General features: G+C 46.4%; 1 protein-coding gene across 1 annotated transcript; it reads right to left on the reverse strand.

Moving 5' to 3' along the window:
• Positions 1-816: 816 nt before the first annotated feature.
• LOC308611205 (forkhead-associated domain-containing protein 1-like) lies at positions 817-88,634 on the reverse strand (the record flags this gene model as incomplete). The annotated part of the gene is made up of 12 exons (XM_081260082.1): positions 817-933; positions 9,505-9,670; positions 10,207-10,427; positions 10,848-10,943; positions 13,864-13,988; positions 14,677-14,806; positions 27,751-27,852; positions 39,996-40,232; positions 43,319-43,428; positions 52,257-52,527; positions 68,618-68,824; positions 88,542-88,634. The coding sequence occupies 12 exons, from the start codon at positions 88,632-88,634 to the stop codon at positions 817-819; spliced, it is 1,875 nt and encodes a 624-aa protein (XP_081116208.1).
• Between the last annotated feature and the right edge of the window lie 55,545 nt (positions 88,635-144,179).

Here is a 144,179-nt window from a genome sequence, read left to right on the forward strand (position 1 = left end):
AGGCAAAAATGAGGGTCTCTTCAAACACCACGGGAAAGGGGTGTGTCCACCTGGGCAGTGTGTGTTCTTTGATGACTGGGTACTTGGTCTGTCCTGATGGCCTGGGACTTGACCTACTGGGCTGTCTTGGTGCGGCAGAATGGGCAGCGTGAGATGGAGTTAGAAACCTGGGTTCCAGACCCAATTCTTGAATTTACTAGCTGTGTGACTTTAGACGGGCCATTTAACCTCTCTGGGCCTCAGCTTCCTCATTTGTAAAATGGGGAACATAATGCTATTTACCTCCCAGGGCTTGAGAGAGGATTAGACGAGAAGTGTTTTGAACACCGCAGAGCGCCATATAAACATGACTCACTGTTATGGAAGCGATAAAACTGGTTGCTGTTCACACTTATTATAATCAATTCAGATATAAATGCACTATACCATGGCCCCAACAGCCCTGAGGTTACCATTCTGTCCTGTGGCCCCAGTACATGCCCTGGGTTTTCTCAACTGCGGGCTTCTCAGAGCTCCTTGGAGGTGTGACATTTGGGTTTGTCACTACCCAAACACATAATTGCATCTACCAGGCCTAGGAGTCTGAATTTCAAACTTATTCTTCATATGCCTGCGTATGTTTACATTCATAATATCTGTGAAAAGAACCCCTCTCCTCACACACTCCAAAATACAGTATTGTGCAAAATACCAGTCTAGGAAGCAACACACTAGGGTAGCAACCTTTAATGTCCTAAAAAAGCATCTTAGTAGTTTGACGCAGAAGAGTTACACTGACTCATGGAGGATCACGCGAGGCCCAGCGGGACGACATTTCTAGTTCCTTCCACCAGGTTTAGAAAACAGAAGGCTCTGGCTGGATTTGCTGGACATTTCTCTCTTCAGCATCTCCCTTCCTTGGTCCATCTTTGGGGTGCCTTTTCTGGCTCCAACCTACAACAAGCAAGAGCAACAAATGCCCAAACTCTACAATTGTAGGGAGATCCCCAAATATTTCTCAAATGGCATTTTTTTTTACTCAAAAAAAAATCTTTGTTGTAAAAAGTATTTATATACACACATAGACGTGAGCAAAACGAAGGTAAAATGATCCACCATTATCACACTACCCACAGGTAACCTAATTCACATTTTGGTGTACACTCTTCCAGATACACAGATAACGTTTTCTTCTGACATTTGCATCTTTTTTTGAACCAGCAGTTTCTGATTATAGGCAATTTCATTGGGATGGACTTTCTCTCGAAAAGCTGTTACTGAACTGAATGCCTTATGTCTCTGATGTCTTAGGAGGGTAAAATGCAGCATACTCTAGGGGGCCTGTCTAACCCTTTTCTGAGCACTACTCCTGGATCCAGGCAGCCATGTGTGTGACTCTGTCCCTGGTCATAGCTGATCGGGCACTTGGCACGGGCTGGGCTTTTAAGATGGTCACTCCCAGGATTTGGGTTATGGGTTCTAAGATGCTACTTGCTTCCTGGGCTGGTCCTTTGAACTGGGGGACCATGAGGTCATTCCTTCCTGTCACATGACTGGAGAGAGCAGAGATCAGGGGAGCCACACAGAGACACAGAGAGGAGATACGGCCTGTGTGTGCATGTGCGCATGCTTGTGTGTGTGTAAAAGAGATGATGCCTGAGATCTGATGGCTTACCAGTTCTATTTCGAGGCCAGGCTCTCTTTCAGCTCCCAGTTTTTATGAGGCACTCACCCCTATATCCTTAAAAAAGCCCCCTCCACCCCCCCTTTTTTTTTTGCGGTACACGGGCCTCTCAGTGTTGTGGCCTCTCCAGTTGCGGAGCACAGGCTCCGGACGCGCAGGCTCAGCGGCCATGGCTCACAGGCCCAGCCGCTCCGCGGCATGTGGGATCTTCCCAGACCGGGGCATGAACCCGTGTCCCCTGCATCGGCAGGCGGACTCTCAACCACTGCGCCACCAGGAAGCCCAAGGCCCACTCTTGGGGAAGGAGTCGCCCAAGTTACACTTGGCAAGGAACCTGGAGGAAACCTTTCTGTACTGAGGAGATCCTAGACACCAAACTTCTAAGCTCAGGCTGGAGGGCAGGGAGAATGGGAAGCTGGCTCTTTGCTCTTAGCCGAAGCACCATCTGCCCCGCTTCTGTTAAAGCCAGAGGCAGCGTGAAGTTCCAGGGTGTCTCACATCTCAGAGAAGCACAATGTTCCCACAACATCTGGGGCCCATCCCAATATCTCCTCTGCCATTTCACATCCGCAGGTGGTCCTCAGACAAAACCTAGATGTAGGGCAGTTTCTGCCTCCTCCCAGCTCAGTCATATATGTGAGTGAATAAGTAACAAACTTCCAGTCGTTTCCACTTTGCAGGGTGGCAAACGTCTCAGATCAAGTGGGGCCCTCAGGATGCTCTCTATCCTCTTAACATCCTGCTCTGGGGAGTAACCACCTTCTGGTCTTAGCACAAGGATGCTGGTTGAGAAGCTTCTATTTTTCAAATATATCCCTCACCTAGAATATCTTCGTTTCTTCCCATGATAATTTGGTTGCCTCAGCATGACTGTGGCCTTTTATCAAACTTGAATGTCTCCTCTCTCATATTCAACCAAAATGTGTTTGGCTTTCTAGCTTCCTGAGAGCTCGCCTCTACTGTCTGCAAAGTGGGAACGTGGACTGGCTTAATTCCAGTTCCAGGGCTGATTTGTCAATGGCAATGTTTCAACATGTTCAAGATTTCATAGTCTTAATTCTCAACTTTGAAGAGAATTCTAGAGGATGCTTCCTTGAAATTTAAGAGAAATGCCACTGGAAATGTATCAGGTATATTACCTGGAGGTTTATAACCTAAAGGAGGAAAAGCTAGCACTCCCCTGGGTGTCAGATCTGCACTGATTCCCAGCTCTCCTACTGAGCTGTGTGGCTCTGGACAAAGAAAGTCTCTGAGCCTCTGACACCTCATCTGTAAATTGGGTATAATAACAACACCCACCCCATAGGGTTGTTGTGAAGCTTAAAAGAGATACTGCACGTCAAGTGTTTGGCTCTGTGCCCAGCACATGCCAAAGGCTCAGTACATAATAGATGTGGGATAACTGTCCACTGGGCTTCCTGCTGACGTCCTAGGGTTTTCTCTCTTCTCTCTTCTGGCTCACCTGGAAATGTGAGTTCTGCATCTTTGAGTTCTTCATCAGCTCTCCAAACATTCGTCTCTTTAACACAGAAAGAATATTGACAAAATTTAGCTTATGTTCTTATTTGCCTTTTGCATCAGAGAAAAATGGATTTTTCTCAACTTTCAGATGCTACCCATTTGGATGGAATGTTGAGCCTTCCTAGGTGAGGAGGTGAGGATAGAGGTCTGCAGAAGGGGGTGTGGCTTTGGGGTAACGCTACACTGTCCTGCTGCACCTTTTAGGGAATCTCTGTTCCAGATTCCAGCAGAGAAGGAGGTGGTCAACCAAGAAGGCTATGAAGGATACTGCATTCTTCTTGGAGGACAGATCTGCTTTAGCTGGAAGCAGAGCCTCCTAGATCAGTGGAAGAGGCTGTAGATGTCCAGTGGCTTTCCACCCAGTGGAAATGTTGAAAGCCCCAGTGGCTAACCTCCCGGGCAGGGACTACAGGGGCCTGTTGGGAAGCCAGCATCACTGAAAACCTGGAGCTTGCCGCTCCCCTGGGGTTTGATGACTATTGCTGACCCTGATCTGCTCAAGACCCTGCACCTCAGGGGCAGCTCATCAAAGAAAGAGCATCCCCTAGGCACTGGAGACACAAAAGTCAGAGGGAACTGGGCTCTCCCTTGCAGACTGACACTCCGCAGGTGAATGTGCAGTGGTGTCAGGAAGGAGACGTTCTCCTAGAGCCCTGAGCATCCACTGGGGTCGCCAACCTGATTCCTACAGCGGCCAGGAAAGTAAAAGAAGTGGGTGAAGTGAGCTGGGGTGGTGGTGGACAGCAGCAAACACACGAGCCCAGCGCCTTTCTAAGGGGCCTGGAAGATGGAAGCTTGTGATGGTGGCTTGTGGGTCTGTGGGCCTAGGGTCGCCAGATCTTCCAAGTTTCCCAGAGAAGATGGAAATCCAGAGTATTCCAGGAAACTGCCCTATTTTGAAATGTAACTTAAAAAAAACTCCCATGAGCCAAATGGAATATATCTGTGGGCTGCCATCTTGCGACACCTGGTTCAGAACCTCCCTGCTTGGTGTCTAGTTGGTGCTCAGTAAATGTTGGAGGGGTTGCCAGATAAAATACAGGATGCCCAGTTAAATCTGAATTTCAGAATGAAGCCAACAAATTTGTGAGTGTGAATATGCCCCGTGTAATATTTAGGACATTTATACCGAATAGCTTTTGTTGTTTATCTGAAATTAAAATTTAACTGGGCATCGTGTTTTTGGTTTGTTTGTTTTCCCCTCAATCTGGCAACCCTACCGGGTAGTCACACAACTCAGGGAGGAAATAAGGCTGTCTTTTGGGACAGGGCATAGGTGCTTACGAGACTCTTCCATTCTCCCAGAAGGATGCTGACTCTACCCTCAGAGGACTGTCCGTGAAGGCTGATGGGCCCGTATTGACCTGACAGTTACCCTCCAGGCATTTTCCGTGGAGAAGCCTCGAGCCTGCGGCCACTCGGTATTTATCACAAACTCCGTTGAGACAATCACTATCCAAATGCCCAGATATTATAGAGCAGGGGTTAGTTTTAAACCAACAGCCTTCTTCTCTCCCACCCCATCCCCCGCCTTTTTTTTTGCAGAACCGTTTATCCAAGCAAAATCCCATGAGGAACTTGGGGTATAATATAATGGAGAGCTTCTCTGGCGGGAGAAAGGTGTGTGTGCTTTGAGAGTCACACCCTTCCATGGCACCCAAAGGCTCCAGGGAACCCCAGTTTGAACATTGCTGCAAAATTCCTTCCTGGATTAAGTTCCATCAGTGGGCAGCTGGGCACTGAGGGCAGAGCCTGGCCCCTGTGCACCTGCTTTTCCTGAACTTTACTGAACTCACTGGGATGTGATGAAGGGGGTGCGGGAGGGTCTTTTTCTTTAGCCTTCTTCTATCCGTATGCTGCATAGGCCTGGCCACATGGTTCTACTTCATCATTGTGGGCGGAAGAGCACCACCCGAAGCCCCTCCAATCCCACGCCCCTCCTACACAACATCTACCAATTGTGGGGCTTCCCTGGTGGCGCAGTGGTTGAGAGTCGACTTGCCGATGCAGGGGACACGGGTTCGTGTCCCGGTCCAGGAGGATCCCACATGCCGCTGAGCAGCTGGCCCGTGAGCCATGGCCGCTGAGCCTGCGCTTCCGGAGCCTGTGCTCCGCAACGGGAGAGGCCACAACAGTGAGAGGCCTGCGTACCGCAAAAACAAACAAAGTAACAAACAAACAAAACACACAAGTGGCACGGAGGAAGCCAGAATCTTGAGAATACCTGGGCCCAAGGAAATCTTGGAAGATAGTGAGTTAAAGAGAATAGTGAGGATAATGACGATGGTAGGAGAGGGTGAATGCTTTGTGGTCCTATGTGCTAAGGCTTTTGTATACAAGCTCCCATTGGGAAGGCTACGAGCTAGGTGCCATTTTTATTCTCATCTTAAAGAAGAGGGATCTGAGCTAATTAAGCAGAGGGAAGGTTAGGGGGTTTTCCTGGCTGAGACCACAAGGCAAAGCAGTGGTCACGCCGCTAGCCAGGACTTGATTGGCTGGAAATTTGATTGGCAGGAGAGCTGAGCGGCTTCTCCTGCCAGAAGCAGCCGGTGCCCTTCAGCCTTTCTTACACTTCAAGCCCTAAGAAAGGGCTTGCGTGCTTCCCAAGTGGCAACTTCTGTGCATTTAAAAATTCCCTCTTGAAAATCCCAGCCTTACCCATTCACAAAAAGTATCTGGGTCCTTTCTTGGCCGTGGCCCTAGTCGTATTCACCAAAGAGAAGAGCGCGTCTCATAAGAGCTGGCGGCTTTGGGAGGACCGGGGAAGGCGTCGGCTGGCTGGAAGCTCCCTGAAAGAATTAGAGGAGTCCCCACCCATCCATGAGCTGCCTATTCTTCCCCCTTAGAAACGGGGCTTGTGATGTGCCAGGCACTGCAGGCATTTTGCCATTTAACCCTCCCGCTGCCCCACGCAGTAGGCCCCTTGCTAACAGTTTTGGTTGCTTTTGTTGAGGAACCTGTGATACAGAGGTCAAGCCACTTACTCAGGGTCATTCGGGGCAGCGGTGGGGCTTGACCCCTATTTGTTTGACTCCAAATCTGGCCTCTGAACTCTGAGAGACACTGCCGGCTTCTCGAGTGATGTGGGAAGTGGATTCGAGTGAGCACGGCCTGGGCCGCGGTTCCCGTCCCTCTGCCACATGGACAGAGCCACAGGCCCAGTTCGCTGTGAAGGCCCAGCATCTTATACCAAGTCTCATTTTCACAGCCAGAGATATTAGTGTGGAAATAGGACTTTTGATTCTTGAAAGGTCTGCTTGGTGAAGAGATGGTCAAACATTAAAACTACAAACTCCATTTTTTTGGGGGGGGGCAATTCTGAAGCTTAAGATGTGTCATTTCATCTCAGTGCTTCAACCTTGCCACCTCTGTGAACGGGTGAAGAGTTTCAAAGTTTTATACAGGAGGCTAAAAAACTAAGGCTCCTTGTGAAAATACTAAGTGTAAAACTTAGAAAAGAGGAATTCTACTTTCTGTTCATTTCTGCTTAAAGACAACGAAGATCTACTCCCTGGAAGGAACGGATGCCAAGACAGATGTATACAAGTGCCCTTTAGGATCCAGCAAAACATAAAATGTAATATTGTTTTCTTCCTGACAAACAGGGATTTCTGACAACATATTAACAACAAGCCTGAAATGCAAACCTGAGTCCTGGAGTGAAACCCCCAGGAGCAATGGTGCGATGTATCCAAGGGGGCCACCCTGGTAAGGGAGACACAGAAGGAAGGGGTGTGGAAAAGTGAACCTGGGCGGGGGAGGGCAGCAGGTGGGGAGGAAATCCTGTTTCTGCCACTTAGTAGCCAGGGAAGGGTACCCTCTGTCAAATCAGCTTTCCCCTCTCTCTAAGGGGACGACACTTGCCAGCATCCCTTGCGGGTTGATGGGAGAGATGAAGCATGTGCGGTGTGGAGCAGGTGCCTGCCTCTTGGTAAGTCTTTCCCCCAGTTGTGAATTCCACGAATTTGAAAGCTACTAGCTGTAGCTCTTCTGGGGACCCTGACACAGGTTCAACTTGGCCATTTCAGACCCTTCTCGGCTGAGGGATGTCTAGCGCCAAACAGGCAGGCATGTCCCTTGCCATGCGTGTGAATGAGGCAGCCCAGGAATAAAGCATGTGAAGCCTGATTATGTAAATCCTCAGGCTTTCAGTACATGACAATGGCCTTTTTTGGGCCCTTCGCTGTCCCATTCTGTGGTCTGGTGTCTCTGCTTTGGGGCCTAGTCTGCCAAGCCCTGGGGGCGGGGGGGGCACTTCGGGGAGGGGTGAGCTCTGCAGAGGGCACATCAAAGGGAAAGTCACAACTCTGTCACTGGCCCAGCTCTCCCTGGCATTGCTTGGTGTGAAAGGAAACTGTCCTCTGCCTGAGGCAGCCCCATGACATATGCAGACTAAGGTCTGTGATGTTTAATTCACAGCAGTGAGCACTGGAAACACTTCATCCAGGCTCCCTCAGAGCAGGACAGCCACTTTTCATTTCTGGGGCTCTAAGCCAGAGAGCCTGCTGTCTGGAAACCTATTGCCTGGAAGGTTCGCAGGATGGGGGGCAAGCTTCTGCAAGGAACTATCTGACCATCACCTCCTGGTTGAGCAGAAGGGCACCCTTCTATGACCTTGGCCTCCTTAGAGCTCATGCAGGCAACAAACACACACATACAAATACACACACATGCCAACACACAGCACATACTCACATGTACACACATACACGCAAGCATGCGTGTACAAATACACAGCCCCAAGTCAGAAAGACTGGAGTACTATTCTGGCTACTCAGAAGAGCAAACCCAGATCTTTATTCTCAGAGAGCTTATTCCTCGGTGTATCCCTGGCACCTGGCAGAACAATGACAGTCAGAATCGCCGCCTTTGAAAACACTCGGGCTGTTCACTCAACTGATTGTGGTCATCATTGCAGGAGGCAGGGAAGTCAGATCATGACGCTGGACACCCTTAAACTCAGTACAGTGCTATGTGTCAATTATGTCTCAATAAAACTGGTGGAAAAAATAGTTATCTGGATAGAAAGAACAAAATAAAATACACGAATTATCAAAAGTTAAAAAAATACAGACGAGCTAGACTATGAGTCTCAGAAAGCACTGTTCACAACAGCCAGGACATGGAAGCAGCCTAAATGTCGATGGAGGAGTGGATAAAGAAGATGTGGTACAAATATACAGTGGAATACTACTCTGCCATAAAAAAGAATGAAGTAATGCCATTTGCAGCAACATGGATGGACCTAGAGACTATCATACTATGTGAAGTAAGTCAGACAAAGACAAATATCATTTGATATCACTTATATATGGAATCTAAACAAAATGATACAAATGTGCTTATTTACAAAACAGAAACAGACTCACAGACTTTGAAAACAAACTTATGGTTACCAAAGTGGAAATGTGTTGGGGAGGGACAAATTAGGAGTTTGGGATTAACATATGCACACTATTATACATAAAATATGTAATCAACAAGGACTTACTGTATAGCACAGGGAACTCTACTCAATATTCTGTAATAACTTATATGGGAAAAGAATCTGAAAAAGAATAGATATATGTGTATGTATAACTGAATCACTTTGCTATACACCTGAAACTAACACAACTCTGCAAATCAACTATACTCCAATATAAAATAAAAATTAAATTAAAGAAAAAGAAAGTTTAAAAAAATAGAGGCAAGCTAGACTATGAGTCTCAGAGAGGTTAATCTAACACATATATATGGAATCTAAAAAAAAAAAAAAAAAACAAGGTTCTGATGAACCTAGGGGCAGCCAGGAATAAAGACACAGAGGTAGAGAATGGACTTGAGGACATGGGGAGGGGGAAGGGTAAGCTGAGACGAAGTGAGAGAGTGGCATTGACATATATACACTACGAAACATAAAATAGATAGCTAGTGGGAAGCAGCTGCATAGCACAGGGAGATCAGCTCAGTGCCTGGTGACCACCTAGATGGGTGGGATAAGGAGGGTGGGAGGGAGACACAAGAGCGAGGGATCTGAGGATATACGTATGCATATAGCTGATTCACTTTGTTACACAGCAGAAATGAACACAACACTGTAAAGCAATTATACTCCAATAAAGATGTTAAAAAAAAATGCTGCCTGAAGTCACACAGTAAATGGCAGAACAAGAGTCTAAACCTAAGTCTGCCTAATGCTAAAGCTATTCTGCCACCTTCCTTTGCAAAGAGTGAATGCATTCTTTGCTGCCTGGATCCCACTGGGGCCTCAGTTGGCTGTTTCTAAAGGGAGCTGAGGGGCAGCCTCAGAGGCTCTGCTCGGAGGAGGGACCTCTCACCTTCTGCTGCCTGATCGCCCTGGTGACCCTCTTCTCCTGGTGCAGCCTCTCTTCCATGTGCGCCAGGGCCTCCTTCAGCAGCGCCTTTTCTTCGGCCTCTTTGGAGATGTCGTCCTTCAGCTTTGCCACCTGTGACTGGTACATCTGAACCGACACTTTGCTCTGCCTGAGCACACAGGAGAGACAAAGTCTCTTTTCTCCTCAGCTTTCTCACTCACCACCAATGCTACCGACCTGGGAGATCCTCAGAACACTTCCATATATGCCTGGCTTCGCGGTTTCCTTACAAGTGGGGGGAAGGCTGAAGATGTGGGGACTAGAGGGCAGAATAAATAGCCCATTGGCTGTGGACGTGCAGCACGAAGGGGGCAACGGTTATGCTACCAGCCCCTCCCAATTTCCCAGAGAGGGTGGGGGAACGGATACCACTGAAAATAGGGTGGAATTACGAAAAGCACACACATGGTGAAACATCAGACACATTTATAAAAGGTGCACCTTATTCCTTAACAGTAGGGTACTTTAACTGCTGCTTTCTTGCCCAGAGACTTGGGTCCATCAGGCCCTGAGTCACCATCCCGCCTCCCCACTCCACACCCAGGCCTCTGTCCTCTTGTCCTGGTCCCTACGGGTCTGCAGCTGCACCGAGGTTTAGCCTGGAGAATGGAGGCCTGGGCCTTTTGCCGGGGACACGGGCCATACTTGAGCTGTTCAATGTCCTCCTTGTATCGTCTCAAAAGCTCTTCTTTTCTCTGCAGCTGGTTCTTGAGTAGGGTGATCTTATCAAACACCAGGTACAGGTCTCTTTGTCGAAGCTGGTAGACTCTCTCCCTCTCTTTTCGGGAGAGGTGTTTCATGGACACGTGACCTGACATATCTTTGATGTTCATCAAAGTCCCGAGGGTTTTGCTCATATCCATGTACTACGAGAAAGCATTTCTCAGGTAAGAGGCCTGGCCCAAGACCGCTGGTGGCCACTTTGAGGAGGCAAACATCTAACTCTGTTTCATTCATTTTCTGCAGTTGCAGAGAAGAAACACATGCTTTGCAAATGAGTGCATTTGGGGTTTTTAGTACGACTTTCATTTTCCCCCGCATCCATTTACACTATGCCTTTTTGAGAATTGGGGTGGGGGAGGGGGAATGACAACAGACATAAACATTCATTCTTACTACCCAGTCTTCCAAGGAATTGGGCTCTGCAATTTCCAGCCCATGCTGGGAAAGGAGATGGGTCTCGTGGAGCTACTGTACCAACTAAACATGTATGTGGAGTTGATGTTTAAACTATCTGCAGGGCACACAGGTTTGGACAGGAGGGGACTGATGCTGGGTATACCTACCAGGTTTTCACTGAGATCTAAAGCGTCAGCCACATCCATTTTCCCTGACTTCTCAGAGACCATGATGGACCCTGGGCTGGAAAGGCCATTTTGAGGCTGAAATTAAAAAAAAGAAGAAAAACTCTCTTGGCATTCCATTATGATTTTCTACATCCAGAATAATAACCCAAAGAATAATGGAAGAACTGGAAAGTTACTAAAGAATAATTTGAGAGAGTTAATTTTTTTAACATCTTTATTGGAGTATAATTGCATTACAATGGTGTGTTAGTTTCTGCTGTATCAAAAAGTGAATCAGCTATACGTATCCATATATCACCATATCCCCTGCCTCTTGCATCTCCCTCCCACCCTCCCTATCCCACCCCTCTAGGTAGACACACAGCAACGACCTGCTCTCCCTGTGCGATGCAGCTGCTTCCCACTAGCTATCTATTTTACCTTTGGTAGCGTGTGTGTGTATATATGTCCATGCCAAGAGAGTTGGTTTTAAATCCACTCTGACTCTGTGAACTGCTTTCTTTATGACTGTGCTCCTACCCCTTCAGAGCACAACTGCCTTTGAAATGATGCATCACTTGTGCCGTTCTTTGGCCACTGTCTCGTCTGTCTTCCCTTTAGGCCAGTGGTTCTCAACCGGGGGTGACTCTGGCCACCCTACCCCCTCCAGGACATTTAGCAATGCCTGGACACATTTGTGGTTGTCATAATTGCTGCTGGCGTCTAGTGGGTAGAGGACAAGGATGCTGCTAAACACCCCATGATGCATAGGGCAGTCTCCCAAACAAAGAGTTACCTGGCTCAAAAAATCAGTACCGCTGATGTTGAGAAGACAAGCTCCAGAAAAATGGAGACCATGTGGCTTTTGCTCACTATCTCCCTCCTTGTGCCCAGCATGGCACCTGTCACCGAGTGGTGCATAGTGGTCATGTTTGTTGAATGAACGAATGAAGGTTAAGTGGAAAATGGCCTCCCTCCTTTTTACTAAAGGAATCTCATTTCTGTGCAGCAGAAACCATACCCTCACAAAATTCGGCCCAACCTTCTCCTAGCTCTGGAACCTGGTGGGTGGGCATCCCTTCAGACCCTTTCCAGAGACAATGCAGATAGTGTTTGCAGCTGCATCTCCCTAAGACCCCAACCAGCCAGCTGGCTGCTGGAAGCCCAACTGACTGCATGGAAAGGCCACCAGACTGAATAGGGGACCTGATCTGAACGACTACAAATAACCATAACAAGCCTCCTTAAAAAATAAATTGGCTTTTAATGCTTGCCATGAGCCTCTCTTAGCCCTAGCATTTGTTGGCACTACCCTGAAACCCTCTGAGATTAAAAACAAAACAACTACAAAAATATAAATGCCCCCAAAGTGACTGTGATAGATAAGAGTATACATATTTGTCTATGTACCTATGGAGATGAGAATAAAAGAGGGTATCTGAAGATGACAATAAACCGGGCAGATCTGCTGCAAAAAGAACCTGAGATGCTGTTCAGTGTCTTCAGCTACCCTGAGCTGCATCCTCTGTACCTCTCCAGACGCCCCCTCTTTTCCTGAGGGAAGGGTCACTAAGGAAGAGCCTGGGCTACAGGATCCAAGCACACAGTCCCCACCCGGTCTCTGCAGGCTCGCAGACACACCACCAGGGACACACCCCTGGTGTGTCTTCAATCATTATTCTGTGACCTTGGGTGAGGTACTTGACCTCCTGAAGCCTTACTTTTTCTTATCTGTTAAATGGGGACAATAATAGTAACTATGACACAAGGCTGCTACGATGGTTAAATGACATAAGGCATGGAGCCGGCTGAGCTCAACGCCTGGCACACAGTAAGCAGTTCACAGATGTCAGCTATTCTTCCTCCTGCTCTTTCCTTTAATTACTGCCAACCTTGGAGGATTGAGAGTTGGGAGGTTTCCTGCTCTGTGGTGTCAGTGGTGGGATGAGGGCTTGTTGCCAAGGGGAAGGTCAATCTTGGAAGCAGGACCATCAGGACGTGAGATCCAGCTGAGCTCCCCACCTGGAGACGGTCCCTCTACTCCCAACCTCAGAGAAGGAAGATTCGATTTTACCAGGAAGACCAACACGTTTCTGAAGACTCACATCTCTAGACGTGTGAGCAAATGTCTAGAAAAATTGTAGGAGAAAATGCTGGTACAGATAGGATGGCTTTATTATGTTTTCCAAAAGCTGGTTTAGACTAGCTGCCGCAGCAAGCCACGCTGACCTGAGCTGTCCATTGTCATGTGTCAGTCAAACACCTGATCAAACATCCATTTAGGATACACGGCACCTTCAACCTAACAATCAAATTACTTCTGAAAATCCTGGAAAACACAAACTATGCTCCCTAAGAAAGGAAGGTTTTCTTGGATAATACTCTTTAAATACTGTTTGACAATAATAACTATCATCTATTAAAGTGCTCGCTATGAGCTAGGCACTGGGATAATCACTTTACATGATGATCTCCTTTAATTTTTCCATCATCATTTTACAGCTGGGAAATGAAGTCCCAGAAAGGTTAGGAGCCTGCCCAAGGTCACAGAGCTTGCAGAGCTGGGATTAGGACACAGGTCTCTGATTCTAGAACTTGTGTCTTCTTAATCATCATGGCTCCCTTCTGCTGCCCTTTATGTGTTCATGTTTTTCAGTTTATAGCAAAAAGCAAATGTTAGGCAAGCTCATGACATAATGTTGTACATTAGCTTGTTGGATATTTTCTGCAGAATATAACATGTGAAGTGAAAAGGAGGGCCCAGAGATTGACCTGGCCAGCATCAGTGCAATGCTATATCATGCTGTACATGATGGGAAGCAGCCTTTCTATTCAAACATTGGATCGCTGGTACGGCCAGGCACCGACCAGTCCATACAGGTGCCAGCCCATCAGGGAGGACCTGGCCTCGAACCAATGATGTATACAGTGGTGCCAGGGCACACGGCTAGTGTCTGTCCTCATGCCCACCCTCCCCACGTGTCAGTCAAAGCAGAGACAAAGTTTCTTTGGTTACCGTTCCGATCTCTACTCTTAAAAAAGTTGGCAAGTCAGGTTTTACATCCAATATTTTCCGAACATTTTTTTCCATCCCGAGGGTCTTTAAGTCTAGAAATGATCCATCCATGTGGTCCTTGTGATCTATAAAAGAAAAAAGTTTACACTCAAAAGAAAGGCTCAGGAAGAAGTTACTGCATGTAAAAGTCACAGCTGCTATTTACTGGACCCTTACCACAGGCCAGTACTAATTAGCTCACCATCCTCCCTTGGCTGGTGAGGCATCGAGGCCCAGAGAGGTGACATGACTTGTCCAAGGCCACACAGCTCATATGAGGCTGCAGCCTCCCAGGGTGGGGGCACTGAGGGGGAACGTTCGGCCACAGGTGTGAGGATGGACTTGAACCCAGGCTTCTGTGTCCTAGCCCAGGGCTCCACCCAGCAGCAAGCTTGGCTTCTTGAAAGCCCTATTCCCTCTAAACAGGGTATTTATCCTGGGAAGTTCCCCAAGGTTGGTCCTTGCACAGCATCAGTCTATGAAAAAGTTTTCACTGGGCCACAGTGAAATAAGAAAAAGAGGGACAAGGTTCTGAGTTTTTCATGAAATCCTGTTTATTTAATATCAAGGCCTGCTCTTGACTCTGAGCTCATGCCTACCCATCTATTTTTTTTTCCTGCCCATCTTTTTTTATAACTCTGTTTTTTTAGTTATGAAATGATGGGGATAGAAGATGGTGGTCCTGGCAAATTGGTTAGTCCCTAAAGTGAACCCTCAAGTCTGGGGTCCACGGTTCTCAGCACAGAGGGGGTGACTAGGCAGGAGGAAACTTACTTGACAAGCAGGCCTTCTCAAGTTCTTTAATTCGTGCACGAAGCTCAGATAAAGCCTTTTTCTGACACTGAATGACTTCCTCATGTCGGGACGCTTTGCACTTGGCCCCTAGATCACTGAAGGACTGCTCCTGTGGCCAGAATGGTGAGGACAGCAGCTTTATCAGTGATCACAACCTCCCTCTCTTGTATTTGAAGAAACATGAACAAATCATGGATTAGCAGAAACCCTGTCACTTACTTAGTACCTTGGAAAATATCATTACAGGGCTTCAGCAGAGAAGGAATTTAAAAATTTCATTTCGAATACAAAGTCACATCTAGGAAGATTTCCAACTTTCCTACCGACTTAGCATCACTGTAAATAAGAGATCCCCCCTGTGTTCCCTCCCCACGTTTTCTTTCTCTTGTTCTTCTAATGCTCTTCTAAGCTGGGGTTTCCACTTGTTCTCATTCTGGTCTCATCTCTGAACAATCACATCAGATTTGCTCCTGGAGGGGCTTTTTTTTTTTTGCCGGCACCATGCGGCATGCGGGATATTAGTTCCCTGACAGGGGATCGAAACCGCGCCCCCTGCAGCGGAAGCACAGAGTCTTAACAACTGGACCGCCAGGGAAGTCCCTGGAGCGGCCTTTTTTTTTTTTTTTTTTTTTTTCGTTACTCGGGCCTCTCACTCTTGTGGCCTCTCCCGTTGCGGAGCACAGGCTCCGGACACGCAGGCTCAGTGGCCATGGCTCACAGGCCCAGCCACTCCGCGGCATGTGGGATCCTCCCGGACCGAGGCATGAACCGGTGTCCCCTGCATCGGCAGGCGGACTCTCAACCACTGCGCCACCAGGGAAGCCCCAGGTGGTTCTTATCGGCCAACTTGGGGAAAACCTTTTTCTAAGACTCTGTGGCTGAAAATGTAGTCTGCAGAGCTGTGCTATCGGTACCAGCTGGGAGCTGTTCAGAAATGCAGAATCCCAGGCTCCCCCCACCCAAGACCTGCTGAGTCAGAATCTGCATTTCAACAACATCCCCATATGATCCGTGGACACCTTTGAGTTGAGAGGTGCCACTGTAAAGTATCCTCTAATTGGCTGGTTTCTGGAAAAGTAAGTAGCCGTTTTGGCCATGTGTTTCCCCTGATATGCATGAAGAGAAAGACTGAAATACTATTGGTTGGTCTTGCACACACTTAGACACAAACCAGGACCCGCAGTAACGACTGGGATTTGTATCAATAAAATCAGCTGCGGTATATAAACAAAGTACCATTTCTAGACATTTCAATAACCTTGCCTCTTCAAGTTGATCTTCAAGTTGATCTCTGAGTTTTAGGATTCAAGCTTCATGTTAATTCCTCCTACATCATTCACCCTCTTTAATTAATTTAGTTCCCAACAAGGAGTTGCTGAGATTCCTCCATCTAAGTACGCGCCCTCTGTTTCTCATAGGAAAGCCCATTTCATCAGTTTCCAGTAGTAAAGAGAAGGACGGGGACCACCTTACCGATTTCTCTTCCATTAGCCGCTTGACTCTGGCTTTCAGCTTCTCGTCTTGCTGTAGCCTTTCCTCGGTCAGCTTCTCCTTCTCTGCCAGATGCTGCCGAGTTTCCTGAGAACTGTTGATCTGCATCTGAAATGAGGGGAAGGGGAACTGCAGCTGATGGGCGACAGGACTAACACAGGAGTCATTTCCACTACCTTTGGGGGCGGGACAAAGGTTCACGAAACTTTCTTCAAAACACAGAAAAATGATGCTTAGCTTAGTAACTAATAGCGAAGTAGTAGAGCATCGTGGTTAAGAGCTCAGACTCTAGATATGGATAGAATCTCAGCTCTAGATCTTTCTAGACACTTCTTCGTATAGAAAATAAGCGGGTGAACTAAGGCAGGCCGTCTTCCTCCTCATTCATCCCTGCCGGCCGCTTGGGTGCGGGATTCCGTGGAGAGCACGGGCCCGTGAAGGGGCTCTGCAGCATGCCTACCTGACCTACTGCCCTTTCCAAATTGGCTTTAATGAGGTTTTCTCTGTTCCTCATTTCTTGCAGCTGAAGCAATTTCCTTCTGGAATCCTCCCGAAGCTTCTCTTCAACCTGAAAGGATGATGAAACCGAGGGCTTGCTGCTAATGTGATCATCATGCCCTCTGGGGAAACTCTTCTGGGGGGGCTGCTAATGGCAGTGGGGGAGTCCCTGAGGGGTAGTGACAGCTGCAGACCAGCAGCCGGGGTCACAGGCATGCACAGGGTGGAGGCAAACTCACAGGGAGTTGCCCCCTAAGGGAAAGGGATGAGCTCTGCACCCGGGGCTCAACTATGTTCTACCGCACACTCCCATCCCAGCTCGGTCCCTAACAAGCCGTACGACACTCGGAAAGTTATTTCACTGCTCCGTGACTCAGTGTCCTCATCTGTCAATAGGGGATGATGATACTAGTATCACTGCATAGAGTTATTGTGGGGATTCAATGTTTGGAATAGTGCTTAAGGGCTCTGTGAGTGTGTTAAGTACTGTTGTAACCTATGAAAGGTGGACGGGAATGTCCGCCGTACAGTCTCGTTCTAATAACTCGTGATGGGTACTTGGAAATAGTATGATTGTGTTTATTATCATAACTGTTTGTCGTTACCACTTTGAGCACACTCACTGGTGGTAACCTCTCTGGAGGCTTGCCAAAGCAATGTCTATTAAGAATTGCAGCCTGAAAAGGAAGGCCTTTAAAGTGGAGAACCTTGCCTACTTTTCCCCCCTTGCTTGGGTAACAGTCAACACGCGGTAAGCTTGTACGTGCTCCACGCTACCCTTGGCTGGCCAGTGTAGGCCTCGCAGCTGCTCAGTTCTTGGATGCACCTGCTGAGCCCTGGGCCCTGGCACTAACAGGAAATGAGGCAAACTCTCGTAAATAAATGGAAAATTTTTGTGCTGAAACAAATTCACAGGCTGTTTTTTTAGGGATCTGAAGAGGGGGATCACAGGGATGTAATAAAAGACCCAGACAAGCCCTTAAGAGCTTTCTTCTGAGCAGTGTGGTCCAGTGGAAGAGCCTCTACCCAGCTCCGTTACCCTGGAAAAGTCATCTAAGCTCTCTGGGCCTTAGTTTTCTCCCAGGTCTAAACATGCTCTGACTTCTATGTCAGCAGCCTTTTTCATATGCTGCAAAAGCCAAGTCCAGCCTTGGACTCTGCCCTTATCTGTGTTCTGCATGAACAGCCCCCGTTCCCGTCCCCAAGCCTCAGAGTCACCTTCAACAGCCGCCCCGCTCCCTCTCTCACACTCGGGGGTCTCATGCCTGTCCTCCAACCCCTCTCACATGAAAGCTGGACTGTGACAAGTGGCCTTCTCGCCTCGAGTTTAGTTTCTTCCAGTGCAATCTTAACGGTACTGTGAGAGTTACCCAGCTGTAAGGCAGCTCTGTCCAACAGAACTTTCTGCAACGGTACAGGTACTCTGAGCGAGGCTGTGTTGTCTAATACGGCAGCCACCAGGCACATCTGGGGATCGAGCACTCGAAATGGGGATGATGTGACGGAGGAACTGAACTAAAAATTTTAGTTAATTTTCATTAATTTCAGTGTAAACAGTAGCATGTGGCTGTTTGCTACGCCAGGGTAACTGAAGTCAGACGAACCTGGAGTGAGACAAAACCGACTGTGCCATTGGGCTAGTTACTTTACTAGTAACTAGTAGCCTTGACTTTCTCATCTGTAAAATGGAGAGGATGATTTCTAGATCACAGCACTGTTGTGAAGATGAAGAGATGAAATGTTCAAGGTAACGCCTAGTACGTGAGAAATTGTAACTATCATTTTCACCCTGATTACTGTCCACGAATGTCATTGCATCAGCCACTTGTTCAGGAGCCTTAGGAGCTCCCCACTGCCTGTGTGGTACAGAGCCCAAGCACCTGAACTAAGGCAAAACACCAAGCCAGGGATTCAAGAAGCCCCTACGAACTCAACGAGGTATATAAAACTGAATCCACACCTAGATAAACCATAATAAAACTGCTGGAAATCAAGGGAAAAGACAATCTTAAAAGCAACTGGAGAAAAAGACAGATTATGCAAAGGTACAACAGTTAGGCTTACAGATGACTTCTAAATAGAAATAATAGGAGCCACAAGACAATAGTGACATATCTAATGCTGTATCTAATGTGCTGAAAGAAAATAATTGCCATTGTAGAATTCAATACGCAGTCAAATGTGTTTTAAGAATGAAGGTTAAATATACATCTCCAGACAGACACACAGGCACATTTGAGAATTTGTCATCAGCAGAGCCACAATGAGGGAAAACATTAAAGGGTATTCTTCAGACACAAGAAAAATGAACCCAGGTGGGTGATCAGAGATGCAGAAAAGACAAGCAACAGTAAGGGTAATGTGTGGATATGATACTGACTATAGCAAAACACTAATAATGTCTTGTGGGGTTTTAACTATCAAGAGGAGTTTAGAAAATGACAGCAATGGCTTATAAATCTGGAGGGGGTAAGTGAAGTTAAGGTGTTTGAAACTCATTGCACTGTCAAGGAGAAGGGCATAATTATCAACTACTATTGCCTCTTGGGAAGTTAAGAATGCAGGGCTTCCCTGGTGGCGCAGTGGTTGAGAGTCCGCCTGCCGATGCAGGGGACATGGGTTCGTGTTCCGGTCCGGGAGGATCCCACATGCCACGGAGCGGCTGGGCCCGTGAGCCATGGCCGCTCAGCCTGTGCATCCGGAGCCTGTGCTCCACTACGGGAGAGGGCACAACAGTGAGAGGCCCGCGTACCGCAAAAAAAAAAAAAAAGAATGCATATTGTAGTCTTCAGGATGACTACTAAGAGAATAGTAGAAGAGTGAAAAACTTAATTAATGTGTGATTTTGGTGAGTCAAGGATGAATGCTATTGTCTTACTATTACTAAAAGAATAGTAAAAAAGTGAAATATTTCCAAGCTAATAGAGGGCGAAAGTGGAATAAGAGAAAACCATCCACTCAGAAGGAGGCAAGAAAGGAGAGAAAAAGGAATATAGCACAGATGGTACAACTGGTATTGAGCAAGAAGGTAGATTTAAACCCCAGTAAATGAGTAATTACATAATATAAATGGACTAAAAGTCAAAGATTGTCAAACTGGATTTTGTAAAAATGATACGCTATTTGAAGGCATATGTCTAAACCTTAAGACAAAAATTGACAGAGAACATATGAAAAAGATATGGTATGAAAACTCTAACCAACAGAAAGCCAGTGATGAAGCTAAATGACAAAGGAGACGTTAAGGGAGAAACACTAGTAGAGATGAAAAGGGACATTTCATGATGATCTAAAGTTTTGCTCTACAGGAAGTATTAGGATTCTAAATTTATATGCACCTAGTAACACAGCCTCAAAATATATAAAGCAAACATCGTTCATATTAAAAGAAGAAACACACAAATGACAAACATGTTGAGATTTTTAAAAACATTCTCAATGATGGAACAAAAAGACAAAAAAAAATCAATATGAGAATTTAAGTTGGAACAACATCATTGGCAAACTTGATTTAATGGATCAATTCTTTCTTAGATAATTTCACAATTAAGATCTGAAGGCCGTCTAGGGTTGTGGTTACACACAGGAGCTTTGGAGTCAGGCAGACCTGGATTCAAGTTCTGCCACAACTACTTTATGCAAGTGAACTTGGATAACTTCCTTCACCTCTGTGAGCCTCAGTTTTCCCGACTGTAAAGTGGGGTGAATACCAGTATAGACCGCATGGGGTCATTGTGAGGATGAACAGAGATGATGCAGGTGGAGTGCTTGCCCCAGAGTGGTTCCCAGGCTGACCTGTCCCTGCCATACCTTGCTCTTTTCCCACAGCGTCATAGAGATCAGGCTCTGCTCGGTACTGCTCCTTTTCAGCTCCACCCTGAGCTTCCTCATTTCTTTTTCCATGTCATGGATTTGCTGAAAGAGTTCCAACAACAGGGAAGTCAACTTCACAACTCATTTCATCCGGTTCATTTAGGCAGAAACCTAGTCTGGGATTCGCTTAACTCCTTCCCTTGGGGGACAATTCCACATCTTTGAGGCAAAGTAGACTTTCTTTCAACGGATGCAATGAAAGGGCTGGGTGAGGGAAAATTTGAGTTTCTTTTGAAGATCAGCATGGATCCTGGATTAAACAGTACAAGATACCTATCCACTCATTAGAGTCTCTTTCCTTGGGGCACATTTTTGAGTTCAATCTAAATAAGGGCTGTTTGGAAGACACAATGGGCACAGTTTGGAAGAAAAGAACAATGACATTTTTCTTTTTTCTCATTTGAGGCAGAGAAGTGTGCTCCTGACAGAGAGAAGAACACACGTCTCCTGCCCCCGTCCCAGGCACCGTCCTTCCCAACGGATGGAAAACGTATGCCTGGTGATGTGCACGAGGGTTCGGGCCGGTACAGGGGGTGAACATTTACATTTAGTGGTCATCTTTTCATTGTATTCATTTTTATGTTCACCTTCCATACAAGGCCAGTGATACATTTGCTTTTTATTTTGGTTTTATGAATTGTTGTAAAATTGAATGTATTTAAGCAAAAACACTTCAAGAAGAGTTGTGTTAATAACAGTGCTCAGGGCTGTGATAAAACTTGTGACAGTGGATCATGAAAGTCTGGGCATCACAAGTCCAGGGGTAGGGACCACGTTGAATTTCTAGCAGCATACGGTGGCCACCTCCCGTCCCTTTCCCCAGGGGAAACCTGATGAGGGGCCTTGAGCCAACTGCCCAGAAAATCTGGGGAGAGTGTGTTTTCCATGGTCTTTTCACCCATCTCTTTGAGGCCAGCAAACCAAAGAATTAGGAGACTACATTAACAGACAAACACCCAGAAAGCCCCAGAGCTTGTGCTAGCTAATGGGCCAAGGAACCCCTCCAAAACCCTCAAGGCCACAATCTAGGCTTTCAGTGGACACCTAGGGGTCAGGAGGTTCAACGCACGGTTTTGCAGAGTTTTAACTCGTTCTCTTGGGCTTCCCACTTCTCCTTCTTGGCATCTTCCTTCTGTAACTCTTCTTTCAGCACTGAGCACTGTGGAGAAAAAGGACAAGGCCACGGGGGCTTGGCTGGGGGTCCCAAGTACCTGTGTTCACGCCCAGGAGTGTTTCTTGCTGTATAACCCAATCACACCTCTGAATTCTGAGAGGCGAGACCAATTGTGTGATGGGAGCACGGGATCCTACAGTCCTTCCCAGTTCACCCCTCTCCTGAGTTCTGAGGAATAGAGCATCTAAGTTCCTCTTCAAAAGCCAGCAAACTTCACTGCAGGGGAAATCCAGCTTTGTAGAGTCTGGGTACTTAGGGTGCAGGAATTGGGATGTTTTCACGCTGTGACCGGTGAGGGTGGAGGGGGCCGAGCCAGTGAGCTGGGGTCCATCTTAGGGCTTTTGTGCAGGTTGCATCTCAAAGAAACAACTGCCCCGACTGGTGTGGAGGGGTAAACGGGGCTGTCTTGCCCGAGGGCGGCTTGGCAACAGGCATTAAGGGCATAAGGATGGATGTGCCTTCTTTTGACCCAGCAATTCCCACTTTAGGAATGTACCTTAAGGACAATGACTGGAGAAATAAGTAAATCTGTAGTTTCAAGGATGCTCTTCACAGAATTGTCAGTAACAGTGGAAGATAAAAAAAAAAGAGGAAAAAACCCAAGTGTTGTTTACAACAGCAGACCACTTTATAACACTGGATACATCCAGGAGAAAGTATGTAGCTTTTAAGACGAATGATAAGAGCGTTGATTTATTAGCACGGGAAAACAGTAAGTATTGAAAAATTTTTAAAATGTGCATAGTATAAATTCACTATAAAATGATTGATTGATTGATTTCTAGGCAATATATAGAAATAAGACTAGAAGAACATACATGAAAATATTAACACTGATTTCTCAAGGTAGCATTTCCTCTCCTCTCTTTTTATTTTTTCTTCTCAATGTCATCTACCTATTTTTCTAAAATTAACACACATGATGTATGTTATTAAAAAAAAGGCATCTCAAATGTTCACAAGAGCAGTACCCTTGGTGGTGACGAGCCCTTGTGCTATTGGCCAGCACAGTCTAGAGGAGAAGGGACCTCATTCCGAGGTCAACGAGGAAGGTGAAACGGGGACATAAATCATCCAAATGCACTTCAGGAGGTAGAAGAGCCAAGCAGGTGCTGTCTTTGCAGATTCCTTCTACTTAGCACCAGCTCTGCATCCCCTTCCCGTCCCCAACACACACACACACACACACACACACACCACATTAAACAGCTATAGCACATGCCTGGGAATACACTCTGCTTGGGAGAAACGAATGCAGAGGGCTTGGCCAGGCAGCCGACCTCGGGCAGAGGCAGAAGAGCACGACGAAAACCAGCCTCCCACTTCTCGGAAAACCATTTTGTCATCCCCATTTCACAGATCGGGAAATGGAGGCCAAATAAGTTACAATGAAAGAAAGCTCTGGGATTGGACCCTGGTCTGTCTGATCCCAAAGCTCGTGCAGTGCCTTTCACCAGCTCCAAACTGGGTATGGTACTACGTACCAGGTATTACTTATTGTGCCTTTTCCTTGGAACCTCAAGATCTGTTCTCACCCCACCCCCATGCAGACCTAGCTATCGGGTAGCCTCTGGGAATCTCTGAGTTGCCACCTGAGATGAAAGCTTTGAGGTTTTACCTTGACTCACAGAAACAGGCACATCATGCAAATACTGAGAAATCTTATCCTATAGAGGCAGGATTCTAAAGTTAGCATTGAAGGCAAGATTTGCAAATAGTCAAAGTTACATGTAAAAAGCTCTTTGCTTGCCTACCACGTTCATCTTCCATAGAGACATTCTACACACTAAAGTCTAAGGAAGAAATGAGAGTCTGCGTGTTTGCATCTGGATCTTCAAACGTTCTGCTTTGAAGACACTTATGAGAACCAGTGGTGCTGGGACCATAATGCAGCCGTGTGGTCATCCTTGCTCACAGAGAGATCGTATTCTGTTTAATGTTAAACTTTGTACTGGCAGTATATGCTCATAGGTGTGTTTGTTGCTGGGATTAAACAAACGCATTTATAATAGGGGTTAGAAAATGTTTGCTGGATTTGAAAATCTATTATGCTTCTTCTGAGCCACATACACACTGTCCTTTGAAAGGCTTCAGAGAAGTTGGCCACCTGCCCAGCAGCTACCCTCCCTGTGTCCTTGGGTACTGGCCTCATCTCACCACCGTGTGTCATGTGACTCCACTGTGTCTGCTTTTCGCAGCTACAATTTGCTGATGACCCGACACTCACTCTGGAGCTGAGGGCTTCGAGCTGGTGATCCTTTCCTTTGTTCTCACTTTTCAGTTGATTCACCTCCTGTTGTAGTTGTTGAACTTGACCATCCTTTACTAACACGTCTCTTTGCAAAGATGACACCATCTCTGTAAAAGAACCAAACCAAACCAAAACAAAAGACTCATGGAGGTCAAAGAGGCAGGAAGGATTATTGGCAACACCATGGCTGTCAGCCAACATTTGGACAAGACTTTCCAAGCCCGGGCCACCACCGGTGCCCTCCTAGGACTGGGGAGGCTTTTTCCAAGGGTCCCAGAGCAGGAATGGGAATGAGAGCAAAGTCCACGGAACAGGGTTTGAGGCTTCAGTGAGAATGAGGGGCAGTCAGCACCAGCGAGAGGAGAAGCCTTTGGGGGCCCCTTGTGGGCACAGGCCGGGCAAACCTGGGAGGAGAGGCCACACCATGGACCTGGGTAACAAAGGCCCAGCACAGGGAAGGTCCAGGAATTCTTCTCCAGAGGCCAGGAGACGGGCGTGTGGCAGAGGGCACTGCTGGACACTATTGATGGGGTGGTTGGTTTCACAGTCCTCTGAGTTTGGACCCCTCTCTACCACTTATTAGCTTGGTGGTCTTAGACAAGCTATTTCACCTCCCACTGTCTGTCCCACACAGAGTTATTGTAAGGGTCAAATGATGTGGCATGTCCCAAGAACACAAAGTGGCTAAATTATGTTTGTTACAGGGAGCCTATTATTTTTCTCGGCAGCCAGCTTCCAAAATGGACCCAATGATCCCTACCACCTAGAATTCATGCCTTGTGTAGCCCCTCCCACCCTGAATAGGGCTGCCATGGGTAACCAATATGATACTGTGGAAATGACGGACTGTTTCCTCTCAGGCCGGGTCATAAAAGACAGTGGCCTCCCCTTTGCTCTCTCTCGAATCACTCACTCTGGGGGAAGCCAACTGCTGTGTTGAGGAAACTCAAGCAGCCCTAGAGAGAAGCATGTGTGCTCAGGGACTAAGGCCTCCAGCCAATAGCCACATGAGCAGCCATTCTGAAGGGGGATCCTCCGGCTCCCCCCGAGGCTTTAGATGACATGACTGATGCCCCAGCTGACATCTTGACTGCAACTCATGAGAACTAAGTCACCCCCCTCTCAAATCCCTGAACTACAGATACTGGGTGAGATAATCAATATTAGTTGGGGATTTATCCATTACATTTTGGGGTAACTTTTTATGCAGCAATAGATAACTACTCCATTACTGTAGTATCATTTTTTTAAACATCTTTATTGGAGTATAATTGCTTTACAATGGTGTGTTAGTTTCTGCTTTATAACCAAGTGAATCAGTTATGCATATACATATCTCCCCATATCTCTTCCCTCTTGCATTGTAGTATCATTTTGAATAAAAGTGGGAAGAAGGGTGCATAATGCATTGGTATTGGGTTATCTCATACGGTTCTTTTCTTGAAAGAACATCAGGCCCAGTTTTAGTGGTAGGTTTCAATCAAGAATGTCTATGAAATAAAGCACAAAATGCTCCAGAATTTCATTTTAAAAATGAGCTTTGCCTCCAGGACACAGTTCAGTTACTTGGAAATCCCTCTGGGGCTTGCCACACTTTGAGTGGGTCCAGCCCATCTCAAGCATTATCCCAACCCAGGTCTGTCCGATTCCCTGATCGGAGAAGGTGGGATCTGAGACAGGCTTGATGCTTGGATGAGGTTTCACTGGCTGACATACGGGAGGAAGGTGAGGACCAGCGAGTTCATCCTTCCATTCCTGGTGCCCAGGACAGCACCTAGCCTGGGGGAGGTGCTCAGAAAATATCTGAGGACATCCCAAGTGAGGGAGGAGCATAAGCAGAGACCTGGGGGCAGCAGTGGGTGGGGCTGGGTGTGATTAAGTTGCAGAGTGAGGCAGAAGAAAAGCACAGATTCATACAGAGATGGGGATTCACGTGCGACTCAGTGCTGTGCCTGGCTTCTACAGCTGTGGGCATGTTTCCTGCTACGCGCTGGCTGCCTTCAGAGTGATGTGCCCCTCCGAGGCTCACTGCCTCCTCCCTGTCACCTGCTTCTCTCCCTCCCCTCGTCTGTGAGTGGTCCCTCCTCTTCAGGTCTCTAGACATGTCAGTTTTGGCTTAAAAAACTCCACTGGATTCCCAAGACCCTTGGAATAATAACCCAGACCCCCCGACCCTGCCCAGCCCCACGATCCCCTGTTCACTCCACGCAGCCTCGCTTACCCTTGGCTTGTCCTTGCCCACCTGAAACAGGTCCTCTCTAAAAGAAGGACATAGCCGTGGAGGATACAGCATAAACTGGTTAGAATCGGCTAGGTCCAAGGGGGCGTAAGATTCGAATTCCAGGGGGAACTGGAGCCTCATTACAGGCTCATTGTAATACATTAGCAAAATGACACACGCACCAGCACCAGGACTGTTCCGAGGCTGACCATAAAGGTCAAAAAGTGGGTGGTGGGCTTCCCTGGTGGCGCGGTGGTTGAGATTCCGCCTGCCGATGCAGGGGACATGGGTTCGTGCCCCGGTCCGGGAAGATCCCACATGCCGTGGAGCAGATGGGCCCGTGAGCCATGGCCGCTGAGCCTGCGCATCCGGAGCCTGTGCTCCGCAACGGGAGAGGCCACAACAGCGAGAGGCCCACATACAGAAAAAAAAAAAAAGTGGGTGGTGGCCCAATGCCTGGAAATCCCCGCCCCTTCCCGAAAATATTAGAGTTGTCCCAATCCTCCCACTCATTAGCCTATAAAATTACCCAGCCCATAAAAACTAACTGCCCCATATTTGGGGGCCTCTAGCCTTCTGAGATGGCCCACACTCTGTCTGTGGAGTGTGTTTCTCTCTAAAGAAATCCACTTCTTACTTTGTCTCTCACTGAATTCTTTCTGCGATGAGACATAAAGAACCTGAGCTTTATTAAGTCCCGAGACCAGATTCGTGATCTCGATTAAAAGATAGTGGGTTCTGACTGGGTTCGAGTTCCAGCCCACGGGCTCAAGTCCCACCTGAGTTCCATGGTTGCACACCCACTAAGCTGGTCCCCCGTGGCCTCCCCGCCTTGAAGCACTGGCCACCACGACACACAGTTTATTTTCTCCACAGCACCACTGCTCTCTGAAGTGGGCTTGTTTATTCATCCGTTTACTTTTATTGTCTGTCACCCCCTCCCAAATCTGTGAGTACAGGAATCTGACTGTCTTGCTTGGCTCTCCCTCCCCGGAGCCTGGAACGGGGCCTGACACCTTGAAGGAGCTCAAGAAACATGTTGAAGCAATGAAGGAATCCAGGGAATCAAAGCTCAGCTACAGCTGTGCGTTGGCTGCCCCTCTCCCAACCCAAGCCCTTTATCAGGGAACCACCTCTGATCAAATTAGAAAATGGTTTCCCTTGGGCCCAAGTGCACTCGGCTGAAATGGGTGAGACAATGGGTGCCTTAAAGGAGTGACCCCATTTTGTCCACGCTCTAGTTTGCACTCAGGCTGCTTTGTGGAACCACCCAAGCCACAAGGCGACCTGTGTTCTCCCTGGTGGGGCCAGTGCTCAGGAGACCTTGTAGCCAAGAGATACCATTCTCTCAAATATTTACCAGGCCCTGCCCTCGGAACTGGGTGGCAAGAAACCTCCACTGAGGGAGAACTCTAATGCACCGACACGGGTGATCCCTGAGGCTGCACCCAGGTCACGGGCACAGGTGTGCTGGTTGACTGGTGATGTCTGCAGGGGGAGGGCAGAAGCTCTGGGGCCTGAATGCAGAAGGGCCTCACCTGACGTGATGGCGGCCTCCCTCCTTAAGTTCTCGGCCTCGTGCTTCAGGGAGGTGATTTCCAGGGTCTGGCTCAGCACCTGGTTGTAGCCTTGCTGTAGGGCATTGATCTGTGGAAGGAGGCAACACACAGTCAGAGGGGGCCAGCCAGGCCTGCAGGACACGCCGGTACTTCTCCAACGTTGGGCAAAGAGTCGGGCTGATCTTGGATCGGGGTGTTGGGGAAACCAAGGTTTTCAGTTGTTACTAGTGGAAGGGGCAGGAGGGGCCTGTTCCTTCAGTGACCACCATGACATCAGTCCTCAAGACACGAACCTTATCTTTGTGGCCACCCAGGGGCTCCGGTGCTGCTGTCTTCCTATGACCTGTGGGTTTTCAGCCATAAATAGACCAGCTGTTGGTTCCAGATCATCCAGCACTGACTGGATGCACAGCAAAGTTCAAGAGCCGGGAGCAGGTTATGAAATGAATTCCCTCTAATGAGAATAGAGGGTAGTTTATACCTCACAGAACACTCCAGAATTTACAAAGCCCATTCATACATGCTACCCTGATACTAGTCACAGCGTTGCTGAAGGCTGACGTTCCCATTAATGTGCCCATTTTGCAAGGGAGCCAGGTTGAGACTCAGAGAGGCGAGGCCCCCTGCTCGGGATCACGCGGCTGGTCAGACGTGGAGTCTGATTCAAACCCAGTCTTTAGTTGCCTGGTTCCTCCTTCCCAGGTGGCTTTAGGAATGAGCGTGAGAAGTTGGAGGCTGTAAAGCATGGCATGGACTCGGGAGCCGGACTGTGGCCTTCAAGTCCTGTCTCTGCCAGTTAACGGGCTTTGTGAACACAAGGAGGATACTTTTGTTCAGTCTGTACGTGGGGTGATGGTAGTCCCAACCTGATAGGATTGTTAGAAGTATTTTAATAAGTTAACATGTGTACAAGTGCTCAGATCAAGCCTGGCACACGGCACCGGGGGATGAGCTATGACTGTCCTCTCCTCTGACTACCCACGGGGTGTTTTTTTTCTTTTGTTTTGGGTTTATTTTGGGTTTTTTTTGCGGTATGTGGGCCTCTCACTGTTGTGGCCTCTCCCATTGTGGAGCACAGGCTCCGGTCGCGCAGGCTCAGCGACCATGGCTCAGGGGCCCAGCCACTCCACAGCATGTGGTATCTTTCCGGACCGGGGCACGAACCTGTGTCCCCTGCATCGGCATGCGGACTCTCAACCACTGCGCCATCAGGGAAGCCCTCACGGTGTGTTTTAGCTTCAACTTCCCTCGTCCGTCTCTGGGGAAGGTAGTTGGTAATCTTTATGTGTGCATTTGTAAGCCTTGCCAGGCTCACTTAAACGCCAGTGTGGTTGTTATTAAGAGGAAATACAGGGGCTTCCCTGGTGACGAGGTGGGTGACAGTCCGCCTGCCGATGCAGGTGACGCGGGTTCGTGACCCAGTCCGGGAAGATCCCACATGCCGCGGTGCAGCTGGCTCTGTGGGCCATGGCCTCCGAGCTTGCGCATCCGGAGCCTGTGCTCCGCAATGGGAGAGGCCACAACAGTGAGAGGCATGTGTACCACAAAAAAAATAATAATAATAAAAAAATAAAGGAAATACAGGAATCGTGGGTGGGAGCACCACAGGCCGGCTCTATCTATGGCTGCTGTGAGCACCCTCTAAGTCCATGGCTCAGAGCCCCCTCAAGGGCGGGCCCCCCTCCAGGGGTCTAGGTCTACACGTGGGGTGCGGAAGGCTCTCCATCAAATGAAACGTTGGTAAGGGCCCGAAAGTAGCTGCCAGGCCTTGGCCTCCACAGAGCAGGTACCCGAGAGGCCGGGAAAGAGAGCTGGGCCCAGAACCCCCTCCCTCTTGGTCTGATGTGGCCAGACTGCTTGTTCTGATTGGCCCGGACATTCCCACCTCAAGGTGCACTGTGGGCCTTTGCCCTGTGATTTTTCAGATGTCAGGCCTCAGTACTCCCACAGGGACACGTTTATTGGGGCATAAATGTCAAGCAATCCGTAGACAGGACAAGAGCTAGCTTGTTTTTTGTTTTTTTTTTTCGCTGTACGCGGGCTTCTCACTGTTGTGGCCTCTCCCGTTGTGGAGCACACGCTCCGGAAGTGCAGGCTCAGTGGCCATGGCCCACGGGCCCAGCCGCTCCGCAGCATGTGGGATCTTCCCAGACCGGGGCACGAACCTGCGTCCCCTGCATCGGCAGGCGGACTGTCAACCACTGCACCACCAGGGAAGCCCAACTAGCTTGTTTTGATAGATCAAAACGGAAGTGACAAGGAGAAGGATGAAATTTCTTTTCTTTTTTAAAAAATAAATTTTATTTATTTATTTATTTTTGGTGTGTTGGGTCTTTGTTGCGGTGCATAGGCTTATTGTGGTGCCTTCTCTTGTTGCAGAGCCTGGGCTCTAAGCACACGGGCTTCAGTAGTTGTGGCACGAGTGCTCAGTAGTTGTGGCGCACAGGCTTACATGCTCCACGGCATGTGGGATCTTCCCGGACCAGGGCTCGAGCCCGTGTCCCCTGCACTGGCAGGCGGATCCCTAACCATTGTGCCACCAGGGAAGTCCTGGGTGCAATTTCTTTGTTCTCCTAAGGTAAGGTTGCCAGAGTTAGGGGAAGAAAAAAGGATGTTCACTTAAAATAGGATTTCAGATAATGAATAATATTTTAGTGCAAGTGTGTCCCATGCAATATTTGGGACACACACTAAAACGAAATTCTAAAATTCAAATTTAACTGGGTGTCCTTACTTTATCTGGCAACCCCACCCGAAGAGAGTTCCTAAACTTCAGTCATTCATATACCACTTTCACTATTTTTCCCATGTCTCTTGGCTAGTCCCACTATAATTTCTTAGCATTTTTCGTAGAAGCAGCTCCCTTTTTAAACTTAAAAGCGTGCATTAAATTAAAAATAACTGTTATAAGAGTAAATAGAGACTCAGTGTCTTAAATAAAAATAATCCCTCCAAAAGAAGAAATACAGGAATTTCCCTGTTTACCATCAGACCAGGTTGCAGGCATCACACTAAAGGGAAAAAAAAAAAGATTGGGGGGAGGTGGTGGGCATGCCCAGGTAATGGAGTTCGGGCGTGCTGATATGGCCACCAGATGGCGCTCACAGCCTTTGGTCTTGGTTTGTGTCCTTGGAAATCTTGTCATTATTACTCTGGTAGAGTTAACAGAAGCGTCAAGGTCTCACAAGTTTTCTGACTCGTTTCATGCACCATCATGGTTCAGAGTCTAGGACATTTGGGGCAGTTACACTTACCTTTTCCCTGGGGCACCTGAGACATTATTGGGGGGGGTCTATGCTAGAAGTTGCGGGGACACAGGCCACTCTGACCCCCACTCTCCCCAAGGCTATACTTTTGCATGTTTGTGCTTTGGAAACTTTGAGTGAAACAATTCTTTCACATCTTACTTTTCTCTGTTGGGGGGAAATACAACTTTTCCATAAAAGGTCCTTGGAACACTGAAAGTGTTTGTAAGCTCTTCTCAGCTTAATGCTTTTATTTGCATGATACCAGAGATAGAACACACAGAGACAAACTTCCAGAATGGAAAACATATGTTCCTCTCTAAGACTCCAGTGGTTTTGACAGATTGAAAATATTTCAATCTGAGTGTCAGAGTTTTAGGATTTCGGATTGCTGGAAAACTCCAAAGAGTCTTCAAACCTCTTTGATACTTTTACTATCAAAATAAATATCCATATTGTTTGTAATGGCATAAATTCCAAGATGTTTAATGTCTGTTAAGCTGTGTAACAAAATGGGCACTGAATCATAAGAAAGTTAAGAGTGCTAGGAGGAGTGATTGTTTCAGGATGATAATTTGGCTTCTAATTACCACAGGCGTATAAGAGCACATGGAGGTAAGAATTTTCTAGTGATACTGTAGCAGATCGAAGATCTCTGAGAGCAAATCATTATGCACACACCTTCGGGGACCAGGGAAAACACATAAAGTAATCAGAACCATAAATCAACCTGCCATGTGGCTTATACTTCTGATGGAATGCTCTGCAGGCTGTAGAATAGTTAAGATTAACTAAAATGTCAGTGGATGAAACTCGATTTGAGTTCAAACCGATGGAGCCTCTGGTTCATATATGCCTTGCTATAAAATATTCTTCTTCAGTTATAAGTGAAGCTCCAGTGGTAGGGGAGGCAAGAGCATGATGCATCAGTGTAATTATTTCTAGATAATTTCTTTGTAAAAAACATTTTTTCCCCCAGATACCGGCAGCCACTTTAAATAAAACTCAAATTGGGACCGGCTGATATTCAAAGATATGTGGTAATTATATAATATTCTATGTCAAATATATTTCAATTATTTAAAAAAAGGTATGTGGGGAATTCCCTGGCAGTCCAGTGGTTAGGACTCTGTGCTTCCACTGCTGGAGGCCTGGGTTTGATCCCTGGTCAGGGAACTAAGATCCTGCAAGCCGCGTGGTATGGCCAAAAATAAAAAAGGTATGTGGGAATAATTCAGCCTCATCCATGTACCTGAAAAAGACATGTCATTTTCTCAGGAAAGCTCTGAAATGGGAGAATAACTGAAAGGAATATTTCAGCAAAATTGGGTTCAGTTCAAGAAAAAGATGATCATTAATGTGTCAGCTACATGTCAAGGTAGCTGTTTGCACTAATAATTCCTACAGGACCTGTTACTTTCATTGTTTTTTCAAAACCAGGTTTGAAGGAGAGTCATTAGTTCCTTTAAATATTAGAGCATGTATTTGTTGACTTGTTTATTCTGTCTCCCTCACTAGAGCATAACAGGGGGAAGGATCATGTCTGTCTTGTTCTCTGCTGAATTCTCAGAGCCTGGAAGAGGGCATGGCACGGGATAGGCCCCCCAAAATATTTCTTTGGATTAATGGACGGATGGATGGATGGATGAATAAAGAACAAACAAACAGACACGGTCCTAACAGAGTTCTAGAAGGTTACTGGGCCCAACCTTTGCCTTCATGGAGCTTACAGTTTCCTGCTAGAATCTCCTAGGTTCACCATACACAATCTGTGTCCTTTCTAGAGCACCATTTCTAGGACTGAAACTGTGTACCTAGAATCGGTTACAGAGGGAAAGACAGTAAACAGAGAACAAGAGAACAAAGGCCTCCAAGCATTGACTACGGTTCTTTTTTTCCTCTCTCCTTTTTTAAAATGTTTATTTATTTATTTATATTTTTCTTATTAGTCACCCATTTTATACACATCAGTGTATACATGTAAATCCCAATCTCTCAATTCATCATACCACCACCCCCACCCCCTGCCACTTTCCCCCCTTGGTGTCCATACGTTTGTTCTCTACATGTGTGTCTCAATTTCTGCTCTGCAAATTGGTTCATCTTTACCATTTTTCTAGGTTCCACACATATGCGTTAATATAGGATATTTGTTCTTCTCTTTCTGACTTACTTCACTCTGTATGGCAGTCTCTAGATGCATCCACGTCTCTACAAATGACCCAATTTTGTTCCTTTTCATGGCTGAGTAATATTCCATTGTATATATGTACCACTTCCTCTTTAACCATTCGTCCGTCGATGGGCATTTAGGTTGCTTCCATGATCTGGCTATTGTAAATAGTACTGCAATGAACATTGGGGTGCATGTGGCTTTTTGAATTATGGTTTTCTCTGGGTATATGCCCAGTAGTGGGATTGCTGGGTCCTATGGTAATTCTATTTTTAGTTTTTTAAGGAACCTCCATACTGTTCTCCATAGTGGCTGTATCAATTTACATTCCCACCAACAGTGCAAGAGGGTCCCCTTTTCTCCACACCTTCTCCAGCATTTGTTGTTTGTAGATTTTCTGATGATGCCCATTCTAACTGGTGTGAGGTGATACCTCATTGCAGTTTTGATTTGCATTTCTCTAATAATTAATGATGTTGAGCAGCTTTTCATGTGCTTCTTGGCCAGCGGTATATCTTCTTTGGAGAAATGTCTATTTAGGTATTCTGCACATTTTTGGATTGGGTTGTTTGTTTTTTTAATATTGAGCTGCATGAGCTCTTTATATATTTTGGATATTAATCATTTGTCAGTTGCTTCCTTTGCAAATATTTTCCCCCAGTCTGAGGGTTGTCTTTTCATCCTGTTTATGGTTTCCTTTGCTGTGCAAAAGCTTTGAAGTTTCATTAGGTCCCATTTGTTTATTTTTGTATTTATTTCCATTACTCTAGGAAGTGGATCAAAAAATATCTTGCTGTGATTTATGTCAAAGAGTGTTCTTCCTATGTTTTCCTCTAAGAATTTTAGAGTGTCTGGTCTTACATTTAGGTCTCTAATCCGTTTTGATTTTATTTTTGTGTATGGCGTTAGGGAGTGTTCTAATTTCATTCTTTTACATGTAGCTGTCCAGTTTTCCCATCACCACTTATTGAAGAGACTCTCTTTTCTCCACTGTATATCCTTGACTCCTTTGTCATAGATTAGTTGACCATAGGTGTGTGGGTTTATCTCTGGGCTTTCTATCCTGTTCCATTGACCTATATTTCTGTTTTTGTGCCAGTACCATATTGTCTTGATTACTGTGGCTTTGTAGTATAGGCTGAAGTTAGGGAGTCTGATTCCTCCAGCTCCGTTTTTTTCCCTCAAGACTGCTTTGGCTATTCGGGGTCTTTTGTGTCTCCACACAAATTTTAAGCTTTTTTGTTCTAGTTCTCTAAAAAATGCCATTGGTAATTTGATAGGGATTGCATTGAATCTGTAGATTGCTTTGGGTAGTAGAGTCATTTTCACAATATTGATGCTTGCAATCCAAGAACATGGTATATCTCTCAATCTGTTGCTATCATCTTTAATTGCTTCCATCAGTGTCTTACAGTTTTCTGCATACAGGTCTTTGTCTCCCTAGGTAGGTTTATTCCTAGGTATTGTATTTTTTGGTTGCAGTGGTACATGAGAGTGTTTCCTTAATTTCTCTTTCAGATTTTTCATCATTAGTGTATAGGAATGCAAGAGATTTCTGTGCATTCATTTTGTGTCCTGCAACTTTACCAAGTTCATTGATTAGCTCTAGTAGTTTTCTCGTGGCATCTTTAGGATTCTCTCTGTAGAGTATCCTGTCATCTGCAAACAGTGACAGTTTTACTTCTTCTTTTTCAATTTGGATTCCTTTTATTGCTTTTTCTTCACTGATTGCTGTGGCTAGGACTTCCAAAACTATGTTGAAGAATAGTAGTGAGAGTGGACATCCTTGTCTTGTTCCTGATCTTAGAGGAAATGTTTTCAGTTTTTCACCATTGAGAATGATGTTTGCTGTGGCTTTGTCATATATGGCCTTTACTATGGTGAAGTAGGTTCCCTCTATGCCCACTTTCTGGAGAGTTTTTATCATAAATCAGAGTTGAATTTTGTCAAAAGCTTTTTCTGCATCCATTGAGATGATCATATGGTTTTTCTTTTTCAATTTGTTAATATGGTGTATCACATTGATTGATTTGCATATATTGAAGAATCCTTGCCTCTCTGGGGTAAATCCCACTTGATCATGGTGTATGATCCTTTTCATGTGTTGCTGGATTCTGTTTGCTAGTATTTTGTTGAGGATTTTTGCATCTATATTCATCAGTGATATTGGTCTGTAATTTTCTGTTTTTGTAGTATCTTTGTCTGGTTTTGGTATCAGGGTGATGGTGGCCTCAGAGAATGAGTTTGGGAGTGTTCCTTCCTCTGCAATTTTTTGGAAGAGTTTGAGAAAGATGGGTGTTAGCTCGTCTCTAAATGTTTGATAGCATTCACCTGTGAAGCCTTCTGGTCCTGGACTTCTGTTTGTTGGAAGATTTTTAATCACAGTTTCAATTTCATTACTTGTGATTGGTCTGTTCATATTTTCTATTTCTTCCTGGTTCAGACTTGAAAGGTTATAACTTTCTAAGAATTTGTTCATGTCTTCCAGGTTGTCCATTTTATTGGCATAGAGTTGCTTGTAGTTGTCTCTTAGGATGCTTTGTATTTCTGCGGTGTCTGTTGTAACTTCTTTTTCCTTTCTAATTTTATTGATTTGAGTCCTCTCCCTCTTTTTCTTGATGAGTCTGGATAATGGTTTATCAATTTTGTTTAACTTCTCAAAGAACCAGCTTTTAGTTTTATTGATTTTTGCTATTGTTTTCTTTGTTTCTATTTCATTTATTTCTGCTCTGATCTTTATGATTTCTTTCCTTCTGCTCACTTTGGGTTTTGTTTGTTCTTCTTTCTCTAGTTCCTTTAGGTGTAACGTTAGATTGTTTATTTAAGATTTTTCTTGTTTCTTGAGGTAGGCTTGTATAGCTATGAACTTCCCTCTTAGAACTATGGGATGCTTTTGCTGCATCCCATAGGTTTTGGATCGTTGTGTTTTCATTGTCATTTGTCTCAAGGTATTTTTTGATTTCCTCTTTGATTTCTTCAGTGATCTCTTGGTTATTTAGTAACGTACTGTTTAGCCTCTATGTGTTTGTGTTTTTTACAGGTTTTCCCCTGTAATTCATTTCTAATCTCATAGCGTTGTGGTCAGAAAAGATGCTTGATATGATTTTAATTTTCTTAAATTTCCTGAGGCTTGATTTGTGACCCAAGACGTGATCTATCCTGGAAAATGTTCCGTGCGCACTTGAGAAGAAAGTGTAATCTGCTGTTTTAGGATGGAATGTCCTACAAATATTAATTAAATCTATCTGGTCTATTGTGTTATTTAAAGCTTGTGTTTCCATATTAATTTTCTCTTTGGATGATCTGTCCATTGGTGTAAGTGAGGTGTTAAAGTCCCCCACTATTATTGTGTTACTGTTGATTTCCTCTTTTAGAGCTGTTAGTGATTGCCTTTTGTATTGAGGTGCTCCTATGTTGGGTGCATATATATTTATAATTGTTATATCTTCCTCTTGGATTGGTCCCTTGATCATTACGTAGTGTCCTTCCTTGTCTCTTGTAACATTCTTTATTTTAAAGTGTATTTTACCTGATATGAGTATTGCTACTCCAGCTTTCCTTTGATTTCCATTTGCATGGAATATCTTTTTCCATCCCCTCACTTTCAGTCTGTATGTGTCCCTAGGTCTGAAGTGGGTCGCCTGGAGACAGCATATAGATGGGTCTTGTTTTTGTATCCTTTCAGCAACCCTGTGTCTTTTGGTTGGAGCATTTGATCCATTCACGTTTAAGGTAATTATCGATATGTGTGTTTCTATGACCATTTTCTTAATTGTTTTGGGTTTGTTTTTGTAGGTCCTTTTCTTCTCTTGTGTTTCCCACTTAGAGAAGTTCCTTTAACATTTGTTGTAGAGCTGGTTTGGTGGTGCTCAATTCTCTTAGCTTTTGCTTGTCTGTCAAGCTTTTGATTTCTCCATCGAATCTCAATGAGATCCTTGCTGGGTAGAGTAATCTTGGTTGTAGGTTCTTCCCTTTCATCACTTTAAGTATATCATGCCACTCCCTTCTGGTTGGTAGAGTTTCTGCTGAGAAATCAGCTGTTAACCTTCTGGGAGTTCCCTTGTATGTTATTTGTCATTTTTCCCTTGCTGCTGTCAATAATTTTTCTTTAATTTTTGCCAAGTTGATTACTATGTGTCTCAGTGTGTTTCTCCTTGGGTTTATCCTGTATGGGACTCTCTGTGCTTCCTGGACTTGGGTGGCTATTTCCTTTCCAATGTTAGGGAAGTTTTTGACTATAATCTCTTCAATATTTTCTCGGGTCCTTTCTCTCTCTGTTCTCCTTCTGGGACCCGTATAATGTGAACGTTGTTGTGTTTAATGTTGTCCCAGAGGTCTCTTAAGCTGTGTTCATTTCTTTTCATTCTTTTTTCTTTATTCTGTTCCACAGCAGTGAATTCCACCATTCTGTCTTCCAGGTCACTTATCCGTTCTTTTGCCTCAGTTATTCTATTGATTCCTTCTAGTGTGTGGTTTTTTTTCAGTTATTGTATTGTTCATCTCTGTTTGTTTGTTCTTGAATTCTTCTAGATCTTTGTTAAACATTTCTTGCATCTTCTCGATCTTTGCCTCCATTCTTTTTCTGAGGTCCAGGATCATCTTCACTATCATTATTCTAAATTCTTTTTCTGGAAGGTTGCCTATCTCCATTTCATTTAGTTGTTTTCTGGGGTTTAACCTTGTTCCTTCATCTGTTACATAGCCCTCTGCCTTTTCATCTTTTCTGTCTTTCTGTGAATATTGTTTTTGTTCCACAAGCTGCAGGATTGTAGTTCTTCTTGTTGCTGCTGTCTGCCCTCTGGTGGATGAGGCTATCTAAGAGGCTTGTGGAAGTTTCCTGATAGGAGGGACTGGTGGTGGGTAGAGCTGGCTGTGGCATTGGTAGGCAGAGCTCAGTAAAACTTTAATCTGCTTGTCTGCTGATGGGTGGGTCTGGGTTCCCTCCCTGTTAGTTGTTTGGCCTGAAGTGACCCAACACTGGAGCCTACCCAGGCTCTTTGGTGGAGCTAATGGCAGACTCTGGGAGGGCTCATGCCAAGGAATACTTCCCAGAACTTCTGCTGCCAGTGCCCTTGTCCCTTGGTGAGCCACAGCTGTCCCCTGCCTCTGCAGGAGACCCACCAACACTAGCAGGTAGATCTGGTTCAGTCTCCTAGGGGGGTCACTGCTCCTTCCCCTGGGTCCCAATGCACACACTACTTTGTGTGTGCCCTCCAAGAGTGGAATCGCTCTTTCCCCCAGTCCTGCCAAAGTCCTGCAATCAAATCCCACTAGCCTTCAAAGTCTGAGTCTCTAGGAATTCCTCCTCCCATTGCTGGACCCCCAGGTTGGGAAGCCCGACGTGGGGCTCAGAACCTTCACTCCAGTGGGTGGACTTTTGTGGTATAAGTATTCTCCAGTTTGTGAGTCACCCACCCAGCAGTGATGGGATTTGATTTCATTGGGATTGCGCCCCTCCTACTGTCTCACTGCGCCTTCTCCTTTGTCTTTGCATGTGGGGTATCTTTTTTGGTGAGTTCCAGTGTCTTCCTTTCGATGATTGTTCAGCAGTTAGTTGTGATTCCAGTGTTCTCGAAAGAGGGAGTGAGAGCATGTCCTTCTACTCCGCCATGTTGAACCAAATCTGACTATGGTTTTAAGCAGAATTATGCACTGAGGCCAAAATTCATCAATGACCTATTGCTTTTTTATCAACTTTGTTGAGATATAATTTATGTACAAGATCAGGGGCCAATTTTAAAGTAGTTCTTTAAAACTTAAAAAAAAAATTTTTTTCTTTTGGATTTAGTTTCAGGAGGAAGGAAGTTGACTGGTAAATCCAGACATTCTGGGTGGAGAATTTTTGGTGAAATTCCCTATAAATGAACCAGCAGCTGCCTTCAGGGTTTGATAAAGGCCTCAGTGTTTGGAACACTGTGGGGTTCCTTCTCCCCACCTCCAGCTCTTTCTGGCTGGGTCCGGGTGGGTGTGAGAAGTGGTCACTGAAGCGACAGGACTTGGGTGGAAATGCAAAGCGGGTGTGAAAGCATGAGGTGTACAAGGTGGCAGAGCTGAGCCCAAGTCACATCACTGCCTCTCACTTGCTGTGCAAGCTGTAACAAGCTCCTGGGCATCTCTGAGCGTGCCTCAGTCTCCTCATCTGTAGAATGGCATCTGCCAGAAGACTGAGGTTTAACTAGCTAATGAGGGGACTTCCCTCATGGTGCAGTGGTTAAGAATCCCCCTGCCAATGCAGGGGACAGGAGTTCGAGCCCTGGTCCAGGAAGATCCCACATGCTGTGGAGAAACTATGCCCGTGGGCCACAACTACTGAGCCTGCACTCTAGAGTTCGCGAGCCACAGCTACTGAAGCCCTCATGCTGCAACTACTGAAGCCCACGTGCCTAGAGCCCATGGTCTGCAGCAAGAGAAGCCACTGCAATGAGAAGCCCATGCACCACAGTGAAGAGTAGACCCTGCTCACTGCAACTAGAGAAAGCCCGTGCACAGCAACGAAGACCCAATGCAGCCATAAATAAATAAATTAAATAAATAAATTAAATAAATAAATAAATAAATAAATAAATAAATAAGCTCATGCACCAAAAGCACCTGCACTGGGGCCTGAACATGGTAGGCACTTAATGAAATCTAATATTGTTCTTACAAGGCTAGAAACTTGCCAACCCTGCACTCCCTGGAACTGTACTCCTCACCATGCTGTGCTGACTGCCCATTTCTAACTACCCGGGTGGTTCCCCCCAGGCTCTACCTGAGAGCTGTCACCCTGTGTTGTGACCCCAAGGCCCCGACCCACTTGTCTCTGAGCCCTACCTGGTTTTTCAAGCTCTGGATCTCTCTCTGTTGGGCATCGTCCTCTTCATGCAGAACCTGAAACTTGGGCGGGATCACCCTCTCCTTCTGCCTGGAGGCAGCTGTTTCCAACAGCTTCTGCCTCAGGTTGGCCACTTGGTTCTGCAGGCTTGCTATCACCGTGTCTTTGTATTTAGATTCAAGTTCGAAATCGGAGAGACGGCTGACTTCTTTTCCCAGCAGCTGAATTATTTCATCCTGGGTGGAGGCCAGATGGGAAATTTACTAGGTGTGGGTCTGGGTGTAAGGCTGAGCCCATTTAAAGAAAGACAGGAAAAATATGGTATCATTCTTTGGGAAGGTGAGGGCAGGCAGGGAGGGAAAAAGCAGACTTTCAAGGCTATCTCTGTCGCTTGGAAAATCTCATAGAGACAAGAATTGGGTTAAAATGATGTACTTGTATATAGACTCCTGTAATGGATGTCTGTACCTCACAGGTACGGAAACTTTCCTTTCCCCGAGAATTAGACTTTCATATTAAGAACAACCAACCCACTTGGGAACTTTTGTTGCTACAAAGTTTACTTAGAATGTTTTCATTTACAATATTCAGCCTAGCACACTGGGGACCTAGGAAAGGTAGTTAGGAAAACAACATTCTGTTTGACCACATTCTGCTTATAATGAGGGTTATTTTTTTAACTTAAAACATTCTGAAATATTTGTTTTCCCTTTCCTCTCTTCTAATATTTCCAGCCTCTTTTGGCTCTTCATGTATGAAATTTTTCCAGGTAACTCAATCTGGAAAGTAAATGAGACAGGAATAGTGATTTATTTGCATGGGCTCATGTAAAGTTTTGGCTGGAAAAACAAAATTGCTGGTAGACTGTACCCACAGGTATAATTAACCCTGTCCTCCATCTCTCCAGTGATAAAGCTCTGCAGCCAAAGAATTGGTTAGGTTTTCCAAAAAAGGAAAAAAAATTTCCCCCAAACTTCTCACCAGACGTTATCAATAAAATGTCAGAAAAACTGAAGAAGAAGAAGAAGAAGAAGAAATTCCCCAGAGGCCTTTTCCAAAGCAGTCACGGGAGGAGGTAAACGGGCAATTTCTGGGCCAGCTCATTCCCAGGAGAGCCGTGCAGTCAGCCTCACGACCTGCTAGCTCCGTGACCTGGGGAAGGACAGGGTCTCGCTCATGAGAAAGCCTGTCTGACATTGCCAGCTGCTGCCAGGGGCCTTCCTTTGGGTCCTTGTGAAAGTTGGTGGCAAAACTTCAAGAGAGAGCATCAGACATATTCCCTACTCCTGGGCAGTTTCCCCTGTTTCACCCTGTTATGATCAGCCAGGTGCTTATTCATTTTTCATGCAACAAACATTCAACGGGCAGCAACTAAGTGCCAGGCCCCGTGCCAGTGCTGGAATATAAGAAGTTTGCAGAGGGCAGTGGACAGCTGTGGGTTCTGCTTTCCTGCTGAGGGTCCCCTTGCCCTTCTTGGAGGGAGTGTTCCTCCTTCCATTTGCTCTGGGTAGGACTGTCAGTCATGTGCCCTGCTCCTTCCTGTCCCACCTCCCCATGTGCATGTGGCCCAAGCTGGTCAATCAGAGATTTCACACATCGATTACAGAGGGAGAGGATCTTGCCTTCTTTTGGATCATGTAGGCTTGTTTGCCTGAGTTTGTCTTTTCTAACACACAAAGCCAGCCTTATGAAGAAAGCCAGACACTGAGGGAAACAGAGGGGAGAAGTTGGTAGTGGGGAGGTGTTCTGATGACATTATTCAAGCTCCTGGATCTAGCCATACCTGAAGCTAGTGGCCCTTTAAATTTTCCAATAAGATGAGCTAATCAATGCTCCCCCTCAAGCTAATTTGTTTATTGTCACTTGAAGGAGTCCTGGCAAGTCAGGGTATAAACGACTTATAAAGAGAAAGAATTATTTCTATTATAAATAGAAAAAATGATAAATGGCTTATAAAAATTTTCTATAAATAGAAAAAATTATAGTGGTTGCACTATATTTCCAAGTTAAAATTGAGGCAGGTTGAGAAATGCCTACAAATACTTTGCAGTTTTGCCATCCAGTCTATTTCCCCACCCTCTAGTCTGGGCTGGCCCCGTGACTAGCTTTAACCAACGGAATGGAGTGGAAGTGATGCTGCATGATCTCCAGGCAAGTTCTTACAGGCTGTGCAGCTTCTGTTCTGGCCCCCTGGGAACCCCGAGACCACTGTGCTGTGATGAAAAACCACATGCACAAAGGGGCGCACCAGTCCAGGCGTCCTGGCTGAGGCCCTAGATGTGGGAAGGAGGCCAATGGAGACCGACAACCAACCTGGCCAAGCCAGCGGCTTACTGAGGCCGCATGAGTGAGGCCAGGGGACACGAGCAAAGGAACCTTCCAGGTCAACCCCTAGATTCTGGGGAATAATGAATTGCTGTTTGAAGCCGCTAAGTTTTGGGATGGCTTGTTACACAGCAATAAATACAGAATCTGAGTGTGGCTTCTCGCCTTTCTGCAACATTTTTCAGAGTCTGGTCCCAGGATGCCTGGGATGGAACCCCCTGCCTCCTGAAGGTTTGGATTTCCGTGTCTGACAAGAACCCCAGGTAGGTCTGCTCCTCACAAACTCTGAGGATTGCTGCAGGAGCAGGCCCTGGCCCTGAAGGAAAGCGAGATATTATAGACTGCTTCTTTTAGAGTAAATTTCGAGTCGTGTCTAAGTGGGGAGAAATTGACCTGGGCCCTTCCCAGGATGGCTTGAATCCACCTGTTCTGCTCGCATCCCTGCTTTAAACCTCTCTGGTTCTTTAACGAGTCTCTCGGCCCACGCCTCCCTGACTTCAGGGCTCACGTCCTCCTGCAAGGAACGTGTTTTTGCATCACTGTTCCATCACTGAAGGTTGACCAAGTGATTACTGTGTGGGAGTTAGAAGTACCCACTGAGAAGCTAACCAGACCTCGGTTTGAATCCTAACACTGCTCCTTGCACTGGGCAGCCTTGAACACATTACTGAACCTCTCTGAGATTCAGTTTCCTCATCTGCAAAGTGAGGGTGATAAAATCTATTTTGAAGATGGTGAAGATTAACAAGCTAATAAATGTCAAGTGCACAGGAAATGGCCCAGCACACAGTAGGTGCTCAGTACCTTGTAGTTGTAGATGTTATTTGGGATAAAATGAGCAGTGGCCAAACCTGGCTGAATGTCTTGGGAGGAAGAGGTGGTTTCTTGGAAGTAGGAAAAAGGGACAGTCCTTGAGACACAGAGAACAAGAGGCAGTGGCAATCTCTCCATGGTCCCTCTTGCTGCTGTAGCTCTGTACTTCCCCGAGACCCCTCACCTTATCGTACTGGGCCAGGTCTTGGTCCACAAAAATTTCTCTGTAGGGCTCTGCCACAGGAATTTCCTCGGCCACTGATTGTTCCGACAGTTCCGCCGCGTTGGTCCACACTAACACACAAGGTCAACAGAGAATGCAGAGGAGACAGTGAGTTTCCCCAAAGTCTTAAAGAATATTTTCAGATTAACCTTCACATTCATGAGACTTATGCACTGAAAGCATTACAGGAGGACTGGAAAGGGTAAGAGCTGCCTCATTTCTCTTCCCCAGCATTAACTGCACTGATGCACTGTGGTGTGTCTCTTTCCAGACTTTTTTCTATGCTGCATAAGAGCTGAGGACCTTGGGCAAGTCATTTGCTCTTTCTAAGCCTTAGTTTCCACATACATAATTTAGGATCACTGATAGTCTCTGCTATAAAGGGCTATCTGGAGATTAAATAGAATAATGATATAGAGCAGGGCTTAGCAAACTATGGCCCTGCGGCCAAATCTGGCCTTCTGCCTATTTTTGTAAATAAAGTTTTATTGCAACACAGCCACAGTGATTGATTTACATATTATTTATGGCTGCTTCCCAGCTACAAAGGCAGAGCTGAGTAGTTGCAGCAGAGACCATGTGGCCCACAAGTACTAAAGTATTTACTATCTGGCTCTTTACAGGAAAAGTTTGCTGACCCCTCAAGTAGAGCATTTAGCCCTAAACATTAGCTATGTTTGTTTTATTGCAGCCATATCTTTTCAAAAAACAAAAATGCATTTACATGACAGAGATGCTTATCCAGCTTACTTTTCAGCTAACAATATCAAAAACATCTTCCCATGTCAGTATTTGAGGCTGTACTTGGTTGTTTTCAAGGGTAGCATTGTGGTCCCTTGTCCAAGTGTGCCAAATGTGTTTAACTAGGATCCACTTGATAGACATTTAAGCTTTCCTAATTTTTTTCTTATTTACCCCAATATTACAAGGCCTGTTTATATGACTTTCAGGGATTATGGCATTGTGTTTGGGGGCCCCACTCTGTATCACATCAGACATCTCGCAATTCACTCACATCAACACTGAATGGTGTAGAAACCATTTTCTTGGTGTAGAAACGTTTGTAAAGATTTCTATAATTCTACGTGTGAGATCACTTGGGCCCAAGCAGCGTATTTTAAATTTCCAAGTGACTATGGTTTCTGGACAGTCACTGCACATTCTTGTCTTCCTGTGAAGTGAGGAGCTGAACAAATTGTTTTCAGTGGTGATGGAACTTTCATGAGTCTTAACATCAATGATGGATGAAGCAGGCACTGTCATGTTTGTGGACATTCATCATCTATTCATTTTGCTTCTGCCTTTTTTATTTATGCATTTTAGAGTCAAAGATTCCTGCCCCCCAGCCAGGTCTCAAACCTGTTTGTGGACCCCAGAACCTCTAGTGGACATAGCTGATGGCCTGTGGTGCCCGGAGAATGCACAGCCTTGCGTGTTGAATGAACAGCCCTGGCCACAGTGGTTCCTGGGGCGCGAGGAACACAAGGGCCTGGAACTTCAGCAGCTGCCCATTTTCTCTCCCTCCACCTCCCCAACTAGGTCCATGATTAGAAAACTTTTATTTAAAGCTCACTGCCCCCATCTGACTCTCTTGGATCCTGAGCAGCTAAGTCCTAACTGACTATAGCAGCAGTGCCTGATAGAGAAATGATGGGAGCTACAGAATGCAATTTTCAATTTTCTAGTAGTCGCATTAAAAAGGTAAAAAGAAGAGATGAATTTTTTAATGATCAATTTGATTTAACCCAATACATTAAAAAACATCATTTCAACACGTAATCGACAAAAAATATGGAGATATTTTATATTCTTTTTCTTCGAGGCATGAAGCCTTTGAAATCTGGGGTTTATTTTACACTGATTGTGTATCTCAATTTGGAAACTGAATTTTCAGGAGGAAGTCTTGATCTGTTTTCAGATTCCTCAAGAAATCGTCTCCCACTGGAGGAAGGTACTGCCTGGCCTGTGTCCCCAGGGAGGGCCACGGGGTCTGACCCTAAATGGGCCCCTGTCCAGTCTCAGCTTAGAGTTCTGGCATCTGATGCCATCTCTAGGGGTGACTCCGGCTGCCTCTGCGACCCTGTCGTGGCTGTCTTGAGGGACCCTTCCCCGCAAGATGATGGCCGGAGGGGGGACTTCATAAAACTTACAGAACAGGCTGATCGATGGGGTCCCTTTATTAGGGAAGGTGTGTTTACCGAAAGTCTTTGTGGGGCTAGAAGTTGCTCTGAGACTTGCTTTCCTTACACCCAGGCAGGGAGGTGCTGGAGCAGTTACCCCTCACCTGCCCCAAACTTCTTTACTGGCTACTGTTATTTATCAGAAAGAACCTAAGGGCCATGTATGACCAAACCAACTTAACTCTAGATGCTGGATCCTTCGGAGGTCCCAGTGGGGAGAAGCCCCAGGTAGGGTCGGGAGGGCTGGGGCGGTGGGAAGGCGGATATGGGGACGCAGGCACTTTAAGAATTTTCGGGCATGAGCTGTTGGCCAAAGGGCAGGGAAGTTACTTTAATATTTTAACAACCCCCAGCTGTCCTGGTGCGCTCCAATAATCACCAGTCTGCAGCAGGGGCAGTTTGTGTGCACCTTAACTGTGTCTTTCAGACATTGTAAGTTGTAAATAAAAGTTAAATAACAATCATGGTTAGGTAATAACTTAATTTTTAAATTTTAATATTTAAATATTAAAATTATTAAAATATTAAAATTTAAATATTAAAATATTAAATATTTTAATATTTACTGAATGTTCGCTATGCACCTGGCGCTGTGCTCAGCACTTACACGCAGGATACGATTTCGTCTTCATAACAACCCAGTGAGATAGGCATTATTATTCCCATCTCCATTTTATACGTGAGAGGTATGAGGCACAGAGACGTCAAGTCATCTGCTCAAGGACACACAGCTGGTAAGTGGTAGAGTCAAGGGATGAACCTAAGTTTGTTGGATTCAAAGCCTATGCTTTTAACCACTATGCAGTCAATGTATTGAAGTGGGAAGATGTTTATGATATATTATTGAATTTTAAAAATCAGGTAGGGAATTCCTTGGCAGTCCAGTGGTTAGGATTCTGTGCTTCCACTGCAGGGGGCACAGGTTCCATCCCTGGCTGGGGAACAAAGATCCCGCAAGCTGAGCGGCACGGCCAAAAAAAGAAAAAAAATGAAGGTTACCTATGTTAGGTTCATATGATCCCATTATTGGGAAAAATATATATATATATATATATATATGAATCAAGATGCTATTTTAATAAGTCACTCCACATATTTTCTTTTCTCAGTAATTCTTCCCCACCTCCCATGAGCTCTTGCCATTAAGATTTGGCCTTGGAGCTGACGTTTTATTGCCTTGTGGTAAAGGAAGGATGAGTATTAACTAAAACAGGGTGATTTTTCCCCCAGGCAAAATGACATTTTGATTTTTGACAATGTCTGGAGACATTTTTGAGTACCACAGTTAGGGTTGGTGGTGGTGGTGGTGTTGCTACTGGTATCTCTGGTGGGTAGGAGTCAGGGATGCTGCTAAACTTTCTACAGTGGACAGGACAGATCCTACAACAAGGAGTTATCCGGCCGCACATGTCACTGTGCCAAGATTGAGAAACCCTGACCTGATCTGCAGTAAATAAATCCTTGGCTTTGGGTTTTCAAATAGAATTTTTCAAGTCTAAAGCAAGGTGACAGTCTAACAGTAAACCAATTTAATTGGAAGAGCCCAGCTTTGCCAAGAGAGGAAAGAGCTTTCTCGGAACCCTTAAAAAGAGGTGTTTTCTGTCAAGAGACAGCATGGAGGACTGGAGCACAGAGTTTTCTCTAAAGCGTGGAGTAGAGAGGCCCAGACAGAAAGGAACTCCCCATGACACGGGAAGATGAAAGTCCTTTTCTGAGGATGGGGAGTGTGTCAGGGGAACGAGGGCAAACGTTTGGAAACATGAGACCTGGCTGAGAGGCTGAGGAGATAGAGCCCAGGTAGATGTGAGGGAATCTAAGCCATACGAATCATCCTTCATTTCTCCAGGGGGGATGCAAGTCTTTTAGAGAAGCCCCAAGTTCAACATGGCACTGGAGAAACCGGTGATTACAGTGGAAAAATTTAAATGGCGGAGTGAAAAAAAGAAAAGAAACAGCCTATGTGCCATGTGTCCAAAGGACGCATTAAAAAAACAACCCCCAAAACCCTGTATATATGTTCATAAAACAGAACATGATGCATACAACAAAATGAATGAATCTCAGAAATACAATGCTGAGTGAAAAAAGCCTTCCACAAAGGAACATGTACTACATGGTTCTGTGTACTTGAGATTCTAGAACAGGAATATCTAATCCATAGCAGGAAGAGAATTCAGAAGAGTGGGTGCCTCTGGGGCCTGGGGCTGGGAATTGACTGGGCAGGGACATGAGGGAACTTTCTGGGGTGATGGTAATGTTCTATATCTTGATAGGAGTTTGGGTTACATAGGTGTACACGACCGTCAAAACTCAATGAGCACACTCAAGATCTACACCTTTCATGGTGTGGTAGCCAGTCTCCAAGATGGCCCCACTGATTCTTGTCTCCTGGTATTCAGACCCTTGCATCATCCTCTCCAATACTGGATGGACTTTATATTAGTTAGCTGGGGCTGCCATAACAAAACACCATAGGAGGTCTTAACAAAAGAAATTCATTTTCTCACAGTTCTGGAGGCTGGAAGTCCAAGATCAAGGTGTGGGCAGGGTTAGGCCTCTCTCCTTGGCTTGCAGACGGCCACCTTCCTGCTGTGTCCTCACATGCCCTTTTCTCTGTGCACGTGCATCCCTGGCGTCTCTCCCTCTCTTCTTACAAGGACACCAGCCCTTGGATTAGGGCCCACCCAATCATCTATTTAAATACACTATCTCCATATATGGTCACATTCTGCAATATTGGGATTGAGGCCTCAGCATATGCATTTTGGGGGAATGCAATTCAGTCCGTAACAAAGCTTCTCTATGTAACCAAGGATATTGCAGAAATGACACAGTTTGATTCCTGAGGTTAGATCCTAAAAGACATTGCAGCTTCTGCCTCACTCTCTAGGACCACTTGTCTGGAGGAGCTGGCAGCTTGAGGATGCTCAAGCAACGTATGGAGAGGTGCACTTAGTGAAGAACTAAGGCCTCTTACCAAAAGCCATGTGAGTGAACCATCCTAGAGGTGGGTCCTCCAGCCCCAGACAAGCCCCCAGAGGACCACAGCCCAGCCACCACCATTACTGCCACCTCATGGACAATCCTGAGCAAGAATCCCCCAGCGAAGCCATTCCCAACTTCCTGACTCAGAGAAACTAGGAGATAATAAATGTTTACTGTTGTTTTAGGCCATTACATCCTGCAGTAATTTGTTATGCAACAATAAGTAGCAAATACAGGTTTGGGCACCAGGAGTGGTGCAAAATTTAACAAAAACCCTACAATGTGGAGTGGTTTGGGATGGAACAGTGGCCAGAAGCTGGAGGACTTTGGCCAAGAGTCTTTGAGAAAGCCTGAATAATCTTAGTAGAAGCCCGATGGCCTTTGAGGAGGCAGTGAGGGAAGGGTTCCAGGAAAGTGAGGAAAATGTTACTGGGGTTAAGGGATCCTTGTCAGGTGGTGGCAGAAGGGTTCCTAACACATTGCCTGTGGTCATGAGGAAGGTAGAAAATGTTTGTGATGAGGCTGAATGGTCTAGCTAGAGAGAGTCCCAGACAGAGTCTTGGAAGGTGCTGCCTGGTTACTTCTTGCTACTTATAGTGAAATGTGAGGGGGAGAGACAGTTAAAGGAAGGGCTGTTAAACCAGGGCAATGCTCTGGGCTTGAAAATTCCCTGCCTCTCCCGGTGGCAAATGAAATGTAAGAAACAGGTTCTGGGCAAAGATCAAATCAAGGGCACTCTCAAGAAAACACAGTCTAGAGAAGAAGCTGAGGGTGTGGTTGTAAAATCCTTTGTTAAGAATACAGATCCAGGGCAGTGTCCAGGAGAACCATTCGGTCAAAGAACTGGGCTTCTAAGAAGCTTCTGTCCTTTGTCAGTCTTTGCAGAAGTCCATGGTGGAAGGGCTTCGGTCCAAAAAAATCTGTGGGCGTGGGTTTTGCCTAATAGGATGAACCCCAATAAGAAGCACTGCCAACTCAGACTGACAGAGACCCACAAAAGTCAAAGAAGCGTCTGGACCCCAAGCTTCTACAGGCAGGAAGCAGGCTATAAAACTATGCAGCCACATCCATGGGACACCTTTCATAGGAAAGGGAGGACGACTCAGAAGGCGGAACTCACGGACCAGGGGCAGGGCCAAGAGCCCTGGAAAGTCATTTCTGGACAAGCGTTGGACTGAAGCCCAATCAAGGAACTGCCGATATTTTCCCAGCTGGACTTCAGAACTGCTTTGGGTCAGGGACTCCTGTGTGTTTCCTGTTTTTCTTCTTTTGGAACAAGAGGAGTGTATGTAGCAGTTATGCTATGTCTGTCCCACCAATATATGCTGGGTGTGTGAGGGACAGACCCTTTGTTCAGAGGTCTTCAGATTTCTGGAAGTAGTACTTGATGAGCTGAACATAACGTACTACACCCATGAGCCCCATCTGTACCTGGACTTGATTTAGACGAGATTCTGGAATTTGAGCCGATGCTGTTACTGGGGTGAGATTTTGGGGGGCCTCGGGAGAGAGGAGGAGGAGTGTGAATCATTGAGGACCCGAGGGCAGGCTGTGGTAGCCGGCCTCCAAGATGACTGCTGATAATCCCCGCCTCCTGGTCTTCAGGCCTGTGTGTAGTCTTCTCCCACACTGGAGGGTGACGCCCTGTGTAACCAGCAAGATATTGCAGCAATGACAGAGCATGACTTCTGAAGCTTAGTCACAAGAGATGTTGCCATTTCCATCTTGTCCTCCAGGATCACTTGCTCAGGAGGAGCAGCTGCCGTGTCCTGAGAACGCTCGAGCCTCTCTCTGGGCAGGTCCATGTGGTGAGGAACCAGGGCCCCCTGCTGACAGCCATGTGAGCACGCCGTCTTTGAAGTGGATTCTCCGGCCCAGGTCAAGCCTTCAGATGACTGCAGCCTTACGAGGGACCCTGAGCCACAGCCGTCCTGCTAAGCTGCTGCCAAATTCCTGACCCACAGAAACCGTATAGATGATAACACATGTTTGATTTTTACTTTAGGCTGCTACGTTTGGGGAGAATTCGTTATGCAATCATGATAACTAATACACATTGTTTGTTCATTTTACATGAAGGAGACAAAAATGTTGAATTCTAGTTAATGGTATATGTGCTAAAGCATTTAGGGGGAGGACTACAGACGTGTGCTATTTATTTTGAAATGCATCCAAAAAATAAGATGGATTAATGCAGGACAAGAAGGATGGGTAGACAGAAATGTAATAAAGAGTACAGCAAAGTGTTAGCGGTAGAATTAGGAGGAGAGGTGTCTCTGTAAAATTCTTTTTGCTTTGCTGTATGTTTGAAAGTTTTCACATTAAAATGCTGGGGGGAAATGGCTCAGTAATTTCTTAACTTGGGTCGTAGGTACATGAGCATTCCTTAGATGATGATGATGATTATGTAAACTGCAGAGATACCTTTCATTTGCCCCTTAGTCTGTATATTTCAGAATAATAACTATTATTTGAATGGCTGAGGGAAGTGACTAGGTGAGTGGTCCTGAGTGAGACCAGGGAAGGGTGTGGAGGCATCGAGAGACCTGGGGATTCAGAGGGGTCTGGGGCTGGGACGCAGAAAACAGAGAATGGGACCTTCACACCAGTGGCCACAGAAGAAACCTGCGAATCATGCCAGGGACTAAGTCGAGCCAGCTACTCTGCCAGTAAGGCTGGCAAGGCCGAGAGGATGGTGACAGACAGGAAGTCTCCTGCCCAAATGCCATGAAGCCTTCTCGGGGGGAGGGGGGAGAAGGAAACCCTGATGGCTGTGTGTCCCCAAAGTGACCAGGCTGTGAGTGACAGTCACTGAGATAACCAGCCTTAAATTTGACTGAAAAGCGTTAGATTAGATTAGATTGAATACATAACCTCCGGAGAAGTAATTTTCTCCATAAGCCTCAGTCTCCTCTTACCTGTAAAATGGTAATAAAATATTTAAAAACCTCTTAAGGCAAGAGGGATTTCAGTCACCAATAAGTCTGTACATCTGAGTCGAAGTATATAAATTTAGATTCTGATACACATTCATATATATTCATATATACATACACACACACACACACACACACACACACACACTCACTCACCACAGAGGTACTGACGTGTGCAGATGGGCAGAGCACAGTCTTGGAGGAGTTTGTACCAAAAAGTTAACAGGGAGAATTCTGGTGATAAGGGTGACAGCTTATCTTTTACTGTTTTCTAACTTTCTGCTTATCCCAATTTTTTCACATTTGATTATGTTCTACTTCAGAACCAGAGAACATAAGCAAAAGCCAGAGGAAGACAAATATCATACCATATTGCTTATATGTGGAATCTAAAAAAAGGTACAAATGAACTTATCTACAAAACAGAGATAGAGTTACAGATGTAGAAAATAAACTTATGGTTACCGGGAATAAGAGGGGGGAGGGATAAATTGGAAGAGAGGGATTGACATACACAATACTATACATAAAAGAGATAACTAAGAAGGACCTACTGGATAGCACAGGGAACTCTCCTCAATACTCTGTAATGGTCTATATGGGAAAAGAAGCTAAAAAAGAGTGGATACATGTATATGTTGAACAGATTCAGTGTGCTGCATACCTGAAACTAACACAACACCGTAAATCAACTGCACCTCAATAAAAATTTTAAAAAAAGGGGGAAAGCAGAAACTGAGACCCATCCTCCTAGCAAAAGCCCCTCCCCTAAGCCGCCAAGGAAGCGCCCATGAGTACCTTGCCTGATGATGGGAATGCTGTGGGCGGCTCTGTCCACCTTGAAGGAGAACATCTTCTTGCTGGCACTCATGGGCTGCCTGAGGGAGGCTGGTGGGACCATGGGGGGATCGGGGGACCCCTGCGACCAGCTCCTCTGCACTGGCGCTGTCCAGATGCCCGGGTAGAAGGGGGTCTGTGGTGGTGAGGGTGACTGGTTCAGTTGCTGGGTGGCCCAAGGTGGCTGTGGCCTTGGCCAAGGTGCTGGGCCCCTCACCCATGGGAAGGAGACCTGCAGGGGCAGACAAGAGGGTCAGGGGAGGTTACGAGCAGCTGGCGTGGTCTTCACCTTTCTGTCCCGGCGACATAATTGCTGCCCTAGATTTCGGCGTATAAGTCACTTCCCCCAGGAAGCCCTCCCAGACTCCCCAAATTTGGGATTTTGGTCCCCACCATGGGTCACCTTGCACACTATCGCACCACCATTTATTGGGTGCAGCCTTCGTGCCAGGCACCCAGTCAAGAGATTCACATGCATTACCTCATTTAATACCCCTGATGCTCTGTGACGAGCCCGAGGCTGAGCAAGACCTACTGACTTTCCCAGGATCACAGATTTGGCAGTGAGCGTCTGAGCTGGTACAACGCCACCTCTGAGCTCTGAGAGGCTGACAGCTTTTTGTCTACCTTGCTCAGCACCGTATCCTCAGCTCCTAGAATAAACCCTTGGCACATACACAGTAGGTCCTTAAATATTGGTTGAAAGAATGAATGAACACATCTCCGAGATTCAAGCCCAGCTCTCCAGGACACACACATCCACACTGTGTGTCTCCCTGGCACTCCCATTCCACCTCTTCCCCGAAGCCGAGAGCTCTGGGGTGGCAGGCACCCCAACTGGCTCGAAACCCAGCTGGCTCATTAGCCTGTGATCCTCAACATCTGCCACATCTGATTCTTGGCAGACGCTCCATAAATATCTATCGAGGGAACCTTTTTTCATCTGACCCGGCGGAAGATGTCTCTATCTACTTTCATTAGAGAGCACATCAAAATCCATCTACACCGGGAGAAGCAAATGCTGAGAGGTGCTGACACCTGGCTTTTTCTTGGTTAATGCTGTTGTGGCCGTCCCTCCCTGTGCCTAGTGGTTAAACCGTGACATCGTGAATGCTACCATTTACTGTAATTACTCACCGATTTCTCGCGATAGCCCTGAAGGGGAGGAGCTCTCCTTATTCCTAGCTTACAAATGAGGCTTGGAGAGGTTAAGGACTTCACCAAGCTCAGGTGGTGGTGGAGAGGGTGGTGGGACTGGGGTTCTGGAAAGCTCTTTCCCTCTCTGTCTCTCTCTCCCTTCTCTGCCCCAACCCCACCCCCAGTCGCTTGGCAGAAAAAAACACACTTTTCAAGGAAGAAGCTAAGTTCAAAGGTTTGCCGCCTGTGGCGGTCACGTTTCTCTTTCTGCAGACTGCAGACACAGAATGAGAAACAGGACAGAATGCTTCCGAAATAGGAGCACTGGCAGACAGAACTTCCTATAGCTCCAGCTGGATTGTATTCAAGAGGAAGGTTCTCCACTCACTCAGGTTCCCAAACCAGTCTTTTAGCTACAGTCTTTCCCAGCCAAGTCAAGAATCTGGTGAATTCCCCTGAAGACTTTTTTGGAGTCAGGGAGAACACTGTTTGGGAAAATCAAACTCCAATTGCCTGGCGATACCTGGCCCAGCATTTATGATGACACTGGCCCCGTTGAAACCTGTTTCAGGAACGGACTTGGCAGTGTTCCAAAACTCTGTTACCTTATGTGAAGATTCGAATTTCTCTCCACTGTGGGCACCTCGGTCTCCACCTAAGCTTTCTTCCTTTCTCTCCTTTCAGAAGCTGAGGTGTCCTGCTCCTGCCTTGCACTCACTTCTCCATCCATCCTATCCCTTCCCGTCCTCTCCTCTGGGGCTGTCTTGCCTCAATCATTCCTACAACCTTTCCTCATCGATTTAATAAAGATTTATCGAATGAAAGGGCTGAAGGTGGGAAGGGGGAAATTTGAATATGTTTTACCCCCGCCTGATAGAAAACAAATCGAGAGACCACGGGTAGTGTGGAGGAATTCCCTTTTGTGCTGGGATGCTCAGGTAGATGTGCCTCACTGCCCACTAACTGCCAGGGTGCTAAAGGGAGTGCTCATATCTCATGACTCAAGTGGTTCACTGCCGTAGTGGACAGGCCGCAACCCACCTGGCTCTTCTGGAAATTCCAGGAATCTCCCTCCCAATCTGTCGGCCCATTGCTGTGGGTGGGGCTAAGCAATCAACCAATCACACTCCCTGGACATACTGATTGGTTCAGTGGTGGGGCAAGTGATGCAATCAGAGCCAAGGAGACCCAAGAAGACTTGGCTGGACACCAGGATCTGGAGTGACCTGGTGGGACTTCAGAATGCAGCCAGCATGAGGGAGTGGAGCCCAGACATGGAGAGAGGGAAGCGTTTTACTTATTTTTCAAATTGTGGTAAATAACCTGCAACATAAAATTTATCATCTTAGCCATTCTAAAGTATACAGTTCAGTGGTGTTAAGTATAGTCACATTTCTGTGAGATGGATCTCCAGAACTTTTTCGTCTTGCAAAACGTAAACTCTATTAACCATTAGACAACAACTCCCCATTCCCTCCGCCACCCAGCCCGTGGTGACCAACATTGTGTCTCTATGAATTGGACTACTCTAAGTACCAAGTACCTCAAATAAGTGAAATCACATGGTACCTGTCTTTTTGTGACTGGCGTATTTCACTTAGCATAATGCCCTCAAGGTTCATCCGGTTGTAACATGTCAGAATTTCCTTCTTTTATTTTATTATTTTTTTGTGTGTGTGGTAGGCGGGCCTCTCACTGCTGTGGCCTCTCTCGTTGTGGAGCACAGGCTCCGGACGCGCAGGCTCAGCGGCCATGGCTCACGGGCCCGGCCGCTCCGCGGCATGCGGGATCCTCCCGGACTGGGGCATGAACCCGTGTCCCCTGCATCGGCAGGCGGACTCTCAACCACTGCGCCACCAGGGAAGCCCTTCCTTCATTTTTAAGGCTAAATAATATTCCACCATACAGTTTAGAGTGTATTTTTTTTATCCATTAAGCGTCATGGGCACTTGGGTGGTTTCTACCTCATGGCTATTATAACTATGCTGCTGTGAACATGGTGGGGAAAATAAGGAAGCTGGTTTTGAGCACTGGCTGGAGTGCTACCCTGAAGTGCTCCATCCCTGAGGCTGGCTAGAGCTGGTTTCTGTCGCTTGCAGCACACAGAGCCCGAACGATAGGGCCCCTAGTGGGAAGGAGCCAAAGATGTATAAACGCAGCAGAGACTCCAAGCTCTTCGGGTTTAAACATTTAAAAATAAAGGTTTGTTTTTTTTTTTCTCTGAAGCATGTTGGTTGAGGGTAGCTTTAGTTGGATGGTTAAAGTTGGTTTTCTCTAGTTTCCCGGCTTGCTTTATCAAAGGGAAGGTCAAGGTTTTCTCAGAAATTGCTGCTGGCAACTACAACGATACAGGCAGGGAGAAAAGCAAACATAAGAAGAAGACTCACATTAAAAGCTAGCTCTGGGCTGTACAGGAAGCATGGGGTCAAGGTCAGTTATCAACAAGTTTGTTTTTATTATTTATTTATTTTAGATTTAATTCTATTTATTTTGGTCTGTGTTGGGTTTTCGTTGCTACGTGCAGGCTTTCTTTAGTTGCGGCGAGCGGGGGGCTACTCTTGTTGTGGTGCACAGGCTTCTCCTTGTGGTGGCTTCTCTTGTTTCGGAGTGTGGGCTCTAGGCGCATGGGCTGCAGTAGCTGGGGCACATGGGCTCAGCAGTTGTGGCACGTGGGCTCTAGAGCCCAGGCTCAGTAGTTGTGGCGCATGGGCTTAGTTCCTCCACGACATATGGGATCTTCCCAGACCAGGGCTCGAACCTGTGTCCCCTGCACTGGCAGGTGGATTCTTATCCACTGTGTCACCAGGGAAGTCTTCAAGTCTGTTTTTAGAAACTTTAGTTTAAAAATACATGCTAATGCCTTTTCTCTTTCTTTGTGTCTGTTCTCTGACCATATGGTATGTTGCCATGGTTGGGTTTTTTGTTTTGTTTTTGAGGTAGCATATGTGATACTCCTGATTTCTTTTCCATACTACCTTTAAAATAGCAGGTTGGGGCTTCCCTGGTGGTGCAGTGGTTGAGAGTCCGCCTGCCAATGTAGGGAACACGGGTTCGTGCCCTGGTCCGGGAAGATCCCACATGCCACAGAGCGGCTAGGCCCGTGAGACATGGCCGCTGAACCTGCGTGTCTGGAGCCTGTGCTCCGCAACGGGAGAGGCCACAACAGTGAGAGGCCCGTGTACCGAAAAAAAAAAAAAAGCAGGTTGTCAACCACCTGGATTAACCATGACCACATCCACGGCTGAATTTATATTAGCTTTAATAAACACAGGTCAATGATTTACTCAAGAAATCACTATCCATTTTTTTTCAGATTATCTATTTGTTCTTTGTGTTATTTCCCCAATATCTGCTTCTAACCCTGAAAAGAGTGTAAGTTGAATGGGACACCCTAAAAAAAATTCGAAGTAGTTTGCACATCGAGTGCCTACAGTACACATGAATTCTGCCAGGAAGCCCTGGAGCCTGCAGAGAAGGTGGAAACTTAGACCTTGCCCTTGGAGAGCTTGTTATGTGCTCTGCCATTTGTAAGTAATTGTGGACAATACAACGACTATGAGCCACTGTGTAGAGAAGCCACAGATGTGCCACAGACTGTGCTGGGCACTTAATGCATGTGGTCTCATCTGATCTCCAGAATAATCTTGCAGGAGGCATTTTACCCCTCATTGTGTGGATTAAGAAACTGAAGCTCAGAGAGGTTAAATGACTTGCCCAATGTCTCACGGCCAGGAAGTGGTGACACAATTTGACTCCAATACCTGTGCTCTTAGGACTTCTAGGTTACTCGAAGTCATGATTTATTACTTGCTTTCCATACTCACAAACGGATCTTAGACGACTGGTTAGTGAATGATAGGATATTTTCCAAGTTAAAAAAAGGAAATGAACATTAGATGGTGTGAAAAAACACAAGACATCGCATGGGCTACTTAGAAATGGGATTTTCTAGGAACACTGACAACTGTCTTATGGAAGTGTTATTCTTTCTGGTACATGCCACGTCCTGGAAGCAGCTCAGAGGACCCCAGCCTCCATCCGGGAAGACCTGTGGTATGTTCACTGCTGTACCAGAGGAGTGCTGGGGCCTGCTGGTACCCGCCCACGAGAACTGATTGTTAAATGTCCAGGAATTTTGCCAACTGGTTGAGAAACACAGCCATTAATAAGAATTAACTTACATAAATTTACAATTAAATTATATCAGAAACAATTGGTATACAAACTTAAAAGTCACCCCTTCCTAATTATTTTACTCTATTTTATTATTACCTATGCTCTTGAGGTTATTTCACTCTACTATATGTTTCTGTTGGAAATGTTACATAGTAATGTGTTACCACACCTCTCTTTCCTTCTCTGTATTCAGGGATGCGTCATTGGGAGCTTGAAATTGACCGTGGAGTGCATATTACACCATAGAAATCAGGAAATGTTATAAATGAGGGCTTGGTTTTTAAAAAGTTTTATAAATAGGTTTAATAATGGTGGTTCATGTAGAGCTTGATTTTGTTTGTTTGTTTGTTTTGTTGATTGCCTAGACTTAAGACAGTAACGGAGAAAATGTTAACAATGCAGATTATACAAAAGCATGTTGTGTCTTAGCCGTTATGTTATGAATAGAGCAAAAAATTGGGGAAACGTTCTTCGAGTATTTAAAAATTATTATCTGATGCAGCAACAAAGTCACTCATGTCACTGATGAACATGTGAAGTTCTAACGTCTTTCTTTTTTCACTTGTATTATTCATAAATCCAAAATATCCAAAAATACCCATCAGTGCTCAGGTTGGGAACTCTCTCATTCGTCAACTGCAATGAGAAATTGGCTATGGATACAAGAGTTCACCTAAAGTCAATGAAAGCATTCTGTGAGACTCAGCTGGCTATATAGAATTTACAAGAAAGAGTACTGTATATTTTGTTACATGGATAGACTGTGCTACACATTCTTTATATCAGTAAACCTTATGCTATGCATCCATGTACTTTACTTTTCCCAGAGAGCTGGTCATTAAATATTTACCAGCCAATCGCTGGCTGTGCTGGCACCCAGCAGAGTGCCTGCTACTCATGGTAGATGTTCGCTGACTGAGCTGAACAGTTGGCAAATGGAGTGTAAATAAAAAGCACTTTGATTCTGGGGCTGGGATGGGGAAAACACATGCTAAGCCTGGTGCATCTTGTAACAGCAGAGAGTAAGCAAGTGCCCAAAACGAAAAGGTGGGGAGATGCTCAAGGACACAGCAAGCAATCTGAAAGAGCTCCCAGTGGCCAAGGCTGGAAGAATTTGAGCGAAGAAATAGTTAATGAGTATTGGATTATAATTCAAAGTGTAAAATCAGTATACATGGATCCATACTGACATAGATACATTAGTGAGTAAATCCATAAAGGAGGGAGAAGAGACCGGCTTCCTTACAGAAGAATTTAACATACATAGATGTGGAGCTTAATTCCCATGGTCTGGAAGGGCCTGGGGGGTAGGGGTGATGGTGGCGAGCAGGGACACTGACCGCAGCATGGAGGAGCCATGGACCTGGAAAGACAGAATGGAGACTAGAAAACATGGCCAGTAGATCTCAGAAGCCAGGAGAGGGTGCTACTTGGTGCCAGGACAAATGGCCTTTATCTCAACAGCTACCGGGGTGTCACCGTAACTCAGAGACGGGTAATAATTCTATGTCCCCAAGAAAAGGGTAAATCATGTACGGGGCTTCAGTGTGAGAAATCAGGGTTATACATTTAGAACACAGAACCGCCAAGTTATACATCATTTTTAGGTTTTGGAACTTAAAAGAATTAAGTCCCTTTGAGCTGTTCAGAAAAGCCATTCGTTTGGGGTTTTCCCAGCTGTGTTAAAGGAGATCTGGCCCATCTAATTTTCCCATTTTCTTATAAATCTTCAATCTTACGGTTTTTCCTTTCCTTTCAAGTTCTAATCAGCTTCCTGGTCAGTCCATAAAATGGGAAATAGAATCTAATGAGAAAACAGCCGGATTTTTGCAAATAGCTTTTGCTACCCCTAGACTTGGCCTGCTTCAATTGGGTCTTGCCAGATAGAGAGACGGAATGAATGAATGAATGAATGATCATCAACTAAGTTCAGAGAAGGAGCAACGTGGTTCTGATTTGGTAACAAAGGGTGTGGTCTGCCAGAGGAAGCAGGACGCGGCCGGGTTCCTGACCGAGTCTGGGTTCTGTCTCAGCAGGATGCTAAGGGTTCAGCCCGCGCTCCCGTCTCCACCTCCCCCGATGTCATCTGCATCGCCTGTAGACATCTGGTGACAACACAGCCTCAGGGGTCCTTTTGTGTGAGTTTCTGCTGCAGAGGCCGAGCCTGAGGCTGTCTGCTGCCCCGTGCCCTCCACTTCACTGGTCTCGGGAAATCGCCTTTGATATGAAACACCCAGCCTCAGGAGTTCTCATCACATAAGTAAGTCCCCACGGGACCTGTAAGAGCACAGGGTAGAGGAAATCCTACAAGGTTAGGTAGGAGATGACAAAGCTTGACCAGAAAGAGGCTTTGTTCTGAAGGGCACCATACTCTCTGGTCATTCACTCAGTTGCCGGCTTCTCAACCCCCGGTACAGTAAAGCCACATCCTCCTCAACAACGGGCCCAATTCAGAGGTCCCAGGAACGTGGAAACACCACCCTTCTTGGGGATGGACAACTAAGGCCCAGACTCTGAGCTTCTCATCACACCAGTTCACCACAGGAGAGAAATGAGCAACTCTGCTTCCTTGGAGACTGGCCTGGGACTTTTCCAATGGAAAAGTGGATTATTCATCATTTTCCTCCCCCCAGATCCCTAGTGGCAAATCCCGTTAGGAAGGCTCCACTTAGGCAATAGGAATGCTTCCTAATGTCATGGACATCTTCTTTGTTTTTGCCTCCCCCGCATCCATTTCTTCCATCTTCTGGATGGGCACCTTAATTTTTTTGCAGGGAAGACACCCTTTCCCTGACAATCCTGAGTCCATAGAACTCTGACCCTTCCACCCCAGGGGTGAGACCATAACCCAGGTCTGGCCAATCAGAGCATTCCTGGCCCCTGGCCTCAGTGATTGGTTCAGGGGAAGCCACGTGATCCAAGCCACTGTCAATGAAGATGCTGGCTCTATCCCTGGAACTGCTACTTTGTAGGGTGCTGGGGCTGCTGGTGGCCACTTTCCTACAGGTGAGGCAAGAGTCTGTCTGAGATTGGGAAGCTAACAGGGAAGAAAGAGTCAGATTCCTGACCATGATTTGGGCGCCTGGATCCAGCTGGGCCTAAGCTGCAGCTTTTGGCCTTTTCAGTTCCATGAGCTTTTTTTTTTTTTTTTTTTTTGCCTAGGCTAGTTTTAGTTGGTTTTATGACACTTGCAAACAATCAAATTTCCTGGACAGTATGCTTACTGAGACTTTAGCATAAGCATCACTATGTACTCAGAGTGAAAGTTGTTTTAAAGGTTATGACATGCTCAAATAAAACCCACCAGACTGTCATCATGCACCAAGTTTACCTTTCAACTTATAAAAGTAAAGCAGCATCTCCAGAGAAGAATGATTTAAGACCAAGGAATCAATCATAAGACAAGTAGTAAAACGCTGCTTAGAGAAACTTAGATAGATAAATAGTCCTCTAGCTACAGCAGGCTTCAGACTACAAACCCCAAATTTCTGCTTCAAAAGTGACTCAGGGAAGACATTCCATAGTTTCATTTATTTCGTTTTTTGGCCTCGCCGCGCACTTGTGGGATCTTAGTTACCTGACCGGGAATTGAACCCAGGCCCTCAGCAGTGAGAGCACTGAGAGCACTGAGTCCTAACCACTGGACCACCAGGGAATTCCCAACAGTCCACAGTTTTAAAAGAAAACTTTCCAGTTGAAGAAACAGGTAAAATTTATAATATGCATCTGTTGTATATATAATATGTTAATGTCTAGGACATTTATCAGATCCATGTCAATGTAATTATATTATTACTATATTTGCAAATGCATATATATGTGTATGTATATTTAGAACCACATATTTCCAGCTCTTTTTTAAAGAGGTATTGAAAAGCCTGTTCAAAATTTAGTTTTCCAGCTTGTCTGTTTTTTCTTATTCCTCAGTAAACTTAAGCAATTAACCAGCACATTTCCTGGCACACAGTAAGGCTCAATCTGAGTGAGTTCTTTCTCCCCAGCTCCCCCCTCTATTTTAAGTTCTTCTTTTAGAAACCAAGTCAAATGAAAGAGGCAGGACTGCATAGTGTTACAGGCAGAGGCTGGTCAACGTTTTCTGTAGAGCCAGACAGTAAGCATTTCCAGCCCTGTGGGCCATAGGATCTGCCCAGCTTACTCTGCCATTGTAGCCGACAACACAGGCAATACTGAAATGAATGGGATGGCTGTGTTCCCAGGAAACTTTACAGAAACAGGCGATGGACCGCACTTGGCCCTGGGCCATAACGTGCCGACCTCAGGTTAAGACCTTGGGATCCGGCATCACACAGACTCTGGTGCGGCTCCCGGCTCTGCTCCGTCTCTGGGACCCTGACGAGTGTGTCATTTCTGTGCCTTGTCTGTAAGACACAGGGATACCAACAGCCATTTCTTAGTCTGTGAGAAGTGGGTGAGACAGTGCACGTGAAATGCTGGGAACACGTCCTGGTCCATAATAAATGAGCATAAAACATTAGCCACCAGGTGTGATCACCATCGTCAAAAAAGGAGAAGAAAGGGCGCAACTGAATTTGTCCAGGAACGGCAGCAATATCCCTGGTAAAGAGTTAGTGGGTAGACTTCCCTGGGGGCTCAGTGGTTAAGAATCCGCCTGCCAATGCAGGGGACAGGGATTCGAGCCCTGGTCCAGGAAGATCCCACATGCCGCGGAGCAACTAAGCCCATGGGCCACAACTACTGAGCCTGTGCTCTAGAGCCCGCGAGCCACAACTACTGAGCCCGCGTGACACAACTACTGAAGCCCACGCACCTAGAGCCCATGCTCCGCAACAAGAGAAGCCACCGCAAAGAGAAACTCGCGCACTGCAAAGAAGGGTAGCCCCCGCTCGCCGCAACTAGAGAAAGCCCGCACGCATCAACGAAGACCCAACGCAGCCAAAAATAAATAAATAAAATAAATAAAATAATTAAAGAAAAAAAGTTAGTGGAGCCAGGGACTTCCCTGGCCGTCCAGTGGTTAAGACTCCACGCTTCCAATGCAGGGGGTGCAGGTTTGATCTCCGGTTGAGGAACTAAGATCCTGCATTGGTGTAGCCAAAAAAAAAGTTAGTGGAGCCAAACAAGCAAGGAAGCCAGATAACTGAAAATGCAGTTTCTCCTATTATCAGTGGCTTTCGTTTTTACCCACATAATGAATCATCCCCTGTCAGCGTGTGAAATTGCAGGTTGGACTGGGAATTGCAAGACCTTCCTTAACCGCTGGGCAGTGAAGGACCTGCCTCGGCTCTCACGGCCCCACGATGCTTCGTGCTACTAGGAAAAGGCTCCAAGGGACTCAGGAGAGCCGGCTTTTAATCCTGCCTCTGGATCTATATGATTGATGCCTAACCTTGGGGAAGTCACTGAAACTCTCTGAGCCTCAGTTTATGCCATGATAGGGGTGGTCCCAGGGACCTCTATAAAAACAACTGAAGGGGGAAAGGGGACCTGGGATTAATGAGTAGCTCCTTGGCAGAAATTGGAAATTGAAGCTCAGAAAGGTAAAGCTAGTTGCAGCTGGCATTTCAACTTGGGTCCATCCAACTCCAAAGCCCTTGCTTTCTCGATTGTGTTCTGCAGAGCTTCCCCATTAAAGCAGCAAGGAATATTGGCCGACAGAGGGCGCTCTTCTCGCAAGACAGGACGTCATGACATTGCAGGGACAGAAGACAGTATCCAGGAGCCACGTGGGAGAGTCTGGCTGGACTGGGAACAGGGCAGAGCAGGCTACAGGGAAGGCCAGACACAGGCAGTCATGGGGATGGGGCTGCCGCCAAGGAGCTGTCAACCCCCTCATGGAACAACTCGGCACGTCATTTGTGGCGCCTGGCTTCCTTTTTCATTCTGGCCATTTCCATCAGTTTTGCCATATTTCAGAACAGAGAAAGACATGATTGATACATACGGGTGACGTGGGTTTCCTGACTCAGCTGCCTTGTAAGAACGGCGCCACTGTGACTAGCACAGCTTGTTTCCACACCTCCTTTCCCAGAGCTCAGAAAGCACGAGTAAAGGCAACAACCAACAAAACCCACAACACGGCAGCACACCTGACTCTGGGACTTCAATTTCCCACGCCTGGTGCCAAGACTCTATGGGATTAATCAACGGTTGCTTCAGGGCATTGCAGATGGCCCTGCGGGTTATGTCCTGCACAGTTTCAGTGGGCGCCATCCACATGGACTACGTTGTGAATGGTGACCCTGGAGCTGTGCAATATGGCAGCCCTAGGTTATACTTTGATGAGAGAGCTATAATTTACACAGTATGGTCCTGGGGGCTTCCCTGGTGGCGCAGTGGTTGAGAGTCCACCTGCCGATGCAGGGGACACGGGTTTGGGCCCCGGTCCGGGAAGATCCCACATGCCACGGAGCGGCTGGGCCTGTGAGCCATGGCCGCTGAGCCTGCACGTCCGGAGCCTGTGCTCTGCAACGGGAGAGGCCACAACAGTGAGAGGCCCGCGACCACAAAAAAAAAAAAAGGATGGTCCTGGGCACAACCTGGCTGCCAATGCACTTTGTCAAACAAGAGTTTTTCTTTATATTTTTCCATCTTGTATGTTATTCTATGGGTAATTTATCTGCAAATGTATTTATCTGCTAGCGGGGGCAGGTCTTGGGAGGTTTCCCTGTCCATAAGGACACTTACAAAGGAGGCATCTTGGCTGCTCCATGCTGGTTTGCTTGACTCTAAAGCTGAGGGTTATCATGTGCTTATTAGGTGCCAGACGCTGGACTAAGCAATTTACGCACTTTGCCCACTTAATACCACAGTCACTCAAGGTGGTAGGAACTATTGTTACAGGAGTGGGGACCGAGGCCCTGAGAGGTAGATGATTTGTGCACGTCCAGTATAAAAGCCGGTCAAGAGCAGGGCTGGGACGGCGCTGGAGTCAGCCTGACCTCAGGGCACGTGCTCTAACCACTGAGACATCTGCAAACACATCTGGATTCCTAACCGCCCCGCACCTCACCCGCCTCCCCCAATAAAATGCCGTCACACCCTCCTCTATTGGTTAGGGTCACCACAAAACCTGAAATAAATGCTTTCATTTGGGAACTCTTTGTCGGGAGAAGAACAGTTCTCATCATACTGAATCTGTATGATATCAGGGCAGTCCTCCGTGGAAACTCCATCCAAGGAGGAAACACAGCGCCCTCACCAGGGACCCCAAAATCAATTGGAAACAAGAATAGGCCGGAAGCAAGACGGCCACGAATTTTTTAGAAAAACTGGGCTTCAAAATATTTGATGAGAGATGCTCTTCAATACCTCTCCCTTTTCCCCTCTTCCTTTCTCTTCTTTTAAATAGCCAGCAGGTTGGGGTCATCAGGAAGTGGAATTTGTAGGAAGGTGTCAGTCAGTCCACAGGCTGCCCTCACACGGACGCTGCAAAGGACCCCTCCATGAATATGAGCATCATGGATGGAAGCTCCTCAAGCTGGGGACGCCCCAGCAGAGAGCACTTTTGAGAAGATGGGGCTGTGGAGAGTCCTGCAAAGTGCCCTGGGCACAGGCCAGGGGAACACTTGTGCAGCTGCCTGCAGTCAACTGAGGAATGAAGCAAGGTGCAAGTGCGTGTAGGAATAAGAATTGAAAAAATCCGTGCATATTCGAGTGACCGTGAGAGTATGCTTTCCTCGGTGTGAAAACCAGTCAAGGCTACTGCTCCAGCTAGCATCAGACTAAATGGTTTTCTCCCCTCCTTTTTCCGCAAGTGGGGATAGTGTTTAATTTGCACTGACTAGCTGTGTGGCCCTGGGGAAATTACTTAACCTCTCTAAGTTTCGGATTCCTTGTCTGTCAAATGGGGATCATGGGAGAACCCATCTCATAGGTTGCTATGAGCGTGAAATAAGGGAGAGCAGGTGAATTGCTTAGCACAGTGCTGTTCACGTCAGTGATTCCTCCTGCTGCTCTCCTGGTTTCTCTTCTTACAAAGCATCTTCTTCCGTCTTATCTACTCAAGGTTAGAGGTCGTCATCACTTTTTCCCACAATTATATAAGAAGTACCTTGTAAAATAAAGTCCCCATTCCATAGTTGTACACCCGTGTGCATAACAAACTTACTCAAAATGGCCAAAAGGTGGAAGCAACCCAAGTGGCCATGGATGGATGAACAGGTAAACAAAATGTGGTGAATCCATACAATGAAATATTCAACTGGAATGAACCATGAGGATATCATACTAAGTGAAATAAGATGGTCACAAAAGGACAAACAATGTAAGATACCATTTATATGAGGAACCTAGAATAGTCCAATTCACAGACACAGAATGCATGGTGGGAGGGGAGGAAGGAAGCAGGGGGTTTGATGTGATGGGCATAGAGTTTCAGTTTGGGAAGATGAACAAAGTTCTGAAGATGGATGGGGGTGATGGCTGCACAACAGTGTGAATAGATTTAATGCCACTGTGAACTGTACACTGAAACATGGTTAAGATGGTAAATTTTATGTGTATTTTACCATAATTTTGAAAATTAAAAGTTAAAAACAAACCCCAAAATGAAATACCTCCAAGGTTTCTCCGAGGTTTGGGGTGATAGAAATGGAGGAAAATGTTCTGAGAGCAGGTTGTGGTGATGGCTGCACAACTCCATCAATATATTCAAATTGATTGAATTGGACACTTCAAATGGGTGAAGTTTCTGTTATGTAAATTGTACTTCAGTGAAGCTGTTAAGAGCAAGCAAGCAAACAAACACATGCTGTGATCCGGAGGAAACTTTGGAGGATGAAGGAGCTGTTCACTGTCTTGATTGTGGCTATGGTTTCACAGGTGTACCCATATGTAAAAGCCCATCCACTTACAGACTTTAAACATGTGCTGTTTATTGCATGTCAATTATATCTTACTAAAGCTGTGTTTTAAAAAGGCAGAAGAGTATTCCATATATAACGAACTCCTTATAATATATTAAACTCCTTAGAATATATTAAACAATATAATTTATTAAACAATGCCCCCTTTGGATGGAAATTTAGGTTTCAAATTTTATGCCCCTATAAATAATAGTTCAATAAATATCTTTGTAGGAAAAAAGAAGAAAAAATGCAGATATTGTTTGCTGCTCCCCCTCTTCTTCTCCCCACGGGCAGGCCACAAAGTCAGAATTTCCCAGGGAGGGGGCCTGGGAACCTGTAATTTGACTGAACATTCCTGAAAAATTCTTGGAATCAGACATGTTGGGGCACATTGAATCAAACTTCATGAACTTGGATTTTCAGGCTTGGGAGTGTGAAATCCCCTTTTCTTTGATCCCTAAAAAATTCTGTAAGTGTTCCATACAAATGATTCTAAATTTCGGTTTCCCTCCTATTGGCGGTGCATCAGAATCATCAGGGAGCTTGTGAGAATGCATATTCCCAGGCCCTACTCCCAGGGAGGATGTGTATGGTTGCCAGATTTCGCATAAATAAAGAAATGAATAAATCAATATATAATAAACTATAGGGTGTCCGTTAAATCTGAATTTCAGATAAACACCAAATAATTTTTTTAGCATATGTGGTTCCTTGCAATAGTTGGGCCACACCTGTACATAACAATTATTTGTTGCTTATCTGAAATTCAGATTTAACTGGGTGTCCTGTATTTCATCTGGGAATCCTAAGTATGAGTCCTCAGGCCTGGGGTGAAGCCCAGATCTGCACTGTTGGTCTGCTCCCCACGTGCTTCTGACGAGGGGGATCCTTAGAACCCATGTTGAGAACCCCTGATCAGGTCAACACCTTCTATGTCAGGAGCCCCTCCTCAGGGCGGCCAGTGGATCCCAGTGCATCCCACAAGTGAGCACACTTTAATGTTGGTCCAAGGAGGAAAAGGGGGCTGAGAAGCAGCAGGAGAAAACTGTCCCAGGTTTTCAAAGCCAAACGTGGTGGATACGGTGTCACGGGCCCTGCAGCCTGAGGGACGGTGCTCATCTTCTCTGAGTGAGTATTTAAGGCTGCCTAGTGGACCCACACCCCAGGATTCTGTCTAGATTCTCTAAACTTTATTTATTTATACCCAGCCTCGTCCCAGAAAGGACTTTAAGCCTCGGAGGTCTCAGTCCATGCAGGGTTCTTGGTGCTGGCGAGTGAGGTTAACACGCCGTCTCTCTGGGACACACACGACAGGTATTAATTGTGTGCTCACCACGAATGGGCATTATTCTGGGAGCTTTACAATGATAACCATCTCATTTAGCCCTCGAGATAAGCCTGCAAGGTCATTGCTGTCGTTGGCCCCATTTTGTAGATGAGGAAACCGAGGTTCCGAGGGGTCCAATGGTTTGTGCAAGAGCGCACCGAGTAGGCCAGTGGCAGAGCTGGGGTTCTGACCCAGGACTGTGTTGCTAACCAGCCCCCATCCTGCCTCCCTACTGAACCAGATACTTCTTGTCACTGAGCTTTGCTGGGCGAATTTTGGGTTACGTTCCGCTTAACCTGGGGCCATACTTTAGGTCCTGATCCCGGGAACATTTCTGATCCGGTGTGATAACAGCTGGCAGGCCTTGAGCGTCTACTCTGGCCAGAGACTTTGACTTTTTATACATAGATACTCTCTCAACGCCCTGCACCGCTGAGAAGACCCAGACCCACGCATACAGAGAAGCCTGGCCGAGGTCACAAAGCTAGGAAGTTGCAGAGCACTGATCTGCCTAAAAAGGAAGCATCCATCTCTGCATCTTCAGAAGCACACACTTGCTTTCCACCTCCCCTCGCCAAGCTTCACTTTTCAGGAAAACGCTCTCGCTCCGGGCTGGTCGCTAGGCAACCCTTGCATGTAATTCCACGAAATGCCCAGAAGAGGGCGCGAGGACTCGCTCTCCCCGGGCACCCACGCGATGGGGCTGAACTTCGCAGAATCGCGAAAGCAAGAGTGACGCGCTCCAGACGAACTCCACCTGTGGCCGTACCCGAGCCCTAGGCTGCACGGAAGGTGGCACAACACGGCACCTCTGCACCCCACCCCACCCCACCCCCGCAGGGGCCTGGACTCACCGAGGCTGGGTTTTCGATGACCAGTTCGTAGGTCAGCCCTCTGGACCCAAACCTCAGGATGTCTCCGGGTAGGAGCTTCACAGCCACGTTCTGAATGTGGCACTCATTGACGAACGTGCCGTTGCAGGAATTGAAGTCGTGGAGAACAAAGCTGCTTTCGGCCTCATTATATTCAATGAGTGCGTGATGGTTGTCGACGTCTGCAGACTGAAATGCAGAAGGGGGACAGTCAGAGCCAGCAATAACAGGAATAACAAGGAATAACTAGTGCCACTGACACTGGGGGCCCCAATGTGCTAACCACTTCATCTGGCTGGACAGTCACTGCAATCCTCATTTTAAGAGGAGGATGCTGAGGGTCAGAGAGGTTAAGTGACTTGCCTAAGGCCACACAGCTAGTGAGTGGAGGGTCACCAGACCCTGACAGCAGACCCAGAATAGATGCCCAGTTTTGGGGTAGGGCGTCAGGCAACACAGAGGCAAGAGGGAACTCGGGGGGAATTGGCCAGGAATTGGCCACTTGATAGTTCTCTGATCCCATGCAAGGATCCTTTTGGTTGTCCCGAGTGGCAAGACAGCAGAAATGGCCCAACACAAACCAGAAAGGTCAGTTGGCAAGTGACAACTGTCCATTTACTGCAAGTGTTAAAGTTAAGGGGAGGTTTTGTAATAATTGTTGTTTGTTCTATTCATTTTTAAAATAACATGTTTTTTGTAATAATGCAGAAAATGAGAACTAGAGAAAAACACAAAGAAGAGATTAAAATCACTTAGACTCCCGTCCCCCAGAGGCAGGCACCGAGAACACGGTGGTTCACATCCTTCCAGTCTTTTCTCTATGCTTACAATCTTTTTAAAAAGTTTAAACACAATTGAGCTCACACCACAAAACATAGTTTTATAACTACCTTTTTTTTTTTTTTTTTTTTTTTTTTTTTTTTTTTTTTTTTTGCGGTACGCGGGCCTCTCACTGTTGTGGCCTCTCCCGCTGCGGAGCACAGGCTCCGGACACGCAGGCTTAGCGGCCATGGCTCACGGGCCCAGCCGCTCCGCAGCACGTGGGATCTTCCCGGACCGCGGCACGAACCCGCGTCCCCTGCATCGGCAGGTGGACTCTCAACCACTGCGCCACCAGGGAAGCCCTATAACTACCTTTTAAAAGCCTTGGTGTACAATGAAGGTTTTTCCCATGTGCTTAATTATTACTGTTGCTTCTTAAAAGCTAATCAGAATTTATCTAACCAAAGATGATCTATTTTTCAATAGGGGCCCTGGTGTGACCACATTTCCCTCAAAAGAGAGAGACCCCAGACAGTGATTTGTCAGTGGCCTCAGAAACCTCCTGTGTAACCACTTTAATAAGAAGAATGAGCAAAACTCGGCACCAAGGAGGAAATATCACATCCCCACCTGGCCCCGGCGCCCTGGACTATGGGCTGCAGGGCACGTGCGAAGTCCTGTGTCTTCTCAGGACACTGCCTATGAGCCATCCACTCCAGCCTGAGACTTTGCAAATATTTTCTAAGTCACTCTTCTCAGAGTGCCTCACCCAAATTTCATAGAGAGTACTTGGACTTAGAAATCTATACTAATGTCCCACAATATAATTATAACCTATAGCTTATATTAATAATAGCTTATAGTATATGAATAGATAATAATATAACTGCATATATTAGTAGAATATATTAATGACACATTATGTGTAATTACACAAATGCCAGGAAATTTGCTAAGTGCTTTACTGCATTATCCCGTTTCATCTTCACAATAATTCAAAGGGATACTTCCTCATTTCAAAAAAATTTAATTTTTTATTGAAGTCTAGTTGATTTACAATGTTGTGTTAGTTTCAGGTGTACAGCAAAGTGATTCAGTTATACATATATATAATATCTATTCTTTTTCAGATTCTTTTCCATCACAGGTTACTGCAAGATATTGAATATAGCTCCCTGTGCTGTACAGTAGGTCCGATAGTTACTCATTTCTTAGATGAGGAAACTGAGGCATAGAACGATTAAGTGTGCCCACAGTCAGCCACTTTGACTCGCTTGGCTTGTTCCCAGGTTTGCCTGATTCAAATGACTGTGCCTTTACCCACTTTTCAAATTCCTACCAAACACTTTGGCACTTAAAATACTGAAACACAAGAAGAAAGCAGGAGTAGCTCTATTAATTTCAGGCAGAGCCAACTTCAGAGGAAGGAAAGTTATCAGGGATAAAGAGAGGCGATACATAGTGATAAAGGGGTCGATTCTCCAAGCAGACATAACAGTCCTTCACTGTATGTACCCAACAATAGAGCATCAAAGTATGGAAGGCAAAAACTGATAGAACTGCAAGGAGAAGCAGATGAATCCATCATGGTAGCTGGAGACCTCAACAGCCCTCTGTCAGTGACGGGCAGACCCACCAGGCAGAAAATTAGGAAGAATGAAGTTGAACTGAACAGCACTACCATCATCTGGATCTAACTGGCAACCACACAGCTTCATCCCACAGCAACAAAACACACATCCTTCTCAAGCTCCCATGGAACATTCATGAAGCAGACCACATTCCAGGCCACAAAATATACCTCAACAAATGTAAAAGGATAGAAATTATGCAAAGTACGTTTTCAGAACACAATGGAATTAGGCTAGAAACCAATACCAGAAAGACAGCTGGAAAATCCCCAAATATTTGGAGATTAAACAACACACCTCTAAATAACAGATGGGTCAAGGAGGGAGTCTCATGGGAAATAAAAATTTATCTTGAGCTAAATGAAAATGAAAATACAACCTATGAAAATTTGCAAGATGCAGTGAAAGCAGTGCTTGGAGGGAAGTTTATGGCATTGAAGGCATACATTTGAAAAGATCTAAGCTTCCACCTTATGAAACTAGAGAAAGAAGAGCAATATAAGCCTACCACAAGCACAAGAAAAGAAGCAATGAATGAAATAAAAAGCAGGAAAACAATAGAGAAAAGTCAGCAAAATAAAGAGCTGTTTGGTTTTTTTTTTTTTTTTTGTAAAGATCAATAAAATTGACAAACCTCTAGCAGGATAACCAAGAAAAAAAGAGAGAAGATACAAATTACTCAAATCAGAAATGAAAGCGATGGCATCACTACTGATCTCATGGACACTGAAGGGATAATAAAGGAATATTATGAATAATTCTATGCCCACAGATTTTATAAGTTAATGAAGTGGACCATTTCCTTGAAAGACACAATCTACTGAAACTCACACAAGGAGAAATAAATACTCTGAATAGACTCATATCTAGTAAAGAATTTGAATCAATAATGAATAACCTTCCAAAATGGAAAGCACCAGGCCTGGATGGGTTCACTGGTCAATTCTATCAAACATTAAGGAAAGAATGATATCAGTTCTAAATAATCTCTTCCAGAAAATAGAAGAAGAGAGAACACTTCCCAGCTCATTCTGTGAGGCCAAGCTTATTCTAATAGCAAAACCAGATAAAGATATTGCAAAACAGGAAAATTGCAGACCAATACCTCCCATGAACATAGATGCAAAATCCTCAACAAAATATTAGCAAATTGAATCCAGTGATGTATAAAAAGACTTCTACACCACAGTCAAGTGGGATTTATTCCAGGTATGCAAGGCTGGTTCAACATTTGGAAATCAATTAATGTAATCCATCACATCAACAGCGTAGAGAAGAGAAATCGCATTATCATAACAGTAGATGCAAAAAGAGCATTTGACAAAATTAAACACCATCCATGATAAACTAACAAACCACCAAACCACCACAACAACTCTTGGCAAATTAGGGATGGAGGGGAACTTCCTCAACCTGGTAAAGTACATCTATAAAAACCCTAAAGCTAACGTCATATTTAATGGTGAGAAACTAGAAACTTTCCAATTAAGATCAGGAATAAGGTGAAGATGTCCCCTTTCACCACTCATTTTCAACATTGTACTGTATCTCCTAGCTAATGCAACAAGGCAAGAAAAGAGAATAAAAGATAGATTGGGAAGGAAAAAGAAATCTTCTTTGGTGAGGTGTTTGTTCAGATCTTTTGCCCATTTTGCAGATGGCATGATTGTCTATGCAGAAAATCCCGAAGAACCGACAGAAAGCCCTCCTGGAACTAATGAGCAATTGTACCCAGGTGGCAGAATACATGATTAATATACAAAAGTCAATTGCTTTCCTATATACCAACAATGAACAAGTGGAATATGAAATTAAAAACACAACATCATTTACATTAGCACCAAAAAAAAAATGAATTACCTAGGAATAAATCTCACAAAATACTTAGCTATGTGAAGAGGTATATGAAGAAAACTACAAAATGTTGATGAAAGAAATCAAAGTAGTCTAAATAAATGAAGAGATATTTCATGTGTATTTGAAATTCCTTAATGATATATGATGTTTAACATCTTTTCATATGCTTATTTGACATCTGTAGATTTTCTTTGGTGAGGTGTCTGTTGAGCTCTTTTGCCCATTTTTAAGTTGGGTTGTTTGGTTTCTTACTGTTGATTTTTAAGACTCATTTATATTGTTTATTTATTTATTTTATTGAAATGTAGTCGATTTACAATGTTGTATTAATTTCTGCTGTACAGCAAAGTGATTCAGTTATACATATATATACATTCTTTTTAAAATATTCTTTTCCATTATGGTTTATCACAGGATATTGAATATAGTTCCCTGTGCTATACAGTAGGACCTTGTTGTTTCTCCATCCTGGATGTAACAGCTCACATCTGCTAACCTCAACCCCCCACTCCATCTCTCCCTCAACCCCCTCCCCCTTGGCAACCACAGTCTGTTCTCTATATCCATGAAGACTCATTTATTTTGGATACATGCTTACAGCATCTTTATTCATAACTGCCAAAAACTGGAAGCAACCAAGATGTCCTTTAAAAGGTAAATGGATAGACAAATTGTGGTACATCCATACAATGAAATACTAGTGATAAAAATAAACGAGTTATCAAATAACAAAAAAGACATGGAGGAATCTTAAATGCATATTGCTTAGTGAAAGAACCTAGTCTGAAAAGGTTACATACCGTATGATTCCAACTGTATGAAATTCTGGAAAAAGTAAAACTATAAGGAGAGTAAAAGATCAGTGCTTGCCAGGGGCACAGGGGCTCTGGGGCTCAGGATGAAGACGAGGGGCACAGGGGATTTCAGGGCAGTGAAAATATTTTTTATGATACTGTAATGGTGGATACTTGTCACTATACATTTGTCAAAACGAAAGAACGTACAACGCAAAGAGTGAACCCTAATGTAACCTATGGACTTAGTTAATAATAGCATATCAATATTGGTTCATCAGTTGTAACAAATGTACCGCACTAATGCATGAGGTTAATAATAGGGGAAACTGTGTGTATTGGAGGGGTGGATATATGGGAACTCTCTGTATTCTCTGCTAAAATTCCTGTAAACCTAAAACTGTTCAAAAAATAAAGTATTAAAAAAAATGAAAACACATTAGCTCTTTGGAAAATGTCACCCACATCATCTTCATCACCATTGCCATTGATCTTTGTGTCCTTTGAACCTTTGATAACCCATGAATGAGAGAAATTCTGTCTGTGACATTTTGTTTGTCTCTTGCCAGGCTTCACTGCGTTCAGTTCCTCAAAAACTGTCAGGCCATTATTAAGACATCAAAGCAAGCAGGAAGTTTTCAATGACTCCACAAATTTGGGTGAGCCTCTACCACATGTTAGGCCAGGAGACAGCTTCCTAGTTCGGCCCTATAATATCACTCGCTCCCTTTACTTGGAAAATTGCTAAATGCTGCTCCTGGACAGACGCCCTGCTGCTAATACAGACTGAGTCTATAAGCCCCAGCCTACTGAGCTGTCCCACTATGAGATGAACTGTTATTTATTCATTATTATTTTTATTATTATCCTTATCGTCCTCTCACATATTTTGAGGGCTTCCTGTGAACTGGGCCCTGCTGAAGCATTTTGTGTGCATTTTTATCATTTAATCTGCATGACAGCCCTCAACAGGGACTCTATTGTTATCTCCATCTTAGAGATGAAGAAGCTGAGACTCAACAGGTGAAGTGAGAGGACAGCATCACCTTGATCCCAAACCCAGACAAGGACACGACAGGACAACCACAGACCAATATCTCTTATGAACACCGACACCACAGTCCTCAACCAAACAGGAGGAAACCGAATGCAACAGCACAGTAAAAGGATCATACACTATGACCAAGTGGCATTTATTCTTGGAATGCAGACCTGATGGTTCAACATATGAAAATTAATCCACGTAATACATCACATTAACAGAAAGAAGGAAAAAAATGATCATCTCGATGGACGTACAAAAAGCATTTGACAAAATGCAACGCTCTTTCATGATAAAAGCACTCAACAAACAGGGAATAGAGGGAAATTACCTCAACATAATAAAGGTCAAATATGAAAGGCCCACAGGTAGCATCATACTCAAAGGTGAAAGACTGAAAGCTTTTCCTCTAATTTCAAGAATAAGATAAGGATACCTGCTTTTGCCACTTCTATTCAACAAAGTACTGGAAGTCATAGCCAGAGCAATTAGGCAAGAAAAAGAAATAAAGACATCCAAATTCGAAAGGAAGAAGTCAAATTATCTCTGTTCACAGGCAACATGATCTTACATGTACAAAATCCTAAAGAGTCCATGAAAAACCACAACCCTCTTAGAACTAAAAAATACCATTCACTAGCAAAATCGTAGGACACAAAATCAACACACAAACATCAGTTGTGTTTCTATATGCTCACAATGAACAATCTGAAAAGGAAGTTAAGAAAATAATTTCATTTACAATAGCATCAAAATGAATAACATATTTTGGGATAAATTTAACCAAGGTGGTAAAAGATGTGTACACTGAAAACTACAAAGTGCTGCTGAAAGAAATTAAAGACACAAATAAATGGAAAGACACCCTGTATTCGTGGGTTGGAAGACTTAATATTGTTAAGATGTCATTACTACACAGCAGGATCTACAGATTCAAAATCCCAACAGCAGTTTTTGCAGAAATAGAAAAATCCATCCTAAAATTCATATGGAATCTCAGTGGACCCCAAATAGCCAAAATAATCTTGAGAAAGAAAAGCAAAGTTGGAGGTCTCACACTTCCTGATTTCAAAACTTACTGCATACAAAGGTACAGTAATCAAAACAGTGTGATACTGACATAAGGTCAGGCACATAGGCCAATAGAATAGAATAGAGAGCACAGAAATAAAAGTTTGCATATATGGTCCAATGATTTTTGACAAGGGTGCCAAGATTATTCAATGGGGAAAGAACAGTATTTTCAACAAATGATGCTGGGAAAGACTGCAAAAGAGTTAAGTTGAACTCTTACCTTACACCATGTATAAAAATTAACTCAAAGTGGATCAAAGACTTAAACATAGTCTAAAACTATAAAACTTTTAGAGGAAAGCACAGGAGGAAAGCTTTATGACATTGGATTTGGCAATGCATTTTTGGATATGATACCAAAAGCATAGGCAGCAAAAGTAAAAATAGATAAATTCAACTATATCAAAAATTAAAACTTCTGTGAATCAAAGGACACAATAAACAGGGTGAAAGGCCATCTAGAGAATGGGAGAAAATAGTTGCAAATCACAAATCTGAAAAAGGGTTAATATGAAGAATATATAGAGAACTATAACTCAACAACAACAACAAAAAAGAACCCCCAAATAACTTGATCAAATATGGGCATAGAACTGGAATAGACATTTCTCCAAAGAAGATATATAAATGTCCAACAAGCATATAAAAAGATGCTCAACATTACTAGTCATTAGGGAAATTCAAATCAAAACCACAGTGACATACCACCTCATACCCATTAGGATGGCTACTATCAAAAACAAACAAACAGCAACAGAAAATAACAAGTGTTGGCAAGGATGTAGAGTAGGGGAACACTTATGTACCGCTGAGAATGTAAAATGGTGCAGCTGATATGGAAAACAGTAGAGCGGCTTCTCAAACAATTTAGGATAAAATTATCATATGATCCAGCAAGTCCACTTCCGGGTATATACCCCAAAGAATTGAAAACAGGAACTTAAAGAGTTATTTGTACACTCATGTTTATAGTAGCATTATTCACAATTGCCAAAAGGTGGAAGCCACCCAAGTGCCCACTGACCGATGATTGGATAAGCAAAATGTGGTCCATCCATACAGTGGAATATTATTCAGTGTAGGAGGAAGGAAATTCTGACACATGCTACAACATGGATGAACCGTGAGGACATTATATGAAATAAGTGTCACAAAAAAGCAAATTTTGTATGATTCCACTATGTGAGGTACATAAAGTAGTCAAGCTCATAGAAACAAAATAGAACGGGGGTTGCCAGGAGCTGGGGAAGGGGAAACGGGGAATTGTTGTTTAATGGGTACAGTTTCAGTTTTGCAAGATGAAAAATTCTGAGGCTGGTTGCACAACAATGTGAATAACTTACAACTACTGATCTGTACACTTAAAAGTGGTTAAGACGGTAAACTTTATAGGTATTTTACCACGATTTAAAAAATGGCTAAGATGAAGGGACTCACTCAACATCAGGATGCTGGCCCAGGGCAATATCAGGGTTTGAACCCGAGTCTAATTCCAAAACTTGTACCTTTGATTTGTACCCTGTGATTTTCAGAGTAGAGAGTGATTTAATAATGAGAGAGGAGACAGGCAGGACCTAATATACAAAACAAGTGCATTTTTTAAGGCTCCTGCATTGAAAATGTCTTTAAAAAGTATATAGTGAGTCCATAAAATATTGAGACGTTTCAATTTCTATTAAGAATGACCATCTGCTCTGATGACCCCTGTGCTTTAAGGAAGCCTCCTCGGGAAGCTGACTTAGTTATGACATTGCCCTGAGGTTCACTGACATTGTCGCTGAGGTTCGACGTGTACCTGGAACCGTCCTTTGGAGCTAGGTTTCAACCTTGCATCACCTGGCACTGGGAAGCCCCATCTCAGACCATAACCTCCCACTCCCGGCCTTCCTTATCCTCTGTCTCATCCTCTCCTTGAGTCACGTAGCCTTTGCTCCCTGTTTGCTCCCTAGGGGTAATGCCCTATGCTCAACCAGCCTGGGCCCTGTTCAAGCTCACCAGCTCCTTCAAGCCCATCCCGGCCCCCAAACCCTCCTGCCACCCTCACACTTCTGTCCTGAGGCTGGCCCAGTGCCCTTTGGGCCCCCCAGCCAGCAGGTCCCTGCTCTCAGGCTTTTCATTCTACTTTGACAACAGCCTCCTAGGTCTTCACCTCCTGCACCTGCCTGCATCCTCTGTCTGCTTCTCCCGACCCTCCTCCATCCCTTTACACGGCGCCCTCTGCCCAGCAGGCCCACCTGTGCGGCTACATCCATGGGCTGATGGGCTCCTTGTGTCTGGTTTCTGGTTGGGTTTGGCCAGTGGGGGGGGTTAGAGATCAGAGCAGGGAGAGAGCTTGGGGTACTTACTCCCCTGGCTTCCATTCTCTGGGGCCACACAGCTTCCCTCAGAGGACTCTACCCAGCCCTCGGGGTCTCCAGGTCCCAGGAAATGCCCCTGCCCCTCACCCCTCAGCTCTGGGGGTGGGAACAGTCCTCACTCATACTAGCTCTGGGCCCTGCACTATCCTTTGTGGTTTCTCTGAGCCCTGCCCACTCCCTATGGAGTCCCTTCAGGAAACTCCCCTCCATCACTCCACACCCCTGTGAATGTGCCTTCAGCTCCCTGCCAGGACCTGGACTTCCCAGGCTTGGAGAAGCTCCTAGATGGGACCTTCAAGGCTTCTCTTAGCTGCCAAGGGCTTCCGGGTGGTCCTGCCTTCATCCCACCCTGGTCTGGTCCCTCTCCTCAACCATCTCCTCTTCTGCATCCTCACCTTGACAGTGTAACTTCCGTCTAACCTGTGAACGTGCTCACCACCCCCTCGGCCTGGAAACGCCGCCCCTTCCCCCTTCCTTTCCTTTATTGTCAAATGGCTTCAAGAGGGTCCTCTCCCGCTGGGTCCTCAACCCACTGCCATTGCCCTCGGGGGCCTCCTCGGGCTCTCGGCCTCCCTGTGACATGAGACACAGTTTTCAGAGAGAGGCACGTGGCCTGATGGTTCAGGGGTTGGGGGAGCAGGGCAACGTGGTGGTTATTAGAATGGGCTCGAGTCCAGCTCTCCTACTTCCTAGAAGGGTGACCTTGGGCAAGTGATACCTCAGCTTCCTCATCTGTAAGGTAACAAAAGGACAGTCTTATAAGCTACTGGTGACGTATAAATGATATAATACATACTAAAGCACTTAGAAGAGAACATAGGGCAAATGGGAAATGTTCTCTATTATGAGCAAGAGGATGGGCTCTGGAGTTAGAAAGCCTTGAGTTCAAGTCCCACCTCTGCTACCTTCCAGCTGTGCAGCCTGGGGCACGGTTCTTTGCTTCTCTTTGGTTGCTCCCTGAGCAGCAAAAATGAGTTTGATAAGCTGGGCTTCGTAGGATTGACAAAAGGTACTGCTTGGTGACATGTTCTAAGGAGTGGGATAACATTTTTGAAATTAACTTGTGTGTGTGTGTTTGTGTGTGTGTGTGTGTGTGTGTGTGTTTTATCTATTTCTTTTAACCTTTTGGTTCTAGGCTATCCCATCCCCCAGCCCCATCCCCCCACTGCCTCCAGAAAGGGATGTAGTGCAGAAATAGTAAAAAAAAAAATGGGGTTTTCAAAAGAATAAGGATATGAGGAAACGGCCAGGCGCTGGTGAGACGATGTGTCTGGGATTGGAAGGAAAGAAGAAGCTTCTCTACTTCCCCATCAGCTGGATCCTTCCTCCCCGGTCTCCCCGGGAGAGCCCTGTGGACCGGCAAGGCCTCAGGAGAGGCTGGTCCTGAAATCAGACTGCCCGAGCGTGGTGCCCAGTGCCCCAGCCTCCCTCTGTGACCTCAGGCAGGATACTCAGCCTATCTGTGCCTCAACGCCCTCATCTGTAAAGTGGGGCAAACAACATTAACCTCCTAAGGATGAAATGAGTTAATACACTCGAGAGTGCTCAGAACAGTACCTGGCACAAAGCAAGCTGTCTCTGTGATGAATACCCTCAGCCTGGCAGCAGCTCTCTGGCTCCCTCACCTCTCTGACTGCTTCCAGGTCTCCACGCCGGGCTCCTCTCCCTGCAGATGTCCATTTCCTCCACACTCTGTCCATGGGCTGGGGCCACTGTGCCACCCCCTCGATTCGCAGGTGTGTATTTCCAACCCCTGGTTCATCTCCAGGCCCCAAACTGCCTGGCTGCTTCCGGGATGTTGAGGTGCTCACTCAACCAGTCCTGCTTCCTGCCCTCTTGGTAACGGGATTATCACCTGCCAGCTCATCCAGCCATCTTTCTCCATGGCCTGTGGCATTGATCCTACTGATTCTTCCAGAAAGCTCTCAGACCAGTCCCAAAGCAACGGTCCAGTCAGGTGGTAGTATTAATGTGGTGGGCAGAATGGTCTCCCAAAGATGCCCATGCCCTGATCCTCAGAACCTGGGAATATGCTCCATGAGGTGGCCAAAGGGACTGTGCCGATGTCAAGGTTACTAATCAGTGCTCTTAAAAGAGGGAGACTAAGGACTTCCCTGGTGTTGCAGTGGTCAAGAATCCGCCTGCCAATGCAGGGGACACGGGTTCGAGCCCTGGTCCGGGAAGATCCCACATGCCATGGAGCAACGAAGCCCGTGTGCCACAACTACCGAGCCTGCGCTCCAGAGCCCACGAGCCACAACTACTGAGCCCACGTGCCACAACTACTGAATCCGCGTGCCTAGAGCCCGTGCTCCACAACAAGAGAAGCCACTGCAATGAGAAGCCCGTGCACCGCAACAAAGAGTAACCCTCGCTCGCTGCAACTAGAGAAAGCCTGTGCTCAGCAACGAAGACCAAACCCAGCCAAAAACTTTTTAAAAATTTTTTAAAAAGTGGGAGACTATCCTGGGTTATCCAGGTGGGACTAATTGAACTCCACCAGTCCTTATAAGCAGAGAACTTACTCTGGCTGGATTGGAGAGATAAGTGGTGTTTCTTGCTGGGCCCCCACTTAACAGCCCCAATGCTCCTCTTCCTGGGAAAGCACCAGGTCAACGTTTCCTCTTTACCCAAATCCCCCCCTAGATGGCACCACCTCAGTCTGTGGCATGAATGAGGATCACAAGAACATTCATCTCACATTTCACTGACAACCCCCATTCTCCATTCCACAGGGTGGAATTTCCCTAGCTTAGTCAATTATCTTGTTATCTCAGTTAACTGAGAATTTCCAATTTAGATATTAGATGTTCCCTAAGCTAAATTTACACTCAAAAAGTGAAGCTTCTGTTTTTAGAAGCTTGAGTCAGCTCAGTCTGAAACTCAGCCCCACCTCCCCCGACTAGCTGTGTGATTTGGGCCAGTTCCTTAACCTTTCTGAGTCCCATGTCCATGTCATCAAATGAGGATAATAATGATAATAGTAGTTCTCACCCGCACAGGATTTGTTTTGTGGATATAATTCTATAAATACAGAACATACATAGATGATGTATAAAGCCATGTGAGATGCAGTAAGTAGTCCATAAATGTATGCTGTAGCTGTTTGTATTATGTATGCTATTCAAAAGATTATGATCTTTCTTTCATCTCACATCCATCAGAATGGCTAGTATAAAAAAAAAAGGGAAATAACAAGTGTTGGTGAGGAAGCAGGGAAAGTGGAACCCTTGTGCCCTGTTGTGAGAATGTAACTTGGTGCAGCCACTATGGAAAACAGCATGGCAGTTCCTCAAACAATTAAAAATAAAATTATCATATGATCCAGCAAGTCTACTTTTGGGTATATATCCCAAAGAACTGAAAGCAGGGCCTTGAAGAGATATTTATACACCCATGTTCATAGCATTGTTTGCAACAGCCAAAAGGTGGAAACAACCCAAGTGTCCATCAGTAGATGAATGAATAAACAAAATGTGGTGAATCCACACAATGGAATATTATTCAGCCTTAAAAAAGGAAGGAAATTCGGACACATGCTACAGCATGGATGAACATGGACATTATACTCAGTGAAAGGATATTATACTCAGTGAAAGAAGCCAGTCATGAAAAGACAAATACTGTTATGATTCTACTTATATGAGATACCCAGAGTAGCCAAGGTCATAGAGACAGAAAGCAAAACGGTGGTTGCTGGGGCTGGGATGGGGGGACAAGGGGAGTTGTTGTTTCATGGGTGCAGTTTCAGTTCTGCAAGATTCAAAGAGTTCTGGAGATGGATGGGGGTGATGGCTGCACAACAGTGTGAATATATTTAATGCCACTGAACTGCACACTTAATAAAAGTGGTTAAGATGGTAAATTTTATGTTATGCATATCTTACCACAATAAAAAAAAATGAGAAAAATGAGATCACGATCTAGCCCTTTCCTCTGAACTTTTTCCTCTTGGAAGCCCTCCATCTGCTGGTGAGAAACTAGTCCCATCAATTGCTGTGCTGGGTACTGACCAATGAAATCAGCCGCCAGTTCCCAAACAGGGGGCAAAACATTCCCTGAGGACTGGTGACACCTAACAGGTGAACCACCAGAGCAAGGAGCACTTGGGGAGAAGCCAGGGGTGAGGTGGGGGTGAGGGGGGAGGATGGGAGCACGACCCAGGCAGGAGGACAAGCGCGATGCAGATGGGGAGCCAGCAAGTGCACCCTCCCAGGCCTGTTTCATTCCGTGGATTTCCCCACAGAGAGTCCACCTGTCACCTTATGTCTCAAAATGCAGGTGTTCGCTTAGAATAAGAGAAATGTGAATTAAAATGACACAGGTACCATACTTCACCCCGTAGATCAGTGAAGATCCAATGGGGGGTCAGCACCCTAGGCTGGGGAGGGAGTGGGAGACGGGCATCCACTGCTGGCAGGACACCACATCCGGAAACCTCTGGTGGACAATTTGGCCATGCCCATCAGAGCTACAGCTGTGTGTGTCCTTTGACAGAGCAGACATACCTGCATGTCCGTGAAATTACGCAAATAATAGGAGAATCCCAGCAGCCTTGTTTAATAATAATAAACAAGATTAAGGTGTAGGCTCTGGTTCTTTCCTGAGAGGCAGCCCAGAACTGACAGGGGCCAGGAAAAGGGACGAGAGTCATCCGGCTGGATGGGATCTGGGGTATGTGTATGAGATCAGTCTGGCTTCACGACCCTCAGATCCCACGCGAGAAGGGCTGACACAGGCTGGAGAGATGGCTAAACCCATGAGAAAGGAGATGCCTGGCAGGACACTGACCACCGAGGGTGAGGTGTGGACACCAGCATTTCAACCCCCTGTCATGTCTGTTCTTTCTTTTTCTCTTCCATCTCCACCTTCCTAGCTGCAGCCCTGCACTGACTTGGGCTGTCCTAGAGCTCAGTCTTCTAGGGATCCTGGGACTTCCCCAGGGTGGGACTGGGGGAGTCCCTGGGGAGGGGGTAGGGTCAGTCAGCCCTTCATTGTTTACCCTTCGCTTCTCTTTTCCTCAAAACAAAGTTTATTGAAAGAATACACACACACACACAAGCAGGAGCTCTGCTGATCAAGAAGGGAGAGGGAGGGAGCACTGATGGTGGGGTTCTCAAAGTGTGGTCCTGGAACCAACTCCAGGGACTCCATTCCCCCCACCTGAACCTGGGGAGCATACAAATGTGAAGATTCCTGGGCCTTACCCCAAACCCACTGGGTCAGAATGCCTAGGAGTTCATGTTGAACAACCACTCTTAAACATGAGGAAAATCCAACAACCACTGGCTTTGGTGTTTCTTCATTCTGGAAGAACTGAGTCCCTTTCTCAGCAGAGTTTAAATAACAGCCATATCCAACTCTAAAAAATACAGTTTACAAGGCACATCAAATCATATAAATTATAACTTGCAAGGTTTAGCTGTGAAATGAGCAAGGCTGAGGCTTTTGAGCCGTGTAAAATGGGAGAGGGGAGATTGTGAATAGAGCTCCTGATGGCTCGTCTGCACACAGCAGCCGGGATGTTCACTGGCAGGTCTCCCCCTTGTTTACAGTCCTTCAAGCCTTCTTCCCACTGCTTTTCAGATAAAGATCAAAACCCTTATGGTGACATGAAGGAGGCCGACTTGTCCCTTAGCCCTCCTCCTTCCCACTCTGACTTCTGGACGCCCTGGTTTTCTCTCAGTCCCTTGGGTTCACAATATGCTCTTCCACCCCAGGACCCTTGCACATGCCATTCCCTTCTCCTATTGTCTAGTTAAGTCCTCCTTGTCTTCCATATTCCTTTCCTTTACAGCCCCAATGTTGGAATGGAATTAGTCAAACCTTTGTGGGATCATTTGACTTATTTCTCTCTCTCCTGGCAGCTTCCTGATGGCAGGGACCATGTCCAGTTCTGACATCACTGTACCCCTAGACTTGGCTCGGTGCTGAGGCTCTGGGTAAATACTGTGCAATGAATGAGTGATAGCAACAGTTATCACTGTTGACTATAAACAGTTCTCACTAGCCTGGCTATAAACAGCCTTCCTACTGCCTTAGGGAACCAAACTCCTTACAGGATATAGAAAAAAGTCTGGAGGGTAAAACCCAGCAAATATCAATATTGATTTTTCCCTGAGCCAAATGATTACAAGTGACTTTTATTTTCTTCCTTATATTTTCCTTTCTCCCAATTTTTAAAAACAAGAAGCATGTAACTACCTTCCATTATCGGAAAGAGTAAATGATGTTGAAATACTACAATACCAATAGTCAAAACAACATGTCAGCCTTGCTGATGAGTAGAAATCTTTAGAAGCATGACTGCCTATTCTTTAGGATTGATCCAGGCAAATAAAACAAACAATCTTTTTTATTTGCTAGATGTAACCTCTGGGTAATTGCAAGGATGATTTTTAGTAATATAAATCCCTGACTTTTTTTTTTTTTTTTTGTGGTACACGGGCCTCTCACTGTTGTGGCCTCTCCTGTTGTGGAGCTCAGGCTCCGGACACGCTGGCTCAGCGGCCATGGCTCACGGGCCCAGCCGCTCCGCGGCATGTGGGATATTCCCGGACCGGGGCACGAACCCATGTCCCTTGTATCGGCAGGCGGACTCTCAACCACTTCGCAACCAGGGAAGCCTAGTGACGTATTTCTTAAGCTAAGTCTGAGGAGCAGTAAGCAGTCAATTATTTATATACAATGAATGCAACTCAATTTCTGTCTCGTTAATAACTGTCCTCATTAGTTCCCTTTTCCAAATGGCTTATTAATGTCAGTGGGTCCTCATCTCAACCCTGTGCACCACTGAGGATTCTTCTCAGTCTCTGTTTTATGAGACCATAATAATGATCATTGTGTCATTCACTGAGCACCACATGCCAGGCTCTTTATATGCATTTCTCACTTAATCCTCAGAATAACCCTGTGAGGTAAGAGGTTTACAGACAGGGAAAAGGAGCTCAGAGTGATTAAGTAATTTGGTTGAAGTCACTCAGCCACAAAGTAGCCTAATGAGATTCAAACCCAGGTCTGTCTATCTCCAAAGCCCGTGCTTTTAAAAATTACTACAGGGCTTCCCTGGTGGCGCAGTGGTTGGGAGTCCGCCTGCCGATGCAGGGGACACGGGTTCATGCCCTGGTCCGGGAAGATCCCACATGCCGCAGAGCGGTTAGGCCCGTGGGTCATGGCCGCTGGGCCTGCGCGTCCGGAGCCTGTGCTCCGCAATGGGAGAGGCCACAACAGTGAGAGGCCCGCGTACCGCGCAAAAAAAAAAAAAAAAAAAAAAAATTACTACAGTTTTCTAATATCATAGTCAGGTTCAAAACAGAGATCTCTGTCTCTACTTTAGCCAGACAGGAAATAAAACGACCCCAAATCTATGCCTTGTTAGGATAAAGAAGAAACTACAGTTCTTCTTCTTCTTCTTTTTCCTCCCACTTTGCACACTGAACAGATGTTCTGTGTCCTTGAAGGGAGACCATATCATGGAGGAGAATCTCACGGGGAGGTTCATGGAGTTATCTTTAAATCTGTTGCATTTACAATAAACATTCTCAGAAAACTAGGAATAAAGGGGGAAATTTCTCACTTGGTAAGAACATGTATAAAAACCCTACAGCTAACTCCTACTTAATGGTGAAAGAGTAACTGCTTTCCCCTAAGGTCAGGAACAAGCGAATATAAGGATTTATACACTGCTCTTGTTCAGCAGAGTCCTGGAAGTCTTAACCAGGGAAATAAAGCAAGCAAAAGAAGATTAAAAGCATTCAGATCTCCTTTTCTGAAAGAAGAAATAAAATTGTTCTTATTTGCAGATGACATGATTGTTTATGTATAAAATCCCAAGAAATCTACAAAAGCCCTTATATAAGAAAGTGCAGTTAAGGTTGCAAGATACCAAGAAGCATACAAAAATCAACTGTATTTCTATATACTGTCAATGAACATGTGGACACCAAAATTAAAAATATAATACCATTTACAATCACTCAAAAAAAAAGAGAGAGACATACTTAAGTGTAAATCTAACAAAACACGTACAGGACTCGTATGCTGAAAACTACAAAACACTCATGAGAGACACTGAATAAATGGAGAAATATACCATGTTCATGAATTGGAGGACAATATAGGAGTATATCAATTATTCTCACATTGATATATAGGATAAAACACAATTCCAATCAAAATTACAGCATGATATTTTGTGTATACAGACAGGCTTACACTAAAATGTAAATGGAAAGGCAAAGCAACTAGAAGAGGTTAAAAAATTTCTTTAAGGAAAAGTGGGAGGAATCACTCTACCTGATTTAAGACTTACATAGCGACAGTAATCAAGGCTATCTCATAATGGTAGATCCATTATGACAAATAGATCCATGAAACATAATAGGGAACTAAGAAGTAGCCCCCATAGAAAGTATGGCCAGATTATTTTTGACAAACTTGCAAAAGCAATTCAATGGAGAAAGGATAGTCTTTTCAACAAATGGTTCTGGAACAACTAAATATCCACATGCAAGAAAAATGAACTTTGACCTAAATCTCACATCATAAACGACAGTGAACCCAAAATGGTTCATAGATTTAAACATAAAACTATAAAACACTTAGAAGAAAACGTAAGAGAAAATCCTCAGGGTCAGGGACCTTGTGGCATGTTCTTAGACATGACACTAAAAGCATGATCTATAAAAGAAAAAATAACTACCTGGACTTCATCAAGAGTTAAAGCTTTTGCTCTGTGAAATACTCTGCTAAGAGAATGAGAAGACAAGCTACGGATGGGAGAAAATATTTGCAAACCATCTATCTGACAAGGGACTCATATCTAAAATACATAAAGAATTCTCAAAACTCAATGGTAAAAAAACTAAACAATTCGATTAGAGACACTTAAAAGATATGAAGAGATATTTCACTGAAGAGGATATGCAGAAGGCAAACACGTACATGAAAAGACATTTAACATCACTATCGATTTGGAAAATGCAAGTTAAGACTATGATGAGATACCACTACACACTTACTAAAACAGCTAAAATGAAAAACAGTGTTTATGCTAATTGCTGGTGAGGATGTGTCTCATACATAGCTGGTGGAAATGAAAAATGGTACAGCCATGCTGGATAAGTCTGGCAGTTTCTTTACAAACCGAATATATATAAACACATATGTTAATCCATGCAATCATACTCCTGAGCATTTATCACAGAGAAATAAAAACTTATGTTCACACAAAAACCTGTACACAAATGTTTATAGTACATTTATTTGTAATAGCCCCAAATGGAAACAAAATGTCCTTCAAAAAGTGAATGGTTAAACACAGGTGATACGTCCATACCGTGGACTATTACTCAGCAATAAAAGAACAAGCTAATAACCTAAATGGATGTCAAGGGCACTACACTGACTAAAAAAAAAAAAATCAATCACAAAGGTCATACATACATGATGAAAATTATAGAGACGGAGAACAGATTAGTGGTTTTCGGAGCGTGGGGACGATGGTGGGAGGAGGAATTGTGACTATAAAAGGAGCATCACAAGGGACATCTCTGATGATGGAATACTCCTATATCCTGAGGGCCACACCCAAATCCACACGTGGTAAAATGGCACAGGTCTCCACACATGCTTCGTGCCATTCCCTCTACTATTTGTGCATCTATAATTATTTCAAAATAAAGTTTAAAAAAATCTGTTGAGTGAAGTCTGAGAGTGGTCTGCCTTTCACAGTCCTAAAGGGATTCCATTGCATTTCTCTTTCTGCTTCAATATTTTAATCCCTTTCAAAATGGTAAAAGGCTCAAAGCCACTGTTTGTATAATTCCTTACTTACAATTTCTTCCAACTTCCTTGGCTGTCAATGAGCTGGGACTGTGGACCAAGCCACAGCTAATTCAGAGAATGGAATGAAATGAAGTGAGAGAGCACTGAGGCCATGCCCAGGGCTTACCCTGATTTACTACTTGGAGGTACCGGGGCGGGGGAGGGCTCTGAGGGGCCCATAGTCTCCAGAAGCTCTGGAAAGGGCGAGAGGCCATTGCTCAAGCTGGGCCCTTCAGGTGGCCGTGGCTGCCAGACGCAGAGCAGGTGAAGGTCAAGCATCAGCTCTAAGCCCACCTTCCAAACCACGCCATCAGGGTGGGACACTGCAGACACAGTCAGCAAAGGACACAGGGCCCATCGCACTTTGCACTGTGCTCATTCTTACCACATGTGCCAGGGAGACCCAGCACATGCCGGGATTGGTTATTGGTGGCACACCGAGGAAGGCTGGGACTGTTAGCCAGAGGCTGTGCTTTACAAGAGACTGGAGTCCACAGAACAGTAAGGACTTTTGGTGGTGTGAGGGGTAGGGAGGGTCGGGGACTGGCTAGGAAGAGGTCTTACCTCTAAAACAAGGTCTGAATTTTCATGCCTTCCAATCGTAGTGCTTTTATTCAGGACAAAATAGCCTTCTGCACTCTTTAGATAGGCTTTCATATTCTCTGCTTTTCCTATAACAGGTTTTCAGAAAACAATTTTGTTAGAAAAATACAGTCCTCTAATTATTCAGTGTCATATTTAGAATGAATGGAATACACCATAATGTCCACAGGAGAAGTCAGCAGAGGTAGGAGTGGATAGCTGGATTTAACAACGATCACAATGATAATTCCGCACATATTTAAGACTGTCCTTTTAACAGTGATAGCCGGCATAGATGAGCTTGCTTCTGATCACAAGAGGACATCCTTTATGTAACTCAGAGCACAAACAAGCAATAGCAAAAAAAAAAACAACCCAAACAAATCTGAATTCCACTGATAACCGCTCTCCACCTCCCATTAAGCTTAGTTTGGGGTTAGTTATCTGACAGAATCAAATACTCAGTGTTACTAACCCACCACTTACTAGCTCTGTGACTCTGAGTGAGTTACTTATTCTCTCTCTATGCCTCTGTTTCCTCATCTGTAAAATGGGGCTAATAATACTCTGTATCCCAAAGAGTTTTGTGAGGATTAAATGTGAAGCATCTAGAATGGTGATTGCTACACTAAACACCCATTTGTCCTACTGTGATTGTGACTGTTATTAATCTTGGGCTTCTGAACTTTGACTCAATAAACCCCAACTTCTACAGAGCTTCTTAAAGTGTGGAAGAGTCAGTCATCGAGGAAATGGGCATTAGAAGATACTTTCTTTTTAAGTCACCGCATTCCTTCATATATTTAGGTTGAAAAAAAAAATGATTTCCAACGACAAAATATCAAGATTATAGCTTGGCTGTACGGTCAAGACTCTGTACGTATCTTTTGCTGGCATTTTATTATGAAAATGTCAAACACACAGAAAAGTTGAAAGAAGTGGATGGTGAACTTCTATAGAACCACCACCCAGTTTCTACAATCAACATTTTGTTCTATTTGCTTTATCACATATCTACCCATCTATACATTTTATATTTTAATGCATTTCAAAGTAAATCCTATGCATGTTTTTAAATTTTATTTATTTATTTTTGGCTGTGTTGGGTCTTCGTTTCTGTGCGAGGGCTTTCTCTATTTGTGGCAAGTGGGGGCCACTCTTCATCACGGTGCACGGGCCTCTCACTATCACGGCGTCTCATGTTGTGGAGCACAGGCTCCAGATGCACAGGCTCAGTAGTTGTGGCTCACGGGCCTAGTTGCTCCGCGGCACATGGGATCTTCCCAGACCAGGGCTCGAACCCATGTCCCCTGTATTAGAAGGCAGATTCTCAACCACTGCGCCACCAGGGAAGCCCTATACGTGTTTTTTATTTTTTTATTTTTATTTATTTATTATTATTATTATTATTTTTAGCGGTACGCGGGCCTCTCACTGTTGTGGCCTCTCCCGTTGCGGAGCACAGGCTCCGGATGCACAGGCTCAGAGGCCATGGCTTACGGGCACAGCCGCTCCGCGGCATGTGGGATCCTCCCAGACCAGGGCACGAACCTGTGTCCCCTGCATCGACAGGTGGACTCTCAACCACTGTGCCACCAGGGAAGCCCATATATACATGTGTTTTAAAACATAAAAATGTCAGTGACTTCAGCTGGTTCCAAAATGTTGATGATAATTCACATGATATTTGAATTCTGATCCATCTCAGTGCCATGTCAAAGATAGTCTCTTTTCTTTTTTTTCCTTTTTTTTTTTGGCTGTGTTGGGTCTTCGTTGCTGCATGTGGGCTTTCTCTAGTTGCGGCGAGCGGAGGCTACTCTTCCTCACAGTGCGCAGGCTTCTCACTGCGGTGGCTTCTCCTGTTGTGGAGCATGGGCTCTAGGTGTGCAGGCTTCAGTAGTTGGAGCACGTGGGCTCAGTAGTTGCGGCACACGAGCCCTAGTTGTGGCTCGCAGGCTCTAGAGTGCAGGCTCAGTAGTTGTGGTGCACTGGCTTAGTTGCTCCGAGGCATGTGGGATCTTCCTGGACCAGGGCTCGAACCCGTGTCCCCTGCATTGGCAGGCAGATTCTTAACCGCTGAGCCACCAAGAAAGTCCCCAAAGTCTCTTTTCAACTGAAACGTCACTGAAGTGTGAAGTTGTTAGACTGTGGATAAAAACAAAAATCATCTAGGTCTGACCGTAGAGGGTCTCCGGTCTGGCTCTGCTTTCCATCAATATCTCCATCATCATTCCATCACTGAATCCCTACTAAGTGCCAGGCACTGGGCTATCCTTTTACACACATGGCCTCTTTTCATCCTCAGAACCACCCTGCGAGGCAGGTGTCAATATTGTCCCGCTTTACAAATGAGGAAACTGAGACTCAGAGAAGTTAAGGTCACACAATAGTAAGTGTGTGACAACTCTGGGCCTTTGCATGTAACCAGTGTACAAACCTCCATTGCTGCTGGTGGGGCAGAGTAGGGGTGGGGTAATTGCACTGTCTGCTGACACTTGGGACATGTAATAAAAGAAAGTCCTTGAAACCAGCATTCTATCCTCTGAAAGGAAGACGAGACCCTACCTGGGGGTAAGAGAAATAAAAATAAGCAGCATAGTTTATATTTGTAAACTTTGAGGCCTGTGGATGTCCCACAAATATTGATGCTTTCAGATAATGAGAAATACATTTGATTAAGTTCGCTGTCATGTATACAGGGGAAAAGACATTTCCTCTTCCCAAAGAACCATGCTCTGCTGCCTTCAGTTATTAATCTTCAATTGCAGAGGACCATGTTAGCACGCAACACATTCAAGTCTAATTAAGCTAAAATGGAAACTTCCAAGAAATGTCTCTTCTGCAGGAAAACCACAGGAAACGCCACTAATCTAAAACTTAAACTTGGATCATGTGCATATTTGTTTTTTAGCTCTCACCCCAGACGTCCCCAAGGCTGGGGTCTTCTCTCTGCTCAGACGTCCCCCCTCGGGGCAACCACCTGACTGACCACTCTGGCTAAAGGCACCCTCAGTCATGTTATTCCCCTGCTAGTTTTCCCCTGCTGTGTTTCCTTCCTTGTACTTATCATTCTCTGACATGTTCTTGTTCCTTTCTTTAGTTATGCTTGCTGTTGGTTTCTCTTTCACTAACATATATGTTCCTGGAAAACCAGGACTGTGTTCATTTTGTTCAGAAGCGATTCTTCATGGGTATTTTGTGTTTGTACCCATCTTCAGAGCAAAGGCATTGAAAGATTTTGTCCTGCACTCACTTTCCGAGGCTGCTTGTATGGCAAACAGCCTGGGAGGATAGAGGTAATGTTTCTAATAAAGATAACGGCTCCTTCTGGGGCAAAAGTTGGGCAGGTTTGCTAGCAGCCCCTTTCAAAGATTGCAGTTTCCTGAGTTTGGAGTTCCTTACCTGGGACACAGACCCACTGTGCGCACAGCATCCACACTGGCTGCTCTGCACCACCCCGAGGGACTTTCAGGGCAACAGGAACCAAAGTGCATATGCAGCTCTGCTGCCTTTTATGTCAGCTGTGCTGTGAGTAATCAAGTTCTTTGTTTCTGGCCCAGGAGTCTCTTGTCTTCTGCCAGGAACTATAAGCTGGGCAGGCTAACTTACTAACTTTCAAACAGGGTCAAATGTCAGACCCTTTGCAGTTCCTGCCAGTTCTGTGCATTACCCCTTCTCCAGGGTAGGGGGCGGCGGGGGGCAGAACCTGACACATAGTAGGTGCTTGGGAAACACTTGCTGAGTGAATGAAAATACAAAGGACACCTCAAAGCAAGTCAGTACAGCCAGCTGGCTAGGAAGCTTTGATAGTAACTACCTTTCATTTTTCCTGTCAGTATCCAGCTTAGATGACTCCTTGGAAAACCTAAATTCTATCTCTTTAGCTTTTGGATTGGACAATATTTCTCCACCTTCATTTTGCCCTGTGCATCACTTCCTTGCGTGAAAACACTGTCAAAGTAATTTGAATGTGTGGAGCTCTGTGAATTCGTTCTTACTCAGCGCCATGGAGCACCATCCCACAGGAAAGAGCAAAAGGGCTTCAGTCATCTGCGTTCCCCCGACCACTTTGGATGGCTCAGAATTGGGCTATAGGAACAAACTTTCTTTTGAGGTTTACAGTGGCCTCAAAGTTCCTTAAAGAAGGGGAGTTCAGGTAAGGGGCGGGTGTGTGTGTGTGTGTGTCTCTGACCATTGGGTGGGTGTTGTCCATAAATCATGGGAAACAGGGGTTCCTCTCTTAATCCCAGCTATACCCACATGACATCCAAGAGCTGGTGCCCAGGAGAGGCTTAAAGCTCCCGTGCCGCCTCCCTTGGGGGGCGAGGTAGGGGCTGCACTTAGGAAGGAATGGCTGGTGTTGGGGCACCTTTTCTGGGGTGCTCCTGGCGACCCGAGCCTGGATCAGAGAGTTCGGACTCGGCTGGTGCCGGGTCCCCTGCCTACCCCAACGCCCTTGACCTCGCAGGGCTGGCCTCCTCCGGCCCAGGTTTCCGCCCGCCGCCTCCTCGCGCGCCGCTCTCACCTGGCCAGAGGAAGAAGCCCACGCCTCGTCCTCCGCCGAGAGCCCTGACCTCCGCTCTGCCGCCCTCCCGCGGAGTCTCCAGGCGACAGCCCGCAGCCCGCGCGCCCGCCCGGCCTTTTTACAAACGTCGCCACGGCAACGCCATTCTGACGGCCGAGCTGGGGAGTGGCATGGCGTGCGCGGCGCCCAAGGATGAGGGGGAGGTGCGCTGGGAGCACTCGGCCAATTACAGCCCGCTGCAGCGCTGCGAGCCCTCCCCGACCTGCCCGCTAGAGGATGGAGAAACAGGCTCAGTGTTCACAGAAGTAGCTCCAAGTCTTACAGCGGGGAAGGAGCAGACTCAAGAATCCTTCCTACTGACCTTAGCTCTAGGTTCGGTGCGTTGAGGAGGGGGTGGTCAGGCGTGGGAGGGTAATGGAGCTGAGCCACGAGAAGCTTGGAGGTTAGTACCCCCATCCCACCCGAAACTCTAGTTCTCTCTGTTGTGGAGGAGAAAACAGAGTAAGCTGGGGGGGACCATCACTTCTGGGGGTGGGGGTGGAGATGGGAGATGGGTGGGGTGGAAGGAACACTTCTGAAAGAATGGAAGATTCTCCCACGTGCTAGGAAAAGGGTATTTACAAGCCCACAGCCTTACTGTTCCTGTCCTTCCCTGTCAAAACTCGCGTTTATTCATTCATGTGTTCTTTACTTCTACAAACATCACCTGAGTCCCTACAAGGTCAGACGGTGGCCCCAGTGTTGACCTGGATCAGATCCTTAAGAACCCCACCCCCGCACTCCCCATGGGCACGGGGCTGGGGGGATGGAGCGTGTGGAGAAGACATGCAAATGCCAACTATCTCCCCTCACCCCATGTCACCTTTTTCAAATCAGCCCCTTCTGTCTGGGAGCAGAACAGCCCTGCTGACTACCTACAGAATGCCTCATTTCCCTGGCAGGCAATGACGGACAAGGTGCCCCAAGACAAACTCAAAATATTCATCTGAGAAAGATGAAAGATGGCAGACTCCACTCTAGTCAATTAGAAGATGATATAAGAGAGAAAAATCATGGAAATAGATATGGGATGGAATATATGGTAAAGATGCTCCCACATGCTTAGAGGCTCTTAGAAATGCACATTCCCTGGCACAGACCTCTGAGATTCTGATTAGGCAACTCTGGAGCATGGTCCAGGAATGAATTTGTTGCATTCTTTCAAATTCCTTGTGCATTTGTTAAAAGCTTGGCAAAACCTCAGGACTTTTTCAACCCTGCAGTTGAATCGCAGAGCCCTCCCAGCACTTGTCCCTAGAAATCTCTTCCAGGCCCTCAGTCAGCCTGGAAGGTTCTGCCTGGGTTAGTTCCCTTTGACCAGAAAGACCTTAGGAATGTATGAGGAGTGACCACAGAGGCCAGGGCCCTGAGTGGTAACTTCAGAGGAACAGAGAGGGTCAGGCTCAACTCTCCAGGCACATTTCTGCCTCAGGGCCTTTGCAGTTACTGTTTCTTCTCCCTACCTGGCACTTCCCCCAGGGATCTCCTTCAGCTCCTTCAGATTTTTACTCAAATATCACCCGATTTAAAAGGGTCTTGGAATTCCCTGGCGGTCCAATGTTTAGGAATCAGTGCTTTCACTGCCCGGCTCGATCCCTGGTCGATCCTGCAGGCCCCATGATGCCACCCAAAAAAACAAAACAAAACAAAAAACACCCCCCCAAAAACATGAATAACAAAACAAACACCTCACTCTATTGCTCTTCCCTTCATCTTACCACTCCTCTAACATGCTATTTATTTAGTTTCCTTCTCTTATTTGTTGTCAGTCTCCCCACTCCCAACTCCCTCCTGCCCCCCAACTTAAGCTCCATGAGGGCAGGGATTTTTTTCTCTTTTGTTCACTGCTGTATCACCAGTACCTAGAACAGTGCCTGAATGAACGAATGAGTGAATGAACAGGGGCAGCCCTTGCCACCCGCCCACAGCCTTGCCTCCTACTCTTGAGCTGCTGAGCTGAACTGTCCTTACCCCAGGACCTAGGCTTCTGTAGCCTTGGCCCTCCCCAGCCCCACCCTCATCTCCATGCTTGTCTTCAATGTCATCAACATGAGCACAGAACGCAACCCTGCTCATTGCCAGCCAGACCCTACAGAGCCCATCCAGGCCAGCCTGGAGCCGGAGCCGCCCTTGGCCCCCTGATAGGCTTGGGAGAGCATATGTTGCCATTAGTCCATCTCTCGATGAGGAAATACTAAACGGAGAACAAAGCTGACATTCAGGCTCACTGGAGCAGAAATTGCCAAATCTTGATTGGATCCTGCCGCTCCCCACAGGATGCCACAGTCATCTCAAAGGGTGTGTGAAAGTCTTAAAACCCAGTTCCATGTCATCCACTTAAATTTCAAAAACAGAAACTAAAATACCCCAATAACTCATGGCTTTATCATAGCATGTCCTGGGCTGAGTGAGAGTTGTACTTTGCGATGATGGGGTGTTCAAAATACTGCACCTGGGGAATTCCCTGGCAGTCCACTGGTTCGGACTTGGTGCTTTCACTGCCCTGGCCCGGGTTCAATCCCTGGTGGGGAAATTAAGATCCCGCAAGCCACAAGGCATGGCCAAAAAAAAAAAAAAGAGGTTTCTAGTTTATATGGGCTCCTTGGTGATGCCTGTAATCAATCAATCTTCTTGAGCTCTGGGTGGCTACCAAGGCTGTACTGTATCTCCATCAACATCAGGATGCTGGTGTCTGAAAGGCCTGGGTCCAGGTCCCAGCTTTGTCATTCCCAGCTGTGTCCTCCTAATACTGGAGCGTGTGATGTCAACTCCGGGCTTTCCACCCGCAGGGCTCTGTCCCAGTCCTTCCTGTGGATCATCTCATTTAATCCTCAGCATAACCTGGGGCAGTAGGTGTGTGTGAAACACCTGGACCTCGGAGCTCTGCAGAGAAGCGCCCAAAAGTGTCGTGACGGGTGTTATTTCTATCACGTCACTCCCACTGGAACAGGAAAATAGGGCTCAAGAGACATGGAGGTGTGTGACCAAGGTGACACAGCCAGAACAGGATTTGAATCTAGATGACTGTGATGGGACGGTATTTTCCCCGGGGACCACAGGTGACAGGTGTCACAGCCACGAGACACCCATGCTCACCACCTGCTTTCCCTCAGCCCTGAACAATCTGGGCTTCCGGCTGTCCTGAAGTTTGGGCAGTGCCTGCAGCAAGAGGGGGAGGGAGCTGAGGCCAGGAGGGGGTAGCTGGGGCTTGCCAGGGACCTCTCCTGCCACCCACTGGGCTTCTTTCCTGCAGGACCTCTGCCCCATAAAATCTCATTGGGCCGCAGTTACCTTCCCTGGGCTGTCCTTGACCGGGAGAGCCCATCCACTGTGCCCCCTCCCCAGATCTGCTTGTTGTCCCCTGCATTCCAACAAGAAATGAATGCTGGCCTCCTGCCTGGAAGAGGTAGGGAGCTTGCCCAGCCTTTAAGGGGTAAGAGAGAGCCAGGGCAAGAGCTGGAAAAGGAGAAAGGGAGAGTAAAAGAGAGAGAGAGCGCTCGAGGATCAGGAAGTAGCTAAGCTATTGAGTAGGTGACAGATGGGAGAGCAAAGGGCCATTGGAGGGCCTCCCTGGTGGCGCAGTGGTTGGGAGTCCGCCTGCCGATGCAGGGGATACGGGTTCGTGCCCCGGTCCGGGAGGATCCCATATGCCGCGGAGCGGCTGGGCCCGTGAGCCATGGCCGCTGAGCCTGCGCGTCCGGAGCCTGTGCTCCGCAACGGGAGAGGCCACAGCAGTGAGAGGCCCGCATACCGCAAAAAAAAAAAAAAAAAAAAAAAAAAAAAGGGCCATTGGAGGCTCCACAGTCCACTCATAACCTGACGCTATGGGCTAAGGAAATGCAGGTTTTTATACACACACACACACACACACACACACAGGTTCACAAAAATAAATTCAAACCACAAAATCACAGCTGGTCACTGAGGCCTTCTGCGGCCGTGCTCACCCCCTTCCCCTGTCAGAAAATGAGAAGTCACCCAGGTGTTTTCTCAGATAGAGACAAGGCTGGTTGGGATGTTCATCTATTGCAAATCAGAGCTCTGCCAGGGGGCTTCCCTGGTGGCACAGTGGTTGAGAATCTGCCTGCCAATGCAGGGGACGTGGGTTCGAGCCCTTGTCTTGGAGGATCCCACATGCTGCGGAGCAACTAGTCCCGTGAGCCACAGCTACTGAGCCTGCGCGTCTGGAGCTTGTGCTCTGCAACAAGAGAGTCCGCGATAGTGAGAGGCCTGTGCACCGCGATGAAGAGTGACCCCCGCTTGCCACACCTGGAGAAAGCCCTCGCACAGAAACGAAGACCCAACACAGCCAAAAATAAATAAATTAATTAATTAAAAAACTTAAAACAAAACCAAAAAACTACTCTCTCTAAAAAAAACAAACAAAAAAACAGAAGAAAAGCTTTGCCAGGGAGGTCAGTCTGTACGTTCTGTTTGAAAGCTGCAGATGAAGGCTGCTGATCCCACCTCTGATCGGCCTGGTTTCGTTTGTTTGTTTGTTTTATTCTGTCTGTACCTCACTTCTCTCACCTGTAAAATGGAGGTAATAGCAACATTGACTGTAAAGACCAAATGGGTTAATATGTGTGAAGTAGTAAACTGTGCCCGGTACCACAGACTCCTTCTGTGAATGTCCGCGTTGCTGTCTGTCTGTTTGCTTGTTTTTGTTGCTTTCTTGATGATGTGGGAGGACAGCACCATCTCAACCCGATCACGGCCATCCTGGGGAGAGCTTTGATTTGCATCGTCTCAGTCCCAACCCAGAGCAAACTTGACCTCTGAACACTCGCATATCATCTTGCTTGTTGCCCAGGGACCTTTCTGGGTGTGGGTGTCAGAGGCAGGCTGAGCTCCCCTGATCGCTGCTAGAGGGATTCTGAGAATCCAGCTGGTCTCTGTGGCGTGGCACGTGCAAGAGAACTCCATATATTCGACTTCCAGGCATCCAGGCAAATCAACCTCCACTACTTTTTTTGGGCGGATTAACAATGAACCACTATGAATGAGGTTAACCAAACTAGCTAATATTTACTGAGGCTTGTTAGGTACCAGCCGCTATTCCATGCACTGTTTTATTTAATTCTTGGCCCAACCCATTTCACAGAAGCAGGCCCAGAAAAGTCAAGTAACTTTCCCAGTTACAAATCTTGTAAGTGATAGGTCCAAGATTCGAACCCTGGCTGTTGGACTCCAGCATATTTTCTTTTTTGTAAAGTTTTGTTTTCAAAACATAATATACATCTCGAAAAGAGCACAACTGATAAGTGTACGCTTGAAGAATTATCACAAAGTGTATGCACCCACCCTAACCAGAACCCAGAACAAGAAGCAGAACATCACCACCCACCCCCGCCCCTCCGAGAAGACTCCCTGTGCTCATTCTGGTTACCCCCTCCCGCTTGTCTGACTTCCAATCATAGATTAATTCTGCTTGGTTTTGAGCTTCATGGAAATGGAATCTTACAGATTCCATTTGCTGCCTGGTTTCTTTCACTCAAGTATGTGAGGTTCGACCACGTTGTCTGATGTAGCTGTGGTTCATTCATTCTCACTGCTGCATTGCATTACACTCTGTTATCTATTCCTGCAGAACAAATTATGGCAAACTTAACGGATCCAAAAAACACACACATGTCACAGTTTCTGTGGGTCAGGAATCTGGGCACTGCTTAGCTGGGTTCTCTGCTCAGGGTCTCTCCCAGGCTGCAATGAGGGAGGTGGCCAGGGCTGGGGTCTCATCTGAGGCTCAGCTGGGGAAGGATCCTCTTTCCAGTTCATGTGGTGGTTGGCAGGATACAGTTTGCTGAGGGTTGTTAGTTAGTCTGAGGGCCTCACCTCCTTGCTGCCTGTTAGCCAGAGATCCTGCACTGTTTCTTGCCATGTGGGCCTCTCCATAAGGTGGCTTGCTTCATCAGAGCCAGTGAGAGTCCATAGAGAGAGTCTCCAGGCAAGATGGAAGTTACAATCTTCTGTAACATAATCACAGAAATGACATGCCCATCACCTTTGCAGCATCTACTGATTAGAAATAAGGTACAGTCCTGCCTACTCTCAAGGGAAGGGGACACAGAGGTGTGAACACCAGGGATAATTGGGGGCCGTTGTGTATGCCTTTTGATCTGCACATGTGCACATATCTCTTCGGTATATATCTAGGAGTAGAATTTCTGGGTCACACATACGTCCGGCTTTATGAGATTCTGCCAAACATTTTTCCAAAGTGCAGGTACCCTCTACACTCCCTCAGCAGGCTATGAGCTTCCCAGTTAGAGCACATGCTTTCAATACACTCCTCCCCTCTCTCCTTACAGAAGGGGTGTTTGAGCTGGGGCTCTTTGGGACGACAGGTCCTAATTCTGGCCCCATGTCAGAATCACTGAATTCCCGGGCCGCTTCGCCAGACATTCTGATCATTTGAGGGCTCAGATACAAACTGGAAGGTCCACTCCATGAGGCGAGGATCCCTGTATCCTTGGTGTCCGGAGCAGTACCCGGCAGCAGTACCTGGCAGGTACCAGGTAGCTGGCACTCAATAAATGTTTTTTTGATTAAGTGAATGAGTTTAGGAAATATTGTTCAAGAGATGGGCCCCAGGGCGTGTATAAGCTGCTTAAACGGGAAGGAAACTTTGTTGTGTCTGAGGCTGTGTGCATTTTTCTGGGAAGAGGGCTCAGAGCCTCAACCAGGTATGTCCCCAACAAAGGTTAAAGGCCGCTGTGATTGGCTACTGTCCGGCTTAGGTATTTTATCACATGAAGAAGAACTGGTCCCAGGGTTGGAGGCATGGGAATTGTGGACAAGGTCCCATGGTCCTTAGAAGTAAAAAGCGAGACAGTGCTTGCCTGGGGTGGCTCATAAACTGACACCTTGCTTGTTTTGACCTTTGACCCATGGTAGCTCTTTTGGTACATCTAGCCACTGCCTGGCCTCCTGGGACCCTCCCTGTGTCTGTCTGTTGAACAGAAAATTCCAGAAGGCCTCGGTGCCCTGAGTTTCCATCAGGGGCAAGCCAACATGAGCCTTAGCTTTTGAAAAACCCCTTTCAATCAATAGAAAGCCTCCCAGTTTATCTGGTTTGAGATGACCTCATCCTTTGTCAACTTCTCTCTTGTTTTCTGGAGGTTGCTCAGCGTCTTGCTGCTGTCTGCATTCTTTTCTCATGTGAACAGTGCACCTATTTTGGGCATTTTGTCGTTGTTGTTTTGGGTCATTCCCGTCACACATTTTTTATATTCCTTTCCAGTCAGATCAACCTCATGCCTCTCTAGACATTTCTTCTCAGGTTTCCTCTGAATCATTTTGTTTGGTCTAAATATGTCCAGTGGTTCCTCCTTCCTCACTGCACTCCACATAGACCCTCTCTTTTCCGCGGAACAACTGTTCTTTTCTTTCGAATCCCTGACCCAAATCCTCATCTTTCACCATGTTTTCTGACTTCTCCTAAGAACTGATTGTTTTTTGAAACTTAAGCCTCAAATGTCATCCCTTCTAATCTGGGTCTGAATTTGGATCACGGTCAAGAAGCAGGGGAGACAGGAACGTGGCTGCGTAATTAGGATCCTCAGCAGAAGGGCTGAGTGTTCATCGGGGGGATCAGAGGGGCCTGGGGATGGAGCAAGAGGTATCTTCTTCTGCCTCGGGTAGGGTTTAGGGTGGGGTTGTCAGGAAAGCGCTAAGAAAAAAGGAACCATTTGACTTGAGTTTTGAGGGAAGAGTAGGATTTCCGGAGGCAGAGCAGGGAGAGAAGAGGATTGTCCAAGGAAGGAGCAGTGGGAATGGAGGCTAGAAGATGAGTCATCAGAGAAGTTAGGGAAAAGAGTACAGAAGGAGAGGGGTGGCCAGGTGCTGAGACCGCAGACTGAAGGTCCATGGTCAGCCCTCAGATATGTTTGTCTGGTTTTCCCAGTGTGTTAAGACTTTTAATTAGTTGCTGAAGGGAGAGGCCTCTTTCTGTGGAGTGACAGAGAAACCTATTCAAATTGTCTTCAGCATGAATGCAAATTCACTGGTTACCAAAAATGAAAAGTCTAGAGGGAACCTCTGGGTTCAGGCTCAGATGATTTCATGAGGCCTTGGCCTCTCTCCAGCTCTCAGGGATTCTTTGAACCATGTGGATCCAACCTTAGACAGAATCTCTGTATAATGGTCACAAAAAGGCGGCCGAAGCTCCAGCCCTTACATCTTCTCAGCTTTGAATTCCATAGGGAAGGATAAGAGTCTTTTTCCTAAGCTTCCCCCAATGGCCTCACTGCTTCTCATTTTCTCTGGGTGGGTCACAAGCCCATTCCTGAGCCAATTATTGTGGCCCAGGAGACTGCTCTGATTGGCTGAGCTTGAGCCACATGCCCAGCCCTGCAGCCAGAGGTGGAATCAACACCATCTCTGAGAAACTGGACTGAGACTAGGAGAAAGGTGTTGTCCCCAAAGGGGGATCATAACCCCATAATATTTTAGAAGAGAGGTCAATTGCTATTAGGTGACAAAAACCCGATGCCTACCACAGTAGCCAACATGTACAGCTCATTGACATCTGGATTTATGCCTTTTTTTGGGAAAATGGGAATATCTGGCAATACCTGGACTCTCTTCTTGTATATAGATCAACAATCTGCTGGGGCTGAGAAGAGGCTCCCTCTTTAGATACAGCCTATGTTCTGCCTGCCCAATGCACTGCTCATATTTCCTCTCTGGCTCCTGGAAGCACTTGAATTTTTATTGCCAGCATAATTTGATTCTGTAAAGAAATCTGTTTTTCCCACCAGAATGGAAGAGCCAAATGTACAGGGGTCAAATAGCTCTCCTGTGCTCCCACAAACTCCTGAGGACAAATGCCTGGCCATTTTTGATAGTCTCATTCATTACTCATTTTAAAAGCCTTCTTTAAAAAAATATTGAATACATAGTGATTTTAGAATCTGTTATCTGATAATTCCATCATCTGAAATCTTTGGGTGGGAGTGGCAGAGGGGTGGTGTCTCAATGTCTTGTTTGTTGTGTCTGCTTACTCTGGCTCATACTGACTTATTGCTTGGATGTTTAGTAATTTGACTGTGATCTCATTCTTGATTGAACTTAATCTCTGGGAATCCTGAGGGGTCTGATTCCTGGCTGCTTTGCTCTCGGAAGTCTTTTTTGTTTATTTCAGCTGGATGCCGGGGATGCTAATAACCTCTGAACACTGACATTTATTTCCTCAACTTGGGAGTTTTCCCACTGAATACATGGAGTATAAACTTGAGCCCCAGACCCACGTGGTTACAAACCTTCAGGGTGATCATCATCATCATCAGTATTGTGGCCATTATTAGTTTTCCCCTCCAGAGCCACATTGAAAACTACAGGTTTTCATAGGCTCCCCTTTCTGAAAGTCCAGAAAAAAAAAGTTTTTAAGCCCTCCTCTTGCCAGGGTGTGGAGCATCTTTGAGGGTGCCAGCTTAATACAGGCATCTTAGACTTGGTTAGCTCATTTTTCAAGGCCCAAGGCTTAATCTCCCTTTTCCTGCACTTACTAAAGGCAAATGGCTTCCTCATTTGCTTATGCTTTGGTTGTAGCTCACTCTGTTTGTGTGTGTGTCTGTATGTTCCTTTGAGATTGCCTACATAAAAATTGTTTTTTATTCTGGGATTTTGGAAACACACACAAAACTAGAAAAGCCTGCGATTAACTCCATGTATTCATCATCCAGCTTCAACATTTTCCCAGTGTTCTCTCATTCTTTTTTCTTCCTTTTTGAGTTTTTTTCTAGGTTAATTTAAAGCAAGTTGTGTCATTTCACCCATAAAGACATCCTAACTGAAAGGACTTTTTTTTTCCTTTACATTATCCCCGCCTTGACATGATCACAGCTAAAAATACTTATAATCATTCCTGAATATCATCTAATATTCAGTCCATGCTCACATTTCCTTGATTCTCTCAGAGATATCTTTTTTACTTTTATCTTTGTTAGAATCAGGATCCAGACAATGTCCACACATTACACTTGGTTGTTATGTCTCTGAAATGTCTTTAATTCTGTAACAGCAACACCCTGCCCCTGACCTTTTTTATCCCCCAGCCACTGATTTGTTGGAGAAACTGGGTCTTTTGTCCTGGAGAACATTCACATCCTGGATTTGGCTGATCACTTCTTCTTGGTTTCAGTTAACTTGTTCCTCTTTTCCCCATGTTTCCTGTAAACAAATAGTTAGATCTAGAGGTCTGAGGAGATCAAAGTCTTTTTGTTGTCCAGACGCCTTCATAGGCGGTACTGTGTGATCCATCCTGCATCACACAGTGAGCACATAATGTCTGGTCATCCTGCTTTTAACGATATTGAGATTGAATGGTAGGTCCAGTGCTAACAGACTGAGCCATCCATTACAAAGTTCCCAACGGCTTTTTTTCCCCCAATAATTCACATTTTTAATTTTTAATTATGGTAAAATATACATAACATTTACCATCTTAACCATTTAAAAACATACAGTTCGGGCTTCCCTGGTGGCGCAGTGTTTGAGAGTCCGCCTGCCGATGCAGGGGATGCGGGTTCGTGCCCCGGTCCAGGAAGATGCCACATGCCGCGGAGCAGCTTGGCCCGTGAGCCATGGCCGCTGAGCCTGCGTGTCCGGAGCCTGTGCTCCGCAACGGGAGAGGCCACAACAGTGAGAGGCCTGCGTACCGCAAAAACAAACAAACAAACAAACAAACAAACAAAACACACAAGTGGCACGGAAGAAGCCAGAATCTTGAGAATACCTGGGCCCAAGGAAATCTTGGAAGATAGTGAGTTAAAGAGAATAGTGAGGATAATGACGATGGTAGGAGAGCATGTATGCTTTGTGGTCCTATGTGCTAAGGGTTTTGTATACAAGCTCCCATTGGGAAGGCTACGAGCTAGGTGCCATTTTTATTCTCATCTTAAAGAAGAGGGATCTGAGCTAATTAAGCAGAGGGAAGGTTAGGGGGTTTTCCTGGCTGAGACCACAAGGCAAAGCGGTGGTCACGCCCCATAGCCAGGACTTGATTGGCTGGAGATTTGATTGGCAGGAGAGCTGAGCGGCTTCTCCTGCCAGAAGCAGCCGGTGCCCTTCAGCCTTTCTTCCACTTCAAGCCCTAAGAAAGGGCTTGCGTGCTTCCCAAGTGGCAACTTCTGTGCATTTAAAAATTTCCTCTTGAAAATCCCAGCCTTAGCCCATTCACAAAAGGTATCTGGGTCCTTTCTTGGCCGTGGCCTAGTCGTATTCACCAAAGAGAAGAGCGCGTCCCATAAGAGCTGGCGGCTTTGGGAGGACCGGGGAAGGCGTCAGCTGGCAGGAAGCTCCCTGAAAGAAATAGAGGAATCCCCACCCATCCATGAGCTGCCTATTCTTCCCCCTTAGAAACGGGGCTTGTGATGTGCCAGGCACTGCAGGCATTTTGCCATTTAACCCTCCCGCTGCCCCACGCAGTAGGCCTCTTGCTAAGAGTTTTGGTTGCTTTTGTTGAGGAACCTGGGATACAGAGGTCAAGCCACTTACTCAGGGTCATTCGGGGCAGTGGTGGGGCTTGACCCCTATTTGTTTGACTCCAAATCTGGCCTCTGAACTCTGAGAGACACTGCCGGCTTCTCGAGTGATGTGGGAAGTGGATTCGAGTGAGCACGGCCTGGGCAGCGGTTCCCGTCCCTCTGCCACATGGACAGAGCCACAGACCCAGTTCGCTGTGAAGGCCCAGCATCTTATACCAAGTCTCATTTTCACAGCCAGAGATATTAGTGTGGAAATAGGACTTTTGATTCTTGAAAGGTCTGCTTGGTGAAGAGATGGTCAAACATTAAAACTACAAACTCCATTTTTTTGGGGGGGGGCAATTCTGAAGCTTAAGATGTGTAATTTCATCTCAGTGCTTCAACACTGCCACCTCTGTGAACGGGTGAAGAGTTTCAAAGTTTTATACAGGAGGCTAAAAAACTAAGGCTCCTTGTGAAAATACTAAGTGTAAAACTTAGGAAAGAGGAATTCTACTTTCTGTTCTTTTCTGCTTAAAGACAACGAAGATATACTACCTGGAAGGAACGGATGCCAAGACAGATGTATACAAGTGCCCTTTAGGATCCAGCAAAACTTTCAAATGGATTATTGTTTTCTTCCCGACAAACAGGGATTTCTGACAACATATTAACAACAAGCCTGAAATGCAAACCTGAGTCCTGGAGTGAAACCCCCAGGAGCAATGGTGCGAGGTATCCAAGGGGGCCACCCTGGTAAGGGAGACACAGAAGGAGGGGGTGTGGAAAAGTGAACCTGGGCGGGGGAGGGCAGCAGGTGGGGAGGGAATCCTGTTTCTGCCACTTAGTAGCCAGGGAACGGTACCCTCTGTCAACTCAGCTTTCCCCTCTCTCTAAGGGGCTGACACTTGCCAGCATCCCTTGCGGGTTGATGGGAGAGATGAAGCATGTGCGGTGTGGAGCAGGTGCCTGTCCCTTGGTAAGCCTTTCCCCCAGTTGTGAATTCCACGAATTTGAAAGCTACTAGTTGTAGCTCTTCTGGGGACCCTGACAAAGGTTCAGCTTGGCCATTTCAGACCCTTCTCGGCTGAGGGATGTCCAGCGCCAAACAGGCTGGCATGTCCCTTGCGTTGTGTGTGAATGAGGCAGCCCAGGAATAATGCATGTGAAACCTCATTATGTAAATCCTCAGGTTTTCAGTACATGACAATGGCTTTTTGGGGGGCCCTTCTCTGTCCCATTCTGTGGTCTGGTGTCTCTGCTTTGGGACCTAGTCTGCCAAGCCCTGGGGGCGGGGGTGGGCACCCTGGGGAGGGGTGAGCTCTCCAGAGGGCACATCAAAGGGAAAGTCACAACTCTGTCACTGGCCCAGCTCTCCCAGGCATTGCGTGGTGTGAAAGGAAACTATCCTCTGCCTGAGGCAACCCCATGTCACACACAGATTAAGGCCTGTGATGTTTAATTCAGAGCAGTGAGCACTGGAAACACCACATCCAGGCTCCCTCAGAGCAGGACAGCCACTTTTCATTTCTGGGGCTCTAAGCCAGAGAGACTGCTGTCTGGAAACCTATTGCCTGGAAGGTTCGCAGGATGGAGGGCAGGCTTCTGCAAGGAACTATCTGACCATCACCTCCTGGTTGAGGAGAAGGGCACCCTTCTATGACCTTGGCCTCCTTAGAGCTCATGCAGGCAACAAACACACACATACAAATACACACACATGCCAACACACAACACATACTCACATGGACACACATACACACAAGCATGCGTGTACAAATACACAGCCCCAAGTCAGAAAGACTGGTGTACTATTCTGGCTACTCAGAAGAGCAAACCCAGATCTTTATTCTCAGAGAGCTTATTCCTTGGTGTATCCCTGGCACCTGGCAGAGCAATGAAAATCAGAATCGCCGCCTTTAAAAACACTCGGGCTGTTCACTCAACTGATTGTGGTCATCATTGCAGGAGGCAGGGAAGTCAGATCATGATGCTGGACACCCTTAAGCTTAGTACAGTGCTGTGTGTCAATTATGTCTCAATAAAACTGGTAGAAGAAATAGTTATCTGGATAGAAAGAACAAGATAAAATACACGAATTATCAAAAGTTAAAAAAATACAGACGAGCTAGACTATGAGTCTCAGAAAGCACTGTTCACAACAGCCAGGACATGGAAGCAGCCTAAATGTCGATGGAGGAGTGGATAAAGAAGATGTGGTACAAATATATAGTGGAATACTACTCAGCCGTAAAAAAGAATGAAGTAATGCCATTTGCAGCAACATGGATGGACCTAGAGACTATCATACTATGTGAAGTAAGTCAGACAAAGACAAGTATCATATGATATCACTTATATGTGGAATCTAAAAAAAATGATACAAATGTGCTTATTTATAAAACAGAAACAGACTCAAAGACTTTGAAAACAAACTTATGGTTACCAAAGTGGAAATGTGGTGGGGAGGGATAAATTAAGAGTTTGGGATTAACATATACACACTATTATATATAAAATATATAATCAACAAGGACCTACTGTATAGCACAGGGAACTCTACTCAATATTCTGTAATAACTTATATGGGAAAAGAATCTGAAAAAGAATAGATATATGTGTATGTATAACTGAATCACTTTGCTGTACACCTGAAACTAACACAACACTGTAAATCAACTATACTCCAATATAAAATAAAAATTAACTTAAAAAAAAAGAAAGTTTAAAAAAATAGACGCAAGCTAGACTATGAGTCTCAGAGAGGCTAAGCTGACACATATATATGGAATCTAAAAAAAAAAAAAAAAAAGAATGTTCAGATGAACCTAGGGGCAGCCAGGTATAAAGACACAGATGTAGAGAATGGACTTGAGGACATGGGGAGGGGGAAGGGTAAGCTGGGACGAAGTGAGAGAGAGGCATGGACATATATACACTACCAAATGTAAAACAGATAGCTAGTGGGAAGCAGCTGCATAGCACAGGGAGATCAGCTCATTGCTTTGTGACCAACTAGGGGGGTGGGATAAGGAGGGTGGGAGGGAGACACAAGAGGGAGGGATGTGAGGATATACGTATGCATATAGCTGATTCACTTTGTTACACAGCAGAAATGAACACAACACTGTAAAGCAATTATACTCCAATAAAGATGGTAAAAAAATAAAAGCTGCCTGAAGTCACACAGTAAATGGCAGAACAAGAGTCTAAACCTAAGTCTGCCTAATGCTAAAGCTATTCTGCCACCTTCCTTTGAAATGAGTGAATGCATTCTTTGCTGCCTGGATCCCACTGGGGCCTCAGTTGGCTGTTTCTAAAGGGAGCTGAGGGGCAGCCTCAGAGGCTCTGCTCCGAGCAGGGACCTCTCACCTTCTGCTGCCTGATCGCCCTGGTACCCTCTTCTCCTGGTGCAGCCACTCTTCCATGTGCGCCAGGGCCTCCTTCAGCAGCGCCTTTTCTTCGGCCTCTCTGGAGATGTCCTTCAGCTTTGCCACCTGTGACTGGTACATCTGAACCGACACTTTGCTCTGCCTGAGCACACGGGAGAGACAAAGTCTCTTTTCTCCTCAGCTTTCTCACTCACCACCAATGCTCCTGACCTGGGAGATCCTCAGAACACTTCCATATATGCCTGGCTTCGCGGTTTCCTTACAAGTGGGGGGAAGGCTGAAGATGTGGGGACTAGAGGGCAGAATAAATAGCCCATTGGCTGTGGACGTGCAGCATGAAGGGGGCAACGGTTATGCTACCAGCCCCTCCCAATTTCCCAGAGAGGGTGGGGGAACGGATACCACTGAAAATAGGATGGAATTACGAAAAGCACACACATGGTGAAACATCAGACACATTTATAAAAGGTGCACCTTATTCCTTAACAGTAGGGTACTTTAACTGCTGCTTTCTTGCCCAGAGACTTGGGTCCATCAGGCCCTGAGTCACCATCCCGCCTGCCCCCCTCCACACCCAGGCCTCTGTCCTCTTGTCCTGGTCCCTACGGGTCTGCAGCTGCACCGAGGTTTAGCCTGGAGAATGGAGGCCTGGGCCATTTGCCGGAGACATGGGCCACACATGAGCTGTTCAATGTCCTTCTCGTATCGTCTCAAAAGCTCTTCTTTTCTCTGCAGCTGGTTCTTGAGTAGGGTGATCTTATCAAACACCAGGTACAGGTCTGTTAGTCGAAGCTGGTAGACTCTCTCCCTCTCTTTTCGGGAGAGGTGTTTCATGGACACGTGACCTGACATACCTTTGATGTTCATCAAAGTCCCGAGGGTTTTGCTCATGTCCATGTACTACGAGAAAGCATTTCTCAGGTAAGAGGCCTGGCCCAAGACCGCTGGAGGCCACTTTGAGGAGGCAAACGTCTAATTCTGTTTCATTCATTTTCTGCAGTTGCAGAGAAGAAACACATGCTTTGCAAATGAGTGCATTTGGGGCTTTTAGTACGACTTTCATTTTCCCCCGCATCCATTTACACTATGCCTTTTTGAGAATTGGGGGGAAGTGGGGAGGGGGAATGACAACAGACATAAACATTCATTCTTACTACCCAGTCTTCCAAGGAATTGGGCTCTGCAATTTCTAGCCCATGCTGGGATAGGAGATGGGTCTCGTGGAGCTACTGTACCAACTAAACATGTATGTGGAGTTGATGTTTAAACTATCTGCAGGGCACGCACGTTTGGACAGGAGGGGACTGATGCTGGGTATACCTACCAGCTTTTCACTAAGATCTAAAGCGTCAGCCACATCCATTTTCCTTAACTTCTCAGAGACCATGATGGACCCTGGGCTGGAAAGGCCATTTTGAGGCTGAAATAAAAAAAAGAAGAAAAACTCTCTTGGCATTCCGTTATGATTTTCTACATCCAGAAGAATAACCCAAAGAATAATGGAAGAACTGGAAAGATACTAAAGAATAATTTGAGAGAGTTAATTTTTTTAACATCTTTATAGGAGTATAATTGCTTTACAATGGTGTGTTAGTGTCTGCTGTATCAAAAAGTGAATCAGCTATACGTATCCATATATTCCCCATATCCCCTGCCTCTTGCATCTCCCTCCCACCCTCCCTATCCCACCCCTCTAGGTAGACACACAGCACCAACCTGCTCTCCCTGTGCGATGCAGCTGCTTCCCACTAGCTATCTATTTTACCTTTGGTAGCGTGTGTGTGTATATATGTCCATGCCAAGAGAGTTGGTTTTAAATCCAGTCTGACTCTGTGAACTGCTTTCTTTATGACTGTGTTCCTACCCCTTCAGAGCACGACTGCCTTTGAAATGATGCATCACTTGTGCCATTCTTTGGCCACCGTCTCGTCTGTCTTCCCTTTAGGCCAGTGGTTCTCAACCGGGGGTGACTCTGTCCACCCTACCCCCTCCAGGACATTTAGCAATGCCTGGACACATTTGTGGGTGTCATAATTGCTGTTGGCGTCTAGTGGGTAGAGGACAAGGATGCTGCTAAACACCCCACGATGCATAGGGCAGTCTCCCAAACAAAGAGTTACCTGGCTCAAAAAATCAGTACCGCTGATGTTGAGAAGACAAGCTCCAGAAAAATGGGGACCATGTGGCTTTTGCTCACTATCTCCCTCCTTGTGCCCAGCATGGCACCTGGCACCGAGTGGTGCATAGTGGGCATGTTTGTTGAATGAACGAATGAAGGTTAAGTGGAAAATAGCCTCCCTCCTTTTTATTAAAGGAATCTCATTTCTGTGCAGCAGAAACCATACCCTCACAAAATTTGGCCCAACCTTCTCCTAGCTCTGGAACCTGGTGGGTGGGCATCCCTTCAGACCCTTTCCAGAGACAATGCAGATAGTGTTTGCAGCTGCATCTCCCTAAGACCCCAACCAGCCAGCTGGCTGCTGGAAGGCCAAATGACTGCATGGAATGGCCACCAGTCTGAATAGGTTACCCGATCTGAATGAATACAAATAACCATAATAAGCCTCCTTAAAAAATAAATTGGCTTTTAATGCTTGCCATGAGCACCTCTTAGCCCTAGCATTTGTTGGCACTACCCTGAAAACCTCTGAGATTAAAAACAAAACAACTAAAAAACTATAATGGCCCCCAAAGTGACTGTGATAGATAAGAGTGGACATATTTGTCTATGTATCTATGGAGATGAGAATAAAAGAGGGTATCTGAAGATGACAATAAACCGGGCAGATCTGCTGCAAAAAGAACCTGAGTTGCTGCTCAGTGTCTTCAGCTACCCTGAGCTGCATCCTCTGTACCGCTCCAGACGCCCCCTCTTTTCCTGAGGGGAGGGTCACTAAGGAAGAGCCTGGGCTACAGGATCCAAGCACACAGTCCCCACCCGGTCTCTGCAGGCTCGCAGACAGACCACCAGGGACACACCCCTGGTGTGTCTTCAATCATTATTCTGTGACCTTGGGTGAGGTACTTGACCTCCTGAAGCCTTAATTTTTCTTATCTGTTAAATGGGGACAATAATAGTAACTATGACACAAGGCTGCTACGATGGTTAAATGACATAAGGCATGGAGCCGGCTGAGCTCAACGCCTGGCACACAGTAAGCAGTTCACAGATGTCAGCTATTCTTCCTCCTGCTCTTTCATTTAATTACTGCCAACCTTGGAGGATTGAGAGTTAGGAGGTTTCCTGCTCTGTGGTGTCAGTGGTGGGATGAAGGCTTGTTGCCAAGGAGAAGGTCTTGGAAACAGGACCATCAGGACGTGAGATCCAGCTGAGCTCCCCACCTGGAGACGGTCCCTCTACTCCCAACCTCAGAGAAGGAAGGTTCGATTTTATCAAGAAGACCAACAAGTTTCTGAAGACTCACATCTCTAGACGTGTGAGCAAATGTCTAGAAAAATTGTAGGAGAAAATGCTGGTACAGAGAGGATGGCTTTATTATGTTTTCCAAAACCTGGTTTAGACCAGCTGCCGCAGCAAGCCACACTGGCCTGAGCTGTCCATTGTCATGTGTCAGTCAAACACCCGGTCAAACATCCATTTAGGATACAGGGCACCTTCAACCTAGCAATCAAATTACCTCTGAAAATCCTGGAAAACACAAACTATGCTCCCTAAGAAAGGAAGGTTTTCTTGGATAATACTCTTTAAATACTGTTTGACAATAATAACTATCAGCTATTCAAGTGCTCGCTATGAGCTAGGCACTGGGATAAGCACTTTACATAATGATCTCCTTTAATTTTTCCATCATCATTTTACAGCTGGGAAATTGAAGTCCCAGAAAGGTTAGGAGGCTGCCCAAGGTCACAGAGCTTGCAGAGCTGGGATTAGGACACAGGTCTCTGATTCTAGAACTTGTGTCTTCTTAATCATCATGGCTCCCTTCTGCTGCCCTTTATGTGTTCATGTTTTTCAGTTTATAGCAAAAAGCAAATGTTAGGCAAGCTCATGACATACTGTTGTACATTAGCTTGTTGGATATTTTCTGCAGAATACAACATGTGATGTGAAAAGGAGGGCCCAGAGATTGACCTGGCCAGCATCAGTGCAATGCTATATCATGCTGTACATGATGGGAAGCCGCCTTTCTATTCAAACATTGGATCGCTGTTACGGCCAGGTACCGACCAGTCCATACAGGTGCCAGCCCATCAGGGAGGACCTGGCCTCGAACCAATGATGTATACAGTGGTGCCAGGGCACACGGCTCGTGTCTGTCCTCACGCCCACCCTCCCCACGTGTCAGTCAATGCAGAGACAAAGTTTCTTTGGTTACCATTCCGATCTCTACTCTTGAAAAAGTTGGCAAGTCAGGTTTCACCTCCAATATTTTCCGAACATTTTTTTCCATCCCGAGGGTCTTTAAGTCTAGAAATGATCCATCCATGTGGTCCTTGTGATCTATAAAAGAAATAATTTACACTCAAAAGAAAGGCTCAGGAAGAAGTTACTGCATGTAAAAGTCACAGCTGGTATTTACTGGACACTTACCACAGGCCAGTACTAATTAGCTCACCATCCTCCCTTGGCAGGTGAGGCGTCGAGGCCCAGAGAGGTGAAATGACTTGTCCAAGGCCACACAGCTCATATGAGGCTGCAGCCTCCCAGGGCGGGGGCACTGAGGGGGAACCTTCAGCCACAGGTGTGAGGATGGACTTGAACCCAGGCTTCTGTGTCCTAGCCCAGGGCTCCACCCAGCAGCAAGCTTGGTTTCTTGAAAGCCCTATTCTCTCTAAACAGGGTATTTATCCTGCGAAGTTCCCCAAGGTTGGTCCTTGCACAGCATCCGTCTATGAAAGAGTCCCAGGGGAGGCGCCATCATTCACCTGGTGTGATCACTGCTTGGCTGAGGCCCCACTGGGCGTGGGCACGCGTGGGTATGCAGAGTTGGAGGGGATGGCGTGTCAGAATGGAAGAGGTGGTTGGGTGAATGATGCCTCCCCCCCAAAGATGTCTGGGTCCTAATCCGTAGAGCCTATGAACATTACCTGACAGGGCAGAAGGACCTTTGCAGATGTGATGAGGGTAAGGATCTTGAGATGCGGGCTTATCCTGGATTAGCTGGGGGGACCCAACATAGGCGCATGGGTTCTTACAAGAAGCAGACACAGGGAGTCTGACTACAGACAGAGACGGTGTTGTGACAGAAGCAGAGAGTTGAAGGTGCTCCTCTGCCGTGAGCCAAGGAAAGCGGGGAATTTTTATTTCCTCGCCTTTTCCAGTCTAGAGACTAGAAAAGGCAAGGAAACGGATTCTTTCCTAGAGCCTCCAGAAGGAACCAGCCCCTTGCCTTTACCTTAGCGAAACTGATTTTGGACCTTTGGCCTCCAGAACTGTAAAAGAATAAATATGAGTGGTGTTAAGCCCCTAAGTTTGTGGTAATTTGTTAGAACAGCCATAGGAAACTAATATGGGGGGTGAAGGCAGGAGGTAGGATGAGAGGTAGGGAAATGCAGTGCATGTTCTGGAAGAGCTTAATTGGGTTAGAGCAGATGATGGGGGAGGGGAGGAGTAGAGGGAAGAGTCGGGATGGAAAGCTGAGCTCAGTTTGTGGCCAGCCTAGAACAGTAGCCTAAAGAGTATAAACTTGATTTAAACATCACTGAAATGTCACGAGTGTGACCTGTGTGCCCGGCCCTCTGCCAAGCAATCAACGCATCACCCCACTGTACTGTCCCGCCATCGCCTCCTTTTACACACGAGGCGGTCGGGCTCTGAGACCTGTGGCTGCTGGACGCCACACAGCTGGCAAATGGCTGAGCCAGGGCTTGGGATCACAGTGGTGTGACTCCAGGGTCTGAGTCACTGCTATTTCAGCTTCTGATGGAGCAGTGAGCTGGCTTAATGAGGGTGATTTTTTTTTTCAGAAAAATAACCGGGATGTATTAGAGACGAAGGAGCCAGCAGCATTTCTCAACTGCAGCATCTCGACGTGTTGGGCTGGACAGTCCTCGTTGTGGGAGCCGTCCTGGGCACCGTAGGACGTTTAGCAGCATCCCTGGCCTCCACCTACTGGCTGCCATGAGCATCACCCACCCAAGCTGTAATTATCAAAGATGAGAGGGTTTCAAGAAAGCAAACCGAGAGGGTTGGGTAGGCCAGGGAGAACATGGTGGGGGGAGGAAGCTGGGGCTTCAGTGCAGGGGGGCCACGTCAGTTGCCAAAGAGGCAAAGACAATGTGGGAAGTTGGTGGTGAGCACACAGGGTGTAATGCACTTCAAGGTCTTAGTGGGACAGGAGTACAAGCAGTAGAAAAGGAGCTGAAGAAGAAGTGGTCCCAGTGAAGATACACCAGCTTGAAGTGCATGTTTGATGATGAAGGAGAAAGACGGAGTGGGAGGCTGTAGACGCTGAAGAAGGAGGTCGTGATTCAGGAGCTTGTGCACAAGGTGGTCTGGGAGGGAGAGAGAAGGGGAGACTCAGGGAGGGAAGAGCTGCATTTGGAAAGAGAATGTAGTGAGGGAAGATGGAGGGAAAGGAGGAAAGGTGGGTGCGGAGAGAGACAGGAGGGGAGCTGAATAGGCTCGTGCCTGGGCCCTTGACCTCTGACATTGCCACTTGTTGAGAATTTCCAGCTTGGAAGAGTGAGAATAATAATATTATAATAATAGCTATTCAGTATTAACCACTTGCCGTGTGCCAGGCACCATGCCAGAAGTTTAACACGTGATATTTTCTGATCATTACAAACAGCCCAGCAAGGAAATGTGTTTGCATTTATAGGTGAGACACAGACGCCCAGCAAGGTTAAGCTATGGAGCTGGTAAGCAGTAGGATCAGAATTCAGACCTAGGTCTCTCATTCTCTTTTCAGAGAGACTAGAGGCTGGAGAGTGAAGGGCTGGGCTGGCTGATGTGAAGGGTGCGTGAGGAGAGGGGCGCTGGGCGGATCCCGAGATGGCAGAGATGGGTGATGCGGACTTGGGCTGTTGGAAAGAGGGATTTTCTTCTTTGGGAGAAGAAGCAATTCTTGATTATAGTTCTGGATACAAAAGTTACACATGCCTGTTACACAAATCCAAACAGGGCAGAAACCCATAAAGTGGAAAGTGTCCCCCCGCTGTATCCTCAGTGGCCGGCACACAGTAGGGCTGCAATAAATAGTTGTTGAACGACTGAGTGAAAGTCATGGCTCATGCAGTCTCATCATGCTGGGATAATACTCTCAACACTTTTATGTCTTTTCCTCCAGATTTCTCCTGTGGTCGGATATTGGCATTTGAAAAAAAAAAAAGAAAAAAAAGGGGAGAACACTGTGCATATTGTATTACAACTTTCTTTTTTTTCACATAAAAATACTGCGTATCTTGGATATCTGAGAAAGAGCGATTTTCTATGTATGCAGGGAATCCTTTTATTTGCAACAAAATCTTGCAGAAGTAGACACAATCAACTGAGCTTGCAAAGATCAATGTAAAAAGTCCTTTCTTTCCCTTATCAAAAGAAGCTGAGAAACCAGGCAGGAGGAGAGGGGAGCTGACTTTTAAGGTCCTCCTTACATGTTTCCTGTCTTCCAGTGGGACCACACAGTAATCCTTCACCAATCAGTTTTTTTTTTTTAGGTCACAGCTTTTTAATTTTTTAATTGACATATAGTCAATGTAAAATATTGTATGTTTCAGGTGTACAACATAGTGATTCACAATTTTTAGAGGTTATATTCCATTTATAGTTATTATAAAATATTGGCTATGGGCTTCCCTGGTGGCGCAGTGGTTGAGAGTCTGCCTGCTAATGCAGGGGACATGGGTTCGGGCCCTGGTCTGGGAGGATCCCAAATGCCGCGGAGCGACTAGGCCTGTGAGCCACAACTACTGAGCCTGCGCATCTGGAGCCTGTGCTCCACAACGAGAGAGGCCGCGATAGTGAGAGGCCAGCGCACCACAATGAGGAGTGGCCCCCGCTTGCCACAAATAGAGAAAGCCCTCGCACAGAAACGAAGACCCAAGACAGCCAAAAAAATAAATAAATAAACAAATGTGGGGTTTAAAAAAAAAGAAAAAAAATTAGGAAAAAGTGAAATTAAAAAAAATATATTGGCTATATTCCCTGTGCTGTAAAATATATCATTGTAGCTTATTTATTTTATACATAGTAGTTTGTACCTCTTTTTTTAAAATTGGAGTATAGCTGCTTTACGATGTTGTGTTAGTTTCAACTGTACAGCAATGTGAATCAGCTCTATGTATTCATATATACCCTCTTTTTTGAATTTCCTTCCCATTCTGGTCACAAAAGGATGGAACGCTTCATGAATTTCCGTGTCATCCTTGCACAGGGGCCATGTTAATCTTCTCTGTATTCTTCCAATTTTAGTATATGTGCTGCTGAAGTGAGCACGGTAGTTTGTTCCTCTTATTTCCCTACCTCTAACTTGTCCCTCCCCCTTTCCTGCTCCCCACTGGTAACCACTAGTTTGTTTTCTATATCTGTGAGTCTATTTCTTTTTTTCTTATATTCAGTAGTTTTATTTTTTAGATTCCACATAAAAGTCATATCATACAGTATTTGTCTTTCTCTGTCTGACTTATTTCACTAAGCATAGTACCCTCCAAGTCCATCCATGTTGCTGCAAATGGCAAAATTGCATTCTTTTTTATGGCTGTGTAGTATTCCACTGCATATATAGATATAGATATAGATATAGATATTGATATAACACATCTATTTTTGGGGGGTGGCCACACCATGCAGCTTGTGGGATCTTAGTTCTCCAACCAGGGACTGAACCTGGGCCGTAGCAGTGAAAGCGTCAACTCCTATCCACTGGACCGCCAGGGAATTCCCTACTGCATCTTCTTTATCCACTCATCTGTTGATGGGCACTTAGGTTGCTTTTATGTCTTGGCTATCGTATATAATGCTGCTATGAACATTGGGGTGCATGTATCTTTTTGAATTAGTGGTTTTCATTTTAGGGGAATAAATACCCAGGAGTGGAATTGCTGGATCATATGATAGTTCTATTTTTAGTGTTTTGAGAAACCTTCAAACTGTTTTCCGTAGTGGCCACACCAATTTACATTTCCACCAACAGTGTACAAGGGTTCCCTTTTCTCCATATCCTCGCCAACAGTTGTTATTTGTGTTCTTTTTGGTGACGGCCATTCTGACAGGTGTTAGGTGATATCTTAACCAATCAGATCTTTAGTAGTGACCCCAATCTCCTGGGCTGCTCATGACATGATCCAACAATAGTTACTCAACCTGGATTTCCCTGAGGGATTTATTCCAGGATTTTACAGACCTAGCTCGTTACGTGTGTTTTATCCCTTAGGACAATATTTTAAAAGGCAGGTAGTATGGTGGTTCAGAGCAGGGGCTTTGAGGTCACAGGGACCTGGATGGAGTCCCAGCTTTACCACTCGGCAGCTAGGAAATGCAGCCCATTGTCAAGAGCTGAGGAAGAAGGCCTGGGAAGAGAACTGAGTGCTCACTGCTAAGAAAATCTGACTAGCTGTCAAATAGAGATGCGGCAGGGGTCACAGGTAAAGGCACCTCGGCGTGAGTAAATCAAGCTGCCCTGCCTGTGCACATACCCATCTGCTTGCCATCCACATTTAGTTCACATTAAATCAACAAGTATTCAAGGCTGATGCGGATGGCAGCTACCATTTACTAAGGCTTATGTGTGACCCCATGATTTGGGTACCAAGTCGTTTAATCCTCACAACTACCTGGTGAGATCTTAACCCCATTTTATAACCAAGTAAACAGAGGCACACAGAAGTCGAGACTTGCTCACACAATGAGTAAGCGCACACTTGAGAGTCACACCTTAGCAGCTGGTCTCCAAAGCCTGAACTCAGAATTATTTGCTCTAATGCAAATGGGGCTTTGCTGGGGCGAGGCCCGCGGTGCGCATCAGACACCCTTCACTCCAGGGAATGAAACTCTCAGGTTTGTCTCTGTTCAAGTTAACGACAGAACCTGTCCTCTAGGAACTGGGCATGTACCTGGTACCCCTCTGGATCTTCGGAGGGCATGTGGGGTCACAGAAAAAGCACAAGTGCTAGGGTCACAACGACCTCAGTTTGAGTCCTGACCCTACCATGTACCCGCTGTGTGACTTTGAGCAAGTTCCTTAATGTTATTGATACTCAGTTTCCTTACTTGCAAAATAAAGACGACAATAGTACCTGGCTCATTGGGCTGTTGGAAGATGAAAGTACACAGTACATGTAAAACAACTAACACAGTGACAAGTACCCAGGAGGAATTAAACAAACCATGGTTCCTACCCTCCTCTTAGGAACTGTGAACACACAAGGCTCTTAGGACTGCTTGTGTATGGTGATGAGTGACTGGGGGATCCCCTGCTGGCCTCAGCAATGGGAAGTACCTTGAATCACTTATCATGGTGGTCTAACACACAAAAAGTTTTTGAGCCAGCTTCTTCTTTTTTTTTTTTTTTTTTAGCGGTACGTGGGCCTCTCACTGTTGTGGCCTCTCCTGTTGTGGAGCACAGGCTCCGGACGCGCAGGCTCAGCAGCCATGGCTCACGGGCCCAGCCGCTCCGCGGCATGTGGGATCTTCCCGGACCGGGGCACGAACCCGTGTCCCCTGCATCAGCAGGCGGACTCTCAACCACTGCGCCACCAGGGAAGCCCCTGATGGCTTAATTTTGCAACCCATGTTTCTTTACGGTAATGTAAGACTAGATTTAGAGACAGAGGCTTCAGTGACTCCTAAAGCCTGGGGAGGGGACAGTGCACACATTGCTTGGCCCCGCTATTACTAGGATAGAGATCATGACCTTTCCTTGTTTTAGTTCTGATTTTGAAGAACAGCTAGAACTGTGGGCCACATCTCTCTTGGTTTCACGCACACTCAGACTCTGCCATGATTACAACAACAGTAATACAGTGGTTGGGGAGGGTCTGGGTTGCCGGGAGAAATGCAACGCCCCTCTTCTCTATGCTCTCTGTGAGGGGCAGGCACTTACAGAAAAGTTAATCTTGATTTTGCCTCTCTTTTTTTTCTTAAACCCCACATTTGTTTATTTATTTATTTTTTTGGCTGTCTTGGGTCTTCGTTTCTGTGAGAGGGCTTCATCTAGTTGCAGCAAGCAGGGGCCACTCTTCATCGCGGTGCGCGGGCCTCTCACTATTGCAGCGTCTCTTGTTGTGGAGCACAGGCTCCAGACGCGCAGGCTCAGTAGTTGTGGCTCACGGGCCTAGCTGCTCCGCGGCATGTGGGATCCTCCCAGACCAGGGCTCAAACCCGTGTCCCCTGCATTAGCAGGCAGACTCCCAACCACTGTGCCACCAGGGAAGCCTTGCCTTTCTTTTTAAACACATTTAAAAGAAATTCGCACCACCTTCTGGATTACCTTAGACATATCCTGGCTGGGGTTGTTTAATCACCGGAGTTGAAAATCACTCCTCTATTCTCATTCATTATTGCAAGAATGTCAAGTTTGTGCAGCCTCCCTGGAGAGCACTTTGGCAAGAAGGATCAACGATAAATGTTGGAGTTTCCCAGGTGTGGCCCTGGGCTCTCCCTTCTCATTCAATACTTTCTTCCTAGTGATACCATTCACACGTATGGCTTTAATCACCATCCATCCATCCACCCGTCCATCCATCCCATCTGACTAAGCACCCGCTATGTGGCACATGTTCTTCTGGGTTCCGGCGCCACATCACTGATATGGTTGGATAACCAGGGTGACAGCTGCGTCGTTGGCACCTCACTTTGGATGTCTACAGGCACCTCACACTCATCTTCCCTCTCAAACCCGGTCCTCCTGTGGCATTCCTTACTCTGGATTTTAGTGAAGGAACCACATCTGTACTTTTAACACAAGCCAGAAACCTGGAGATCTGTAGCCCCCTTTCTCTCCATCACTTCCCTTCTAGCCATATCTAACTCCATCACTGAGGCCTGTTGATTCATCTCTTAAATGCCCCTGGAATCTTCTCTCTTGCTCCGTCCCCTCCATTGCCACAGTGAGGGCCACCATCGTGTCTTGTGACAGCCTCCTAACTGCTCTCCCGGGGTTCTGTGCTGGCCACCTTCCTGTACATTTTCCACTCGTGGCCAAGATGACTGTCTCCAAATGCAAGCCTGTTCCATCAGTTTCTTCCTTAAAACCTTTCGTGGGCTTCTCTCTGCTCTCAGGTTAAAGCAGAGCTTCTTACCAGGGCTCTGCAAGCCCCTGGCCACACCATGATACAGCCCCTGTGGACCTCCTTCACCAGTCCCTGCCCTCCGCCTCCATTTCTTTAAGCCCCTTGAGTTCTCCATGCTTCCTTCGATCCCACCACGCTGCTCCCTCCACCCAGAATGCCCTCCCCTCCCCTCTTTGGCAAATAACTCCTATGCACCCTGCAGTTGCCCTGCCGTCCCTGACCAGGTCAGAGCCCTGCACTTCTTCAAAGCAACTGTCATGATTAAAGTTTTACATGTGAGTGATTTTTCAGTTAAGGCCCCACCCTATTCCTCCCTGAGACCCTAAGATCTACAAGCGCAGGGAGAGTGCCTGTTAGTTCCCCAATATTTTATAATGAAAGATTTCAAATGTACAGCGAACAGGGAGGAATTTTACAGCCAACATCCATATACCCCATAACCTGGATTCTACCTGTTTCTGACCCCATTATATTTCCATCCTGCACTGTGCCTGGTATCTAGGAGGCCTGCGATAAATCTTTGTTGAATGAAAGTGGTTCATATCCTTCCACATCTAGGATGATAAAGATAAGATGAACAGGTATGTGTGAATAATATTTATGTCAGCCTCATCTATTAAGTGTGAAAAACTGGAAGCAACTTAAATGCCCATGATAGAGGACTGGCTAAATAAATTACGGTATATCCTTCAGAATGGGGTTCCTTGCCATCAGTGACAGTGATGATGTAGATCTGTGTGTATTGACATTGAAGGATGCTCCAGATGTACTGTTAGGAATGAAACTAAAGGAAATTGGGTATAATATGACATTATTCTTTTGTAAAGTTAAAAAATCAATACACGTGGATAGGTAGTGCCTATTTTATGCCAGGTACTACTCTGAATACTTTACATATATCAATGCATTTTAATCCTCACAAAAATCCTACGGGGTGAGTATTCCCTATTATCCCCATTTTACAGGTAAAGAAACAGGCACAGAGAGGGGAAGTAACTTGCCTAGAATCACACAGCTCTTTCCATGGGAAAATGCCCTGGAAGTTCCACACAAAATATGATAGTAGTGACGATACCAAACGCTAGCGAGGATGTGAAGCAACAGGAACTCTCATTCATTGTTGGCGGGAACGCAAAACAGCCACTTTGGAAAAGAGTTTTGTGGTTTTCTTAAAAACTAAACGTACTCTACGGACTTCCCTGGTGGCGTAGTGGTTAAGAATCCGCCTGCCAATGCAAGGGACACAGGTTCAAGCCCTGGTCTGGGAAGATCCCGCATGCCGCAGAGCAACTAAGCCTGTGTGCCACAACTACTGAGCCTGTGCTCTAGAGCCTGTGAGCCACAACTACTGAGCCCGCGTGCCAAACTACTGAAGCCTGCGCACCTAGAGACCATGCAACGCAACAAGAGAAGCCACTGCAATGAGAAGCCCGTGCACCACAAGGAAGAGTAGCCCCCGCTTGCGGAAACTAGAGAAAGCCCGTGCGCAGCAATGAAGACCCAACGCAGCCAAAAATAAATAAAATAAAATAAATTAAAATTAAAAAAAACACCTAAATGTACTCTAACCACACGATTCAGCAACCGCGCCCTTGGTATTTACTCAAAGGAGTTGAAAACATGTCCACACAAAACTCTGCACGTGGACGTTTATGGCAGCTTTATTCATAACTGCCAAAACTTGGAAGCCACCAGGATGTCCTTCAGTAGGTGAATGGATAATGGAATATTATTGGGCACTTAAAAAGAAAAAAAGAGCTATCAAGCCATGCAAAGACTTGGAGGAAACGAAAATGCATATTACTAAATAAAAGAAACTAATCTGAAAAGTTGTATGATTCCAACTACATGATATCCTGGAAAAGGCAAAAACTAGGGCGATGGTAAAAAGATCTGTGGTTGCCAGGGGCTGCGCGGGGGCTGGGAGGGAGCACAGAGGATTTTCAGGGCAGTGAAACTATTCTTTTTTTGGGGGGGGGGATAGGTTCTTTTATTTGAAATAAAAATGTCCAGTTTTGAAAAGAAAAGAAGGTTTCTTAAAAACATAAGTCCTCAAACCACAGGTTTCCCCATGACGAGTTGAATTCCTGAACACTGCAGAGGGATTACTGGAGATGTTGATTACTTAAGGCACTAATAGGAGGGCACTGAAGAACAGCAGGGCCAGGCTTCAATCAGACAAATGTGCGCTGCCCTGGAGGAATTGCATAGGCTGGCTTTGAAGTTGGCTTCTCCTTTGCTTCTTTTTATTTTGTTAAACTTGTAGCTTTACTTTCCTCAATTTCTAGAATATCAGTTTCTAGATATTTGGGTTTATGGGTTATCATCATTTTGCTTTATTACCACGTCCCTGATCTGTAACTTCACCCACCCCACTTCCCCTCTATGGACTCCACAGGTGGCTTTTAATGAATTCTCTGTCCTTTCTGTTACTGTGTAGTTACAGAGTGACCTGAGAAGTGAAACTCATAAATCGAGTTGACCTAATACCAGGGCTTTGTGCACAGAATCCACCAATCTGCTCAGAGATGGCCTGATCTGAACCACATCCCCCACCATGCTCCCTGGCTTCTGCTTAGGGCAGTAGATTTGGGATCAAAGGCACCTTCAGGACTGGACCATCTTCCCGGTGGAGCATCGTGATTTACAGGGCCTCTGGGTCCTCCCCGGGGTGGGCCTCATTATTGGTGGACCTGCTGGTCTCAGGACTTAATGAAGCTCAGGTTGTTGATGTCTCATCGCAGAAAGAATTCAGTGAGAGACAAAGTGATAGGTAAGACGTGGACTTATTTAGAGAGAAACACACTCCACAGACAGAGCGTGGGCCATCTCAGAAGGCGAGAAAGGCCAGGGCAGTGAAACGATTCTGTATGATATTATAATGGTGGATACATGTCATCACACATTTGTCCAAGCCCAAACCCATAGGATGTACAACACCAAGAGTGACCCCTACACAGCACTGTAAATCAACTACACTCCAATAAAATTAAAATGAAAAAGAGTGAACCCTAATATAAACCATGGACTTTGGGTGATTAGGATGGGTCAATGTAGGTTCATCAGTCCTGACAACTGTACCTCTCTGGTGCTGATGCTGATACATGGGGGAGGCTGTGTATGAGTGGGGACGGGGGGTACCTGGGAAATCTCTGTATCATCCTCTCAATTTTGCCATGAACATAAAGCTGCTCTGAAAACCGTCTCTGCTCTCTCTATGTATATATAGGGTTACTTCTGAGAGAGAAGATGGAGCATAATTTCGATTTTTCCTGTTGACTCTGTCACGTCTCCTTTTTCTCCAGTAATCACGTCGCACTTGTGTACTTTTTTCCAGGAACACTGCTTCTCAAGTGGTGAAGCAAAGTGAAGTCTGGAGAAGGGAACACTTGGCCACATACCTAAGAAGCCTCCCTCAACAGATGTCCCATCGTGATCAGATTCAACGCAATAGTTCAGTCATGTAACTATGTGAGAAAAGAGTTTCAATCACCTTTGTCGGAGCTGCAGAACTGGATCCCCACCTCGTGGAGGAGATGCTCCGTTTCCTCCAGCCAGGACAGTGACAGGCGCAAGATGTCCAGCGCCACCTTCTGGAGCCCTGAGACAGGTGGGCTGACCTGCAGGTGCTGCAGGAGGTCGACCTCCTTCTTCAGGTCATTGCTACAGCAAGACATTGTCATGCATGCCTGGAAAGAGATGAGGTCGTGAGGAGCCCGGGCACCATCGCCAGAAATACCACCTGATGGCTGTGACCCGCACAGAGCAGTGTTCTTGACGGGCCCGTGAAGCAGGCAGGGCCGTATGTTGGCCGCCCTGTGACGGCCCAGTTCTACTTCCCTTTTTTGGGGGGCGGAAGGAAGGAGGCAGCTTTTATTTCACGTGCACTCTAATTGGGACTCTGGATGGTCAAAGAGACCCTTTGTTTAGGTATAGGCAATTCCAAAGCCAAATTGCCAAGGATGATTTGGCTGAAAGGGGAAGCAAATTTGGTTACAGAATTCCTGCTGAGATCAACACACAAGCTGGTCATAAAGTGCGGTTTCCTGATTTGAAAGAGTGCTGACAAGCCAACATTTGCCCAGACTCCCCAGATAGCAGCTGCATATTTCCAGAGAAAGCAGAAGCAGCTGCCTGATGTGATAAGCTGGATCCCTGCATGGGAGCCATGAAGTGGGGGCTCTGCCAGACCCTCTGGTCCAATAAGGGTAAGAGCAGCCTTCCACTGCTGGGACAGAAAAGAAAACTGCAAATAAAGAGCAGAATGTTTCTTTGGTTTCTCTGGAAATAACACGGGGCTGTTTTTTTTTTCCCCCGGGGTCTGGGGCCTCCCAAAGGCAGTACTTGGAGTGTGTCGGGCAGCTTCTCCTTGGCCACACCAAGTTCACCTGGGAGGCATTTCTGGAGGTCCTTTGTTTTCTGATCTCAAACAGATTTCTCCAACAAGAGAAAAGGTGGACTAAAAGCAGAGCTGGACAATTTCCTGAACAAGGAGCACAAAAATGAGACACAGGGGACATTTGAGGAATGGAAAAGGGGGCACCTGGCAACGGTCTAAGGATGTCTTCAGCTTCTTGATGTTCTGGGTGATTTCCTCCTCTTTGCAGCTGCTGAGCTGGGTCTCCTTCTGCAGGGTCTGCTTTTTCTGCCAAACGTTGATATTGTCCTCTGTGACCCTGCTGCTCTTCTCTAGTAACTGGTGAGAAAAAGAAAAAAAAAAGATTTAAAATGCAGGGTGGGGCTTCCCTGGTGGCGCGGTGGTTGGGAGTCTGCCTGCCGATGCAGGGGATGCGGGTTCAAGCCCTGGTCGGGGAAGATCCCACATGCCGCGGAGCAACTGGGCCTGTGAGCCACAACTACTGAGCCTGCGCGTCTGGAGCCTGTGCTCCGCAACAAGAGAGGCCGCGATAGTGAGGCCCGCGCACCGCGATGAAGGGTGGCCCCTGCTCGCCGCAACTGGAGAAAGCCCTCGCACAGAAACGAAGACCCAACCCAGCAAAAATAAATTAATTAATTAATTAAAATGCAGGGTGGCTCTAGGGGGAGGGGACCTGGAGGGCTTCAGCTTAAGCTCAGAGGAGGGAGGTCCTGGCGTGTTTTGGGGATGGCTCTGGAGGGTGGATATTGGCTCTGTCACCGGGGCATGTTTCCCAGGATCAGAGATGGTTTTTTAAGAGCCAAAGGCCTGTCATGTGGCCACAAGTGTGTTCTAGATTCTTCTGCATTCTGGGAGGGATTCATCACGCTGAGCCTGATGCTGTGGGCTCCTAAAAAGGAGGTCGTCCGAGAGAAGCCCGTGGTGTGATCTTGTGACCCGCGCGCTGACACCCAGGATTGGAGAGGATAAACGGAAGGATAATAAGGCATCGTTACAGCCAGAGGCCCACCCTCACTGCCATCTGCCACTTCAGGAGGAACGAGCGAGCGAGGACGCACCGTCCATGCTGAGGCCGCCCCTTTCCTCGCGGGGCTAACGGAGGTTCACCGTGCGGGTCTGCCGACCAGACACAGTCCTGGGTGGTTTAATTTGATTTTCACAGAAACACTGCAAGGGAGTTTAACTGGCTTTTACTTTAAAAGCCAGGAAATCCCAGAAAATCAAAACAAATTTCATGGTGTAGCAACAGTGTGAAAAATATGTGCCACCAACAAAAAACAGGAACATATGCTCCCAGTGTCTGGAGCCCCGGGTCCCTGAAGGAGAAAGTGGGGAAGAGAGACGAGCCGTCTGATTGGAGACAGGTTTGTCCTGGAATGGTTTCACGCGTCCGCAAGTGGCCTTGAGGACCTGACCTCTGAAAAGCTCCAGCTGCAGCACAAAGAAAGGGAAGGGGATGAGGTGAGTGGCGCAGCTGCAGCTGCAAGGCTAGGGGAGGCACCTCCATCGCTGGGTCTGGGAGAAATCGGTGAGAAGGCTCTGCACGCCTTTAGTGGTCATTATGGGTAATTAACACCTTCACCTCTCACCGGAAGGGGCAGTGCCCACACAAGAGAGGGGGACAGCAGGTTTTAATGACTTTTCAGGTGTGCCCGCTTAACCTAGCCGACGCACACGGTCAGCACACACACGTCTCGGGCTCTCGGAAGAGCCACTTGCTGCCAATTATCCAGTGGGAAGTCCAGGGCCAGGAGTGCTCTTCCGTAATTGCTACGTTGGCACCAGGCTGTGAGATAAACATTGAGGCTGCCAGCCCGGGTAACTCGTGTCATCAGCAAGGGCTCCTGGGGAGAGAAGGTGGAGCTGCCTGCTGCCGTTTTGTGCCTTAGACCTTGTGTCCTGAAGACGACGTCTCCTGTATTCCTCTCCAGGTCCCCGGAGCCTGGTGCAGTGCCTGGCACACAGCAGGCACTCAATAAACGTTCATCGAATGCTTAGAACAGAAACACCTGTCAAGTCAGATGTTCAAAGTCCTCTCCTTCAGTTCAGCCAGTTTTTACTGAGTGCCTCCCTGATGCTGGTGTCTTCATATTATGGATGATGAAACAATGCAGTTAAATTAAATCAGGGCTTCTAGAATGACGAGTTCAAGATGCCCCAGGCTCATGAGACTTGAACGGCAAAGAAGCCCAAGATTCTCTGGAAATTTCCCAACGTGATGGCCCTTGGCCTGGGTTTTTGGCTCACTGGCAAAATGTGGTCATGAAAGGCTCTAAAACAGAGCCCTGAAGGACCACAAGGGCCACGGAATCAATGAGAACGTCAACAGGTCCTAAGACACAGGAGTCTGCTGCACACCAGGGAGCTCTGGGAAGCCAAGTAGAGGAATTGTGACTCTCCTAAGGACACCTCTGCAGTCATCCTGCCAGAAGCCAGCCGGGTGATTGGAGGGACTCTGGGTCGTCTGCTGGTTTCATGGCCAAGGGAGGGTCCTAGCTCGCCTGAGGAAGAGGTTATGTAGAGAGGGCCCTGTGGGCAATGGCCCGCATTATCACCAGAGGCGCCCTACAGGACTGCTTGGTGGGGGGTGGGGGTGGGGAGGGACAGGTCCTGCTGGACGATGGGCTGAGTCCTGTGGTCACTGGCCTGGGGAAGGGCAGGACTTTAGGCCGGGAGTGGGCTGTGGAGACAAGGGGGTGAAGCAGGAAGGCCCAGGCAGCGCAGAGAAGCCTCGTTCGTCCTTTCTCTCTCGAGTCTAGACCTGGAGGAATCTCAGTGTCTTTGAGGGTCTTCCTGGATGACCCCTGACCAGAGCCATGACCAGGCGCTCGGCAAGTGGCGCAGATCATGCCCTCAAGGCGGGTGTGCGCCGTGAGTGCAGAGTGCCAGCAAGGTGAGGGGTAGCCCAGGTGCACGGAGGGAAGCCCAGGCTGGCGGGCTCTCTGCCTTGCTAAGGGGTCGGCACCCTGCAGGAGAAAGGACACCGGGGGTGATGGTGTGGAAGTTGGTTGAAGAGGCTTTAAAACCTACCTGAGGGTCAGCATCGTCCTTTAACTTGTGGGTGCCTCTGAAGTTTAGCGCGTGGGACAAATTCCGGTCACACTGATGGTTCAGGCTTGGATGCTACCAAACGCAAGGGCTTTGGGAACTGGGCTGGGTGGGACGGAGGGCTCCTTTGAGGATTGTGGTTCTTAACCTTTTTTGGTGGTTTACAGATCCTTCTGAGCACCCAATGAGTGACGAGGTGGACTCACTCTCCCAGAAAAAGAAAAGCACAAACACATACATGCAAAACGTTCTTGGTCCCCCTGGAGCCGTGGCTGCCAGGAGAGGATGCCTCGTGGAGGGGGTCCAAGATGGGCTGCCCTCGGTGGGCTGTGTTCTGGAGGGCCAGTGCCCCGTCTTGGGTTCTCCTTTGCTCTCCCTTAGCCTTTGGTGAAGGCTCGTTTGCATGTTCTGGCCCTCATGTCTGTGCCACGTGTCAGAGGAAGGGCCACTGGGCCATCGTGGGTCAGAGTCCTGGGAAATGGCCCTCTCCCCACCCTGCCCACCTCCACCTGGCATAAGCTGTGGTATTCTGGGTTTTACTTTATTAAGAAAAGTGGCAGGACTTCCCTGGCGCTCCAGTGGTTAAGATTCCACGCAGCCACTGCAGGGGGCACGGGTTCCATCCCTGGTTGGGGAACTAAAATCCTGCAGGCCACGCGGTTCAGCCAAACAAAACAAACAAACAAACAAACCAACAAACAGAAATGTGGCATTTCCCTGGGGACACTGACTGTAGCATCTGTTTGGGGTCCCAGAGGAAGAAAGATCGCTGTAAATGTCAGGACAAAAAATGTGAAGGAGAAAGTGCTAGAAACACCACCGGGGTCAAGAGCTCAAACCCTTCCCAAGTGGGAACCGCACAGCTGGTTCCCTGGGGTGGGCCTTGAGCTGGGACTGGCTGCTTGGTCAGGGTCTCAGGCAGCAGCAAACACTGGAGTGGGCAGCTTCCCAGAAGGAAAAGCCTCTTTAGTGAAATCCACGGGGACGCGGAAGCCGCACAAAGCCCTGCCCCTGAGATAAGCGGGTGAACTAAGCCAGGCCGTCTTCCTCCTCATTCATCCCTGCCGGCCGCTTGGGTGCGGGATTCCGTGGAGAGCACGGGCCCGTGAAGGGGCTCTGCAGCACGCCTACCTGACCTACTGCCCTTTCCAAATTGGCTTTAATGAGGTTTTCTCTGTTCCTCATTTCTTGCAGCTGAAGCAATTTCCTTCTGGAATCCTCCCGAAGCTTCTCTTCCACCTGAAAGGATGATGAAAGCGTGGGCTTGCTGCTAATGTGATCATCATGCCCTCCGGGGAAACTCTTCTGGGGGGGCTGCTAATGGCAGTGGGGGATTCCCTGAGGGGTAGGGACAGCTGCAGCCCAGCAGCAGGGGTCACAGGCATGCACAGGGTGGAGGCAAACTCACAGGGAGTTGCCCCCTACGGGAAAGGGCCGAGCTCTGCACCCGGGACTCAACTATGTTCTACCGCACACTCCCATCCCAGCTCGGTCCCAAACAAGCCGTACGACACTCGGAAAGTTATTTCACTGCTCCGTGACTCAGTGTCCTCATCTGTCAAATGGGGATGATGATACTAGTATCACTGCATAGAGTTATTGTGGGGATTCAATGTTTGGAATAGTGCTTAAGGGCTCTGTGAGTGTGTTAAGTACTGTTGTAACCTAGGAAAGGTGGACAGGAATGTCCGCCGTACAGTCTCGTTCTAATAACTCGTGATGGGTACTTGGAAATGTTATGATTGGGTTTATTATCATAACTGTTTGTCGTTACCACTTTGAGCACACTCACTGGTGGTAACCTCTCTGGAGGCTTGCTAAAGCAATGTCTATTAAGAACTGCAGCCTGCCAAGGAAGGTATTTAAAGTGGAGAAGCTTGCCTACTTTTCCCCCCTTGCTTGGGTAACAGTCAACGCACGGTAAGCTTGGGCGTGCTCCACGCTACCCTTGGCTGGCCAGTGTAGGCCTCGCAGCTGCTCAATTCTTGGATGCACCTGCTGAGCCCTGGGCCCTGGCACTAACAGGAAATGAGGCAAACTCTCATAAATAAATGGAAAGTTTTTGTGCTGAAACAAATTCACAGGCTGTTTTTTTAGGGATCTGAAGAGGGGGATCACAGGGATGTAATAAAAGACCCAGAAAAGCCCTTAAGAGCTTTCTTCTGAGTAGTGTGGTCCAGTGGAAGAGCCTCTACCCAGCTCCGTTACCTTGGAAAAGTCATCTAAGCTCTCTGGGCCTTAGTTTTCTCCCAGGTCTAAACATGCTCTGACTTCTATGTCAGCAGCCTTTTTCATGTGCTGCAAAAGCCAAGTCCAGCCTTGGACTCTGCCCTTATCTGTGTTCTGCATGAACAGCCCCTGTTCCCGTCCCCAAGCCTCAGAGTCACCTTCAGCGGCCGCCCTGCTCCCTCCCTCACACTTGGTGGTCTCACGCCTGTCCTCCAGTCCCTCTAACATGCAAGCTGGACTGTGACAACTGGCCTCCTCGCCTCGAGTTTAGATTCTTCCAGTGCAATCTTAACGGTACTCTGAGAGTTACCCAGCTGTAAGGCAGCTCTGTCCAACAGAAATTTCTCCAGCGGTACAGGTACTCTGAGCGAGGCTGTGTTGTCTAATACGGCAGCCACCAACCACATCTGGGGATCGAGCACTCGAAATGGGGCTGGTGTGACGGAGGAACTGAACTAAAAATTTTAGTTAATTTTCATTAATTTCAGTGTAAACAGTAGCATGTGGCTGTTTGCTACGCCAGCGTCACTGAAGTCAGACGAACCTGGAGTCAGACAAAACCGACTGTGCCATTGGGCTAGTTACTTTACTAGTAACTAGTAGCCTTGACTTTCTCATCTGTAAAATGGAGAGGATGATTTCTAGATCACAGCGCTGTTGTGAAGATGAAGAGATGAAATGTTCAAGGGAACGCCTAGTACGTGAGAAATTGTAACGATCATTTTCACCCTGATTACTGTCCACAAATGTCATTGCATCAGTCACTTGTTCAGAAGCCTTAGGAGCTCCCCACTGCCTGTGTGGTACAGAGCCCAAGTGCCTGAACTAAGGCAAAACACCAAGCTAGGGATTCAAGAAGACCCTACGAACTCTGAACGAGGTAAATAAAACTGAATCCACCCCTAGATAAACCATAATAAAACTGCTGGAAATCAAGGGAAAAGACAATCTTAAAAGCAACTGGAGAAAAAGACAGATTATGCAAAGGTACAACAGTTAGGCTTACAGATGACTTCTAAATAGAAATAATAGGAGCCACAAGACAATAGTGACATATCTAATGCTGTATCTAATGTGCTGAAAGAAAAGAATTGCCATTGTAGAATTCAATACGCAGTCAAATGTGTTTTAAGAATGGAGGTTAAATATACATCTCCAGACAGACAAACAGGCACATTTGAGAATTTGTCATCAGCAGAGCCACCATGAGGGAAAACATTAAAGGGTATTCTTCAGACACAAGAAAAATGAACCCAGGTGGGTGATCAGAGATGCAGAAAAGACAAGCAACAGTAAGGGTAATGTGTGGATATGATACTGACTATAGCAAAACACTACTAATGTCTTGGGGGTATTAACTATCAAGAGGAGTTTAGAAAATGACAGCAATGGCTTATAAATCTGGAGGGGGTAAGTGAGGTTAAGGTGTTTGAAACTCATTGCACTGTCAAGGAGAAGGGCATAATTATCAACTACTATTGCCTCTTGGTAAGTTAAGAATGCAGGGCTTCCCTGGTGGCGCAGTGGTTGAGAGTCCGCCTGCCGATGCAGGGGACATGGGTTCGTATTCCGGTCTGGGAGGATCCCACATGCCACGGAACGGCTGGGCCCATGGGCCATGGCCACTGAGCCTGTGCGTCCGGAGCCTGTGCTCCACAACGGGAGAGGCCACAACAGTGAGAGGCCCACGTACCGCAAAAAAAAAAAAAAAAAAAAAAGAATGCATATTGTAGTCTTCAGGATGACTACTAAGAGAATAGTAGAAGAGTGAAAAACTTAATTAATGTGTGATTTTGGTGAGTCAAGGATGAATGCTATTGTCTTACTATTACTAAAAGAATAGTAAAAAAGTGAAATATTTCCAAGCTAATAGAGGGGGAAAGTGGAATAAGAGAAAACCATCCACTCAGAAGGAGGCAAGAAAGGAGAGAAAAAGGAACATAGCACAGATGGTACAACTGGTATTGAGCAAGAAGGTAGATTTAAACCCCAGTACACGAGTAATTACATAATATAAATGGACTAAAAGTCAAAGATTGTCAAACTGGATTTTGTAAAAATGATACGCTATTTGAAGGCATATGTCTAAACCTTAAGACAAAAATTGACAGAGAACATATGAAAAAGATATGGTATGAAAACTCTAACCAACAGAAAGCCAGTGAGGAAGCTAAATGACAAAGGAGACGTTAAGGGAGAAACACTACTAGAGATGAAAAGGGACATTTCATGATGATCTAAAGTTTTGCTCTACAGGAAGTGTTAGGATTCTAAATTTATATGCACCTAGTAACACAGCCTCAAAACATATAAAGCAAACATCGTTCATATTAAAAGAAGAAACACACAAATTACAAACATGTTGAGATTTTTAAAAACATTCTCAATGATGGAACAAAAAGACAAAAAAAAATCAATATGAGAATTTAAGTTGGAAAAACATCATTGGCAAACTTGATTTAATGGATCAATTCTTTCTTAGATAATTTCACAATTAAGATTTGAAGGCAGTCTAGGGTAGTGGTTACTCACAGGAGCTTTGGAGTCAGGCAGACCTGGATTCAAGTTCTGCCACAACTACTTTATGCAAGTGAACTTGGATAACTTCCTTCACCTCTGTGTCAGTTTTCCCGACTGTAAAGTGGGGTTAATACCAGTATAGACCGCATGGGGTCATTGTGAGGATGAACAGAGATGATGCAGGTGGAGTGCTGGCCCCAGAGTGGTTCCCAGGCCGACCTGTCCCTGCCATACCTTGCTCTTTTCCTGCAGCGTCATAGAGATCAGGCTCTGCTCGGTACTGCTCCTTTTCAGCTCCACCCTCAGCTTCCTCATTTCTTTTTCCATGTCATGGATTTGCTGAAAGAGTTCCAACAACAGGGAAGTCAACTTCACAACTCATTTCATCCGGTTCATTAAGGCAGAAACCTAGTCTGGGATTCGCTTCATTCCTTCCCTTGGGGGACAATTCCACATCTTTGAGGCAAAGTAGACTTTCTTTCAACGGATGCAGAGAAAGGGCTGGGTGAGGGAAAATTTGAGTTTCTTTTGAAGATCAGCATGGATCCTGGATTAAACAGTATAAGATACCTATCCACTCATTAGAGTCTCTTTCCTTGGGGCACATTTTTGAGTTCAATCTAAATAAGGGCTGTTTGGAAGACACAATGGGCACAGTTTGGAAGCAAAGAACAATGACATTTTTCTTTTATCTCATTTGAGGCAGAGAAGTGTGCTCCTGACAGAGAGAAGAACACACGTCTCCTTTCCCCGTCCCAGGCACCGTCCTTCCCAACGGATGGAAAACGTATGCCTGGTGATGTGCACGAGGGTTCGGGCCGGTACAGGGGGTGAACATTTATATTGAGTTGTCATCTTTTCACTGTATTGATTTTTATGTTCACCTTCCATACAAGGCCAGTGATACATTTGCTTTTTATTTTGTTTTTATGAATTGTTGTAAAATTGAATGTATTTAAGCAAAAATAATTCAAGAAGAGTTGTGTTAATAACAGTGATCAGGGCCGTGATAAAACTTGTGACAGTGGATCATGAAAGTCTGGGCATCAAAGTCCAGGGGTAGGGACCACGTTGAATTTCTAGCAGCATACGGTGGCCACCTCCCGTCCCTTTCCCCAGGGGAATCCTGATGAGGGGCCTTGAGCCAACTGCCCAGAAAATCTGGGGAGAGTGTGTTTTCCATGGTCTTTTCACCCATCTCTTTGAGGCTAGCAAATCAAAGAATTAGGAGACTACATTAACAGACAAACACCCAGAAAGCCCCAGAGCTTGTGCTAGCTAATGAGCCAAGGAACCCCTCCAAAACACTCAAGGTCACAATCTAGGCTTTCAGTGGACACCTAGGGGTCAGGAGGTTCAACGCACTGTTTTGCAGAGTTTTAACTCTTTCTCTTGGGCTTCCCACTTCTCCTTCTGGGCATCTTCCTTCTGTAACTCTTCTTTCAGCACTGAGCACTGTGGAGAAAAAGGACAAGGCCACAGGGGCTTGGCTGGGGGTCCCAAGTACCTGTGTTCACGCCCAGGTGTGTTTCCTGCTGTATAACCCAATCACACCTCTGAATTCTGAGAGGTAAGACAATTTGTGTGATGGGAGCACGGGATCCTGCAGTCGTTCCCAGTTCACCCCTCTCATGAGTTCTGAGGAATAGAGCATCCAAATTCCTCTTCAAAGTTAGCAAACTTCACTGCAGGGGAAATCCAGCTTTGCAGAGTCTGGGTACTTAGGGTGCAGGAATTGGGATGTTTTCACGCTGTGACCGGTGAGGGTGGAGGGGCCCGAGCCAGTGAGCTCGGGTCCATCTTACGGCTTTTGTGCAGGTTGAGTCTCAAAGACACAACTGCGCCGACTGGTGTGGAGGGGTAAACGGAGCTGTCTTGCCCGAAGGCGGCTCGGCAACAGGAATTAACGGCATAAGAATGGATGTGCCTTCTTTTGACCCAGCAATTCCCACTTTAGGAATGTACCTTAAGGACAATGACTGGAGAAATAAGTAAATCTGTAGTTTCAAGGATGCTCTTCACAGAATTGTCCGTAACAGTGGAAGAAAAAAAAAAAAAGAGGAAACAACCCAAGTGTTGTTTAGAACAGCAGACCACTTTATAACACTGGGTACATCCAGGAGAAAGTATGTAGCTTTTAAGACGAATGATAAGAGCGTTGATTTATTAGCATGGGAAAATAGTAAGTATTTAAAATTTTTAAAAATGTGCATAGTATAAATTCACGATAAAATGATTGATTGATTGATTTCTAGGCAATATATAGAAATAAGACTGGAAGAACATACATGAAAATATTAACACTGATTTCTCAAGGTTGCATTTCCTCTCCTCTCTTTTTATTTTTTCTTCTCAATGTCATCTACTTATTTTTCTAAAATTAACACACATGATGTATGTCATTAAAAAAAAAGGCATATCAAATGTTCACAAGAGCAGAACCCTTGGTGGTGACGAGCCCTTCTTCTATTGGCCAGCACAGTCTAGACGAGAAGGGACCTCATTCCGAGGTCAACGAGGAAGGGGAAACGGGGACATAAATCATCCAAATGCATTTCAGGAGGTAGAAGAGCCAAGCAGGTGCTGTCTTTGCAGATTCCTTCTACTTAGCACCAGCTCTGCATCCCCTTCCCGTCCCCAACACACACACACACACACACACACACCCCACATAAAACAGCTATAGCACATGCCTGGGAAGACACTCTGCTTGGGAGAAACGAATGCAGAGGGCTTGGCCAGGCAGCCAACCCAGGGCAGAGGCAGAACAGCACAACTAAAACCAGCCTCCCACTTCTCGGAAAACGATTTTGTCATCCCCATTTCACAGATGGGGAAATGGAGGCCAAAGAAGTTACAATAAAAGAAAGCTCTGGGATGGGACCCTGGTCTGTCTGATCCCAAAGCTCATGCAGTGCCTTTCACCAGCTCCAAACTGGATATGGTACTACGTACCAGGTATTACTTATTGTGCCTTTTCCTTGGAACCTCAAGATCTGTTCTCACCCCACCCCCATGCAGACCTAGCTATCGGGTAGCCTCTGGGAATCTCTGAGTTGCCACCTGAGATGAAAGCTTTGAGGTTTTACCTTGATTCACAGAAACAGGCACATCATACAAATACTGAGAAATCTTATCCTATAGAGGCAGGATTCTAAAGTTAGCATTGAAGGCAAGAGTTGCAAATAGTCAGTTACATGTAAAAAACTCTTTGCTTGCCTACCACGTTCATCTTCCATAGAGACATTCTACACACTAAAGTCTAAGGAAGAAATGAGAGTCTGCGTGTTTGCATCTGGATCTTCAGATATTCTGCTTTGAAGACAATTATGAGAACCAGTGGTGCTGGGACCATGATGCTGCCGTGTGGTCATCCTTGCTCACAGAGAGATCGTATTCTGTTTAATGTTAAACTTTGTACTGGCAGTATATGCTCATAGGTGTGTTTGTTGCTGGGATTAAACAAACTCATTTATAATAGGGGTTAGAAAATGTTTGCTGGATTTGAAAATATATATTGCTTATTCTGAGCCACATACACACTGTCCTTTGAAAGGCTTCAGAGAAGTTGGCCACCTGCCCAGCATCTACCCTCCCTGTGTCCTTGGGCACTGGCCTCATCTCACCACCGTGTGTCATGTGACTCCACTGTGTCTGCTTTTCGCAGCTACAATTCGCTGATGACCCGACACTCACTCTGGAGCTGAGGGCTTCGAGCTGGTGATCCTTTTCTTTGTTCTCACTTTTCAGTTGATTCACCTCCTGTTGTAGTTGTTGAACTTGACCATCCTTTACTAACACGTCTCTTTGCAAAGATGACACCATCTCTGTAAAAGAACCAAACCAAACCAAAACAAAAGACTCATGGAGGTCAAAGAGGCAGGAAGGATTATTGGCAACACCATGGCTGTCAGCCAACGTTTGGACAAGACCTTCCAAGTCTGGCCCACCACCGGTGCCCTCCTAGAACTGGGGAGGCTTTTTCCAAGGGTCCCAGAGCAGGAATGGGAATGAGAGCAAAGTCCACGGAACAGGGTTTGAGGCTTCAGTGAGAATGAGGGGCAGTCAGCACCAGCGAGAGGAGAAGCCTTTGGGGGCCCCTTGTGGGCACAGGCCAGGCAAAGCTGGGAGGAGAGGCCACACCATGGGCCTGGGGAACAAAGGCCCAGCACAGGGAAGGTCCAGGAATTCTTCTCCAGAGGCCAGGAGACGGGCGTGTGGCAGAGGGCACTGCTGGATGCTATTGATGGGGTGGTGGTTTTCACAGTCCTCTGAGTTTGGACCCCTCTCTACCACTTATTAGCTTGGTGGTCTTGGACAAGTTATTTCACCTCCCACTGTCTGTCCCACACAGAGTTATTGTAAGGGTCAAATGATGCGGTATGTCCCAAGAACTCAAAGTGGCTAAATTATGTTTGTTACAGGGCGCCTATTATTTTTCTCGGCAGCCAGCTTCCAAAATGGCCCCAATGATCCCTACCACCTAGAATTCATGCCCTGTGTAGCCCCTCCCACCCTGAATAGGGCTGCCATGGGTAACCAATATGATACTGTGGAAATGATGGAATGTTTCCTCCCAGGCTGGGTCATAAAATACACTGTGGCCTCCTCTTTGCTCTCTCTCGAATCACTCACTCCGGGGGAAGCCAACTGCTGTGTCATGAGGACACTCAAGCAGCCCTAGAGAGAAGCATGTGTGCTGAGGGACTAAGGCCTCCAGCCAATAGCCACATGAGCAGCCATTCGGAAGGGTGATCCTCCGGCTCCCCCCGAGGCTTTAGATGACATGACTGATGCCCCAGCTGACATCTTGACTGCAACTCATGAGAACTAAGTCACCCCCCGCTCAAATTCCTGAACTACAGAAACTGGGGCAGATAATAAATATTGGTTGGGGTTTTATCCATTACATTTTGGGGTAACTTGTTATGCAGCAATAGATAACTACTCCATTACTGTAGCACCATTTTTTTAAACATCTTTATTGGAGTATAATTGCTTTACAATGGTGTGTTAGTTTCTGCTTTATAACCAAGTGAATCAGTTATGCATATACATATATCCCCATATCTCTTCCCTCTTGCATTGTAGTATCATTTTGAATAAAAGTGGGAAGAAGGGTGCATAAATGCAGTGGTATTGGGTTATCTCCTACAGTTGTTTTCTTGAAAGAACATCAGGCCTAGTTTTAGTGGTAGGTATCAATCAAGAATGTCTATGAAATAAAGCACAAAATGCTCCAGAATTTCATTTTAAAAATGAGCTTTGCCTCCAGGACACAGTTCAGTTACTTGGAAATCCCTCTGGGGCTTGCCACACTTTGAGTGGGTCCAGCCCATCTCAAGCGTTATCCCAACCCAGGTCTGTCCGACTCCCTGATCGGAGAAGGTGGGATCTGAGACAGGCTTGATGCTTGGATGAGGTTTCACTGGGCGACATACGGGAGGAAGGTGAGGACCAGCGAGTTCATCCTTCCATTCCTGGTGCCCAGAACAGCACCTAGCCTGGGGGAGGTGCTCAGAAAATATCTGAGGACATCCCAAGTGAGGGAGGAGCATAAGCAGAGACCTGGGGGTAGCAGGGGGTGGGGCTGGGTGTGATTAAGTTGCAGAGTGAGGCAGAAGAAAAGCACAGATTCATACAGAGATGGGGATTCACGTGCGACTCAATGCTATGCCTGCCTTCTACAGCTGTGGGCATGTTTCCTGCTATGCGCTGGCTGCTTTCAGAGTGATGTGCCCCTCCGAGGCTCACTGCCTCCTCCCTGTCACCTGCTTCTCTCCCTCCCCTCGTCTGTGAGTGGTCCCTCCTCTTCAGGTCTCTAGACATGTCAGTTTCTGCTTAAAAATCTCCACTGGATTCCCAACACCCTTGGAATAAAAACGCAGACCCCCCGACCCTGCCCAGCCTCACAATCCCCTGTTCACTCCACGCAGCCTCGCTTGCCCTTGGCTTGTCCTTGCCCACCTGAAACAGGTCCTCTCTAAAAGAAGGACATAGCCATGGAGGATGCAGCATAAACTAGTTAGAATCGGCTAGGTCCAAGGGGGTGTATGATTCGACTTCCAGGGGAACTGGAGCCTCATTACAGGCTTATTGTAATACATGAGCAAAATGACACACGCATCAGCACCAGGACTGTTCCGAGGCTGACCATAAAGGTCAAAAAGTGGGTGGTGGGGCTTCCCTGGTGGCGCGGTGGTTGAGAGTCTGCCTGCCGATCCAGGGGACATGGGTTCGTGCCCTGGTCCGGGAAGATCCCACATGCTGCGGAACAGCTGGGCCCGTGAGCAATGGCCGTTGAGCCTGCGCGTCCAGAGCCTGTGCTCCGCAACGGGAGAGGCCACAACAGTGAGAGGCCCGCATACAGAAAAAGAAAAAAAAAAAAGTGGGTGGTGGCCCAATGCCTGGAAATCCCCGCCCCTTCCCCAAACTATTAGAGTTGTCCCAATCCTCCCACTCATTAGCCTATAAAATTACCCAGCCCATAAAAACTAACCGCCCCATATTTGGGGGCCTCTAGCCTTCTGAGATGGCCCACACTCTGTCTGTGGAGTGTGTTTCTCTCTAAAGAAATCCACTTCTTACTTTGTCTTTCACTGAATTCTTTCTGCGATGAGACATAATGAACCTGAGCTTTAGTAAGTCCCGAGACCACATGCGTGATCTCGATTAAAAGATAGTGGGTTCTGACTGGGTTTGAGTCCCAGCCCACGGGTTCAAGTCCCACCTGAGTTCCATGGTTGCACACCCACTAAGCTGGTCCCCCTTGGCCTCCCCCCTTGAAGCGCTGGCCACCACGACACACAGTTTATTTTCTCCACAGCACCATTGCTCTCTGAAGTGGGCTTGTTTATTCATCCGTTTACTTTTATTGTCTGTCACCCCCTCCCAAATCTGTGAGTACAGGAATCTGACTGTCTTGCTTGGCTCTCCCTCCCCAGAGCCTGGAACGGGGCCTGACACCTAGTAGGAGCTCAAGAAACATGTTGAAGCAATGAAGGAATCCAGGGAATCAAAGCTCAGTCACAGCTGTGCGTTGGCTGCCCCTCTCCCAACCCAAGCCCTTTATCAGGGAACCACCTCTGATCAAATTAGAAAATGGTTTCCCTTGGGCCCAAGTGCACTCGGCTGAAATGTGTGAGACAATGGGTGCCTTAAAGGAGTGACCCCATTTTGTCCACGCTCTAGTTTGCACTCAGGCTGCTTTGTGGAACCACCCAAGCCACAAGGCGACCTGTGTTCTCCCTGGTGGGGCCAGTGCTCAGGAGACCTTGTAGCCAAGAGATACCATTCTCTCAAATATTTACCTGGCCCTGCCCTCGGAACTGGGTGGCAAGAAACCTCCACTGAGGGAGAACTCTAATGCACCGACACGGGTGATCCCTGAGGCTGCACCCAGGTCAAGGGCACAGGTGTGCTGGTTGACTGGTGATGTCTGCAGGGGGAGGGCAGAAGCTCTGGGGCCTGAATGCAGAAGGGCCTCACCTGACGTGATGGCGGCGTCCCTCCTTAAGTTCTCAACCTCGTGCTTCAGGGAGGTGATTTCTAATTTTCTCTCAGACAGGGTCTGGCACAGCACCTGGTTGTAGCCTTGCTGTAGGGCACTGATCTGTGGAAGGAGGCAACACACAGTCAGAGGGGGCCAGCCAGGCCTGCAGGACACGCCGGTACTTCTCCAACATTGGGCAAAGAGTCGGGTTGACATTGGATCGGGGTGTTGGGGAAACCAAGGTTTTCAGTTGTAACTAGTGGAAGGGGCAGGAGGGGCCTGTTCCTTCAGTGACCACCATGTCATCGGTCCTCGAGACACGAACCTTATCTTTGTGGCCACCCAGGGGCTCCGGTGCTGCTGTCTTCCTATGACCTGTGGGTTTTCAGCCATAAATAGACCAGCTGTTGGTTCCAGATCATCCAGCACTGACTGGATGCACAGCAAAGTTCAAGAGCCGGGAGCAGGTTATGAAATGAATTCCCTCTAATGAGAATAGAGGGTAGTTTATACCTCACAGAACACTCCAGAGTTTACAGAGCCCGTTCACACATGCTACACTGATACTCGTCACAGCGTTGCTGAAGGCTGACGTTCCCATTAATGTGCCCATTTTGCAACGGAGCCAGGTTGAGACTCAAAGAGGCGAGGCCCCCTGCTCGGGATCATGTGGCTGGTCAGACGTGGTGTCTGATTCAAACCCAGTCTTTAGTTGCCTGGTTCCTCCTTCCCAGGTGGCTCTAGGAATGAGCGTGAGAAGTTGGAGGCTGTAAAGCATGGCATGGACTCGGGAGCCGGACTGTGGCCTTCAAGTCCTGTCTCTGCCAGTTAACGGGCTTTGTGAACACAAGGAGGACACTATATTCTGTTTCCTTTTGTTCAGTCTGTACGCGGGGTGATGGTAGTCCCAACCTGATAGGATTGTGAGAAGTATTTTAATAAGTTAACATGTGTACAAGTGCTCAGATCATGCCTGGCACACGGCACAGGGGGATGAGCTGTGACGGTCCTCTCCTCTGACTACCCACGGGGTGTTTTTTTTGTTTTGTTTCGGGGGATTTTTGTGTTTTTTTTTTTGCGGTACGCGGGCCTCTCACAGTTGTGGCCTCTCCCATTGCGGAGCACAGGCTCCGGTCGCGCAGGCTCAGCGGCCATGGCTCACGGGCCCAGCCGCTCCGCGGCATGTGGGATCTTCCCGGACCGGGGCACGAACCTGTGTCCCCTGCATCGGCATGCGGACTCTCAACCACTGCGCCACCAGGGAAGCCCTCACGGGGTGTTTTAGCTTCAGCTTCCCTCGTCCGTCTCTGGGGAAGGTAGTTGGTAATCTTTATGTGTGCATTTGTAAGCCTTGCCAGGCTCACTTAAACGCCAGTGTGGTTGTTATTAAGAGGAAATACAGGGGCTTCCCTGGTGGTGCAGTGGTTGAGAGTCCGCCTTCCGATGCAGGTGACGCGGGTTCGTGCCCCAGTCCGGGAAGATCCCACATGCCGCGGAGCAGCTGTGTCTGTGGGCCATGGCCGCTGAGCCTGTGCGTCTGGAGCCTGTGCTCTGCACTGGGAGAGGCCACAACAGTGAGAGGCATGTGTACCACAAAAAAAAAAGAGGAAATACAGGAATCGTGGGTGGGAGGACCACAGGTCGGCTCTATCTATGGCTGCTGTGAGCACCCTCTAAGTCCATGGCTCAGAGCCCCCTCAAGGGCGGGCCCCCCTCCAGGGGTCTAGGTCTACACGTGGGGTGTGGAAGGCTCTCCATCAAAGGCAACGTTGGTAAGGGCCCGAAAGTAGCTGCCAGGCCTCGGCCTCCACAGAGCAGGTACCCGAGAGGCCAGGAAAGAGAGCTGGGCCTGGAACCCCCTCCCTCTCGGTCTGATGTGGCCAGACTGCTTGTTCTGAGTGGCCAGGACTTTCCCACCTCAAGGTGCACTGTGGGCCTTTGCCCTGTGATTTTTCAGATGTGAGGCCTCAGTACTAACACAGGGACACGTTTATTGGGGCATAAATGCCACACAATCCGTAGACAGGACAAGAGCTAGCTTGTTTTGTTTTAGTATTTTTTTTTTTTTTTGCTGTACGCGGGCCTCTCACTGTTGTGGCCTCTCCCGTTGCAGAGCACAGGCTCCGGACATGCAGGCTCAGTGGCCATGGCCCACGGGCCCAGCCGCTCCACGGCATGGGGGATCTTCCTGGACTGGGGCACGAACCTGCGTCCCCTGCATTGGCAGGTGGACTCTCAACCACTGCGCTACAGGGAAGCCCCACTAGCTTGTTTTGATAGATCAAAATGGAAGTGACAAGGAGAAGGGTGCAATTTCTTTTCTTTTCTTTAAAATAAATTTATTTATTTTATTTATTTATTTTTGGCTGTGTTGGGTCTTTGTTGTGGTGCACAGGTTTATTGCAGCGCCTTCTCTTGTTGCAGAGCATGGGCTCTAGGCGCACGGACTTCAGTAGTTGTGGCACGACGGCTCAATAGTTGTGGCACACGGGCTTAGATGTTCCGCGGCATGTGGGATCTTCCCAGACCAGGGCTCGAGCCCGTGTCCCCTGCACTGGCAGGCGGATTCCTAACCACTGTGCCACCAGGGAAGTTATGGGTGCAATTTCATTGTTCTCCTAAGGTAAGTTTGCCAGATTTAGGGGAGGAAAAATGGATGTTCACTTAAATTAGGATTTCAGATAATGAATAATATTTCAGTGCAAATGTGTCCCATGCAATATTTGGGACACACACTAAAACGAAATTCTAAAATTCAAATTTAACTGGGTGTCCTTACTTTATCTGGCAACCCCACCCAAAGAGAGTTCCTAAACTTCAGTCATTCATATACCACTTTCACCATTTTTCCCATGTCTCTTGGCTAGTCCCACTATAATTTCTTAGCATTTTTCGTAGAAGCAGCTCCCTTTTTAAACTTAAAAACGTGCATTAAATTAAATATAACTGTTATAAGAGTAAATAGAGACTCACTATCTTAAATAAAAATAATCCCTCCAAAAGAAGAAATACAGGAATTTCCCTGTTTACCATCAGACCAGGTTGCAGGCATCACACTAAAAAAAAAAAAAAAAAAAAAAAAGATTGGGGGGAGGTGGTGGGCATGCCCAGGTAATGGAGTTCGGGCGTGCTGATATGGCCACCAGATGGCGCGCACAGCCTTTGGTCTTGGTTTGTGTCCTTGGAAATCTTGTCATTATTACTCTGGTAGAATTAACAGAAGTGTCAAGGTCTCACAAGTTTTCTGACTCGTTTCATGCACCATCATGGTTCAGAGTCTAGGACATTTGGGGCAGTTACACTTACCTTTTCCCTGGGGCACCTGAGACATTATTGGGGGGGGGTCTATGATAGAAGTTGCAGGGACACAGGCCACTCTGACCCCCACTCTCCCCAAGGCTATACTTTTGCATGTTTGTGCTTTGGAAACTTTGAGTGAAACAATTCTTTCACATCTTACTTTTCTCTGTTGGGGGGAACTACAACTTTTCCATAAAAGGTCCTTGGAACACTGAAAGTGTTTGTAAGCTCTTCTCAGCTTGATGCTTTTATTTGCATGATACCAGAGATAGAACACACAGAGACAAACTTCCAGAAGGGAAAACATACGTTCCCCTCTAAGACTCCAGTGGTTTTGACAGATTTAAAATATTTCAATCTGAGTGTCAGAGTTTTAGGATTTCGGATTGCTGGAAAACTCCAACGAGTCTTCAAACCTCTTTGATACTTTTACTATCAAAGTAAATATCCATATTGTTTGTAATGGCATAAATTCCAAGATGTTTAATGTCTGTTAAGCTGTGTAACAAAATGGGCACTGAATCATAAGAAAGTTAAGAGTGCTAGGAGGAGTGATTGTTTCAGGATGATAATTTGGCTTCTAATTACCACAGGTGTATAAGAGCACATGGAGGTAAGAATTTTCTAGTGATATTGTAGCAGATCGAAGATCTGCGAGAGCAAATCATTATGCACACACCTTCGGGGACCAGGGAAAACACATAAAGTAATCAGAACCATAAATCAACCTGCCATGTGGCTTACACTTCTGGTGGAATGCCCTGCAGGCAGTAGAATAGTTAAGAAACTAAAATGTCAGTGGATGAAACTCGATTTGAGTTCAAACCGATGGAGCCTCTGGTTCATATATGCCTTGCTATAAAAATATTCTTCTTCAGTTATAAGTGAAGCTCCAGGGGTAGGGGCGGCAACAGCATGATGCATCAGTGTAATTATTTCTAGATAATATCTTTGTAAAAAAACATTTTTCCCCCAGATATCGGCAGCCACTTTAAATAATACTCAAATTGGGACCGGCTGATATTCAAAGATAC

The sequence above is a fragment of the Mesoplodon bidens genome (assembly GCF_964165515.1).
Source record: "Mesoplodon bidens genome assembly, contig: HAP1_SCAFFOLD_291, whole genome shotgun sequence".
Taxonomy (NCBI): domain Eukaryota; kingdom Metazoa; phylum Chordata; class Mammalia; order Artiodactyla; family Ziphiidae; genus Mesoplodon; species Mesoplodon bidens.